This window comes from Salvelinus sp. IW2-2015, linkage group LG32 (genome assembly GCF_002910315.2).
Source record: "Salvelinus sp. IW2-2015 linkage group LG32, ASM291031v2, whole genome shotgun sequence".
NCBI classification, from domain to species: Eukaryota; Metazoa; Chordata; class Actinopteri; order Salmoniformes; family Salmonidae; genus Salvelinus; species Salvelinus sp. IW2-2015.
The window spans coordinates 22,608,781-22,752,959 of record NC_036871.1 but is presented as its reverse complement, the minus strand read 5'-3'; the positions used below and the strand labels follow the sequence as shown (position 1 = coordinate 22,752,959).

The 144,179-nt window shown below is 42.0% G+C and overlaps 4 protein-coding genes and 1 pseudogene across 10 annotated transcripts; 2 read left to right on the top strand and 3 right to left on the bottom strand.

Moving 5' to 3' along the window:
• Positions 1-17,162, top strand: part of LOC111956849 (junctophilin-1-like) — a 35,617-nt pseudogene extending 18,455 nt beyond the window's left edge.
• Positions 17,163-23,241: 6,079 nt separating this feature from the next.
• Positions 23,242-26,311, bottom strand: LOC111957294 (transmembrane protein 70, mitochondrial). Of its 2 annotated transcripts, none has more exons than XM_023978087.2 (3): positions 26,025-26,311; positions 24,000-24,105; positions 23,242-23,888 (listed from the first exon to the last, which is right to left on the bottom strand). In XM_023978087.2, exons 1-3 carry the CDS (start codon positions 26,205-26,207, stop codon positions 23,440-23,442), a joined length of 738 nt encoding a protein of 245 aa, XP_023833855.1. In that variant the 5' UTR covers positions 26,208-26,311; the 3' UTR covers positions 23,242-23,439. The 2 variants fall into 2 exon arrangements, with proteins under 2 accessions (XP_023833855.1, XP_023833854.1); XM_023978086.2 differs by having other exon boundaries at positions 24,000-24,111; positions 26,025-26,310.
• Positions 26,312-35,144: 8,833 nt separating this feature from the next.
• On the bottom strand, positions 35,145-63,270 carry LOC111956284 (potassium voltage-gated channel subfamily B member 2). The gene is made up of 3 exons (XM_023976730.2): positions 62,339-63,270; positions 60,610-61,319; positions 35,145-39,269 (listed from the first exon to the last, which is right to left on the bottom strand). The coding sequence occupies exons 2-3, from the start codon at positions 61,186-61,188 to the stop codon at positions 37,392-37,394; spliced, it is 2,457 nt and encodes an 818-aa protein (XP_023832498.1). The 5' UTR covers positions 61,189-61,319; positions 62,339-63,270; the 3' UTR covers positions 35,145-37,391.
• A 5,919-nt stretch (positions 63,271-69,189) lies between these two features.
• trpa1a (transient receptor potential cation channel, subfamily A, member 1a) lies at positions 69,190-107,199 on the top strand. 6 transcript variants are annotated; one of them, XM_070436538.1, is made up of 30 exons: positions 70,302-70,337; positions 70,674-70,728; positions 79,912-79,962; positions 80,222-80,356; positions 82,713-82,863; positions 83,056-83,231; positions 92,920-93,027; positions 93,182-93,290; positions 93,401-93,546; positions 94,051-94,187; positions 94,287-94,335; positions 94,427-94,526; positions 94,617-94,717; positions 95,139-95,308; positions 95,737-95,901; positions 97,007-97,121; positions 98,297-98,463; positions 98,614-98,704; positions 98,823-98,882; positions 99,012-99,110; positions 101,551-101,621; positions 101,999-102,167; positions 102,276-102,365; positions 102,638-102,807; positions 102,958-103,087; positions 105,600-105,791; positions 105,891-105,959; positions 106,078-106,182; positions 106,524-106,633; positions 106,851-107,199. In XM_070436538.1, the coding sequence occupies exons 2-30, from the start codon at positions 70,726-70,728 to the stop codon at positions 107,041-107,043; spliced, it is 3,432 nt and encodes a 1,143-aa protein (XP_070292639.1). In that variant the 5' UTR covers positions 70,302-70,337; positions 70,674-70,725; the 3' UTR covers positions 107,044-107,199. The 6 variants fall into 6 exon arrangements, with proteins under 6 accessions (XP_070292638.1, XP_070292637.1, XP_070292639.1 ...); XM_070436537.1 differs by lacking the exon at positions 79,912-79,962 and having other exon boundaries at positions 69,190-70,337; positions 80,166-80,356; positions 101,999-102,137; XM_070436536.1 differs by lacking the exon at positions 79,912-79,962 and having other exon boundaries at positions 69,190-70,337; positions 80,166-80,356.
• Positions 107,200-111,269: 4,070 nt separating this feature from the next.
• On the bottom strand, positions 111,270-117,349 carry LOC111956890 (dnaJ homolog subfamily B member 6). Its single transcript, XM_023977590.2, has 8 exons — positions 117,181-117,349; positions 116,170-116,258; positions 115,891-116,000; positions 115,413-115,478; positions 115,142-115,252; positions 113,972-114,115; positions 112,301-112,535; positions 111,270-112,094 (listed from the first exon to the last, which is right to left on the bottom strand). The coding sequence occupies exons 2-8, from the start codon at positions 116,232-116,234 to the stop codon at positions 111,989-111,991; spliced, it is 837 nt and encodes a 278-aa protein (XP_023833358.1). The 5' UTR covers positions 116,235-116,258; positions 117,181-117,349; the 3' UTR covers positions 111,270-111,988.
• Between the last annotated feature and the right edge of the window lie 26,830 nt (positions 117,350-144,179).

Below are 144,179 nucleotides of genomic sequence, written 5' to 3'. Positions count from 1 at the left end.
CCCTTACGCTATTATAACAAAAGCTTGTTCAACAGCAATGCGTCTGGTATCTTTCTTATCATGGCCATGCGTTAGCCAAGTAGCCTATCTATAAAAGGTTACTAAATGGTCTACTCTTGAGGCTTTTGCATTATTCACATTTCACATAGGCCTACCTGCAGTGCATAGTCCATTTTGCTTGTAGCCATCCCCATTTCTAAAGACGCGCTCCTCCAAACATAAGCAAATAMATTTTGTCAGTCCAATAACGCCATATAAACGGTAGGCCTAGGCTAGATCTTGCTTATTGAGAATGTGCCTCACACATACAATTGAATTTACGGGAGCCTAGTATTTTTTTATTTGAGAAGTGCGATGTGTAAAGGCCCATACTGGTTGAAGCCAATTACAACAATGTTGACTGTTAACTAGGGCTGACCCCAATTAGTTGACTGGTCGATTGTGTGGTCGTTAGGCTGTTGGTTGCAGTGACCATTTCAACTGGGGGGGGGCCAAGCTGTGGCCAGTTGTACTGTTAGAGGGGCCAGTTACATTATTGTTGTCATCGTTTTCTTCACTGCATTGCAGGCATTAGCAGGCAAAATACCATGTTCATAAAAATACCATGTTCATAATCATCATCGTTGCCACTGTCTAATAACGGATGTAAAAAAAGAACGATAGCAAAAATTTGTTATGTAAAAATTATTTCATACTCCACATTTAAGGGGGCCACAGGGGGGTCCAAAATTGTTGTCACATGGGCACTGGGCCCCCCCAGACCCGCCGCTGGTTGGTTGACCGAGAGTGTTTTAGTTGAGCACTAACAAATATATATACACTATAGTTATACACTATAGTTACTATATATATATATATTTGCTCCCATCTCAGTGAACTAATTGATTGCGGAGGCCTAGACTAAAGGCTAATTTATCCTTGATTCGAAAATGTGGTCGAAGGCTTTGCATGAAGGCATGCAGAGGCCAAATCGAGCTCTGTACTGCACCGCCATGGCCTCCCAAATGTTGTAACAATGCAGAGGGCTCTGTATAGCTCCGCATTGATATGATTGGTTGACGGTAGGTGGGGGCGCTACATCCTATATAAACACAAACTCACTTCCTTGACAACAGCTCTGCACGTTCTGCGAAGYGCAAAAAGTATGAATGCACTGACTTCTGCTGAGGCCATATCACCGTAAATGCTTCATGGCCAATGCAGACGTCGGATTGACCATTCGCCCAGATGCAAAATGCACTTCTCTCTCCAGAATGCGCTCTCTCCTGCCAATTTGTGCACATTCGTTGTTTCATAATGTCATTGTGTGAATTGTTTGCGTTTGATTGTTAGTGTATATCCATTTTTCATTACATATATCACCAGTAGTACATTTACCGTTAATTCCTATAATTTCTAATCTACAATGTTTGTTACTTTGGTTACGGTCATTTATTTTAATASATTCAATATTATTATTCCAATCTTCCTGTTCTCAGAAAACCCAGGCCTTTAGAGCTACCGCTAACTATTGCGCTCATTATAATGGCTGTGAACATAGCAAAAATATTTCTGACACCCCTCCGGACCTATAGCACTACTGCCAGCGCTTAGATTTACCATTGCATTAGGTTTGTTAAAATAGAGCCCATGGTCTAAAAAGTCGTCATGACATGCCGTGGACTTGGAATTATTCCAAATTAAATTAAAGTTGAATTAGAAATAAAGACTCACTTAGAGAGAAAACAATCATGTTGTTAGTAGCCCATCTTGTCTATCACTTGGACAACAGTAAATGATGTTTACTTTCAACGCTACATTAAACAACATTGATTTACTGCTTTATTGTCCTTTTATAGCATGGGGGTTGTTAAACACTCGTTTCTGAAGGGCATTCTAGAGCGTGCATTATTTTCCTATAATGCACGGTATAATTGCATGGTATAATTCAATGGCTATGAAGTTCATTCTTACATGTTCTATTTTTGARCTGCTTTTGAAAGCAAAGGTCGAATTAAAAACATTATTGGCATTGTTGAATTCGATTTTCATAATAGCAAGCTAGGATGATGGTTTGGTTAGCTAAACTAGCAAGTCTGGTTGGTTACCAAGGCAACTACTGTAGCTTTCTAGCTAGATAGTAAACTTAATTACTACTTCAGTGGATGTTGCCAAATTTATACTGGCAAATTAATACATTTCTAGAGGCAAATATGTTAATTCATAGCCATGGTATAAAAGGGATAATCAACTCAGGGCTCCATGAATTCTCTGGAAAATAATGCAACTCCGTGGAAGGTCAATTACACTCCACTAATGCGTGGTGGAACACACCTTCCACATTGTGCATTATTTTCCAGAGAACACATAGCCCCTCGTTGATTATCCCTCACTGAATGCAAAGCACAGAGATTAAATGATATACTACCATGTAAAACACCCATATCTGTTTAAAGTATCAAAATAGAGACTTTATTGCCATATCATGCCCACCCATCCCCCTTTCCTCATAATCTTCTTCTCTGATGAGAACCACTCATTAGCATGTTCTTTATCCTGATTTTCTGGCATCTGTATGAATTTTAATGAGGGCTCTCATATGTCAACACCACAACAACTCCTCCCGTCATGAAATATAAATGTGTCAGAGGCAGAATGTCTAAAATTAAGGTTTCGGTCTTTGAAGACTTATGTGTCTGAGTTGATAAGCGTGGTAAGAGCTTTGGAAAGTGCAGACTGGGTTCGGTTTGCGTCACTTTTCCCATCATCTGGGTGGAAGCCCAGGGGAGCAAAGAAGGGAGGGAGTAGAGAGAGAGATGGAGAGAGAGAGGGGGGAGAGATGAAGGAGGGCAAGCAGTTCCTAGACCAGACCTGACGGTGTGTACCAACTGTGCCCTGCTCACATGTGAGGCCAGCAGCCACTAGTGTGTCAGTCAGCACTGAGCTCTGACTAAATAAGGCAAGGCAGGACTTGGCTTATCAACAGTTTACAGGAATACAGCAGCAGTTGAGCTGATACATTAGCCCATCTCTGTCCCACCATCCACTATCATCTGTTGGACTACTCAGTCTATCTGGTTGGGACTAGGTGTTGGAGAGTTTATCACTCACCTTTCCTCAGAACCCTCCTTAGACTTGCTAACAAGCTTCCAGTAAAGTTTCTTAAACTTGGTTAAATTCGCCTTTTTTCAATGTGCCCTCGCTCGCTATATTTTCTCCCCAAGCCACGTGATGTAGTATAGCCTATGCTCACAGGCTTCAAAGCTTTAATAAAGAAGCACACATTAAATCGTATCATGACTCCATGATGATAATGATATGAGTATGGGATAGTGGGGTAAGTTAAGCCTATTTTTACATTCAGCATCACAAAGGAAACATAGTATTCTTTCTGAAAAAGATATCTACATATATTTCAGAATGTTGTGTATACCTGGAAATAATCGGAATTCATGTAAACATTACAGATTTGAAAACATAGTTTGTTCAAAAAAAGTGATCTCTTGGCACAACTCTGTTATAGAGAGAATTGTACCGATACTTACATAGTTACAATGAGGAGTACAACAAGTTGKAAGGGAGAGTGGGGTAAATTGAGCCAACCCTTGTTTCTAGGAAATCATACACAAAATTGATAATTTGACCAAATATTTAGGAAGCTGTCATCATTTCATAGTCTGTGAAGGAAGAAACCACATGGGAAAAGTCCTAAGCAATTTCGGCCCCCCCAAAAGAAAATTCACCAAGTCAAATTAATTTGTGTTASAGGTTTCATGATGCTTGTATCTAAACCAAAGTAAATAATTTGAAGATTGTTCTATACGTTAGTTGGGATMTCTATACGCTTCAATGTGAGGTCCTAAACCTAGCATCAAAGTGCATCCTTGTAGCTGTGTGGGCTAATATAGTCAAAATGTTTGCCTTGGGGTAAATTGAGCCAATGACCATGGGGTAAATTGAGCAAATGTAAGTGTTTTCTTCCCAGGTGTAATGCAAGGGATTATCTCTGGGACATGAGATAGGCCAGGCCCTGGTGTTAAGTTAAAGAAATGTGTAGGCGGCTCAACTTACCCTGTCCCGCAGCACAACTAACCCCATACCCATGATTCATTCAACATCACAACGACTCTATATGCATATGAAGTTCTCATTATTCACACTGATTCACTGTCTGCAAGACTGTCAGCTGTTTACAGGTAGCAAAGCCAATTGCACATAATATTGACTCCTCAATGCACATTAAGGTTCTGTAGTCATGTGCCCCCTAAAGTTGGTGAAATGCCCATTCATAGTCAGTAGTTGAAAAAGAGAAGGTCCACAATCTTGAAGGTTGAAAAAGCAAATGTTTCGTCTTTGTGAGCTTCATCGGTGTCAAACATGTCTGAAGTATAACTTTCATTTATATCCACCTTAATTCAAAAAAGTGAACACCTCAAAGATGTTGAAAGGATACATTCAGTTCAAGAGACACAGTGTGAATCGTCCTGCGCTCTGTATTCAGAGGCCCTGAAGGACACTTATACAAACAGACGTAAAACCAACTACCTCTTATTGAGCTGTTTATAAAGAAACATCATTGAACTAACCTTGAAGGTCTTGTATCACTGAAATAAACCATTGAAATAAATCATGATAAATATAAAGAAGTATATTATTGTATTCCGTTGGTCATCGCATGTAAATGGTTTGTTTTGAAAAAAGAAAATACTTGAGAGAAAGTGAATGCAACACATACACTACATGACCAAAAGTATGTAGACATCTGTTCTCGAACATCTTATTCCAAAATCATGGGCATTAATATGGAGTTGGTCCCCCCTTGCTGCAATAACAGCCTCCACTCTTCTGGGGAGAAGGCTTTCCACTAGTTGTTGGAACATTGCTGTGGGGACTTGCTTCCATTCAGCCACAAGAGCATTAGTGAGGTCGGACACTGATGTTGGGCGATAAGGCCTGGCTCGCAGTCGGCGTTCCAATTAATCCTAAAGGTGTTCGATGGGGTTGAGGTCAGGGCTCTGTGCAGGCCAGTCAAATTCTTCCACACCGATCTCGACAAACCATTTCTGTATGGACCAAAGCTTTGTGCATTGGTCCATTGTGCATTGTCATTGTCATGCTGAAACAGGAAAGGTTGTTCCGCAAACTGTTGCAATAAAATGGAAGCATAGAATCGTCTAGAATGTCATTGTATTTTGCAGCATTAAGATTTCCTTTCACTGGAACTAAGGGGCCTGAACCATGAAAAACAGCCCCAGACCATTATTCCTCCTCCACCAAACTTTACAGTTCGCACTATGCATTCGGGCAGGTAGCATTCTCCTGGCATCCGCCAAACCCAGATTCGTCCGTCAGACTGCCAGATGGTGAAGCATGATTCATCAMTCCAGAGAATACGTTTCCACTGCTCCAGAGTCCAATGGCAGTGAGCTTTACACCACTCCAGCCGACACTTGGCATTGTGATCTTAGGCTTGTGTGCGGCTGCTCGGCCATGGAAACCCATTTCATGAAGCTCCCGACGAACAGTTCTTGTGCTGACGTTGCTTCCAGAGGCAGTTTGGAACTCGGTAGTGAGTGTTGCAACCGAGGACGGATGATTTTTACGCGATATGCACTTCAGCACTCTGCGGTCCCATTCTGTGAGCTTGTGAGGCCTACCACTTCGCGGCTGAACCGTTGTTGCTCTTAGACGTTTCCACTTCACAAAAACGGCACTTGCAGTTGACCGGGGCAGCTCTAGAGGGCAGAAATTTGACGAACTGACTTGGCATCCTATGACTGTGCCACATTGAAAGTCACTTAGCTTTTCAGTACGGGCTACTCTACTGCCAATGTTTGTCTAAGGGAAATGCATGGCTGTGTGCTCGATTTTATACACATGTCATCAACGGTTGTGGCTGAAAAAGCCGAATCCCCTAATTTGAAGGGGTGGTCACATACTTTTGTATATATAGTGTATACAGTGCATTCGGAAAGTATTCAACCCCCTTGACTTTTTCCACAATTTGTTATGTTATAGCCTTATTCTAAAATGGATTAAATTGTTTGTATTCCCTCATCAATCTACACACAATACCCCAAATTGACAAAGCAAAAACAGGTTTTTAGAAATTGTAGTAAATGTATAAAAAAAAAAAAAACTTTAATATCATATTTGCATAATTATTCAGACCTTTTAGTCAGTACAGTCGTGGCCAAAAGTTTTGAGAATGACACACACATACATTTTCACAAAGTCTGCTGCCTCAGTTTGTATGATGGCAATTTGCATATACTCCAGAATGTTATGAAGAGTGATCAGATGAATTGCAATTAATTGCAAAGTCCCTCTTTGCCATGCAAATTAACTGAATCCCCCCAAAACAATTCCACTGCATTTCAGCCCTGCCACAAAAGGACCAGCTGACATCATGTCAGTGATTCTCTCGTTAACACAGGTGTTAGTGTTGACGAGGACAAGGCTGGAGATCACTCTGTCATGCTGATTGAGTTCGAATAACAGACTGGAAGCTTCAAAAGGAGGGTGGTGCTTGGAATCATTGTTCTTCCTCTGTCAACCATGGTTACCTGCAAGGAAACACGTGCAGTCATCATTGCATTGCACAAAAAGGGCTTCACAGGCAAGGATATTGCTGACAGTAAAATTGCAAGAACTTCAAGGAGAGCGGTTCAATTGTTGTGAAGAAGGCTTTAGGGCGCCCAAGAAAGTCCAGCAAGCGCCAGGACCGCTCCTAAAGTTTATTCAGCTGCGGGATCGGGGCACCAGCAGTACAGAGCTTGCTCAGGAATGGCAGCAGGCAGGTGTGAGTGCATCTGCACGCACAATGAGGCGAAGACTTTTGGAGGATGGCCTGGTGTCAAGAAGGGCAGTAAAGAAGCCACTTCTTTCCAGGAAAAACATCAGGGACAGACTGATATTCTGCAAAAGGTACAGGGATTGGACTGCTGAGGACTGAGGTAAAGTAATTTTCTCTGATGAATCCCTTTTCCGATTGTTTGGGGCATCCGGAAAAAAGCTTGTGTGGGGTTGCTTCTCAGCCAAGGGAGTGGGCTCACTCACAATTTTGCCTAAGAACACAGCCATGAATAAAGAATGGTACCAACACATCCTSCAAGAGCAACTTCTCCCAAAAATCCAGGAACAGTTTGGTGACGAGCAATGCCTTTTCCAGCATGATGGAGCACCTTGCCATAAGGCAATAACTAAGTGGCTTGGGGAACAAAACATTGATATTTTGTGTCCATGGCCAGGAAACTCCCCAGACCTTAATCCTATTGAGAACTTGTGGTCAATCCTCAAGAGGCGGGTAGAAAAACAAAACCCCACAAATTCTGACAAATTCCAAGCATTGATTATGCAAGAATGGGCTGCCATCAGTCAGGATGTGACCCAGAAGTTAATTGACAAATCAAATCAAATCAAATTTATTTATATAGCCCTTCGTACATCAGCTGATATCTCAAAGTGCTGTACAGAAACCCAGCCTAAAACCCCAAACAGCAAGCAATGCAGGTGTAGAAGCACGGTGGCTATGAAAAACTCCCAAGAAAGGCCAAAACCTAGGAAGAAACCTAGAGGAACCAGGCTATGAAGGGTGGCCAGTCCTCTTCTGGCTGTGCCGGGTGGAGATTATAACAGAACATGGCCAAGATGTTCAAATGTTCATAAATGACCCGCATGGTCAAATAATAATAATCACAGTAGTTGTCGAGGGTGCAGCAAGTCAGCACCTCAGTAGTAAATGTCAGTTGGCTTTTCATAGCCGATCATTAAGAGTATCTCTACCGCTCCTGCAGTCTCTAGAGAGTTGAAAACAGCAGGTCTGGGACAGGTAGCRCGTCCGGTGAACAGGTCAGGGTTCCATAGCCGCAGGCAGAACAGTTGAAACTGGAGCAGCAGCACGGCCAGGTTGACAGCATGCCAGGGCGGATTGCAGAGGTCTTGATAAAGAATGTTCAACACTGCAAATATTGACTCTTTGCATCAACTTCATGTAATTGTCAATAAAAGCCTTTGACACTTATTAAATGCTTGTAATTATACTTCAGTATTCCATAGTAACATCTGACAAAAATATCTAAAGACACAGACACAGACAAGACAAAGACACAGACTTTGTGGAAATTAATATTTGTGTCATTCTCAAAACTTTTGGCCACAACTGTACTTTGTTGAGGCGCCTTTGGCAGTGATTACAGCCTAGAGCCTTCTGGGTATGACGCTACAAGCTTGGCACATCTGTACTTGGGGAGTTTCTCCTATACGTCTCTGCAGGCCCTCTCAAGCTCTGTCATATTGGATGGGGAGTGTTGCTGCACAGATATTTTCAGATCTCTCCAGAGATGTTAGATCGGGTTCAAGTCCGGGCTCTGGCTGGGTCACTGAAGAACATTCAGAGKCTTGTCCCGAAGCCACTCCTGCGTTGTCTTGCTTAGGGTCATTGTCCTGTTGGAAGGTGAACCTTCGCCCCAGTCTGAGGTCMTGAACGCTCTGGAGCAGGTTTTCATCAAGGATCTCTCTGTACTTTGCTCCGTTCATATTTCCCTCGATCCTGACTAGTCTCCCAGTCCCTGCCGCTGAAAAACATCTCCACAGCATGATGCTGCCACCACCATGCTTCGCCGTAGTGATGGTGCCCAGTTTTCACCAGACGTGACGCTTGGCATTCACGTCAAAGATAATCTTGTTTCTCATGCTTTGAGAGTCCTTTAGGTGCCTTTTGGCAAACTCCAAGTGGGCTGTCGTGCATTTTACTGAGAAGTGGCTTCTGTCTGKYCACTCTACCATAAAGGCCTGATTGGTGGAGTGCTGCAGAGACGGTTGTCCTTCTGGAAGGTTCTCCCATATCCACAGAGAAACTCTGGAGCTCTGTCAGTGACCATTGGGTTCTGGGTCACCTCCCGGACCAAGGCCCTTCTCCCTCGATTTCTCAGTTTGGCCGGACGGCCAGCTCTAGAAAGAGTCTTGGTGGTTCTAAACTTCTTCCATTTAACAATGATGGAGGCCACTGTGTTCTTGTGGACCTTCAAWGCTGCAGATTTTTTTTGGTACCCTGCCGCAGGTCTGTGCCTCAACACAATCCTGTCTCGGAGCTCTACGGACAATTCCTTCCACCTCATGGCTTGGTTTTTTCTCAGACATGCATCGTCAACTGTGGGACCATATATAGACAGGTGTGTGCCTTTCCAAATCATGTCCAATCAATTGAATTTACCACAGGTGGACTCCAATAAAGTTGTAGAAACATCAAGGGTGATCAATGGAAACAAGATGCACCTGAACTCATTTTTGAAACTCATAGCAAAGGGTCTGAATTCTTTTATAAATAAGGTATCTGTTTTACATTTTTTATATATTTGCAAAAAAATCGAAAAACCTGTTTTCGCTTTGTCATAATGGGGTGTTGTAGATTGAAGATAAAAAAAAAAAAATCAATTTTAGAATAAGGCTGTAATGTAACAAAATGTGTACTTCCCGAATGCACTGTATCGAAGTTGAAACATTTTTTTTAATCAGAAATGACAAAAATAATGGTTTTGATGAATGACAACGCTTTCTATAGAATATCACACAACGGATATGGCATGTCAAACTATTTCGTGTTTTAATTTAATGTTGGAAAAAGCTGTTGCTCCAACAGTATTTATTGGGAACACTGTAGGATCACTGAGCTCTCCACCCTATAAGCTGTCTGGACGGCCCAGAGGCATGCAGTGCTTCTTCACCCTCTTAGACCTGGCTTCAAGTAGTATTTGAAATATTTGTTACAGTTTAGCTGTGTCTGATTGGGCTTGTCTGGAGCAATGAACCCAATAGAATAGTCCCAGAAGTGCAAACCCTGCAGATCTTGCACTCTCAAACAACATGCTCAAACAAACACTCAAAGTATGTAAAAGTTAACAAATACAATTTGAACCTTGGTAGGTACCCTTCCCAGTCTAACCAGCTCTTATTCTGCTTTGCATTCATCCAGAACAGCTCACGCCAGGACTAAAGGTGACGCTGCTGACAAGGCCGGTCAGTCAGCCAGTCAGGACTCCGACATCGCCAGGGCAGTGGCCAGGGAACTTTCCCCCAACTTCCATCAGCCAGGTAACCCAACATACTGTACCCAACTAGGCCCCATTATCTATCTATCTCACAGCCCCTTGTTATAATCCCCTTTGTCCAATTTCCTTTGTGTCTGGGTTGTGGGTTTCTCTTTATTTTCTGTCTGGGGCAGATGTATATGCAAATGTTTAAATGCTAATCTATTTAGGGAGGAACATATCATTAGTATAATTTACCTTGGAGTCTTTTTATCCTCATAAAAAAAAAAWRARWAMAAWAWWTTGTATTAGATTGAACATGTTTGTGGCATCGATGTATGTATGTATACGTACGCTGTACAGCATATTATTCTACAAATGAATATCTTTTTTTCTGCAAGATAATTATTTAAATATATAAGATCGGTACTTTTGTCAGCCTGCTTAGTTTTATGAGAGGGTGGTTCTTCAGTGTTCGTGTTACATTTGAATGCATGTCCAGCTCCTGTATGCATGAAGGTCAGTGGTCTTATATCATTATGCTTTTTGAGCATTCCTCTTTTTACCACATGGTCTTGCTCAGGTCTGGCCCATATAGCCTTGCTAAATCTGTGACACTTGACCTGACATCAGGATAGTGTAGATCACTGACTCCTAACAACCAGGTTCATTAGCCAGCCTGCCTGCAATCTGTAATCTATTTCATTTGAATGATGCCTTATAACTTTTTCTTAATGCCCCATAAATGTCTTAATTATTTACCGTTGTGCTTTGATGAGCTTTTTATGAACAACTGCTGAGCTTGTAGAGATGTAGTAAGTGATCTTAGCACTTGCTAGTAATAGTAGAACAAATGTAATATTATGAACCATGATTCCATTTGATAACACTGCTTGCGTCAGAAAGGTGTTAACTTTGTTGGCTTGTGAGCTCGTGTCAGCTGTGTTACAGCGTTGGCCTCATCAGTGGTCAGGAGAATGTCGAGATTGCTTGGAACCTTTAATCGGTATCATAAACCAACTGGGACAGCTTTGAAACTCCATTAAGGAACAAATACTTGATATGTGAAATCATGAACACAGAAAAGGCATCCTAACAATGAGCTAACTGACAATGAATAAATGTGAATTTATGATTCACCAAAAGCAACACAAAATAATATGTAGGTGTGTGTATCTCTGYATCTCAAATTAGGATTCAGCACTAAATACTTGAGTGTTTGTTGATAGTGATAAACACACAGCATTCATTCAAAACGTTGAGATATTAGATCACTGTGTACATGCTACAAATTGACTAAGTATAGATAAAAGGACTGTATATCATGATAATAACGTCCTTCCATTTTCTAGGCCCTGATTATATAAAGCAGAGGTTCAACGAACCGATTGAACCTATTGTTCAAGAGGAGAAGAAAGAAAAGACCCCTTCAAGTAGCCCTCATTTCTACCGTAAAGGCACAACCCCAGACAACTCTCCCACCGCGAGTCCACAGTCATCTCCCCCACCAACACCCCCGTCAACACATACCCCGGAGCCCAAGAAGAGCTTGTTCAGCAAGCTCGCCCCCAAGCCAGGGAAAGAGAACAAGACCCCCGCGGCAGAGAGCCAGCTCCCGGTCATCACAAAGGCAGTGTCTAAGACATCGTTGAAACAGGAAGTAAGACAGGAATTGCCTCAACCGAAACCGTTCAAAATGGAGGAGTCGGTCCCCGCCAGCCCTGGCAATGGACAGCTACACACTGACACTGAGTACCACGGCTACTACGTGAAGGCAGACGTGAAGTTCCCTCAAGACGAACCTGAGGACATAGATGAGCATGTTACCCCGTCCGCCCTCACCCGGATGCCACCGCCAGCAAAACCTATGGCGCAGTACAGGACACCTACCCCAAAACCTATAGCACCAAAGTCGGTATCCAAAGAAAGCAAACCCGAATCAAGACTTAAGAAACTAGATTCGTATAAGCCAAGAAGTCTAGCAGAAACTAGGAAACAAGCCAGCTTGGAGATCACCACGGATTTCGTAGAGGAAGAGTCAGTAAGTAACTAAATACTGTATGATGATGAAAATGGGAAAACTGAAGCRAAGATAAATAAATGTGTCATTTTAGAACAACGTGTGAAACATCAAAGGTAGTCTAATATTTTCAGTGATAATGCCTAGCTAACTTTAAAAATACAATTTTTGAAATGTTCTCCTGTATCTCTTTTCTACTTCACAGGGTCCAAACTCAATACTGGTTGCCCTTGTAATGCTGTTGAATATTGGTCTAGCAATTATTTTTGTCCATTTTTTAACCTGACGGAATCTGAACTGAGGTAAGAATCAGCTCAATAACATCTATTCAGGTGTTATAAATTGTAGAGCATTGTGATACAGTAATTTATGTCCCATGACATTTTTAAATGTAACATAAAGTAAAAGAAAAGTTTACCTAAAGAGTAAATTGCAAGTTTTACATTAAATATTAAGATACAGTAAGCCTGAATGTGATTAAACATAACTATTGACCTTCCTACTGTTTTCAATCTTCAGTTAATTCATCAAAACTAGTGGCGCAGGCCCCTATCTCTGCAGTTGCGTCAATGGCCTTTAAAAATGGCGCCGGTCAGGCACAGACACAGGCAAAGAAGGACTGGAAATAGAGTGAAACACGGGAGAAAGATGAGAACAGGACCATTCGGCCCCGACGCTGCCCCGTTTTGCTGGCGATGATTTGTGACACGCTTAGGTTCTGTGAAAGCTGAAGCAAGCAGTCGTTGGGAAAGCAACAAAAAAACAATCTGCTGATCCAAGCTGTTACCAGTCAAGTGCGTTGCCTCTCCATCTGCCCTGACAGGGGGAATGTGGAGGGGGGTGGAGGGGCTTGACAGGATATGTTCGGAGATGCACTTTTAGTTGACGGAAGCTAGCAGCTGCCTTACTATTTTACCATCTGACGTTTTAGTGGGTAGAGGCAGTGCACAAGGCTGCCAGAGGAATGTGTTTCGGCAGACTTTGCTGCCGTGGGAGTGTGTCTCTGTATTTGCTATAATATTCACTTGGTACATAAGAAATCATATTTTTTTTAAGTCGCACTCACCAGTCTTATTCCATTCCCCAGCCTTATCTAACTTCTCCTTTTGGGACATGCTTGTGCGTGGGCCGTTTCAAGTGCATTTATTTTGTGTATTTGTTAGTAACTGTTCGTTTTTTCATGTGTTTTTTCCTTTGTTTATCCTTATGTATTACAAATTATTAAGAGAGCGTTTTATTTATTTAAGCCTAGTCCATGCATTTCTCAAACTTTTTTAAGATCCTTTAAATCCAAAAGGAATTTCCCTAACGCCTATGCTACACAAAGCAGTTCTCATTTGAAAGAAATTGAAATGTTTAATTCCAGTTATTTCTACATTGTCAAATTTGAGAGTAATGTATATGAAATTGAAGCATTTTAGCAGTATACAAACACAGATTGTGCATTAATTTGACTAACCAGCTTGTTTTTTTTACTAATCAGCTATTGGCTGGCTACATGTAACACAAATGTATGAGATTACATAGTTAATCAACACTGATTTGTGATTGAAAAAAAATTGACATTTATTTTCTGAATAAGGGCTAACTGGTGATATGGAATAACTTTCCTCCTGATTCAACTTGTATCTATCTTTAACCAGCCACTGATGCGGTTTGTTAACATAGCTAGTCATTGACAGTGTTCTTTCTGCACACTGACCCTATATTGTATCAAATTAGTTGTTTGTAATTTGATTGATTTTAACATAAAAAGCAAAAGGCCTGTAGTTTTGGAAGTGGGTTGCACTTCGTTAGATATTTTTCTTTTTTCATTGTGCAATCAAGGATCAATGTCCCCAAAAAATAGTGGTCTAAATTGTTTTGTGAGATTAAGGCTTAATGGTTAATTTTGCAACTGTACATTGTCAAATGGAGGCATGATGACTTGCCAACTTGATTTCTTCTTCTTTTGTTCAAATTTGTAGCAAATATGGCGTCCGACATTGATTTATTGCCACAGGAATATGACATATACAGTAGATTGGCGCATGAAGAGAATACATTAGAATAACGTGATTAGTTTGGTTTGATTTTAAATTGAAAATATGCAATTGTGTCTTGTAGAATATTGTTGAGGAGTTGTTTGATTTAGTCATATATGAGTAAACTATATGTGCATGGGTTGGTTGGTTGATGAAAGTCACACTTTTTGCTTAATATTTGAGTCTTTAAATTTGGCCGAGCCAACACCCCACCTAGTCCACCAACACTAGACCTCATACTAACTAACTAACTTGCACCGTTGTGAAAGCAGTCCAATGCTCAGAGCCCCTCTCTGCAAGTACACCTTGTTATGTGTGTTGAATACATTCAGATAGAGTAAATGGTTGGCTAAATGTTTAGATGAGCATCTGTCAGGACTGTTAGAACATTAGAATGTTCCAGTTTACTTTGGGGTAGACAGAGGAGAGGGAGTGCATTGGTCTTAAATATGAAAGTCTAATTACTGTATTTTGTCATCAATATATTATTAATATTATTTTGTGCCTAGTTAGCTAAGCATGGAGATTTCTTTTTTATTTTTGGAATTATAAATGTTATTTTTTCTGAGTTAAAGTTGAATAAATAGAATGAAATGTATTATATTTATAAAAGCGTACATTTTGGTTAACTGTTGACAGGTGTATGAGATGCATTTTCACTGGTTATGGTAACATTTTCATTGCAACAATGCTAAGAGTATGTATAAAAGTGCTTTTTTGGTATGAGGAGTTGAAGGATGTGTTAGTTGGAGGTCAGGGCAGTAACATTGCGATGTTTTACAGAGGTTTGGTCATAGACTGCCACAGAGAGTATGTGAGATGGGAAGAAGAAAGCATCAGAAGGGAAAATGCCTCCAGATATGTTTATCACTACTTCTCTGAATGTAAAGTAATAAAGAACATGTAGAGCATAGCGTTAAAGAGCACAGGCAAAGTTCAAAATTCAAAGTACCACGATGAATGATCAATAATGTATTTTTCTTGTCTAAACTGTATTTGCACACAGCTATGTATAAGGCTATTTTCTACTAATTGTACCTGATGCTCCATACATTTTTTTGCCAAAATGACGAGCTGTTACTTTTTAAAGGCAAAGTAAGTATTTTTCGGTGTGATTGTATTTTTCTAAAATGTGTTATGGTAAACTAGCCTGTAAACTTTTGGAAAAATGTAACTTACCATTTGATAGATATTTTTAATTAGTGATTTTAATATCAATTCAATATTTATGAACTGTTGCCAGGCTTACATAGAATATCACTGAATACAAAAACAGCATGAAGCTATATTGGACAAGGAGTTTTGATATTTATGATCTTCTGACTACAATGATTTTAATGGATTTTGGGGCAGTTGTTCCCCCCATTAAGAATTAAAAGAAAGTTTACATCATTTTTTTGTGTCTGTCCAATTGTGTGGGGGGCAGCTTTCTTTTGTCCATCAGAAGTTGGATCAGTGAAGGCAAGGAGGCTATCTGAAAAGAGACATCATTTGACCATAGATATACAGGTGTTAGTGTTCAATCAGCAACGATGTCCAACTCAGTTGCATGTTAACGTTGTATGTTTTATAATTGTAGTCTAAATAGTTTTGAGATAAAGGCTTACATTTTGCAACTGTACATTGTCAAATGGAGGCATGACTTGCCAACTTGATTTTTTATTTTGTTCAAATTTGTAGCAAATATGGCGTCCGACATTGATTTATTGCCACATGAATATAACATATACAGTAGATTGGCGCATGAAGAGAATACATTAGAATAACGTGATTAGTTTGGTTTCATTTTAATTTGAAAATATGCAATTGTGTATTGTAGAATATGCAATTGTGTCTTGTAGAAAATCGTTGAGGAGTTATTTGATTTAGTCATATAGGAGTAAACTATTTGTGCATGGGTTGATTGATGAATGTCACATTTGTTGCTTAATATTTGAGTCTTTAATTTGTCTGAGCCAACACCCCACCAACACTGGACCTCATACTAACTAACTAACTTGCACCGTTGTGAAAGCAGTCCAATGCTCAAAGCCCCTCTCTGCAATTACACCTTGTTATGTGTGTTGAATACATTCAGATAGAGTAAATGGTTGGCTAAATGTTTAGATGAGCATCTGTCAGGACTGTTAGAACATTAGAATGGTTCCAACTTACTTTGGGGAAGACAGAGAGGGTCTTACATATGAAAGTCTAATTACTGTATTTGTCATCAATATATTTATTACTTTGTGCCTAGTTAGCTAAGCATGAAGATGTATTTTTATTTTTGAATAATAAATATGTTCTGTTTTCTCAGCTAAAGTTGAATAAATAGAATGAAATGTATCATATTTATAAAAGCGTACATTTTGGTTAACTGTTGACAGGTGTATGAGATGCATTTTCACTGGTTATGGTAACATTTTCATTGCAACAATGCTAAGAGTATGTATAAAGTGCTTTTTTGGTATGAGGAGTTGAAGGATGTGTTAGTTGGATTTTAGGGCAGTAACATTGCGATGTTTTACAGAGGTTTGGTCATAGACTGCCACAGAGAGTATGTGAGATGGGAAGAAGAAAGCATCAGAAGGGAAAATGCCTCCAGATATGTTTATCACTACTTCTCTGAATGTAAAGTAATAAAGAACATTTAGAGCATAGCGTTAAAGAGCACAGGCAAAGTTCAAAGTACCACGATGAATGATCAATAAATGTATTTTTCTTGTCTAAACTGTATTTGCACACAGCTATGTATAAGGCTATTTTCTACTAATTGTACCTGATGCTCCATACATTTTTTTGCCCAAAATGACGAGCTGTTACTTTTTAAAGGCAAAGTAAGTATTTTTCGGTGTGATTGTATTTTTCTAAAATGTGTTTTGGAAAACTAGTCTGTAAACCTTTGGAAAAAGTAACTTACCATTTGATAGATATTTTTAATTAGTGATTTTAAAATCAATTCAATATTTATGAACTTTTGCCAGGCTTACAAAAGAACATCACTGAATACAAAAACAGCATGAAGCTATATTGGATAACGAGTTTTGAAATTTATGATCTTCTGACTACAATGCTTTTAATGGATTTTGGGGCAGTTGTTCCCCCCATTAAGAATTAAAAGAAAGTTTACATATTTTTTTTTGTGTCTGTCCAATTGTGTGTGGGGGGCAGCTTTCTTTTGTCCTTCATCAGAAGTTGGATCAGTGAAGGCAAGGAGGCTATCTGAAAAGAGACATCATTTGACCATAGATATACAGGTGTTAGTGATATCCCACTCAGTTTCATGTTAACGTTGTATGTTTTATTGTTCTCACTCCAAAACCCTGGATGTAGCGCTTTGAATTACGGTCCATTGTTTTTACTCAAGCATACTGATGTAATACTTCAAATTATTTAACTTCTTATTAATGTTGGTGGCGAGAGGATAGGGGGGAATTCCCCTTTGCTTAAGCTGGTCTGCCATAGCAGAAGGGGTACTATTTTATTATATTAGGAGTAGTCTAACCCCCCCCCYCAGAGTGAAAATTGTCCCTGGTCTCAGGGATTGCTGCGGTTATCCTGAGACTAAAATAGTGTACAACAGCTGCTGCTGGGAGAGTGTCACATTTGAAGGCAATGGAAGAGGTTGTGGATTTCTTTCTGTATGTACTCTGCTCGCAGTGTGTATCAGCGAATGGAAGGAAGGTCACTGACAAACTGTTTTTGTTACATTCCCTTGTGTTTCCAGACAACAACTGTAAGTGACAGCGGTTCAGTGGAAACAGACCCAAATAATGAATGTATTGCAGCCATGGCAACTCCTTATACTGTTCCTCTAGGGGAGAAAGCCTCCTGAGAGTCCAGAAGCTTTGAAGCACTATAACGTTTCACACTGAGTGTTCTATTTTTCTGTCCCCACTGTCCTCAATTTTCTCAACAGTCATTACTCCACGCATAAGCCTGACCGACCATACTGAAATCACAACAGGACATGTCTTTAACAAATCCTGCATGCATGTACACTCCATTCCCTTGCTACACAAGGAACATGTGATGTGAAAAGTATACATCTCAACTGGAAAGAAGCAGCAGGACTCTAGATGATTCTGGCATTGCATCTTTTAACTTATGCCAGAAACATAATTGCACTGACACAGTTGGGACACCTGTTTCAGACAATCCTACGCAGGTGTTATTTTATTTCCAAATGCCCTCCCATCCAACAATCTCTTAACTAATCTACTCCAAGTACTGTCCTTATCTGATCTTTGGTCTCGGCTGAAGTCTCGAACAAAAAGAAAGGGTTCGTAAGCATAGTCTGTGTGATATTTCAGAGATCTTTTTGTGGGAATAGCCAAGGTCAAACAGCGTAAGTTACAGGCGTATTGCTGGCATGTGAACGGGAGACAGTGACAAACCCCAAACATCTCCAACTATATACACACACACACACACACAAACACACACACACTTCATCACTTCTTGTGTGGGATACCAGACACATTTACTTTTCACCAAGTCAACGGTGTCAATTCTCATTATGCTCAAAGTTTAAAGCATTTGTTTATTTATTCAAGGTATAGATACAATAAAATCATATTAAAAGTATATAAAATAATAACACACATTTCACATGTATTCATTAGTTGAAGGTGTTGAAAGTCACATCACATTTAAAACTCAACTTCATAAAAAACATCCTCGGGAAAAGTTGCTTCTCCACCCTGGTCAAAATGGCAGCCGTTACAGCTGGTAATACATTCTGGGGGCCTGAGGAGGCTCCTTAATTAACCCTGCCCACTCCAGCCCATTCACCCCCCAAACTCGCATGCTTGTTCTGCTCCATTAAACTTCAACCCCCCCTTTTCTCCAATAGAGCGAGATTGATAGGCCCTGGGGGTCAAAACTCTGAGGTCATCCCGTCTGCACAGTGGCACCTGCTCTTCTCTGTCAGGAGCGCAACATTGCACCCACCCACCGGCTGCCTGCGGGGCTGCTAGCTACCACTTCAAATCCACTGTCAAGTTCCTCACAGCCAAGGCACGCTTTATATATAGTACCAGTCAAAAGATTGGACACACTTACTCATTCAAGGGTTTTTATTTTTTACATTGTAGAATAGTAGTGAAGACATCAAAAACTATSAAATAACACATATTACTACTTTTGTAGTAATCAAAAGTGTTAAGATTTGAGATTCTTCAAAKTAGCCACCCTTCGCCTTGATGACAGCTTTGCACACTCTTGGCATTCTCTCAACCAGCTTCACCTGGAATGCTTTTCCAACAGTCTTGAAGAGTTCCAACTATGCTGAACACTTGTTGGCTGCTTTTCCTTCACTCTGCGGTCCGACTCATCCCAAACCATCTCAATTGGTTTGGGACTGGACACCCCTCATAGCCTGGTTCCTCTCTAGGTTTCTTCCTAGGTTTTGGCCTTTCTAGGGAGTTTTTCCTAGCCACCGTGCTTCTACACCTGCATTGCTTGCTGTTTGGGGTTTTAGGCTGGGTTTCTGTACAGCACTTTGAGATATCAGCTGATGTAAGAAGGGCTATATAAATACATTTGATTTGATTTGATTAATTGGGTTGAGGTCGGGTGATCGTGGAGGCCAGGTCATCTGACGCAGCACTCCATCACTCTCCTTATTGGTCAACTAGCCCTTACACAGCCTGGAGGTGTGGTGTTGCGTCATTGTCCTGCTGAAAAATAATTGATAGTCCCACAAAGCAAAAAAACAGATGGGATGGTGTATCGCTGCAGAATGCTGTGGTGGCCATGCTGGTTAAGTGTGCCTTGAATTCTAAATTAATCACCAACAGTGTCACCAGCAAAGCACACCCACACCATCACACCTCCACGCTTCAAGGTGGGAACTACACATGTGGAGATCCTCCATTCACCTACTCTGCATCTCACAAAGACATGGCGGTTGGAACCAAAAATCTCAGATTTGGACTCATCAGACCAAAGGACAGATTTACACTGCTCTAATGTCCATTGCTTGKGTTTCGTGGCCCAAGCAAGTCTCTTATTAGTGGTTTCTTTGCAGCAATTCGACCACAAAGGCCTGATTCACGTAGTCTCCTCTGAACAGTTGATGTTGAGATGTGTCTGTTACTTGAACTCTGAAGCATTTATTTGGGCTGCAATTTCTGAGGCTGGTAACTCTAATGAACGTATCCTCTGCAGCAGAGGTAACTGTAAGTCTTCCTTTGCTGTGGCGGTCCTCATGAGAGCCAGTTTCATCATAGTGCTTGATGGTTTTAGCCACTGCACTTGAAGAAACATTCAAAGTTCTTGACATTTTCCGTAATTGACTGACCTTCATGTCTTAAAGTAATGGACTGTTGTTTCTCTTTCCTTATTTGAGCTGTTCTTGCCATAATATGGATTTGGTCTCAAACGCATTAAGAAGGAAAGCAATTCCACAAATTAACAAGGCACACCTGTTAATTGAAATGCATCCCAGGTGACTACCTCATGAAGCTGGTTGAGAGAACACCAAGAGTGTGCATCGTTGTCATCAAGGCAAAGGGTGGCTACTTTGAAGAAACTGAAAATTTAAATCGATTTTTTTAACACATTTTTGGTTACTACATGATTCCATATGTGTTATTTCATAGTTGTGATGTCTTCACTATTATTCTACAATGTTGAAAATAGTAAAATAAAGAAAAACCCTTGAATGAGTAGGTGTCCAAACTTTTGACTGGTACTGTATATATAAACCACATTGTTGGATTGCCCCAACCAAGTTTAACATTCAGTTTCATATGTATTCACCTGCCAGGCCAAGGCTCTAGCCCTCCAAAGTAAACTAAACACAGGCTGAATATCATTATCATTTGTACTAACAAAGGAGCTGTAGCTACTGCTTAGTAAATCATGTCATAACACAAGAGCAGAGATATATTAGCTCTTAAAACAGAAAGGTCACAAACAGTGTGTGCTTGAGTTATATATCTAAGTATTGCTCCTCCTTTGTTTGGTTAGAGCAGCGCATACAGAAATCAAATCTGTATCAGATCAGTTCCTCAATGAATGACACTACTCAGCAGCTGATAATGTGCATCCCCATGAGTCACAGTGGAGGACCAAAATGGCCGGCTGACGGGCTGGGAGTCAGGGAGGGGATAGTGGCTTTCCTTTCTGGCTGATCCACACAGGCTGAACATATTTCCATGTGTTCCTGCCAGTGCCTTCAACTGGCATCATGAAAAGTCCCTTTTGTGGTATTTATTGATTTGTCCAAATAGCAAAGTATATTTTTTTAAGGAACAAGATAACATTTTCTGAATGACTTATTCCATAGCTACATACAAGATATGTTGTTTGTTTCATGATTGTGGAATACCACACTGGCTTGTTCCTCTTTTTACTTGACTTACAGTGCACCCTAGTGGATGTAGTCATCACATCCTTTACAGTACATTATTGACTCAATATCCTGACTTGAATATAGCGTTCGTTGGCATGAAGGAGCTTTCAGAGCTTGAGTTACTTAGTTGTCTTGCATTTGTATTTATTATGGATTCCCATTAGCCAAGGCAGCAGCTACTTTTCCTGGTATCCAGCAACATAAGACAATTACATACAGTTTAAAATACTACAAGACATTACATCTCATAACTTACCTGACACATTCAGTGTGTTCCCTCAGGCCACTACTCCGCCACATATTTACAATACAACATCTGCACGTGTGTGTAGTGTGTCTTATCTTGTCTCTGGTACATCAGGATTARCATTCCATACATTGCAATAAACTAGTACTTGAACAACTTTGCTGGAAGCAAACTATACCTATTTTACATTACGCTACAGTTTGTAACAGTAACACCAATACATGCAAATCATGAGAATGTCATGCTCCACTCACATGCGTTTCCCCCTATTTCACTTCAGTTGTAACGTTGACGTTCAATTTTTCCAGTTTGGCTGTCGTCTGAATTCCACAGTTTCGACGAAAACCTCCTAATTCCCCTGTAATCAGGCAAATAAAATGTACAACACATTATTAAAACTCACATTCTTAATAATAACATATCTCAAAGCCCTTCACATGGAGGTGTACAATGTGAGGGTAAACTAACCATGGAGGCAAAGCCGTGTGTCTTTAAAATATGTATATTTTTAGAAGACATAGAATCTGGTTTTCAACAGTAAGACTTGTACTCACTTTTGGCAACACATCATAGGCCCTGAGATAAAAGAGAACAGTACCATGTAGAGATTCTGCAAAGAGGATGACCATCTGTTAGTCACACCACCCACCAGAAGTGAAATTTAACAACATACCATTTCTGACAGTTGGAATGGTGGGTGAATATGAGTATTTCTGATACATTCCTCCTTTGAGAATGTTACATATTTTCAGATCTGGGCAAAAGCAATCTTTCTGGGATAACTTGTTCTATTTACTTCCAATTGTTATACCAGACACATACCTCGAAACCATTGTGGCTCTATTGAAACACTAAGTTAAAATAAAGCATATTGTGTGTTAGCTATTGGTTTGGTCCTAAACCGTTTTAACTGTCAAGAATGCAACACAACTAAAGAAAGGTGTTTAGCAAAAAACATAAAAAAATTGAAATAGCAACTGAAATTCTCTCTTATCACTGAGTTAACTGTAAATACTGTCATTCCATTGTTTCAGGGTGACATTGACACAGACAAATCCTACATTGCCCCTGCTAAAAGAATATCAGAGGAAATAAAAGTAATGACATTTCCAGACATCTAGTAGTTCTGGTACTTCATATGTAGTCACAGCGATATACTAGACAGTTATCTAAAACGTTCTGATTAAATTCTGTATAGAAGTTTTACATTCTTCTCTATATGATCACTAGATAAAGTAAATAGAAAGGTCTTACCATGCCAAGTATACCAGGTTTCGACACTCTCTGAACAGCAAAGTTAACTTTTCTGTCCAGAAGCAGCCAAAACACAACAAAATAGTACCCAGAATTTGAAACATCATGGTAAAGTTGATACTCTGCAATGGTTTGACTTACTGCCGGTCTCCTGTTTTCATGCAATTAACACTGTTTGATAGTGCCCAAGCTTTCTCAAAACATCAGAAGTAGCAACTTCTCATTTTGCCCACAGAATACTGGTAGTGTTTTTCTGAAGAGAGGCATGTTTGAAGCAGAAGGAAGGGAAGTTACAATTGCAATCACAGTCATGTCAAAGGTGAATTTAGTGATGAAATGAATCCATAAGCTTTGTTTAAACAAATTTTATTCATATACTCCATGTCTATACATTACCTCTTACTAGTGAAAGGAAGAAACCAACATCTCTCAAAGGTTCTCTTTGATATCATATAATTTATACCCTACATTAACAACTAAGACGTACACACACACACACGTTCCATTCAACAGTTCAGACTGCCATTGGCATTATCTGTAGAAATCCGTTAACTCTTATTAGGTTTACCATTCAAGTCTTCCGTATCAAATGAAAAGGGCTGGTCGTAACCCATGAGGTGGTTATAGTCATGAGGAAGTGGGAACAGCATCGGATTCACAAGCATCGACTTCTTGTCGGCATAGAACGTAGTGAACATTTTGCTGACACCCGGTATCTTGACCTCACTCTGACGGAACACAGTCTTTTTCTCCATCAGAAGGATGTTGTAGGTGACAGCTGTGTACGTGTCAGTGTCATGGTTGTGGTACAGGCGAACCACATAGCCTTTGGTGATGATGTGGAGGAGGATTGGAGTCAGGAATGTGAAAAAACCAATGACACCACAGAAGGCCCCCTTCAGGACAAGACTCTGAACGCTGATGCCAGTCTTCAGAAGAATGTAGGGCATCATACACAGGCTGGCCCCGCTACTGGTGTAAGAGAACATCTTCACACCTGCAACAGACAAAAAATACAATTCATGTTTAGGCCTAGTTATTCAATGATGATAACAATGTTGATGAGAAGACGATCATGAGAGATTGTTTATGGTGATTAAAGTAATACCTCGGACAGCATTGCCGAGGTTCCCTGAATAGATGAGCGTCCCCTCCTCAGAGTGGTTTGTGGAAGATGTAGAGAAGCAGCAGACCATCCGTAGTACAGAGGCTGGCTGTACCTGGGCAGAGACAGACAAATGAGAAACTAGGCCATTTCTTCCATACAATGCCTTTAACTGCTACAAATAGACCAGAACAAATAATATATCAGTTTAAAAAGAACTTGGTCCAATTCTTAATTACCTTTCAGATGAGATCTTACAAAGTGTGATCAAATATGTCATAACGCGATGTGCCATGGGGGTTGTAGAGATTAATTGAATCTAACGCACTTTCAAAAGTTAATGCACTTGCACAACCAGGCCAGTGCAGATCAGGCCTGACCACACCGCTCGCATAATGATTTTGTCCACCYACACCAGACGCGGTCAGGACACGCTGGTTGAAATATCAAAATTAACTCTGAACCAACTATATTAATTTGGGGACAGGTTGAAAAGCATTAAACATTTATGGCAATTTAGCTAGCTAGCTTGCTGTTGCTAGCTAATTTGTCCTGGGATAGAAACATTGGGTTGTTATTTTACCTGAAATGCACAAGGTCCTCTACTCCGACAATTAATCCTAATTAAACTAAAAGGGTAAACCTAGTTCATTTCTAGGAATCKCAACTCCTTCAGGATTCTTCTCACTTTATATGGCGGTTGGCAACAAACTTTAAGGTGCATCACCACCACCAACTGGCCTGGAGTGTGGACTTCAGTTCGTCTTTCAATCACCCGCGTGGGTATATGCTCCTAAAAAACAATGAGGAGATGGGAGAGGCCAGACTTGCAGTTCAGCATCACAAATAGAACCAATGATTGAATAAAATGCTGACCACACCGCTCGCGTCACGTGCGCGTTGCAAAATAAATGTACACATACATGCTATTCAATCATTGCGTGCACACGACAGCGAGCGTCTGCATGGCCAGGTGCTAAAATAAAAATAGGTTCTATTTGGGATGCTAAACTGCAAGTCCGGCCTCTCCCAACTCCTCATTGGTTTTTATGAGCTAATACCCACGTGGGTGATTGAAAGATGAACTGACGTCTACACTCCAGCCAGTTATTGTAAAGCACCTTAAAGTTGGTTGCCAACCGCCATATAAAGTCCAAAGTAAAAATAGAAGCCTGAGGAAGGAGGAGAGATGACGATAAAGGAATTCAGTTGGGTGGGTATAATTTGTGGAACGTTCCAACAGGAATCTATTCCAAAAACTTCGTAAAGCACAAGGTTTCTAACAAACAATGCATACAAAGTAACATGATCAAGTCACCTAGCTAACTAGCTGCCGAATAGGCATCAACTCAACCCGTAGCTTATTATTAATGTTTGTCCATATGCTACCAGAGACATTTTTCGGGAAATAAACGTGGTGAGTGAAAACTTAATGAAATAGCCCACTCCCTACCCGCTATCTTATTCGGCCGCTATACAACTTTGTATGCGTTGTTTGTTGGCAACCTTGTTATTTACGAAGTTTTTGGAACATATTCCTGTTGGAACGTTCCGCAAATTATACCCACCCATTCAGTTTACCGTTTTATCTGTGGAATAATTGTCAGAGTAGAGGACCTTGTGCATTTCAGGTAAAATAACAACCCAATGTTTATATCCCAGGAAAATTAGCTAGCAAGCTAAATTGCAATCAAAGTTGAATGTTTTTCGACCTGTCCCCAAATTAATATAATTGGTTCAGAGTTTGGTTTGATATTTCAACATGCATGTCCTGATCGTGTCTGGTGTGGGTGTACAAAATCAACATGCGCGCGTCCGGTTTGGTCAGGAGCATGTAAATCATACATAGCTAATGTATCGAGTGCAGAACTATCGAACGCAGAGCCACTAGGCTAGCTAGTTAGCTAACATAGCTTCTTTCAGCTCAAAAAAACCTACGTAACTAGCATAATAGGGCATATATCCCAGGATTGGAAGTAGAACTATCTACCAGACAAGTGAGGACAAAATAAAGCCAAATAACGTTACCTTTTTAGCCGCATCATTGAGAAACGACCTTTTGACAGCGTGAWACAAATACTCGTCGGTCTTCATTGGCAGCCTTCTACACGCGTGAGTARCAGGCCTCCCATTTCGGAGGGCAGCAAATTGTTTACTAAACGTTTGAGAAATAGCAGTACGTAATCCACGTGCAAAGTAATGCTGAAACATTATACAATCATAAAGTTAAGCCACTTTAGTAGCTTCTTTGCTAACTGCATGCACAACAGCACTGTTATTAAACCCCGCCCCTTTCTTCTTCTGTGGCAGTGGTACGTACAGGATTCTTCTTTGAGGTTTATTGGCAGACTGCACYCATACGGTGTATTGCTGCCACCTACTGTACGGGTTAGACAAAATACTGCAAAAACAAAATATGTTTTGGATGAACAAATTCATGCTAATTACCAAAAAAAAGAAAACTAAAGAAATTCACAATACTACCCTGAATTAAAAAAAAAACGGTACTATTCAGATCCCTACACAGACTCAACAACCTGGGAGGGGGGAACCTCTTCATTCAGTACTCCCTGTTACGTTTCGCCTGTAAAGTCCTGGAGATCCAGAAATCGATTTGTTGCCTTCACAATGATGTCTAGCTTCTTTGATGTTTTCTAAGTTTAACTAGTGCAATTTATCACTAGCGCTATAAACACAACAAAGTCCACCTTCTTCACTATTAGTGTGTCGGGATCCTTCTCCTGCATGGCATTCACTGCAGACTGTGGGACATCCACTACCATCTCCTCTCTACTCACTCCAGCTATTTTCACYGCCTCCACATAGAAGACCTGCTGGTTGGCCCTGATCCTAGCTACTGCGACCTCCTTCATCCGTACAGGGAACTCCGGGAACTCGGGAATGTGATTCCCATCACAATTACAACAACATGCTTCATCTGACTCTTCAACTACTACATATTTTTTCCTTCGACAAACACTTTCCACATGTCCAAACTTTTTACAATTTTAACACTGCAGCGGCTTCTGTACATACGGTCTCACCGCATAAATCAAATCAAATCAAATTGTATTTGTCACATGCGTCAAATTCAACAGGTGTAGTAGACCTTACAGTGAAATGCTTACTTACAAGCCCTTAACCAACAATGCAGCTTTAAGAAAAATACCTTAAAAAAATAAGAAATAAAAGTAACAAATAATTGAAGAGTAGCAGTAAAATATCAACATCGAGGCTAAATACAGGGGGTACTGGTACAGAGTCAATGTGTGGGGGCACCGGTTAGTCGAGGTAATTGAGGTAATATGTACATGTAGGTAGAGCTATTAAAGTGACTATGCATAGATAATAACAGAGAGTAGCAGCAGTGTAAAATAGGGGGGGGTCAATGCAAATAATCTGGGTAGCTATTTTATTAGATGTTCAGGAGTCTTATGGCTTGGGGGTAGAAGCTGTTTAGAAGCCTCTTGGACCTAGACTTGGCGCTCCGCTACTGCTTGCCGTGCGGTAGCAGAGAGAACAGTCTATGACTGGGGTGGCTGGAGTCTTTGACAATTATTAAGGCCTTCCTCTGACACCGCCTGGTATAGAGGTCCTGGATGGAAGGAAGCTTGGCCCCAGTGATGTACTGGGCCGTACGTACTACCCTCTGTAGTGCCTTGTGGTCGTAGGCAGAGCAGTTGCCGCAGTTTCCATACCAGGCAGTGATGTAATCCATCAGGGTGCTCTCGATGTTGCAGCTGTAGAACCGTTTGAGGATCTGAGGACCCATGCCAAATCATTTCAGTCTCCTGAGGGGGAATAGGTTTTGTCGTGCCCGCCCTATTCACGACTGTCATGGTGTGCTTGGACCATGTTAGTTTGTTGGTGATGTGGACGCCAAGGAACTTGAAGCTCTCAACCTGCACCACTACAGCCTGTCGAAGAGAATGGTGGCGTGCTCGGTCCTCCTTTTCCTGTAGTCCACAATCATCTCCTTTGTCTTGATCACATTGAGGGAGAGGTTGTTGTTCTTGCACCACACAGTCAGGTCTCTGACCTCCTCCCTATAGGCTGTCTCATCGTTGTCAGTGATCAGGCCTACCACTGTTGTGTCATCGGCAAACTTAATGATGGTGTTGGAATCGTACCTGGCCATTCAGTCATGAGTGAACAGGGAGTACAGGAAGGGACTGAGCACGCACCCCTGAGGGGCCCCCGTGTTGAGGATCAGCATGGCGGATGTGTTGTTACCTACCCTTACGAACTGGGGGTGGCACGTCAGGAAGTACAGGATCCAGTTGCAGAGGGAGGTGTTTAGTCCCAGGCTCCTTAGCTTAGTGATGAGCTTTGAGGGCACTATGATGTTGAGCGCTGAGCTGTAGTCAATGAATAGCATTCTCACGTTGGTGTTCCTTTTGTCCAGGTGTGAAAGGGCAGTGTGGAGTGCAATAGAGATTGCATCATTTGTGGATCTGTTGGGACGGTATGCGAATTGGAGTGGGTCTAGGGTTTCTGGGATGATGGTGTTGATGTGAGCCATGACCAGCCTTTCAAAGCACTTCATGGCCTCAGACGTGAGTGCTACGGTGCGGTAGTCATTTAGGCAGGTTACCTTCGCTTCCTTTGGCTCAGGGACTATGGTGGTCTGCTTGAAACATGTTGGTATTACAGACTCAATCAGGGACATGTTGAAAATGTCAGAGAAGACACCTGCCAGTTGGTCAGCACATGCCCGGAGCACACGTCCTGGTAATCCGTCTGGCCCCGCAGCCTTGTGTATGTTGACCTGTTTAAAGGTCTTACTCACGACTCAGACAGGGAGAGGTTGAAAATGTCAGTGAAGACACTTGCCAGTTGGTCAGCACATCCATTATCTTTCGTCTCTCTGTGTTTTATACATTTCCTCTAATTCGCTAGAGCCTGTCAGGAATAAGCATCCGAGCGAGCAAAACAGCGCCCATCTGTCTCTACATGTAGGCCATCTATCTGATGCTGTCTGGTCCCAACGAGTATGACATTGTTGCCGCCTGTAGCATTGAAGGCAAGGGAAGCCAGCGAGCATCTGGCCTCCCTTGACAAAAAAAAAAATCTGTGCCAATCAGCGTTGAGCTAAACTGAGCGAGCTCAACTGTGAATGGTCCTGGCGTACCAAAAAATGTGTCAAGGGAAGCCAGCTTGGATTTGGCATCACTCCTATCAAATCCCATTGAGTGCATAAGTCATTGACAGAAAAACTTTAATTGTTGCATCTCATTGTGTCGTTGTCCTCCGGTGGCTAGCTAGCCAGCTTGCTAAAATTGGCCCTTTCCTAAATTAGCCATTGATGGAGATAGGGATTTGGGCTTGTGGTTTTACTTAATTCTCCGTACTGGCCAATGATTATAACGGTGATGCTGATCCAACCATTAATTCATACATTGTTGTGCCCCTGGTCTGAGAGGATGTACGTTTAATATGTAGCTAGATGTAGAAGGCTATTGTTAACTCGCTAACGTTGTTCATGAATGGAGGTTAGGCTAGCGAGCAAACATTTTAGCCAGGTAGCCTAGGACCACAAAAAATAAAAGCTTGTACTGTATGACAGAGTGATAGACCRTTTCATCAACATGAAAGAGATGAGGATTGCATTGGTGTTTCTCTACAAGTAGGGTGAGTCAACATGTTTTTCAACCTGCACGCACGCACACAAACACACACACACCCACACAAATCAGAACCATGTACAGCCACATCATAGTTATCTTATGTTGATTGGACTAAATTGTTTTGGTGATCTTTTAGTTGTCACTGTATTAGACTAAGCAGAGGTGACTTCATGATGTTGAAATTTTGAAGTTGAAATGGTGCTGGAATAGTGGMGGCAGCTCCTGTTTTCTTTTCAACTTTCGGTAACTCTCTGTGATTCTAAATCAATAGTTGTATAGTGGTCCGAAAATGTTGGAAACATTAACTTTCTTGACCATGCTGTAGGTCATGTAACTGTCTCTTACTGTACATGCAATATGCTTTGTGAACTTCACTGGACAATGGAAGCTATCCGGTTTTGTGATAAAACAAAGGTGTGGTTGATTTTATTCTGCCACTGTGTCTTCTTATTGTCTCGGCCTTTAGGCCTCTATATCACGGTCTCAAGACATATGAATTAACTGGTTAGAGAACAAACAACTCAATTATCACAACAAATAGGTTGTAATATGGGGGGGGGGGGGGGGGGTGCTTGGCTTTATTCCTAATCCACACAGCCTTTATGTCCAGCGAGACACCGGAGATGACACCTTTAACCGGTGCCCTACTTTGAAAATCATAGCTTTCCACATCATACGTCAACATCTTGTTGAGGTACAGAGCTTTCTCCTTTTGCACTTTTGACACACACAAAAGCAACCTCATACTGCTCCTGGTCACTCTAACCAATTCCACTTTACCCAATTCCTCCTTCACCATCTTCTTCGAGACCGCAAATGGGTCACCCAAAAAAACATCCTTGCTTATGCAMAGGATTTCCTGTATGAAGCAGCAATGTCAGAGATACTGGATATAATGACGAGATGCTTATGACTCCGCCCTAACAATATTCTTCTTCTTTGTGTGCTTTTCCCGACAGACTAGATGATTTGTTGCGTATAGCAAACTGTTCGGGTGACTCTGTACTGGCCTACTACCAACGGGATCCTCTCAGGCTCCCTCACCCTTTTCACACCATCCTCAACTTTCCTCACTGCCTCAGCATATGACACTTTGCTCACTGCTTTCACCCTGAAAACTTCAACCTGTCTCACTCACACAGGACATTTCTGATCCCCAGCAACAAGGGCACCCCCACAATTGAAACACTCCACTTCTTCCACCGAAACTATACACTTCTTTGTCCCATGCCTTCCTGCACACTTCTAACACAACAGAATCTCCCACCTACATACTTCTGCAACATGACCATAAACTTGGCATCTGAAACACGGTAGTGGGTTCGGAAAAAAAGCTCTCATGGGATAACTTATATACCCTAGCATGACTTTATCCCGCAAAACTCAGAAGGACAGACAGGGTCTCCTTAGTCTCCCATGCATCACAGACACCCGGGGATCCTAAACTTCAGTCGATCCGCCTCAACTCAACGCCACCCCAGTTATCACTCCTTTCAGTGGCGCTCTGCTCCGGAGAGCAAAGCAGGACACCGCTCTCGGTCCGAGTCGCGAAATGCGTAGTGCCTTCTCCCTCTGGGCAGAAGTCCACTTATGGATACTTTGACAGTAGAACATTCACAGTAGAACAAAGGAACTTCTTCTACATCTTAGAACTTGAGAACTGAACAATGTCCATGTTTTGGAGAAGGCGTAAACGGTCGGTGGAGAATCCAGCTACGACCAGTCCATTTTGTTTTATGATTGTGACCTCAGGAAAGACAATACAGCCACATTACCATAACTCTGTTTATACAGGAGCCTCCGTTCTGAGGCTTGCATCTAATTATTGTATAAAATGAATGAGTAAAGATGAAACTAAGTCATTGGGCCGCCCCCATGAGCACAGACATCGGTCTGGCGTCATGGGACAGCCTTTTCTGCTGTTCTGAATAAAAAACCCACCTAGAGAAGCCCACTTCAGACCATGTGTACCTCGATTACCGAGAGGGCTAAGGTTTGAGTAGAGACCATGCATTCCTCGGTCATCTGAGGGAGCTAAGGTTGTAACGATTGTTRAACCACGTGGAGCATTGGCTACACTGGTGGAAATTGTTCAACTCTGAGATTATCGATACCGACAGAATAAGAGCAAATCTTCGATACTAATTACTAGTCTGCAGCTAGAATTTATGTCGACCTGGAATGCGAAGACCGACAACCGCCGAAACATCTATTCTACAAKAACTTTTCTGAATGGGACTCTGAAGTATCCATTCTAACCACGAAAGACTCCAGGGACGTAAAGAAAAGTTCAGATGAACTTTTCAACAGAAAGATTGATGATTCCAACAGAGATCACGAGGACACACTGAGCGTAAGTATATATATTGATTGCAATTATTCCCAAATGAGTGAGCGTTCATGTGCAAAGGATTAGCATTTCAATTAATATAATTATCAACTGTGTAGTGTCTTTTGTCTTTCGTGCCCTTCTCAGTCCCTTTGTCTACCAAGCCGTCATACCGGTTTAGCCCACTAGGGCACATCCCCTATCATCCCCTACCTTGTAACCATATCTACTTTGTTTGTTTGTTTGTTTGTTATGCATTTCTGTGATTATTTAGTTAGTTAGTAAATAAATGATTAAGACAATTGATGTATGGATGATTTATAGTAAAGACTGGGTTCGTGCAGATAACCAATGATTTACAAAGTTCGGAATGAGACTAACATGAGGTAAAGAATGATTAATTAATTAGAAGACTAATTGATCAGATATGAAAATATCTGAAAAGTTATATTAGGAAAATTATAACTTTGTAATCTGAAGAATTTCCTTGGTGCCCCGACTTCCTAGTTAATTACATTTACATGATTAGTTTAATCACATAATAATAGTTACAGAGAATTGATTTGATAAAATAAGTCTTCACTTTAATGATGCCAAAGACACGACAACTGGTACTGTATAGTAGTAAAGGCCAAATTCAAYATTTTATCCCCMAAAATATGTATTTATTTTTTTATRCCTAAAGGGCTGTAATATTCATCATGAAATAGCTAAATTATCCATGGTATGACAATCCATATGTTAGCTTGGTACCATTTATGCAGCAAGACAATGATCCAAAACACACAATCAAGTCTACTGTACATGAAAATGGTTAAAAAGCAACACATTTTAAGTTTTGGAATGGCCTAGTCAAAGTCTAGACCTAATCCTAATTGAGATGTTGTGGCAGGACTTGAAACGAGCAGTTAATGCTCAAAAACCCACAAATGTCGCTGAGTTAAAACAGTTCTACATGCAAGAGTGGTAACATTCAGTATCAAAAATATACAAAAATAGAGAAAATCTGAAAGTGGACAAATACTTTAATACGGCACACTGTATGTCACCAATTACTATTCAAAAATTCTTTATTCGTAAAAAAATAAATATAATCATATCTTTCACCTAATGGTGGTGCTCAAAACATGTGCAAATTCCCATAGGAATCCAGCCCTAAAAGCGCAGGGCTTGTGCAACGTGCCATTTTTTTCTTACAGGAATGATATACGTATGAGGAGAAAGCTGAAGCAACTTTTTCAYTGATATAATCACATCTCATGTCTGATTCCCAGCGTGTCCACTAGGTAGTACCTCACTGTGCGAAAATGGCTAAACTGATTTTTAATTACTGAAATCTTAACTCGAGCGCTAGGGTCATTKTATCACGTTTTTTGTTTGCCGGGGCATTCTTATGACATCGCCAGCAGTAAGATTTGAGCTCGATTCTCATCATATGTCACTTTCTAWTTTCTGACTGAAATTGACGGAGTGGGTACAAGTAAAGCTCTGCGGGCCTGGGCCCAAAACAACCGATCAGAGTTTAATATAAACATAATTACCACTTTTGGAAAGGAAAATTATTTCACTCACATTGTAATTATTTATAGGTCATATTTCATAGAAATTTGCAAACACTGGACAGTTACTTTAAAGGCTGACTTTGGTCAAAATGCTAAAATAATTTAAACTGATCAATGCAACATCATACCAGGTAGTTGGTAGTTTAACCTTGTAGTGTTTTCAGTAGTTACAAACTTTTTACCATGTAGCGGTGTAACTAACTACTAGAACTACACACTTCTTTGCGGAAATAAAATATGGGTGAAGCAGGCATTTTCAGATCTGCCCAATTCTCACTTGAAACATCATTTTTGTGTTTAAAGGTGCTACATGTAGAATGTTTCACCCATGTGGAAGCTAGGTGAATTGCAACAACACTTAAAGCCGATTTATGGTCATTCTGGCGTCTGCATTGGCCGTACAGCTTTTAGATGCGGCCTCTGCAGAAGTCAGGGCATTCATACTTGCGCTTCGTGGAGCTGTTGTAAATGAAGTTGTCAAGGAAGTGAGTTTGTGTTTATACAGGACGTACAGCCCCCACCTACCATCAACCAATCATGTAAATGCGGAGCTATACGGAGCTATAAAGAGCCCCTCCGCATTGTTACAACATTTATGAGGTACACAGCGATGCGGTACAGAGTTCAATATAGCCTCTGAAGGCTCCGCTATTGCATTACACCCTCCGTACGGAGCCCCCGGAAACACTGTGGAGAGGTTAGTGCTATTCGACGTCCCAAGGTTTCCAGATAGCATGGACTAATGGTGGTTACGTCCCAAGGATCCCGGAAATCATGGTGGAGACTATTTTACTTTCAGTTTCATCCACCAACTTCAAACAGCTGGAAAAATGATATTTTTTTCACAGTAATTTAGATAGTACAATGATACCTTACACTATTCACCGGTCTGGCTTTTGTTGTCAAATAGAAAGTCTGCATTTTAGACTGCGGTTTTGTATTGGCCCAAAATACATTTTCTGTGAAAAAATATTGTGAACCAGTATCATTCCATTATTACTGTAGATATGTTATGGACATTTTCTGCAAATACAGTGCACAATTTCTAAATGTAGCTCCTTTAATAAGCTAAATTAGACATTCTGTTAACATATGACCCCAAAGTGATCTGTTCTTGCAATTTGTAGCCTAGGACATTTCAGATTTACATATGATACTTTTTCACAAAGTAGTTTGGATGTAGTTACTTTTTCAAAGTAACTTTAGTTAAGTAAACTATATTTTTCTTAAGGGTAGTTTAGTTTAGCTTAACTTCTCCCAATGTGAAGTAATTGGTAGCTTGGTAAACTATATTTTCTGTTCACTGTTCAATCATCACCAAAGGATCTCCCCTTAAACATATCCTTGGTTCATTGCTGTTTTATTGAAGTGAATTTGATAACAGCCAGTTGTTGATTGATTATCACTGAATTGAGTGCTCCCCATGATGAACTTGGTTGTACAGCTCCTAGATAGAGCCTACTACACAGTATCATTCAATAGGGAATGTAACACATTTTCCCCCCMAAAAATGTTTTCTGTCCTCTCATACTGTATATGTCTAGTTTATTCACCTTATTATTGAAAATGTCCATGACATGTAAAGAGAGAATCTTGAGGACCACTCTGCAAGCAGACACATTACAAAGGGTCACATGAACAAATTTTATTTGTCTTGCATATGGTAATAAACTTATTGTAAAACAATAAGTTACTATTCATTCACTATCAAGTTATGTTGACTAACAATTAAAGATGACTATGGTCACATACCGTTAAAACAACCAAAGTATATTGGGATGGAGGGAACATCAAAAAAAGCAGGCAGAAGAAAAATAACTGAGGAATTGACCCTAGAGTTACCTACAGTATATTGTGGTTGTAAGTATTGATTTGAGGATGTGAGTATGATCAAGCTAACTGTACAAAATAATGTAAGATAATTACAACAAAAATACAAATCGTTTTACAGACGACTTGGTGGATAAGAGGTGGTGTCATACCAGGGTGTGTCAGTGCAGTAACTTTTCCTGTTTTCCCTGACATCTCAATTATGATCTAACATAAGCCTACTGCACCGTACTGTATTGTACTGTACATTACTGACAGCAAATGGTACTTTGAAAGGAGGAAGTAAGCCATGATATGACAAAGCTTTCAAGTTATACAAAACCCGAGAACTTGGTACAATAGCTATTTGCTTATCATCCCCTCATATGTAYCCCTACTAGAAATACATTATTTATAGATCTCTATGAACCAGCCARATTATGTAGGTTTTTCGCCTTCTCATAAATGTCTATTTATGAAAAGGCACACAATTCAAAAATGTACCAGGACATATTACAATCCTGATCTATTTTATCTTAGAAAAATAGAATCAATCATACGAGTGAACCAACAAAACATAATATGGTAGCATAATCTACTTTAAATATAATATAAGCACAGTAGTTGATATAGTTAATACACTGTAGTATTTCGATTGTCCGCAGTAACCCTCCTGATTCAGTTCAGACTTGTCAGCATCATTTTTTAAAAGCTGCAACAGTTGAGATGTCTACCAKTTACTGAGTAGGTCAGCCATGCAAAACTTAAAATGCACAATGAATCAATAAAGATGTTACTTTGTTCAATATTAAGAGGAATTCCAACTAGAGATATGCATGAATTCTTGGATTAGTGCCTTAAAATCCTCCGTCTGTAGAGGGCAGTGTTATACTTTCTACCTGAGTACTGTACTGTATTGGACCTAGCAATCATCCCCATACAATATAAATTCAACTTGACACATCAAACATCACATAAACAGTATTTGTTCCAACTAGCATACATACATACCCAACACATTTTCTGCACTTCTCTAAGGCAGCATTATAACAACATAAATACAGTGTGGAATGTAACAACAGATTTCCTTTGATCAGAATGGATCTGGTACTCAGCAATAATGCATGTCCATTTTAGTGAAGAACTTGAATAACCATTCAGTTGATATGATCTGTATCTAAGTGAATGAAGTGCTTCTGTATGATACTTTCTTCCCTTAAGTATAATGGTTGTCATTATCTAATCACTTTTGCCATAGTGTAAATCCTTGAGGTTGCCTTGAGGATGAAGGGTTGCACAACAACAGAGCTAAACACAGAAATTAGGGACGTAAGCTCATTCACGAACAGAATATAAAATAGTAGAATAGAAAGTATTAGAAAGCAATCATAGATAGTCATGTATAGGCTATTATTAAAACTGTCTTATTGGTCTATTTCCATATAGAATTGCTATATAATATGSTGCACTTTATTTTTGCTTCCCTGAACTAAGAGACTGTTGCTTGTTCCATATACAGTATATCTCTTGGTTGACTTGATTGAGAACAATGCAAAATCTAAACAGACACAATAACATGAGAAGTAAATTAAACTTAGCAAATGAATGCAAGTCATATCAAGTAACAGAATATGATATGACATTGATACTGTTCCACAAATGATGAGCCCTTATATAAAAATCCCAAAGCCTTTCCTCATTTCTCTCTTCAGATGATGTCCTTGTCCCAACACACTAGCAAGCTAAAACAAAGAAACTTGCAATGGATAACTTGCTACGTAAAAAGTCCTGGACCATAATGTACAATTTGTTCATAAATGTCCTCATTCATACTAGGTTGTTTTTTTGCTCACATTGGAGCCTTATAGTAAAATCCACTGTTATAAGTTCCACGTCTGCAGCAAACAGCAGTTCTCATAGGTCTTCAGAAACAGTGATGTTATCAGAAATAATACTTGTCAAGCCATGCAGACAACTTATTATTCACTACATTAGTGTCCTTCTTTTTCTTCTTCATACACAAACAGAGCATCTGTTTCCTCTTTCCTTGACCTTCCACCTATACTAGTCACATGCTTGTTTCACAAGGTGGAGATAGACTTCCATCCAGAACTATGTGGTTTTCCTTTTGGCTGTTGCCTGTCTCTCTTTCCCCGTTGCCGGCCACTTCCTGAGTAGTGCAGTTGAGGGATTTAGGTGACAAAGGGCTGAAGACGGCGGCCCTGTCCATGTGATTCCCACTGTGGCTTAAAATGGAAGGTGGACCTTCTCCCTCTAAGCCCTGGGCTCCATCCTCTCCTTGGCCTGACTGTCCTGGAGACCATGGGCTGGTCACCGGGCCCTGGCCTGGGGGTGGGGAGGGCTGGTATCCTGGTGGAGACAGAGTTGCACTGAGAGACTGAGGGGACTTAGTGCTGGGAGGTGTTAATGGCACCTCTCCCTGAGATTCATTGAAATTGACTTTGAGAGATTTTGTCTTCTGTGGGTTGTTGCCTCTGAGAGAACTGCGGATGCTTTCGATGCTCATGTCAAAGCTTTGATTATCCTCCCCCTGTGACGCCCCCTCTGGATTGCTTGAGACAAACTCATAAAGACCCTCCTTGATGATGGTGGCCGGCTGAACTTTGCCTGTGGTTTTTGGTTCCACAGAGGTGATCTGGCTAAGGTCGAGGGGAGGAGGAGCCCTCCGTCCTGCTACGTTGGGGAGGAGGGAACTGCTCTCTGCCACACTGAACTCTGTAGTGCAGCTGGCAAAGCTGTCCACACTGGATGGGCTCCTGAGGTCACCCATGGCTCGTTCCTTGAGTGGGGGGGGCTTTAGTCCGGAAGACACTACCTTCATTTCCATTACTTCCTCAAGCTTCTGTCCTTGTTCATGTGGAGCTCCAGAGCCAATGTTGGCAGTGGTCGTCATCTTGTTGTACMTCTCCTCCAATATCTGGGCGTTCAGGTGCTGTGGGCTGGTTCTTGGTGGATTGACCCTATCTGGAGATCCCTGTTGAGCAACCTCTTTATACCTCGCCTGGGATTTTGGACTAACCTCAGAGTTGCCGTGCCTACTGCTCCACCTACTAGGCGAGAGATGGTTATCCATCGGCCGTTTCTCGTCACCTTTCTCCACCATAACATCCGTCAGCTCCATACTGCGAGCAAACGCATCCTTCAGATTCATAGAAACAATACTGCCATTCCTCTTGGCCCGCTCCAAGGCCTCTCTCCTCTTGATGGCTTTCTCCTGTCTCTTCTGCTCCCTGTAAAACTCTGAGAAGTTGTTCACAATGATGGGGATGGGCAATGCAATGACCAAYACACCTGCAATACAGCAGAGCCCRCCGACTATTTTACCAAGAAGAGTTTGTGGATAWATGTCCCCATAACCTACAGTTGTCATGGTAATGGTAGCCCACCAGAATGAAGCAGGAATACTAGTGAATTTKGTGGCATCTTCRTCTTTTTCRGCAAAGAATACCAGGCTGGAGAAGATCATWATRCCCATAGCCARRAACAATATCAACAGACCCARTTCATTGTAACTGCGCCGAAGGGTGAACCCAAGGGACTGCAGTCCAGTGGAATGTCTGGCCAGTTTTAGAATTCTTAAGATTCTCATGATACGAAATATCTGGACCACTCGTCTGACATTCTGGAACTGYAGAACACTCTTGTTGGATTCGGTCAGGAAGAGAGTTACATAGTAGGGCAGGATAGCKAGTAAATCAATGACGTTCAGTGGGCCTTTGCTGAACTGCCACTTGTCAGGAGAAGAGAGGAAGCGGAGGAGGTACTCCATCGTGAACCAGGCGATGCACACAGCTTCAACATGCGCTAGGCTGGGATTGTCATTGAACTGTCCAAACTCATCAACGACTTGTAGCTCCGGCAAGGTATTGAGTGATAATGAGATTGTTGATAGAACGATGAAGAATACGGAGACAAAGGCCAGGAACTGAAAGACAAAGAAACAATTTAATATTAGTCATGATGAGAGAGTTGAAACAACTCCTTTTACGTGTGTGCTTGTGTGTGTGTGTGTGTGTGGTGCACATGTATGTGTCATGCGACTAGAAAATGCCATAGTATGTGGTTGGATTGATTTCATCATCTCCATGTTTCATCCACTAAACAAGGGGGTACACAAAAGGTCCACTGAACATAGAAGAGATTAATGTTAACATCTGGAATAGGAATTTGAAATAAACAARGTTCATATCAGCATGTCACATTAGCATTGCTTGATATAAAGGATTTCCAACTTTGGGAGGTGAAGCTACAATAACAATAAAATCATGTCTTCTACATACATAGACAATCCACAAAGTGATGTCATATTTGTCTGAGGTTAACAGTTTTGATTAAGTAAACAAACTTAAGCATTTTGCAAGTGGTTCTTTCATGTTTCAATGTGTTCTCTTGAGGAAAGAAAATATCCTCCATTCATTGAAAACAAATCATTGCGAAATTTCAAGTACCATGAATCAAACTGATTCGAGATTTCCTGTCTCTAAATCTCTGAAGACTTGATTTGGTATCAACATATATACAAATGCATTATTTCCACCTGACATCGTCTTGCAAGCCTAAAAGAACATACTGGTTACTAATTCTAGTTAACTTGTTTCTCAGAACTAAGCCTTCCTTACTGAGGTACCTGGAAAACCTTCATTATGCCTTCAAGTGAACAGATAGTGAGTGACATCGATAATTTTTCACATTTAGCTTTGCCAGGAGGATCAATAAGAGCAGGTATAAGCAGCTAAAAATCAACCAGTAAGTTGACTGCTGACTTTGCTTAAGGTCTAGTGATTTTCTACAAGTAAATCAACTACCACACCTCAGCTATCACTGTCTTCACAGGGTCTAGGATTGTTCTCCCCATGCAACCCCTTAACCCTACAGTGGGGTGGTCATATTGGTCTGACAGAGGCAGAGCAGCCTCGTAAGGTGCCCTGACCTCGAGGGAGAGATTTGTTAGTACATCCGTCTAACTATAAAGTCATTTTTAGTTTTACTATGATATTACTGGTACGTTACTTAGCGACAGTATAGCAACCTAATCTTTTAAATTTATTACACAACATCCTTTGATTAGATGGAGCTGCAACTTAAACTTGTATATACTGTATAACCCAATGGGTATGATGATGTGAGCAATACCAGAAATGGCTGTGTAAGGCACAGATGACAGAGCAGAAGGCAATATTTCCTCCCATCCAGCTAAATGTGGCCGGTAGCAGAGGCTCGCTTATGGATTGATAATCAATGCTTAAAGTAGATATCCTGTCAACTCTCTGCAGCACATTGGCCACTCTTTCCTTACCCCAAGAAACACTTAAATCAGGGATATCTGACTGATGGAGGAAACAAACAAATCACCACATCAGTTAACGCTAATTAACAGTATATAGATTTTTGTCTGCCCTTTATTGTGTCACGGTTCTAAGAAGTCTTTGTCAACGGCCATCTTGCTCAGATTAAATAAGCACTAACATAAGCACATACCAAAGGTTAACAAAGGTCAAACCTGTGAGTTGTGTGTATGTTCACTTTGTCATCAAGACAAGGGCACAGGTTTAGTGCCCTGTGGAAATAGACGCTTATTATATCCCTCTTAGCTATACCTGGTCGGTCCAGCCTCCCTCCCTCCTTCCCTCCCACTTGGCTTGGGTTCCCAAGGCCTGTGACACTGTCATCACATGGGCTTTACCTCCCTGAAACACTCTCTTAATCACGGCTTTAGAGGAGAATTAACCTCAGGTTACAAAGGACTCCGACACCGAAATAGATCTGCATCTCCAACGCCTCTGTAGAAAAAAAGTCAATTGTGATTAGCAGACAGAAACAACAAAAAACTATGGCATAAAAGTATAGTTAGGGTTGCAAAGGGAGGGGATATTACTCGAAACTTTCAAAGTGTACCAGTAAACTACCAGAATGTTGGTATCTTTCAAGGATTTTATGTAATCTATGACAAGACATCTAGTGGCCCTTTTGGGTATTTCAGATTATCACAGGTGTCTATAATTATCTCTAGCCCTCTGGGGATTTATCAAATGTAAAATATATGAAATAATTAAATAAGACGATATTAAATTAAATAAAAAATGGAATGTCAAAGCTCTGAAACATTATCCTAAATATAAGCCATCAAATAAGTGAATACCAGGGTTTCAGCATGAAATATCCCTTTAACACACTTTTACAGTGCCTTCAGAAAGTATTTATAACCCTTGACTTATTACACATTTACAGCCTGAATTCAAAATTGATTAAATATTTTTTTTCTCTCACCCATCTACACACAATACTTCTTAATGATTTGTTTTATTTATTGAAAATGAAGTACAGAAATATCTAATTTGCATATGTATTCACATCCCTGAGTCAATACTTTGTAAAAACACCTTTGGCGGCGATTTCAGCTGTGAGTCTTTTTGGGTAAGTCTCTAAGAGTTTGCACACCTGGATTGCACAATATTTGCCCATTATTCTTGTGGTAAAACTTTTTTCAAGGTCATTGGTTGTTGACCGTTACTATTCATCCATTTTCAAGTCTTGCCATAGATCTTCAGGCCGATTTAAGTCAAAACTGTAACTAGGCCATTCAGGAGCGTTCAATGTTTTCTTGGTAAGCAACTCCAGTGTAGATTTGGCTCTGTGTTTTAGGTTATTGTCCTGCTGAAAGGTGAATTCGTCTCCCAGTGTCTGTTTTAAAGCMGACTGAAGCAGGTTCTCCTCTAGGATTTTGCCTGTGCTTATAGCTGTATTCAGTTTATTTGTATCCCACACAAAAACTCCATAGTCCTTGCCGATGACAAGCATACCCATAACATGATGCAGCCACCAGCATGCTTGAAATATGAAGAGTGGTACTGATATGTTGTGTTGGATTTGGCCCAAACATAACGCTTTGTATTCAGAACATATTTTGTGCAGTAATACTTAAGTGCCTTCGTGCAAACAGCATGCATGTTTTGGAGTATTTGTATTCTGTAGAGGTTTCCTTCTTTTCATTTAGGTTAGTATTGTGGAGTGACTGGGTGTTTTGATACACCATCCAAATGCAAATGAATAACTTCACCATGTTCAAAGGGACATTCTGTGTCTGCTTTTTTATTTTTACACATCTACCAATCACTGCCCTTCTTTGCAAGGCATTGAAAAACCTTCCTGGTCTTTGTGGTTCAATCTCTGCTTGAAATTCACTACTCGATTGAGGGACCTTACAGATAATTGTATGTGTGGGGTAAAGATATGGGGTAGCACATTTTTACTCCTGAATGTATTTAGGCATGACATAACATAGGGGTTGAATACTTATTGATTCAAGACATTTCAGCTTTTAATGTTTTATTAATTCTTGTTCTACAAACAACATTATACTTTGACATTATGGAGTATTGTGTGTAGATCAGTGACACAAAATCTTAATTTCATCCATTTTAAATTCAGGCTGTAACACAACAAAATGTGGAAAAAGTCAAGAGTGTGACTACTTTCACAATGGCACTGTATATATTTCACAATGTCAATATGTATTTGTTCTCAATGTTTTGGTGTCAAACTGGTGGCAGTTGAGAAGAAAAGTCAATAGTTGCAGAGTTAATAGAAAATAATACCATTATTGATTAGATGCTATTTTCTCTTAAACCATGTGGTCTATCTACTAGAAACTCATGGACACAGACATATTTTTTTATACTATATATGAATACATCTTTTTAAAAGTTATTCAAGTATAAATTACCAAATTACGATAGATTGCCATAGATTTTCTGTTAATTACCCAAATTACTGAAGATTCCAGTAACTTTGGTAAATTACCGGAGCTTAGCAACCCTAAATACAGTATTGTCTGTTGGAGATTCAGTCACACAGACAGTTGCCAATTTCAACTCATCTAAAAGATGCACAGGTGTTTGAATGGGAGAAGTAATGACGTAAAAAGACAGATCCCTCATTGCAGATAATGCAGTTAGGAGTTAGCAGTAACATTTCCTAGCAGAACACCCCCCCCCCCCCCCCCCCCTTTTCCCTCAAGGTGTCAAAGGAATTCTATAGGGATACTGGCCCATGTTGACTCGAATGCTTCCCACAGTTGTGTCAAGTTGGCTGAATGTCCTTTGGGTGGTGGACCATTGTTGATGCACACGGGAAACTGTTGAGCGTGAAAAACCCAGCAGCATTGCAGTTCTTGACACAAACCGGTGCACCTGGGCCTGGCATCTACTACCATACCCTGTTCAAAGGCAATATTTTGTCTTGCCCATTCACCATCTGAATGGCACTCATACACAATCCATGTCTCAATTGTCTCAAGGCTTAAAAATGTATTTTTAACCTGTCTCCTCCCCTTCATCTACACTGATTGAAGTGGATTTAACAAGAGCCATCAATAAGGGATCATAGCTTTCACCTGGGTTCACCTGGTCAGTCTATGTCATGGAAAGAGCTTAATGTTCTTAATGTTTTGTATAGTCAGTGTATATTGGTATATCCCAAACAGGCCAGGCCGTAATGTAGTATTTAGCACAGAAAGATTTTGGGGGGAGAGCTATTGACTGGCTATTGAGAGCTAATAATGGAACTCTTGGCCTTGTGAGAGATGGTTACACAGAAAAATCCCTTTCTGGAAGGGTTTCCCTCATCCCATGAAGCAAATGCAATTATAGACTTTATTAACTGTCATGTATTCTTTGTTATTTGAAACATAAATATTATATGTATAGGCTAATACATGCTAACTTTGAGTCTCTACTCATAGCCCATAGCCATACAACCATACTGTATGTATCACAATGAGTTTCATTAATCAATTATTATACACAATCAGCTTTCTATACACAATATACTGTCTGGCTGGCATTTTTGTTTAGAATTACAATGTTGACTGAAGAAGAAGTTTCAGATTATTGGTTGATTCTTCCTGTTGAGGAAAGAATGAGTAACCACTTCTAACCTCTCTCTATCCTTACTATAGATAGCCACCAAATCCTATTATAATTATCCTGAAATGTCCTCCTCACAGAGACAAGACAACGCAAGCATATGCAGAAGCTCCTATACTTATGGTCCTCTGGAGGACAGGGGGTTGGGGGTTATATTGACTTATTATACCTGCATCTACATATAGTGATACAAAAATTATAATAATAATAAAAAATGTCCAGGAGATCACATAAGGTGATTTACAGTGGAGAGTGGCCATAGCTGTGACAGCCTGTCGTTGCCACGTGAGTTGCTGACAACCGCCTGCATCTGCTGCCAGCTACTTCTGAGAAAGCCTCCTGCCAAGACGAGGCAAAAAATAAATGAGCCACAACTGCTGGTAAAACATAATATATATGTTGGTTCCACTTATAAAGTACCATAATCCATACAAGTATTGGTAATGTTTATTTTTATTTTACAGTGCTGTTTTAGATGGTATTTGACAGATTCTTACTACGAAATGATGTGGTAAGTAGAAATGGGTTGGCCTACTGTACTTCCAGGTGTTTACCTGTTATTTACTTAATGAAAATAATGTATAATTCAACACAATGAGTAGCTACCTACAATTAGTATCAATGATAATTGTACTTGGTTTTAATATTAATAAGGTGGAAAAAGTTCATATGCCAGAACTATGTAACAACTATGTTACTACATAATTAAATCCCAAATAACCCAAATCATTGGAAAGATATCAGATGTAAGAACATTTCAAAACTTTAAAAAAATATACAAATGTTCAACTGAGAACACATTAAAGAAAGGTGGCTTGCTTATAGAGCTTTACGGAGAGAGACGTAGAGAGAGTCTGTCATTATGTGATGCAGAGGTACACTCTTAGAAAAAAGGGTTCCATAAGGGTTCTTCGGCTGTCCCCATAGGAGAACCCTTTTTGGTTCCAGGTAGAACCCTTTTGGGTTCCATGTAGAACCCTCTGTAGAAACGGTTCTAAATGGAACCCTGCAATCAAAACCTGAAACCAAAAAGGGTTCTTCAAGGGGTTCTCCTATGGGGACAGGCAAATAACCCTTCAATTTTACTGCAGTCGGCTAAATCGGGGTCACACAGAGTGTTTCTTGGTAGTCTTAAACACATCTACTTTGAAACTAAAGTATACACCTCACACACATGGTTCTGGGTTCAAAAAAAAGAAGGCACCTGTAACATGTCAGATATAGAGTTGAAATGTATTCAATTTTGAGTTTGCATCCCAATATTACACTTTATATACATCACAGAAGACTGAAAAATAACAAAACTGTTTGACATAGAAACATTGAATTTTCAGCGTTTATAAAAAAAAGTGTATTAATTACGAATTTATGACAAATTAATTCCAAATATCTCTAACAAGCTCACCACACCGACAGTGTTGCATGTGCGAGCATTGAAAAATAAATGTACACATACACGTTATTCAATAATTTCAACCAAACTGCTCGCGAGCATCTGCATAGCCAAGCGCTATAATAGAACTTGATTCTATTTTAGATGCTTCATGCGCTGGAAGTCCTGCCTCTCCCATCTCCTCATTGGTTTTTAGGAGCATATACCCACGTGGGTGATTGAAAGATGAAGGAGGTCCACACTCCAGTCCAGTTGGTTGCAGAAATGCATCTTAAAGTTGGTTGCCAACGCCATATAAAATCTACAGAAGAAGAATAAACTAGGACAGATTACTAGATTTAATTGTGGATTAATTGTCGGAGTAGAGCTAAGTGTCCATGAATGTTTCATATGTGTTTCGACCTGTCCCCAAATGAATCACTTGGCTCAGAGTTCTTTTTGCTATTTCAACCTGCGTGCATCTGGTGTGGACGGACAAAATCAACCTGCGTGTCCTGATCGCATCTGGTGTGGACGGACAAAATCAACCTGCGTGTCCTGATCGCATCTGGTGTGGAACGCAACAAAATCAACCTGCGTGTCCTGATCGCATCTGGTGTGGACGGACAAAATCAACCTGCGTGTCCTGATCGCATCTGGTGGTGGACGGCCAAAATAACCTTCGTGTCCTGATCGCATCTGGTGTGGACGGACAAAATCAACCTGCGTGTCCTGATCGCATCTGGTGTGGACGGACAAAATCAAGAAGCCCACRTGGAGTTTTTTTTTTAATGCAGGTGATGTCAGAATCCACTGACTGTTTCAAAATGTGATTGTTAAGCAACAGGACAGTTAACCCGCGCTGCCCTCAAACCAAGGCACGCTGCCTGCTAATTATCTATAGGCTGTTTCAATTTGGTAACAAGTTTTATTTTGCAACAACAGTTTGAATTGAGGTGTGTTCAGCCTCCTCGTTAATTCACATAAGAATTAATGAGGAGTCACCCATGCCCCTGTTGCGGACAATTTATGTTTGAGGCTTTACTGAGCCGGACAAACTTCTCTCTTTAAAGAGTGCCCAAGTACTTCTCTCGTGTTTCCCGAGATCAAGTATGCAGACATTTGCACATCTCTAGTCAGAACAGGCCTTACACAAACTTTTTCCCCTGGCACATTTTCTGACTGGTGCCCGCATTGCCTCCATTCTTATTTTCCTTACAAATAATAACTTTGGACATGCGTGTGCGTTCCTATCAAAGTAAGTGCCTTATTTTCTGTAAATTGTTTTGTCGTTTCTACTGCAGCATACCACATGTATGTATGGAGCATAATGTATTTACTGTTTTATTCATGTTTTCAAGTACTGGTGACAGAGCATGTACAGTATTCCAATTCTTGCATAGATTGTAATGCTGTGTGTAAAATACCTTTATGAAAGTTGTACTGATTATGATGAGCTACTGCTAAGCTATTTGCCAGCTCAAATCAAATAAAATTGTATTGGTCACATACACATGGTTAGCAGATGTTATTCCGAGTGTAGCGAAATGCTTATGCTTCTAGATCTGACAGTGCAGCAGTATCTAAAAGGGTAATATCTAACAATTCCACAACAAATCCTAATACACACAATATAGTAAAGGAATGGAATGAGAATATATAAGTATAAAATATATGGATGAGCAGTGATAGAGCAGGTAAGTTGCAAAAGATAGTAAAGAATAGATAGTAAAGTATACAGTATACAGTATATACATATAAGATGAGTAATGCGAGCTATGTAAACATTATTAAAGTGCCATTATTTAAAACTTCTCACGAGTCAGCAACCCTGATCCGGTAGCACCCCCCAACTCACCCCACTGATTAGCACAGATAGCATAGCGTCACAAGTAACTTGTAGCATCTAAATTACATTAAATCACAAGTCCAAGACACCAGATGAAAGATACAGGTCTTGTGAATAAAGCCACCATTTCAGATTTTTTAAAATGTTTTACAGGGAAGACAGAATATGTAAATCTATTAGCTAACCACGTTAGCGGAGGACACGATATTTTTACCAGGCAGATTCGGCTAGGCGCCCACGTCCAGTTCACATGCACAACAGATATGATATAAAATCGTAAATTGGGTCTTACTATGGCTGATCTTTCATCAGAATGTTGATCAAAGTGTCCTTTGTCAAGATGAGTCGTTGGTTCCGTTCAGAAATGTTCTTTTCCCACTGCATTTAGCACAGGTACCGGCCGAGTGGCACGAATTTCTCAAACGTAAATACAATCCGACAACGGTACACGAAAAACTCCCGGAAAAATTCAAATAATCTGATTAAACTATATTGAAAAACATACATTACGATGATATGGTCACATGTATCAAACAAAATTCGACACGGAGATAGTTTGCATACATAACGCCAGCAAAACAGTACACCAACCAGCTCAAATTCGAGCGATTCAGTAAACCGGAAGTTGTCGGTCACGCCAAGAATTGGGTCCTATTTCACGTCAGTCCCAGATAAACAAAGAATTTCTCCTCTGACGTCATCTTGACAACCAGAGGAAAGGAGACGAGGTGTGTTTCTGGTCATAGGGGGCACGACCATATATAGGCAGAGCTTTGAAGCCAGCATAACACATCTTGATTTTATGTTCTTGGTCATGGAAAGTGCTGTTGAATGACTTCTGTATCACTCAGAGACAAAATTGAAACGGATTTAGAAACTAGAGATTGTCTTCTTTCCAATGGTATGATTCATATGCATATAGTAAGAGCAATGATTGAATAAGAGGCAGTTTAATCTGTAGAGCAAATTATGCTAATGCGAAAATATTACCCCCTGTATTCTCAAGAGTTAAAGTGACTAGTGATCCATTTTTTTAAAGTGGCCAATGATTTGAGTCTGTATGTAGACAGCAGCCTCTCTGTGTTAATGATGGCTGTTTAACAATCTGATGGCCTTGAGATAGAAGCTGTTTTTCAATCTCTCTGTCCCAGCTTTGATGCACCTGTACTGACCTCACCTTCTGGATGGAAGCGGGGTGAACTGGTAGTGGCTCGGGTGGTTGTTGTCATTGATGATCTTTTTTGCCTTCCTGTGACATCAGGTGTTGTAGGTGTCCTGGAGGGCAGGTAGTTTGCCCCCGATGATGCGTTGTACAGACCGCACCACCCTCTGGAGAGCCCTGCGGTTGTGGGCGGTGCAGTTGCCGTACCAGGCGGTGATACAGACCGACAGGATGCTCTCAATTGTGCACCTGTAAAAGTTAGTGAGGGTTTTCGGTGACAAGCCAACATTTTATAGCCTCCTGAGATTGAAGAGGCACTGTTGCACCTTATTCACTTAAAAAAGGTATTCATAGAAAGTGTTGGTGCTACATACTGTCTCGGCTGTTGAAATAACATTGACCGTCTTCCGGGTAACGCCCTCAAAACAAAAAAGAGGCGCTGTTGCACCTTCTTCACCCACTGTTTGTGTGCATGGACCATTTCAGTTTGTCGGAGATATGTACAGAGGAACTTAAAACTTTCCACATTTTCCACTGCTGTCCCGTCGATGTGGATAGGGTGCAACAGCTCCCGTTGCTGTTTCCTGAAGTCTACAATCATCTCTTTTGTTTTGCTGACATTGAGTGAGCGATTATTTTCCTGACACCACACTCCGAGAGCCCTAACCTCCTCCCTGTAGGCCGTCTCGTCGTTGTTGGTAATCAAGCCTACCACTGGAGTGTCGTTTGCAAACTTGATGATTGAGTTGGAGGCGTGCATGGCCACGTAGTCATTGGTGAACAGGGAGTACAGGAGCGGGCTGAGAACGCACCCTTGTAGGGCCCCAGTGTTGAGGATCAGCGTAGTGGAGATGTTGTTTCCTACCTTCACCACCTGGGGGTGGCCCGTCAGGAAGTCCAGGAACCAGTTGCACAGGGTGCATCGTCTGTGGACCTATTGGGGCGGTAAGCAAATTGGTAGTGGGTCTAGGGTGACAGGTAGGGTGGAGGTGATATGATCCTTGACTAGTCTCTCAAAGCACTTCACGATGACAGAAGTGAGTGCTACAGGGCGATAGTCATTTACGTCAATTACCGTAGCTTTCTTGGGAACAGAAACAATGGTGGCCATCTTGAAGCATGTGGGGACAGCAGACTGGGATAGGGATTGATTGAATATGTCAGTAAACACACTAGCCAGCTGGTCTGCGCATGCTCTGAGGACGTGGCAAGGGATGCCGTCTGGGCCGGCAGCCTTACGAGGGTTAACACGTTGAAATGTTTTACTCACATCGGCCACAGAGAAGGAGAGCCCACAGTCTCTGGCAGTGGGCCGTGTCGGTGGTATTGTAAYGTCCTCAAAGCGCGCAAAGAAGTTGTTTAATTTGTCTGGGAGCAAGACGTCAGTGTCCGCAACGGGGCTGGTTTTCTTTTTGTAATCCATGATTGTCTGTAGACCCTGCCACATATGTCTCGTGTTTGAGCCATTGAATTGCGACTCCACTTTGTCTCTATACTGACGCTTTGCTTGTTTGATTGCCTTACGGAGGGAATAACTACACTGTTTGTATTTGGGCATGTTTCCAGTCGCCCTGCCATGATTAAATGCGGTGGTAAGTGCTTTCAGTTTTGCGYGAATGCTGCCATCAATCCACAGTTTCTGGTTAGGGAAGGTTTTAATAGTCACCGTGGATACAACATCTCCTATACACTTCCTTAYAAACTCGCTCACCGAGTCAGCGTATTCTGTACGTCAATGTTATTGTCTGAGGCTACCAGAAACATAGCTATGTGTAGCACCATGTTTTTGACATCATACAACGCACCTGTCAGACCAAAGATGTTATAACACAACAAGGTGAAGAGATGGTTCAATTGACTGACTTATGGTGCTTTCAAGACAACTGCGAACTCTGAAAAATATGAGGTCAAATCATGATGTCAGTGATCTTCAGGTCGGAATGTCAGAGCACTAGAAAGAGGCCAGAGTTCCCGCGTTGGAGTTCTGAGTTGGATGACCGTTCAAAAAGTGGCCAAACTAAGTTCATATATTTCGGGCAATGGGTGAAGCCATCTTTGACTTTAACTTAGTTTATTTGCGTCTTATAGTGAATGGCATTCTGGGATTAGGGAGTTTTCTCTTGTCAAACATGGCTGCCATCATAAAGAATTTAGCTGCTGTTAGCTTCGCTGATACGTGTCTCTTTTCTAAACAATATTACATTTCTCCCTTGTGCTCACCAGATATGTGGTACATTGTTAACAAGTCTAACTGTTAGGTCGCTAACTTATGTTTTGTTTTTTTGTCAACGCAACCTGTTATTTAGATTGGTTTATGGAATGAGTTTGGCTGTGGATGTGTTCCGTATGATGCTTGGATGATGTTTGCATTTATCTTTTACAATAAATGGTAAAATTGAGGAATAGAGTTGTGAAGACACAAATATGTGACCATACGCATCCAAGGGTTAATAACATTCCACCCATGAGGCCACTAGATGGAGATTTGGTCATTTGACTGCAGGAAAGGGTACGGTTCTATATAGCACCTTTTATTCTAAGAGTGTAGGGAGGGATAAGACAAAGCCTCTGAAAAGCCTTGGCTGTAGGAATCGCGTGACGCAGGGATTGTCTCGGGCATGTCAGGATGAACAACCCATTAGGCTACAGTCATGGTTGCTGAGGTCAAGTCAATGGTCATCCAGCATTATGCCTATTGGCTGTGATGGTGTGACCTGAACTATCACCCATCAGGTGGATCAAAGTGCAAGTACAACACTTTGGATCAAAGTGGTGTAATAGTTGCCAAATGGTTTGACCTTTGCATCTTTCCACTTTGGTCTAATCTAAATTCATGCTGCTTCACGTAGACATTTCACAGGGAAATTATTGATGTCTATGACACTCTGTACATGAAGAAACAACACAATAGCAAAGACTATGCTGAAAAGTTGGACTATTTCACAGGCAGGACACTGAAGTCAGTATTCAACATTATACACTTACACAACTTTTCTGTGAAAACCACACTAGTGGGCCACCACCATGTGTCTTTGTCTTGTCTATGACACCACATGGCATTTACACCATTCATTGAGACCACTGTGCCTTGTTCAGCAAACGCTCTATAGATTCTACCCTCACATTGCTATGTGATATACTACCCAAGCACTTAATACAGAGTAATTCACTCATGGGCCTTGTGCGCGTGTGGTGCATTTAGATATAGTCCAGGCAGACAGACATCACTGGTGAGGGTGTGGGGGTGGAATGAGCAGGATTAGCTTCTTCCTGACCTTATCTTTAGATCTGCACAAACTTAATTACATGAACAGTGATCTGGATACAGAGAAATAGCTAGCCTACGTCTTGAGATCATTCCAGGACAGGGCATGCGTGTATACACAGGGAGGGACCGCCAAAGGATCATCAGACACTCAGCCACCAGAATGCACCTTCATGGCTAAGGTGTAAGAGTCTTCTTTGATACGCTGTGTAATAGTCATAAAACACCCGTATTGTTCTTCTCCTGCAAAACATTCTGGGTGGTTTTATCCCCCAACAGTCCTGACAGACAATCTTTACCCACTAAAAGAGCACAGTCTGACAAAGCTCTCATTAATTAAATAAATGCAAATGACAGAGCTTTCTCTTTGGCCATGGAGCTCTCAGTGGAGTGGAGGAATTACCATTGAGGCACATTTGTTGTATTTTTATTGAATATGTAAAAAGGAAATAATAAGGTGAATCAATAGACAATGTACAGTATGTCACCTTCATTACTTTCTCAAGACAAATATCGCTATGGGTATCTACAACAGTTATTGTAGAATATTTCAGGATTCATCTGTAGTCTACAGGAAATATATTTTTCACAGCAATAACAATTCACTATTTTCCATATAGATCACATATATTTTCATATAAAACTACAGATTTAAAAAAATAAGTTCCCTCTCTGGGACAAAAAAGTCATTTGAATTTGACATCAAATACAGTACCAGTCAAAAGTTTGAACACGCCTACTCAATCCATGGTGTTTCTTTATTTTTACTATTTTTTACATTGTAGAATAATAGTGAAGACATCAACACTATGAAATAACACATATGGAATCATGTAGTAAGCGAAAAAAGTGTTAAACATCCTTTGCCTTGACAGCTTTGCACACTATTGGCATTCTCTCAACCAGCTTCATGAGGTAGTCACCTGGAATGCATTTCAATTAACAGGTGTGCTTTGTTAAAAGTTAATATGTGGAATTTCTTTCCTTAAAGCGTATGGAGCCAATCATTTGTGTTGGGACAAGGTAGGGGTAGTATACAGAAGATAGACCTATTTGGTAAAACACAAAGTCCATATTATGGCAAGAACAGCTCAAATAAGCAAAGAGAAATGACAGTCCATCCTTACTTTAAGACATGATGGTCAGTCAATGAGGAAAATGTCAAGAACTTTGAACGTTTCTTCCTGTGCAGTCTGATGAGTCCAAATTTGAGATTTTTGGTTCCAACCGCTGTGTCTTTGTGAGACGCAGAGTGAACGGATTATATCTGTATATGTGGTTCCCACCGTGAAGCATGGAGGAGGTGGGATGGTGTGGGAATACTTTGCTGGTGACACTGTCTGATTTATTTAGAATTCAAGGCACACTTAACCAGAATGGCTCCACAGCATTTTGCAGCGATACACCATCCCATCTGATTTGCACTTAGTAGGACTATCATTTCTTTTTCAACAGGAAAATGACCCAACACTCTTCCAGGCTGTGTAAGGGCTATTTGACCAAGAAGGAGAGCGATGGAGTGCTGCATCAGATGACCTGGCCTCCACAATCACCCGACCTCAACCCAATTGAGCTGGTTTGGGATGAGTTGGAAAAGGAAAAGCAGCCAAAAAGTGCTCAGCATATGTGGGAACTCCTTCAAGACTGTTGTAAAAGCATTCCAGGTGAAGCTGGTTGAGAGAATGCCAAGAGTGGGCAAAGTTGTCATCAAGGCAAAGGGTGGCTACTTTGAAGAATCAAAAATAGTTTTTTATTTTTAACACTTTTTTGGTTACTAAATGATTCCATATGTGTTATTTCATAGTTTTGATGTCTTCACTATTATTCTACAATGTAGAAAATAGTAAAAATAAAGAAAAACTCTTGAATGAGTAGGTGTGTCCAAACTTTTGACTGGTATTGCAGATATAGGTATGTTCTGTATTTAGAAAATGCCCTTTGGCGATTTTAAGATCCAACAAGGGAATCCATTCGGGAGACCCAGTCTAAGAGCTTTGAGTATTATACCCTGCTAATCCACATTTTAGTTATAATATGCTTTGACAATAAAGCCCTTTATTCATACACAGAAATCCCTCAAAACATAACCCTGAGTGTGATGATTGATCATGGCTCAATCTGAGCATGATGCTCTATGGTTATGAGTGGCGGAGATATCCAATACAGTACGTGAGAGGTGGGACCGCTGGACAATGGGGCTAGTACGCTGGCTGAGCTGCCTCAGCTGTGTTTCTCTCTGTCCCCACCAGGCTGCATGCATGTGTGACCTGGACCGGCATGGTGCAGTCCTTGGGAACATCTGGCTACTGAGGGTTAAGCAGATTAATTGAAAGATCTGGATTTCCCTCATTAAGCCCTGGCCAGTGCCTTCCTCCCACTCAGTTACGTTTAGCTCTTGGGTTGCTGCTAAACTTAAAACAAAGGCTCCCAGTTTGTAGAGGTTCAATCTCGCAGAACACAGGGATTTGTTCCAGCTATAATCTGCGACAGGAGTTTGGATTTACAGTGACATCGAAGAGGAAATGAAGACGTGTGGAAGGCAGAGAACTGTGGCTTAACACAGCTGTTAGAAGGGAATCTTCATCAAAATAATGACTGTATCACAAGTGTTATGGTTATGACATAAAAGAGAAACACCACTTGTAAAATTTCATGTAAAAATGATGTGGAAATAACAGTAAATCTATCAGTCAAACAGTATTACAGTTCCACATTCACCTCAAACCGACTTCACCTCAAGTCCAGTAGCAATATTGTGATCATAACTGCCAAAGGCCAAATGTAATTTACTGAAATAATTAATTGAGATGAAAGTATGCCCGTAAAATGTATGCCAGTACACAGCCAGCAAAAATGAATCCTACAGTATATAAAATATCGATTCTGAGCCAATAACAAAATGGCTGACATACAGAGCCTACTTCCTCTGGGGTATACTTGTCATACAGCAAAGAGCTCACAGTTTAGAAATCTGATAAACAACAAGACAAAAAGCAGCAAGACAAACAACATGCTTTAAACCCCCCCCCCCCCCCCCAATACCATCTCAATGCAAAGGATGTAAGGACTGAAGGTTAGATTTCCTCTGACAAAAGTCTCGGAGGGGAAACAAACTGAGCACGGAAACTCAAGAACATCTTGATCAATGTCAGGGGGTATTTATGGAAAAGTGACGTAGGATATATTGGATTAGCAGTGTTTTTATAGGTGAGATGTAGCTGGAGCCAACCCACCACATTTGTCACGGAGATTCTGCTGAGTAAGGGGCACAGCGGAGGAGTGGCATTTCAGGACATTGTACAACAATAGCAACTGGAAAATGGTTATATAGCCTACATAAGGTTTTATATACTTAACATAACCAATATCAAGCCTTGTGTGTTTGTGTATATATGTGTGTGTACATGTTCACTATTGATGAGGGATGTACCACTGGATTGGAGACCAAAAATATTAGTGTTTCTTAGCAATACAATGACTCAATTATAAATATACAGTGAATATGCATATAGACACTCAAATCTATCAATATAACATTGCAGTATGAAGGGAATTTGCATAGATTTCACAGTTCATTACTATGGTCAAAGACACCATGCTATTACCCCACAAAATAGGTTTTATTTAGACCATGTTGGCTCAGGCGATGGTCCCTGACTGTGATCTATGTAGACCAAAGCCCACTGGATTGTGTTCAGTTAGTTGGCGAGGGTGTGATGGTGTCTCTTTGTGTAAGGGGAGAAGGGAGAAGGCCATGATTATAGTAATTAGTCAAATACATGTGTCTTATTGGTCATCACGATATACAGGCCAACCAAAAGCTTGGTTATTTAGGTGACATGAACATGTGACATAGATTCAGACGACGTGATGAGTGGCAACCTGTACTTCAACACAGCATGTAAACTGAACTGATATTTATGTCCAAGGTATTCTGTTTTAGGGACAAACATTGGATGTTGCAATGGCCATGTGCTCACCACACAGTATTGCATTGAATGGAGAAGAGCAGACTGCCACAGCATACTTATACATCACAACAAAAAAACAACATGCGTATGTTATCTGCTAATGCAGAACTAATTTGCATATTACTACGTATTCGATTGCTACCCACTCCATAAATAGACTACTCAACTCAGGGCAATGATTTCCAACTATAGTAGAGTGCCCAGTTCCTTTCATGTGCCATTGTGCTGTAGGCCTACAGCCTGCCAACTGCAGTCAAATAAATCATATCACACTCACCACCCTCAAGCCACGCAATCAACTGTATGATTTCTCAAATAAGAATGAAAAATAAGCAAAAAAAAGTATATTTAAAGTACGTTTATCAAATCGCATGATCTTGACTTTCAAGTGTTTATTGAAGAGGATCAACYGACTCATTCAATCTGTACACCTCCAAAAATGAGGAAAAACGAATTTACAGTAGGTCAAACTACAAACATTTCACCTTTAAGACTAACCTGAGAGAGAAGACACTGTTTGGCATTGAGTAATGTTGAACAACCTCAGTGTCACTGATGGTTAAGTCTAGCTCTAAAAAGGTCCAGATATCTGCCATAATGGAATGAAATTCTCTCAAAGTTGATGTAAATCTAAGATAAAAATGGGAGTAATTATTTGAAAGGTTTAACCAGCAGTTTCTAAAAAGTAAAAGGACGGCTCATGCTTTGAATTTTAACAACTGGCTACTATAGTGGAATGTGAAGGGCATTTTAAATTAAATGACTTAGCAACACAATGCATATATGAAGTCAGGGCCGTGCAAAGATCTTTTGGGGGGCAGGTGCAACATTTGTTTAATAATGTTTAAGACTTGTTGAGCAGTTATGACTTTCATCATTAAGTTACATAAAAGCAATAGATGGCCACATCTTAATGGCTAATTAAATGTCATATATTTAACACACATATTTATGACAACTTGCAGTTAGTGGGTTCAGAACAACAGCAACAAAAGGACACTTCAGAGACAGGAAGGGAAAAAGTGCTGTGCTCTGCACAGGTAGAGCCCGATCTGTGCGCGTGCCTGTATAAAGTGACACAGGATGAGACTTGATGGGCTTATTTTTTCCTGGTTATAGCTTTTAATATTGAGGTAGTTGCAGATAGAGGAGAGGGGAGGAGGGATGAGACAAATAGTTATATAAAGGGTGGCACATTACCACACAGATGCAATTGACGTTTTCCTGCGCATCGCACTGCCATGCTTATACGAACTGAACTGCCATGCTTATACGAACTGAACTGCCATGCCTATATGAACTGAAGGCAAAATGGATTATGCTGAGAGGTGCAGTTTACTTGCCAAGACTCAAAATCCCTCATCCCATATATCAATAATAGGATAACATCCTTGGTATAAAAATGATTCAACTTTGCCTGTGTGAATATACTCCCATGGCTGTCGAATATATAAAGAGCACTTCATTAAATGCTCTGAGTTGATCAGGTCCCCATGTCAAAAGTGTGACCTTTCTATCCAGTGGGTAAATTGAGGTGGATTGAAAGACATCTCTCAAAAAAGCTAAAACGTTGGGATACAGATTTACCATGCACAAAATTCCAATCTAGCCAAGGCTAAGATAACCCTGTACTACTATAGTACATGTTCCAGACCACAGCAATTGAGCCACATGAGCTAGTGAAAAACCGGTACCTTTCTTTGAGAACAATGCCCTATGACCCATATGACATTATCAGCTCCAATTGAAGGTCAATCGATGTAAATGGGTGAAAGAATTTTAAAAAGGATACGCATCAACAACACAATTGGGAAAAACAATTCTGCTATCCAAGCATTCTGTCTAACCTGCCAAATGGACAAATTTAACTAACTCAAGCTTTTTAAGCATTCTTCAAGAGTAAATTGAGTGTGATAAGGAAAAAAGCTCCTGCCATCTGCACAATCTCACAGTCATTAACTCAAATTAACCAGGGGACCCTCATCCTGTATCTATTCAACAAGTACTGAAGGAACTCATCATGAAGCGAGAAGGAGACTACCTGTACTTCATTTGTTAATCTTATAGCAGCAGCAAACCCAACTCCAGTAATTGATTAACAGCTCTACCGCACACGTGACCCCTGCCCGGGCCGACCGGCATATTGCAAACCTAGCTCACTGTGAGCCAGACGGTGTGCAGCCTTCGCAATAGTCTATTTGCAGAAGCAGCCAGGGTAAAACCCCCAAAGGAGATTAAGTCTCACTTCCATCACTCCCTACAGTACTGAGCCGTACAACCAGGCCTCAGCAAAACTAGGAACACATACCATTATGTAGTAGGCCTACCTGAATGAGTTCCTGATAGCTTTTATAGCATATAAAAGTATGTTAAAACTGACAGATATTTAAGAACGGTGTGTAGAATGAAGGAGTTGATGACCAGTATGCCCAGGACACAGCAAGCTGTAAGCACTCACATGGAAGTTTCACATGTTCTGTGTCAAGAAGTTACTCATATTCACAAAAGTGTCTAATGTTTGGTTGTATCATTGAAAATCACACAATACATTTTTGACACCCGTTGTAAAGTTGTTTCCAATAATTCCATAATACAAATGTAGATTTGATAAATATACCAAATCAAATACTGTACTATAAGTAATAAACTGGAATAACATTTTACAGTAATGAACATCCATTGAAGCCTGACAAAATTATGACATCTAGAGTAGTCCGTGAGGTAACTTGATATGGTCAATGCAAGACCCCTTTCCATTCCTGTCAGCAGTTGTGGGTGATGTAATAACAAGCGCTTGAGTGGATACTGTGTCATTGTGCTGACTCACAAAATATGATTGACTGGGAGCCAACCATAACATACTGCACTATTGTGACAGGCCAGGTACAACCCATTGCCGCTCATCCAGTATATCACACCTAGAAGGAGTTGGCGGTGCACACAGCCACTGTCCTTCCCTGTGCCTTTTGCTTTTCCATGTCTTTCTCAGGTCATAGGGGGCAGCACACCCTGGGATCACCTCTGTGCTTTAAGCACTCCCTAATCCCCATGTGCTAGCTAGTGCTACCCCCATGCTTCCTTCTGCAAGCCAAGTGTCCGTCAGGGGGGGAGGGGGGGGTAAGGGATGCCCTTTCTTACTTCACTGTTCACTCTATCATTACAAATCACCAAGCTAATTTCACAAACACATTTGGTTTGGTGCTACTATACCCATCTCTGGACAGTCAGGTTTCAATGTAAATATAGTACAGGTATGTGAAGGAGGACATGTTTCAGGGTTTGGAGCCCATCAGCTTGAATTACATGATGTTCATAGTGGCTCAAATATTGCACAGGGACAAAGTGAAATCAAAAGGATTGCCCAATTGGCAGTCTGTTGAGTGTCCTGACAGTTTAGTGAGGCAGGATAATGGGGACTGACCAGTACTTGTGTGAGCCAACAGTGGGTTCCCCTGACCATCTGTACTCTTACCTCCACCACCTCCTCCTAAAACGCTTTCCTATCAGGCCTACTCCTAAAACTCCTATAAGACACTGCACCTCCTCCAGAATTAGGTGACTAAATGTTATTGAAGAAATTAAAAACTTGCACACTGCGCTTGACGGTATCACTTGTGTTTTATAGCAAAACTAAATGTTCTGCTTATCCCTCCCAACTACTCTCCATAAAACTCCAGCATGGTCCTTCAGAAAACGTCCTGTACTGTATATACCATTTGAGGTTAGCATCTGTGTGAACCATTAGATGTTTTAGATTCTGCCCATAGAGAGGACAAATGTGCAATTGTGGGAATACAATGCATTATACTTCCCCACTCTAGAAAAAAAAGATAAAAGCATGCACATTAAAGCTGTTACTAATGGGTTGACTACTTTCCTCTTTCCTTGGCCTGAATTCTGGGAAGCACAGTACACATGGTATACCATTGGGATTGTGTACGCAAGACAAGAAATTAAGTTGCTGTCTGCAAAATAATATTCCACATTAGACAAATTCATATAAGAGCCTAGTCCTGGAGACATAGTTATTTGATTTAACTTGAACATGAATACCAAACCATAATACCTAACCTAACACTAGGCATTTAGTGCCCTAGTTCATATTCATCCCTTATTAAGCAACTGATCACCCTATACTGAAATGAACTAAATGTATTTAAGGATGCAAAATACTGTGTATCAATATGTGTGATATTATTCATATATATTTTGAAGTGTATCATATCATCTGTACAATACACAGAGCAGTATGCACTAATCACACATGCACCATAATCTTCTGGGTTCTTTCTTATCTGATTACTTCATAGGTTAAAGGAGGATTAAGCTGCTGGGGGCCCAATACTCTCCTCCTGAGTTGGAAGCAAGGAGGTATCTAGAGAAAAACTCAATGTGGAACACAAGATCTGTGAATAAAACTAACTGATCAAATTCCATATATCAAATTCCTGATATATTGAGATCTACTTCATTCAGAGTTTTTCCAGCAGCTGAGCTGGAGTTGAAAAGGGGTTAGGAGCATTGGCTCTATAGTACTCCACTACTTCACAGCAGCCACTTTAGGATGTTTGCCATGAGGCAAATCCAAGATCATAAATTATGTTTAAATCGATAAATTAGAGAGATTCCTGCATCAGCTATGACACCATGGGATTGGATGGATTTGGACTGACCCACAGTCAGTAGGCCTAAACTTAACCCAGGTCAATGCTTTGGTCTTACCTTAGCAGCAAGAGAAGAGCTAGGCTTCTCAAGGAGGTCCCACAGCTTCTGTCTCTTGTCTGGACAGCAGCCTTCTTCCGGCTCCTCCCCATCCTTTTCTCTGAGAGACTCAGCCTCCCTCCTCAACTCCTCGTTCATTTGCTCCTTCTTCTGGTGGTACCGGGCCTGGCAGCAGGACTCCAGGTAGATCTCGTCTATACCCCAGTAGTCAAGCTCCTGGCCGAAGGACAGGGCGCACATCTCCTCCATCATGTGCAGCTTCCCTGTTCTGTAAAAGTTCAGAATGGAGGAGAACGCTCCTGGGTGCCTATCGAAGAAGTACTCGTTATCAGTCAAGCTGTAATCATCGCAGATCTCCATTAAGGTTTCGTGGGTATTGCAGTCTCTGAGTTTACCCAGCCTGGTCCTGGGAAGACGGTCCAGTGTCCTCCATAAGACCTCGTGGACAAGACCCCCAACATTGATACGGACTCTTCTGGATCGGGCCTTGGTGCGGATGATATCGATAGGCTCTGGTGGGAGTGAGCCTACAGGACGTAAGTTGCTTTTGGGGATCCCAAAGCCAGCTCTCTCTGCCATGATGGTCACAGTTCAGGTGTTCTGATAGGTCAGGAGAAGGTCAGGTCAAATCCACTGACCCCTCAGTTAGGAATGGGCACACCAACTTTGAATGTGAGATAAACTTCAAACCGGTTGCCCCATGGCTTCCACTGAGAGAAAAAAAACACAAAAAACAGGGACACTAATTTACCCATTAGTTGATGACAAATGTGCATCTGCATGCATTATCCTGATCGTGGGGACCCACAGGGTGTGCAGGCTTGTAATCATCACACCCTTGACTATTTCTATCAGGTCTCTTAGTATAGCAAGAAAATCCAGACTGAATTCAACTCCTTAGTGGGCTACTCCTTAAATCCTACAYACCCTGTGGTCCAAGACCAGGATTGAAGAACAATATAGCCAATCCAATAAATGGGATGTGAGCTTTTGCAGAACTGCAAATTGCAGAACTACCCTGAAAAGTTATTCTTTATAAAATAAAAAAGGATTCAGTTGCTCTATAGCATTGAAGGTTATAGGACTACGCTTTAATGTGATTGTGTAGGCTAAAGACAACCACAAATCCCACTATAAGTATGCTAGCCTATTACACTTAGCTAGGCTACTGTACATGACTTGATAATAGCCTCCAGGCTATTTATACAGGAAGCTCTATGGCACTAACTTACAGTAGATGTATCACATGGAGGGTAAATGGTACCCAACTCCATCTTGATACTGTAGGTCTTGATAAGGCTGTGGTTGTGATTGATGATCATAGCCTAGGGTACATTCTGATAGAGGTCACATAGTTGTACTTTATCACCCCAAGGTTACTTATGTAATACACTGCTTTGAAGATCAAATGGAACCAATATATGATTGGTTATATTACACAATATACCATATTAATTCAGTAAGCTTAACTTTTCAAGCATCTTATCAATAATCACATCCTGACTGATCCTGTATTTCACTGTAATCAAACAATCTATTTCACATTTAGGCTATTATTAACATGTTTTCTTTTGATTTTACACAATCTATCATTAAATAACAGACCTGTAGATAGGCTAAATATATATATATATATTTTTTAACAACATTTCATAAAAACGTGAAAGGTGAACATTTCAGATTTTTTTTCAAACAGTATAATATAGGCTAATAACAATACGTGTCCTACCTTTTTGTATCACTTTACCTTTCAAACCAAACTCCTCTCCCCCGAAAAGAATTGAAGAGGCAGGTTATTCGTGATTAGGCTACCCTCCCATCAGACTAGTACCGCAAGCCGTCTGTAACTGGAGTCTTCCACATATCTTGATCAATTTTTGAAATAAACAGAGAAATATCGTCCTCGTAGTGAGGAAATACTACTACCAGTAGTAAAACTACAGATCACACACTCCATGGGGATATGGTAAAAGAGGTTTCCCTCGGATATCGAACATGTAAAAATAAACGGATGAGCGCACCATTGGGCTATCTGCATAGCAAGACACACATGATCGACTAAAAGGAGTGAGCGTTCTTTCCACCCGCTGGCTGCAACACAGCCCAGAGGTGAAAGCTAATTGGATTGAGTTGTACATCACCAAGGACAGCTCCAGATCAACGAGAACAAGCCCTCTATGAACTCTACACAGTGCGAGACATTTGTCAACGAGGAAGACTGCATGTTGTAATGCTCTAGTCTAGTGTCTAGTCACATCTGCTAGTCAAGCATGCAACGTTTTTCTGAAAAGACTTCGATAGAAAAAAGAAAGGAACACTGTTGTGGTTGAATGAAAATATGCGTGTCTGTGTTAGAAATGTCGACTTTTTGAATAGAATACAACAGAAAATAATATCTTTCCGTCCCCATGTAGTTAATTAAGCAATACGTGCCGAGGGGGTGTGGTAAAAGGCCAATAATACAATACCAAGTCTAACGGCTGTTCTTACGCACGACGACGACGCAACTTGTGCTTGGTGTTTTGTGCCTGGATACAGCCCGTAGCCTTGGTATATTGGCAATATACCACAAAACCCCGAGGTGCCTTATTGCTATTTTAAAACAGTGGTGGAAAAAGTACCCAATTGTTATACTTCAGTAAAAGTATAGATAGAAAGTTACAAAAGTAAAAGTTACCCAGTAAAATACTACTTGAGTAAAAGTCTAAAAGTAGTTGGTTATAAATATACTTAAGTATCAAAAGTAAAAGTATAAATCATTTCAAAGTTCTTATATTAAGCAAAGCAGATGGCACCACTCCAACACTTAGCACGGGGCACACTCCAACACTTAGATCTAATTTACAAACGATGCATTTGTGTTTAGTGAGTCCGCCAGATCAGAGGCAGTAGAGATGACCACGTTTTCTCTTGATAAGTGCGTGAATCGGAACCATTTTCCTGTCCTGCAAAGCCTTCAAAATGTAACGAGTACTTTTGGGAGTAACGTAGGGAGTAAAAATACATACTTTTATTTGGATATGTAGTGAAGTAAAAGTTGTCAGAAATATAAATAGTATAGTAAAGTACAGATACCCCAAAAAACGACTTAAGTACATTACGCCATTGTTTTAAACTATTTACCTAGCAGTGTACACGCCCACTCCACCAGGGGTGCAGACACACATAAAGCATAAAGTATTAGGCTATTGATAAATCAGAAAAAAATATACAGTATGTCAAAAGTTTGGACACACCTACTCATTCCAAGGTGTTTCTTTATTTTTACTATTTTTTACATTGTAGGATAATAGTGAAGACATCAAAACTATGAAATAACACATATGGAATCATGTAGTAAGCAAAAAAGTGTTAAACACCCTTTGCCTTGACAGCTTTGCACTCTCTTGGCATTCTCTCAACCAGCTTCATGAGGTAGTCACCTGGAATGCATTTCAATTAACAGGTGTGCCTTGTTAAAAGTTAATTTGTGGAATTTATTTCCTTTATGTGTTTGAGCCAATCATTTATGTTGTGACAAGGTTGGGATGGTATACAACAGATAGCGCTATTTGGTAAAAGATCAAGTCCATATTATGGCAAGAACAGCTCAAATAAGCAAAGAGAAACAACAGTCCATCATTACTTTACTTTAAGACATGAAGATCAGTCAATCCGGAAAATGTCTAGAACTTTGAAAGTTTCTTCAAGTGCAGTTGCAAAAACCATCAAGCGCTATGATGAAACTGGCTCTCATGAGGACCACCACAGGAAAGGAAGACCCTGTCAGGTGTTAGTTGTGCAGAGGTTAGAACGGAGTCAGGCGCAGGACACAGAACTGAGTAAAATAACGAACTTTACTCGGGAAAATAATCAGGAAATAAATCCACGCATGGATCACAAACCCTAACACAATAGACTAACACAAACCAGGAACAATCACGCACAAAACATAATGGGAACCAGAGGGTTAAATAGGGAAATAATAATAACTTAATGGGAACCAGGTGTGAACGCTCAAGACATAACAAATGGAAAACAGAAACATGGATCGGTGGCAGCTAGAAAGCCGGTGACGACGAGCGCCGAACGCCGCCCGAACAAGGAGGGGCACCAACTTCGGCGGAAGTCATGACAGACCCAGAGTTACCTCTGCTGCAGAGGATAAGTGCATTAGAGTTAACCTCAGATTGCAGCCCAAATAAATGCTTCACTGTAACGCTCGTTGTCGTAAGGAATAGTGGACCAAAGCGCAGCGTGGTAAGTGTTCATGATTTTATTTAATATCAAAAACACTTGAACAAAGTAACAAAACGAAAGCGAACAGTTCTGTCAGGTAAACAGATACTAAACAGAAAATAACTACCCACAAATGAAAGAGGGAAAAAGGACTGCCTAAGTATGATTCCCAATCAGAGACAACGATAGACAGCTGCCTCTGATTGGGGACCACACTCGGCCAAAAACAAAGAAATAGAAAACATAGAAATAAAGAAACTAGAATGCCCAACCTAGTCACACCCTGGCCTAACCAAAATAGAGAATAAAAACCTCTATGGCCAGGGTGTGACATTCACAGAGTTCAAGTAACAGACACACCTCAACATCAACTGTTCAGAGGAGACTGCGTGAATCAGGCATTCATGCTCAAATTGCTGCAAAGAAACCACTACTAAAGGACAGCAACAAGAAGAAGATTCTTGTTTGGGCCAAGAAACACGAGCAATGGCCATTAGACCGGTGGACATCTGTCCTTTGGTCTGATGAGCCTAAATTTGCGATTTTTGGTTCCAACCGCAGTGTCTTTGTGAGATGCAGAGTAGGTGAACGGATGATCTCAGCAGGTGTGATTTCCACCGTGAAGCATGGAGAAGGAGGTGTGATGTGTGGGGGTGCTTTGGTGGTGTGGGTGTGCTTTTCTGTTTACACTGTCTATTTTGAATTCAAGGCACACTTAACCAGCATGGCTACCACAGCATTCTGCAGCGATACACCATCCCATCTAGTTTGTGCTTAGTGGGACAATTATCTCTCTCATTGTCACTCTATGCCTAGGTTTACCTCCACTTTATTCACATCCTACCATACCTTTGTCTGAACATTATGCCTTGAATCTGTTCTATCTCGCCCAGAAACCTGCTCCTTCTACTCTCTGTTCTGAACGTACTAGACGACCAGTTCTTATAGCCTTTAGTCGTACCCTTATCCTACTCCTCCTCTGTTCCTCTGGTGATGTAGAGGTTATTCCAGGCCCTGCAGTGCCTAGCTCCACTCCCATTCCCCAGGCGATCTCATTTGTTGACTTCTGTAACCGTAAAAGCCTTGGTTTCATGCATGTTAACATTAGAAGCCTCCTCCCCAAGTTTGTTTTTATTCACTGCTTTAGCACACTCTGCCAACCCGGATGTCCTAGCCGTGTCTGAATCCTGGCTTAGGAAGCACCAAAAACCCTGAAATTTCCATCCCTAACTATAAAATTTTCCGACAAGATAGAACTGCCAGATTTAAGTGATGACTTGGTTGGAGTGGCAATCTACTGCAGAGATAGCCTGCAGAGATAGCCTGCAAACAATTTGAGCTTCTACTTCTAAAAATCCGCCTTTCCAGAAACAAGTCTCTCACCGTTGCCGCCTGCTATAGACCACCCTCTGCCCCCAGCTGTGCTCTGGACACCATATGTGAACTGATTGCCCCCCATCTATCTTCAGAGCTCGTGCTGCTAGGCGACCTAAATTTGAACATGCTTAACACCCCAGCCATCCTACAATCTAAGCTTGATGCCCTCAATCTCACACAAATTATCAATGAACCTACCAGGTACCACCCCAATTCCGTAAACACGGGTACCCTCATAGATATCATCCTAACCAACTTGCCCTCCAAATACACCTCTGCTGTTTTCAACCAAGATCTCAGCGATCACTGCCTCATTGCCTGCATCCGTAATGGGTCAGCGGTCAAACGACCTCCGCTCATCACTGTCAAACGCTCCCCGAAACACTTCAGCGAGCAGGCCTTTCTAATCGACCTGGCCGAGGTATCCTGGAAGGATATTGATCTCATCCCGTCAGTAGAGGATGCCTGGATATTTTTTTTAAATGCCTTCCTCACCATCTTGAATAAGCATGCCCCATTCAAGAAATTTAGAACCAGGAACAGATATAGCCCTTGGTTCTCTCCTGACCTGACTGCCCTTAACCAACAGAAAAACATCCTTTGGCGTTCTGCATTAGCATCGAACAGCCCCCGTGATATGCAACTTTTCAGGGAAGCTAGAAACCAATATACACAGGCAGTTAGAAAAGGCTAGCTTTTTCAAGCAGAAATTTGCTTCCTGCAACACAAATTCAAAAAAGTTCTGGGACACTGTAAAGTCCATGGAGAATAAGAACACCTCCTCCCAGCTCCCAACTGCACTGAAAATAGGAAACACTGTCACCACCGACAAATCCACTATAATTGAGAATTTCAATAAGCATTTTTCTACGGCTGGCCATGCTTTCCACCTGGCTACCCCTACCCCGGTCAACAGCACTGCCCTCCCCTCTGCTACTCGCCCAAGCCTTCCCCATTTCTCTTTCTCCCAAATACAGTCAGCTGATGTTCTGAAAGAGCTGCAAAATCTGGACCCTTACAAATCAGCCGGGCTAGATAATCTGGACMCTTTCTTTCTAAAACTATCTGCTGAAATTGTTGCCACCCCTATTACTAGCCTTTTCAACCTCTCTTTCGTGTCGTCTGAGATTCCCGAAGATTGGAAAGCAGCTGCGGTTATCCCCCTCTTCAAAGGGGGGGACACTCTTGACCCTAACAGCTACAGACCTATATCTATCCTACCCTGCCTTTCTAAGGTCTTCGAAAGCCAAGTCAACAAACAGATTACCGACCATTTCGAATCCCACCATACCTTCTCCGCTATGCAATCTGGTTTCAGAGCTGGTCATGGGTGCACCTCAGCCACGCTCAAGGTCATAAACGATATCTTAACCGCCATCGATAGGAAACAATACTGTGAGGCCGTATTCATTGACCTGGCCAAGGCTTTTGACTCTGTCAATCACCACATCCTCATCGGCAGACTCGACAGCCTTGGTTTCTCTAATGATTGCCTCGCCTGGTTCACCAACTACTTCTCTGATCGAGTTCAGTGTGTCAAATCGGAGGGTCTGTTGTCCGGGCCTCTGGCAGTCTCTATGGGGGTGCCACAGGGTTCAATTCTTGGACCGACTCTCTTCTCTGTATACATCAATGATGTCGCTCTTGCTGCTGGTGATTCTCTGATCCACCTCTACGCAGACGACACTATTCTGTATACTTCTGGCCCTTCTTTTGACACTGTGTTAACAACCCTCCAGGCGAGCTTCAATGCCATACAACTCTCCTTCCGTGGCCTCCAATTGCTCTTAAATACAAGTAAAACTAAATGCATGCTCTTCAACCGATCGCTGCCTGCACCTGCCCGCCTGTCCAACATCACTACTCTGGACGGCTCTGACTTAGATAAATATACTTGTGGACAACTACAAATACCTAGGTGTCTGGTTAGACTGTAAACTCTCTTCCAGACTCACATCAAACACATCTCCAATCCAAAGTTAATCTAGAATTGGCTTCCTATTCCGCAACAAAGCATCCTTCACTCATGCTGCCAAACATACCCTTGTAAAACTGACCATCCTACCAATCCTCGACTTCGGTGATGTCATTTACAAAATAGCCTCCCAAAACCCTACTCAAATAATTGGATGCAGTCTATCACAGTGCCATCCGTTTTGTCACCAAAGCCCCATATACTACCCACCACTGCGACCTGTACACTCTCGTTGGCTGGCCCTCGCTTCATACTCGTCGCCAAACCCACTGGCTCCAGGTCATCTACAAGAACCCTGCTAGGTAAAGTCCCCCCTTATCTCAGCTCGCTGGTCACCATAGCAGCACCTATCCTGTAGCACGCTCTCCAGCAGGTATATCTCTCTGGTCACCCCCAAAAACCAATTCTTCTTTGGCCGCCTCTCCTTCCAGTTCTCTGCTGCAATGACTGGAACGAACTACAAAAATCTCTGAAACTGGAAAACACTTATTCTCCCTCACTAGCTTTAAGCACCAGCTGTCAGAGCAGCTCATAGATTACTGCACCTGTACATAGCCCATCTATAATTTAGCCCAAACAACTACCTCTTTACCTACTGTATTTATTTATTTATTTATTTTGCTCCTTTGCACCCCATTATTTCTATCTCTACTTTACACTTTCTTCCACTGCAAACCAACCATTCCAGTGTTTGTTTTTTTTACTTGCTATATTGTATTTACTTCGCCACCATGGCCTTTCTATACTTTTATTTATTTATATATATATTTTGTTTGCCTTCACCTCCCTTATCTCACCTCACTTGCTCACATTGTATATAGACTTATTCTTCACTGTATTATTGACTGTATGTTTGTTTTACTCCATGTGTAACTATGTGTTGTTGTATGTGTCGAACTGCTTTGCTTTATCTTGGCCAGGTCGCAATTGTAAATGAGAACGTGTTCTCAATTTGCCTACCTGGTTAAATAAAGGTGAAATAAAATAAAAATAAAATAAATAAAATGCGTCCTTAGAGCATGCGCAGACCAGATGGCTGGTGTGTTTACGGACATATTCAATCGCTCCCTATCCCAGTCTGCTGTCCCCACATGCTTCAAGATGGCCACCATTGTTCCTGTACCCAAGAAGGCACAGATAACTGAACTAAATTACTATTGTCCCGTAGCACTCACTTCTGTCATCATGAAGTGCTTTGAAAGGCTAGTCAAGGATCATATCACCTCCACCTCAACTGCCACCCGAGACACCCCAATAGGTCCACAGACGATGCAATTGACATCACACTGCACACTGCCCTATCCCATCTGGACAAGAGGAATACTTATGTAAGAATGCTGTTCATTGACTACAGCTCAGCATTCAACACCATAGTACCCTCCAAGTTCATCATTAAGCTTGAGGCCTTGGGTCTCAACCCCGCCCTTTCTGATGGGCTGCCCCCAGGTGGTGAAGGTAGGAAACAACATCTCCACTTCGCTGATCCTCAACACTGGGGCCCCACAAGGGTACGTGCTCAGCGCCCTCCTGTACTCCCTGTTCACCCATGACTGCGTGGCCATGCACGCCTCCAACTCAATCATCAAGTTTGCAGAAAACACAACAGTAGTGAGCTTGACTACCAACAATGACGATACAGCCTGAAGTGAGGAGGTGAGGGCACTCGGAGTGTGGTGACAGGAAAATAACCTCTCACTCAACGTCAACAAAACAAAGGAGATGATCGGAAACAGCAGAGGAGAGGAGGACTTCAGGAAACAGCAGAGGGAGCACCCCCCTATCCACATCGACGGGACAGCAGTGGAGAAGGTGGAAAGTTTAAGTCCCTCGGCGTACACATCACGGACAAACTGAAATGGTCTACCCACACAGACAGGCTTTAGAAATTTGGCTTGTCATCTAAAACCCTCACAAACTTTTACAGATGCACAATTGAGAGCATCCTGTCGGGCTGTATCACCGCCTGTTACGGCAACTGCACCGCCCTTAACCACAAGGCTCTCCAGAGGGTGGTGTGGTCTGCACAACGCATCACTGGGGGCAAACTACCTGCCCTCCAGGACTCCTACAGCACCCGATGTCACAGGAAGGCCAAAAAGATCATCAAGGACAACAACCACACGAGCCACTGCCTGTTCACATCGCTACCATCCAGAAGGTGAGGTCAGTACATGTACATCAAAGCTGGGACCGAGAGATTGAAAAACAGCTTCTATCTCAAGGCCATCAGAATGTTAAACAGCCATCATTAACACAGAGAGGCTGCTGCCTACATACAGACTCTAATCATTGGCCACTTTAATAAATGGATCACTAGTCACTTTAAATAATGCCACTTTAATAATGTTTACATATCTTACATTACTCATCTCATACTGTATGTATACACTGTATTCTATACCATCTATTGCATCTTGCCTATCTTGCCTATCTATTGCATCTTGCCTCGGTCATCAATATATTTATATGTGCATATTTTATTCCATCCCTTTAGATTTGTAACATTCGTCGTCTGAAGATGAGGAATCATCGGACCAAAGCGCAGCATGGTAGTGTTCATGTTAATTTATTAAAACAGAACACTAAACAAAATAACAAGGAGAATGAAGCGAAACAGTCCTATCTGGTACAGACACAAAGACAGAAAACAACTACCCACAAAACACAGGTGGGAAAAGGCTACCTAAGTATGGTTCTCAATCAGAGACAACGATAGACAGCTGCCTCTGATTGAGAGCCACACCCGGCCAAACATATAGAAATAGAAAACATAGAACTAAAACATAGAATGCCCACCCCAATTCACGCCCTGACCAAACCAAAATAGAGACATAAAAAAGGAACTAAGGTCAGGGCGTGACAAGATTTGTGTGTATTAGGTAGTTGTTGTGGAATTGTTAGATTACTTGTTAGATATTGCTGCACTGTCGGAACTAGATGCAGAAGCATTTCGCTACACTCGCATTAATATCTGTTAACCATGTACATGTGACCAATAACATTGAATTTAATTTGGCTTAGGGAAGAATGACCCGTCCATAATAACTTGCCAGCAACCTGCTACAGAGTCAAGATAACACTGGATGCCTATATTCAATTTGGTAATTTAAGAAAACATAAAACAAATTAAAACAAAACAAAGAAAAAATCCACACCTCGAACCCTCCCTGAACACTAGGGCCCTGCCAGGTGGCAAAGAGTACATCATGGGGGCTCCTGAACTGTAGGAATAAGCACAGCAAGGACCCTCTCCCCATGGCTGGAGTTGGCAGAAGCAGACAGCATCTGGCTGCTCACCAAGAAATAGCCTACAGAATAAACCTCTAGCATGAGATATTTAGCTGCCACTGCTGATAATGGTCATCTCTGGCAGAAAAAGTAGTTATTTCTGTTGTATTATTATTCACTACACATTCCAAGCTACAAAGGAAAAGCCTGTTTTTGGGAACATACTGGGGATTTACACTTGTACATTTTAGTCATTTAGCAGACGCTCTTATCCACAGCGACTTACAGGAGCAATTAAGGTTAGGTGCCTTGCTCAAGGATACATCAGTAGATTTTTCACTTAGTCGGCTCAGGGATTCGAACCAGCTGCCTTTCGGTTACTTGCCGTACGCTCTGGGGACATTGGAATTTTTTATTATTTGCCAAATATTTTTGTTGAGGTTCTACCATTTAAAGCACAGATGCCATGATCCCATGCTTTCCGAATGCACTGTATGTGGKTTTTTTTAAGCTCTTGTTTGCCCGAGATGGGGACATATATGACTTCATCATGGGTAAAATAAATAGCTGTATCAAAAGTGACCACAAGAGGGGGTAGGTTGCTCATTCATAATATATCAAATAATACTGTTTTCTGTAAGATTTTTTTTTTGCAATGGCAAAGTTTGACATTGAATCCAGTGGCCTACTTATATTACTACTAAAGAAATCAGTCAGTTATCCATTGAAACAGCATTGACTCTTGCATTGCACCAGTAAAATATTAAATGAGAGAAGAAAGTTCCTCTCAATTAAATAGGCCCTTCATTATCATTAAATACTGTAATACATTAAATCATCATTAAATACTGTATGTTATTATTTCATAACTTTAAAAGCAATATTTCATGACAGTTATGACTAATATCTCTATATGTTTTGGGACATTTTATAGCTCAACTGCAGTGCATTTGGAAAGTTTTCAGACCACTTGAATTTTTCCACATTTTGTTACGTAACAGGCTTTTCTAAAATGTATGAAATTGTTTTCTTCCTCATCAATCTACACACAATACGCCATAATGACAGAGCAAAAACTGGTTTTCAGAAATGTTTGCAAATGTATTACAAAAAATGTATATAGATATCACATTTACATAAGTATTAAGACCTTTTACTCAGTACTTTGCTGAAGCACCTTTGGCACCGATTACAGCCTTGAGTCTTCTTGGGTATGACTCTACAAGCTTGGGACACCTGTATTTGCGGAGTTTCTCCCATTCTTCTCTGCAGATCCTCTCAAGCTCTGTCAGGTTGGAAGGGGAGCATCGCTGCACAGCTATTTTCAGGTCTCTCCAGAGATGTTCGATTGGGTTCAAGTCCGGAGCTCTGGCTGGGCCACTCAAGGACATTCAGAGACTTGTCCTGAAGACACTCCTGCGTTGTCTTGGCTGTGTGCTTAGGGTCGTTGTCCTGTTGGAAGGTGAACCTTTGCCCCAATTTGAGGTCCTGAGCGGTTTTCATCTAGGATTTCTCTGTACTTTGCTCTGTTAATCTTTCCCTCAATCCTGACTAGTCTTCCAGTCCCTGCAGCTGAAAACCCCCCCCCAGCAAGATGCTGCCACCACCATGCTCCACCGTAGGGATGGTAACAGGTTTCATCCAGATGTGAAGCTTTGCATTCAGGCCAATGAGTTCAATCTTGGCTTCATCAGACCAGAGAATCTTGTTTCTCGTGGTCTGAGAGTTCTTTAGGTGCCTTTTGACAAACTCCAAGCGGGCTGTCATGTGCCTTTTACTGAGGAGTGGCTTCCGTCTGGCCGCTCTACAGTAAAGGTCTGATTGGTGGAGTGCTGCAGAGATGGTTGTCCTTCTGGAAGGTTCTCCCATCTCCACAGAGGAATTCTGTCAGAGTGACCATTGGGTTCTTAGTCACCTCCCTGATCAAGGCCCATCTCCCCCGATTGCTCAGTTTGGCTGGGCGGCCAGCTCTAGGAAGAGTCTTGGTGGTTCCAAACTTCTTCCATTTAAGAATGATGGAGGCCACTGTGTTCTTGGGGACCTTCAATGCTGCAGAAATGTTTTGGTACCCTTCCCCAGATCTCTGCCTCGACACAATCCTGGTCTCGGAGCTCTACGGACAATTCCTTCGACCTCATGGCTTGATTTTTGCTCTGACATGCACTGTCAACCGTAAGACCTTATATAGACATGTGTGCCTTTCCAAATCATGTCCAATCAATTGAATTTACCACAGGCGGACTCCAATCAAGTTGTAGAAACATCTCAAGGATGATCGATGGAAACAAGATGCACCTGAGCTCAATTTCTAGTCTCATAGCAAAGGGTTTGAATACTTATGTAAATAAGTTATTTCTGTTTATTATTTTTAATAAATTTGCCAATAAAATCTATTTTTGCTTTGTCATTATGTGGTATTGTTTGTAGATTGATGAGGAAAATTGTTTATTTAATCCATTTTAGAATAAGGCTGTAACGTAACAAAATGTGGAAAAAGTCAAGGTGTCTGAATACTTTCCGAATGCACTGTATATTGGAAATCAATAAAACATAGTAACATACAGTGCCTTCAGAAGGTATTCAAACCGCTTTACTTTTTTTCACATTTGGTTGTGTTACAGCCTTAATTAAAAAAAAACATTCAATTGAGATTTTGTGTCTACACACAGTACCCCATAATGTCCAAGTGGAATTTTGTTTGTAGACAATTTTTTAAATTAATACAAATTTAAAAGCTGAAATAAGTCAATAACTATTCAACCCCTTTGTAAAGACAAGCCTAAATAAGTTCAGGAGTAAAAATGTGCTTAACAAAAATTGCATGATAATTTGCATGGACTCATTCTGTGTTCAATAATAGTGGTTAACAAGATTTTTGAATAACTACCCCATCGTTGTACCCTATAAGTACAATTATCTGTAAGGTCCCTCAATCTAGTAGTGAATTTCAAGCACAGATTCAACCACAGAGACCAGGGAGGTTTTTCAATGCCTCGCAAAGAGGGGCACCGATTTGTAAAAATACAAAAATCAGAAACTGAATATCCCCTTGAGCATGGTGAAGTTATTAATTACACTATAGATGGTGTATCAATACACCCAGTCACTTCAAAGATACAGTCTTCCTCCCTAGCTCAGTTGCTGGAGAGGAAGGAAACCGCTCAGGGATTTCATCATGAGGCCAATGGTGATTTTAAAACAGTTGCAGAGTTTAATGGTTGTAATATGAGAAAGCTGAGGATGGATCAACAACATTGTAGTTACTCCACAATACTAACCCAAATGACAGTGAAAGAAGGAAGCCTATACAGAATATAAATATTCCAAAACATGCAGCCTGTTTGCAACAATACAACAAGACATTTAAGTAATACTGCAAAAAATTTCACAAAGAAATACACTTTTTGTCCTGAATAAAAAACCTTATGTTTGGGGCAAATCCAACACAACACATCACTGAGTACCAGTCTTCATATTTTCAAGCATAGTGATGGCACATGATGTGCCAACCTTCGCTCTCTCTCCCCCGCTACTCTCTCCTCTTCCATCCTATCATCTCTTCCCTCTGCTCAAACCTTCTCCAACCTATCTCCTGATTCTGCCTCCTCAACCCTCCTCTCCTCCCTTTCTGCATCCTTTGACTCTCTATGTCCCCTATCCTCCAGGCCGCTCGTCCTCCCTTCTGGCTCCATGGCTCGACGACTCATGCCGAGCTCACCAAAACAGCGCTCCGGCAGCGGCGACGAAATAGAAAAACTCGCTCCCTGTGCGAGCCTGCATCCTTCACTCCTCCTCTCTAACATTCTCCTCTTCTGTCTCTGGCTGCAACCACTTGTTCTACCACTCTAAATTCCAAGCGATCTGCCTCTAAACCCTAGAACTCTAGCTCAACCTTCTGCCTAGCCCTCCTGGAAGATCCTATGCGCTCACACCACCCTATATGGCACAAACGCGACGGGGAACTTTGTCTTTCTCCAGGTGGATCCCAACAGCACGGTCAGTCGGAGAGTGATTCGTTTGCGAGAAGCCAATAGGGATGTGAAAAGAAGGGTGCGACTGACATCCGGATCCTGAACGTTTGGGCTAAGGGCAAACACGAGCCGCTGGTTCTGCGGCGCGAACACTCCGCTGAGCCCTGTGGGGCGTTAACCTCTTCGTGCGCTAACATAACACAACAAAAACAACAGAGGAAGAAATACTCGGCGTCTTGTGGACGCCACCGCCAACAAGCCTGCCCGCTTACCAACAAGTATATCGCTCCTCTCTAGCGTCACCGATCCATTATTCCGAGACCTACTCCCTTACCTACACCTCGCTCTCAAGAATCTGCATCACCCAGTTATAGCGCTGCCTACGTACCCCTTCCGCTTCACGAGACGAGCATTGCACCCCTATCTGAAAAAAACCAATAACACCGAACCCTCCGAATTCAAACAAACTAACGCAACCACTATCCCTTCTTCTTTTCTCTCCAAAAGGGAAACTGCGGAAATGTCAGGGGCGCCAATTATGGAAACTGCCGTCCGTTGGCACGATTCTCTACCTGCTAATCTGCACTGCCACGAGGAAGAGAGAAAAAAAAGGAGGAAAAGGGAAGAGGAAAAAGGAGGGTCGTAGGGAAGGAGGAGGAGGAAGACAGGGAAAAACGAACCTTCTTGATCCAAATCAGTCAGGTTTCAAGACTAGTCATTCAACTGAGACTGCCTCTCTGTGTCACGGAGCGCTCCGCCACTGCTAAAGCTAACTCTCTCTTGCCTCTGCTCTCATCCTTCTAGACCTATCGGCTGCCTTTGATACTGTGAACCATACAGATCCTCCTCTCCACCCTCTCCGAGTTGGGCATCTCCCGCGGCCCACGCTTGGATTGCGTCCATACCTGACAGGTCGCTCCTACCAGGTGGCGTGGCGAGAACGTCTCCGCCACCACGTGCTCTCACCACTGGTGTCCCCAGGGCTCTTTCTAGGCCCTCTCCTATTCTCGCTATACACCAAGTCACTTGCTCTGTCATATCCTCACATGGTCTCTCCTCTCCTGTTCTGCCTCTGTTATGGAACCCCTACCTGTTCAACTCTTAAATGATCGGCTATGAAAAGCCAACTACTTTTAGCCTGATTATTATTTGACACCATGCTTGTCATTTATGAACATTTTGAAATCTGTGCTCTCTCTAATTCTCTCCTTCTCTCTTCTTTCTCTCTCTCGGAGGACCGGAGCCCTAGGACCATACGTCAGGGACTACCGGGCATGATGACTCCTTCTGTCCCCAGTCCGCCTGCCGCGTGCTATTCCAGTTTCAACTGTTCTGCCTAGCGGTTATGAACCCCTACCTGTCCCAGACCTGCTTTTCAATTCTTAATGATCGGCTATGAAAAGCCAACTGATATTATTCCTATTATATTTGACCATGCTTGTCATTTATGAACATTTTGAAAATCTTGGCCTCTCTAATTCTCTCCTTCTCTCTCTCTTCTCTCTCTCGGAGACCGACCCTGACCCGGCTCAGGGCTGCCGGCGTGATGGCTCGCTTGCTGTCCCCATCCACCTGGCCTGCTGCTATTCCAGTTTCACAGTTTCTGCCTGCGGTTATGAACCGCCACCTGTCCCGACCTGCTATTTTCAACTCTTGATGATCGGCTATGAGAAAGCCAACTGAAAATATCATGATTATTATTGACCATTGCTTGTCACTTATGAACATTTGAACATCTTGGCCATAGTTCTGTTATAATCTCCACCCAGCACAGCCAGAAGAGACTGCCACCCCTCATAGCCTGGTTCCTCTCTAGGTTTCTTCCTATTTTGCCTTTCTAGGAGTTTTTCCTAGCCACACGTGCTTCTACACCTGGCATTGCTTGCTCTTTTGGGTTTATAGGCTGGTGTCTGTACAGCACTTCGAAGATATTAGCTAATGATTACGAAGGCTATATAAAATAAACTTGATTTGATTTGATATCATTGCTATGCAGACGACACACAATAATCTTCTCCTTTCCCCCTTCGATGCAACAGTGGCGAATCGCATCTCTAGCATGTCTGCAACATATCCGTGTGGAGACGGGACACCACCTCAAGCTGAACCTCGCAAGACGGAGCTGCTCTTCCTCCCGGGAAGGACTGCCCGTTCCATGATCTCGCCATCACGAGTTGACAACTCCATTGTGTCCTCCTCCAGAGTGCTAAACCTTGGCTGATCCTGGACAACACCCTGTCGTTCTCAACTAACATCAAGGCGGTGACCCTTCCTGTAGATTCATCTCTACAACATTCGCAGAGTACGACCCTCCTACACAGGAAGCGGCGCAGGTCCTAATCCAGGCACTTGTCATCTCCCGTCTGGATTACGCAACTCGCTGTTGTGGCTCCCTGTCCTGTCCATTAACCCCTACAACTCATCCGAGAACCCCAGCCCGTCTGGTGTTCAACCTCCCAAGATTCTCTCACGTCACCCCGCTCCTCCGCTCTCTCACTGGCTTCAGTTGAAGCTCGCATCCGCTACAAGACCATGGTGCTTGCCTACGGAGCTGTGAGGGAACGCACCTCCGTACCTTCAGGCTCTGATCAGGCCCTACACCCAAACAAGGGCACTGCGCTCATCCACCTTCTGCCTGCTCGCCTCCCTACCTCTGGAAGTACAGTTCCCGCTCAGCCCAGTCAAAACTGGTCGCTGCTCTGGCCACCCAATGTGGAACAAATCCCTCACGACGCCAGGTCAGCGGAGTCCAATCACCACCTTCCGGAGACACCTGAAACCCCACGTCTTTAAGGAATACTAGGATATGATAAAGTAATCCGTCTGCCACCCCCCCCCCCCCGCCCTTAAAGAGTTAGATGCACTATTGTAAAGTGGTTGTTCCACTGGATATCATAAGGTGAATGCACCAATTTGTAAGTCGCTCTGGATAAGAGCGTCTGCAAAATGACTTAAATGTAAATGTAAATGTTATAGGTATGCTTGTCATCGGCAATCACTAGGGAATTTTTTTCTGATAAAAAGAAATGGAATACAGCTATAAGCACAGGCAAAATCCTAGTGGAAAACCTGGTTCAGTCTGCTTTCAAACCGACACTGGGAGACTAATTCTCCTTTCAGCAGGACAATAACCCAAAACTCTGGAGTTTCTTACCAAGATGACATTGAACGCTCCTGAGTGGCCTAGTTACAGTTTTGACTTAAATCGGGCTTGAAAATCTATGGAAAAACTTGAAAATGGCTGTCTAGCAATGATCAACAATCAACTTGACAGAGCTTGAAGAATTGTAAAAAAAAAATGATGGGCAAATATTGTACAATCCCGGTGTAAAGCGCTTAGAGACTTACCCCAAAATACTCACAGCTGTAATCACTACCAAAGGTGCTTCTACAAAGTATTGACTCAGGGGTGTGACTACTTATGTAAATTATATATTTTGTATTTCATTTTCAATAAATAAGCAGAACATTCTAAAAACATGTTTTCACTTTGTCATTATGGGGCTTTGTGTGTAGACGGGTGAGAAAATAAATCTATGTCATCCATGTTTTATTCAGGCTGTAGCACAACGAAATGTGTAATAAGTCAAGGGGTATGAATACTTTCTGAAGGCACTATACTTTAATTCAAAATACAACAATAAACCAGATGCTTATCAGATGATGGCAAGGGAGCATTATGAAATTTAACACCATGTTTGCCCCTCTGTAATGCTAACCAAACAAATATTGACTCTGGTTTGACTCAACAATGGAGGTCCCTATCTTTATTGAAAATATTCTTGAATATATAAATGGTTCATTGCTCAGGCTCCCACAGAGCATTGTTATCAACAGAAAACCTGAATACCTTATGAAAGTCTGCTTACAAAATAATAGAATAAAAGGGCTGAACCTGACGCTTTAGTCAATAAATAACAAACGATTTGTGCATACAGGAGGTGTATTTTTTTAAACAGAGGAGAGTAAGCATTGTGAATGTGGTATTTTACGCTAAATGTAAAGTTTAGGAACAACTACGATCACAGAGTTTAGTTGGCAAATTTAAGACAATGCATGTCAATTTAATATCAGCCATGACAGAAATAATGTAATTTCCTGGTTTTAATAATTCTTTATTTTAATGGGATGTTTTATAAGATGATTGGAAAATATCCTTAGCTGTATGTTACATATGACACATAAGTGAATAGGTCCATTCCGTTGTGGTCATTACATAATTCAGAACAAAGAGAGAATTATTGATTTTAGTTTACTACTGGAAAATCATAGAACCATAGTGCAGTAATGAGCCTGTGAATCTCATAGGTTTACTCTAAACCACAAAGTTACCCCTCAGTTTCAGCTAATGTTGTTTTTCAGGAAGGACTGTTTGTCCAATTAACTTTTCTGGTCTGTCGCAATGGACCCGATGCATTTACATTAGGATATTAAGCCTCTCCACTGTCCAAAGTCTGACCAACCAAGATGCAATGTAATTCGATCTGTTTGGCAAATGGCAAATCTCTATATAACCCCCCCCCCCCTCTCTAGCTAACAACAGAAGACACTAGAAAGCTCATCTCACACCCAGAAAACATTAAGGTAAGATGATGTATTACATCTTACTGGTTAGACTCATTGGTTGACATTATAATATTTTACAGATGGTTATGCAGCCTGCTGGATGTCTTTGTTTTCAATACTGTATGTTTTTTATGTACACTTAGTGCTTATACATTGACAGCTGTTTACTATAGATATTAATGTATGTTGAAATGTAACTTCTCTGCTCTTACGTTTTGTAGAACATACTACTAATCTACACATTCTGTCACAAACCAAACCACATGAAACTTTCAAGTCCTTGTGGAAATGTCGACATGAACAGAAAAGCCTGATGAGCTCTTCAAAGACCGACCTGATGCAGAACAAGACCTACCACCAGTCTGTGATTCATGGAGATCCTGCTACAGAGATTTCTGCCAAAATATTTGAGGTAAGTCATGTGGAAAACAGATCTTGCAGATATTCAATTCCTTTTTTAATGTTWTTATTGCATGTACAGTTTTTTACTTCTCAACCCTTAATTATTATTAGCAAATCTGATAAACTATTTTAATATGATTTTGTGATTAGTAAAAAATACATTGGTCTAAATCAAATCACATTGTATTTGTCACAAACGCCGAATACAACTGGTATAGAGTTCACCGTGAAATTCTTGCTTACGAGTCCTTCCCAATGATGGAGAGTTTAAAAATAATAATACAAATAAAAATAGCAACACAAGAGGAATAAAATCAAATACAAATAAATGGAGCTACAGTGGCTTCAGAAAGTATTCATACCCCTTGACTTATTCCTCAATTGTTGTGTTACAGCCTGAATTCAAAATGGTTAAAATATATTTTCTCTCTCACTCATTTACACACAATACCCCATAATGACAAAATGAAAACATGTTTTTAGAAATTTTAGCAAATTTGGCAGCGATTACAGCTGTGAGTCTTTCTGGGTAAGTCTCTAAGAGCTTTCCACACTGGGATTGCGCAAGATTTGCCCATTATTCTTTTCAAAATTCTTCAAGCTATGTCAAATTGTTTGTTGATCATTGCTAGACAACCATTTTCAGGTCTTGCCATAGATTTTCAAGCTGATTTAAGTCAAAACTGTAACTTGGCCACTCAGGAACAGTCACTGTCTTCTTGGTAAGAGACTCTAGTGTAGATTTGGCCTTGTGTTTTAGGTTATTGTCCTGCTGAAAGGTGAATTCATTAAAAAAAGATGTATGTCTTGTCTTATCATCAGGTGAAGGACAATAGCAAGTAGAAGTAATCAACATTTGAAAATGAATAGATTTGGTAGACAGTGTTATTATATTGACCTCCCCACAGTTCATTGGAAGAGGAAATCTTAACTCTAACATGGTCTATTAGCTAGAAAGATATCTAGGCGGCGTAGAGAAAATGTTGCTGTTGTAAAGCTAATTTTCTTAAAGTCTACACATTTTTCCATTTGAGTTGAGAGAATTTTTCAGTTTTGAATCCAATTTCCAGCAATTGTACATGTCTTGGCATGGAGCTGAGAGACAATTTGGCAGTATTAAAGCAAATTTCCTGCAATTCTATGCATTTTGCCATGGCTAATGTTGTCTTCCTCTGCTCAAACATTAAAATAAAATGAATGGGCATGTGCCCTGGATGCCCATACATTGTTTTTTAAAAATGTAACTGTAATTTGGCCACTCAGGAACAGTCACTGTCTTCTTGGTAAGCAACTCCAGTGTAGATTTGGCCTTGTGTTTTAGGTTATTGTCCTGCTCAAAGGTGAATTAATCTCCCAGTGTCTGGTGGAAAGCAGCCTGAACCAGGTTTTCCTCTAGGATTTTGCCTATGCTTAGCTCCATCCCATTTCTTTTAATCTTGAAAAACTCCCCAGTCCTTAACAATTAGAAGCATACACATAACATGATGCAGCCACCACTACGCTTGAAAATATAGAGAGTGGTACTCAGTAATGTGTTGTATTGCATTTGCACCAAACATAACACTGTATTCAGGACAAAAAGTAAATTGCTTTGACACATTTTTTGCAGTATTACTTTAGTGCCTTGTTGCAAACAGGATTCATGTTTGGCAAATTTTTACTCATTAACTTATTTGGGCTTGCAATAACAAAGTGGTTGAATACATTTCAGCTTTTCATTTTTTATTAATTTGTAAAAAATGTTAAAAACATAAGTCCGCTTTGACATTATGGGGTATGTGTGTCGGCCAGTGACAAAATAAATCTCAATGAAGGCAGGTATAGTGACTGGGCATCAGAATAGATAATAATAAGTCAAATAAAGAACTGAGTAGCAGCAGCAAATGATGAGTGTAAAAGTGTGTGTGTATGTGTGTTTGTGTGGTGTCGATATGCGTGTATGTGTTAGTGTATGTGAATGTGTGAGAGTTATGTGTTGGAGTGTCAATGTAGGGTGTATATGGTGTATACATGTATATAGTCTAGTGAGGGTCAGTGCAAATAGTTTGAGTACCATTCATTTACTATTAGCAGTCTGGCTATTTAACAGTCGTATGGCTTGGGGGTAGAAGCTGTCTCAGAGCCTGTTGGTCCGAGAGCCGATGCTCCGGTACCGTTTGCCGGACGGTAGCAGAGTGAACAGTCTATGGCTTGGGTGGCTTTAGTCTTTGGCATTTTTTTCTCTAGTTTTAGTTAAGATGTTTTACTTAACTGTCAACTGAACAGTAACATAATCCAGTGTGTATAATAGTCTTTTGAACAGATGTGTTACTGTAAACCAGATCATAATACAGGATTGATATGGTCTTTCCACACTATGATAATAGTGGGCTCTGCAAGGTGACTCTGTAGCGTTGGGAAAGCACTCAGCTCTGCTGGGAGTCCGTGACCAAGCCAATGCCAGCCCTCTGCATTACGCCACCTCACACGGGCACATCAGCACCATACAGCTCATTGTGCAGTTGACTGGTCCAGATGGTAAGACGTATTTACTTAGGTATTTATTTACTGTATGCTGTGGTATATATCTTCCTTGAAACATCGTTATTGTTTGCCATTTTATATTGTCGCCAAAATCGTATTTTTTTTATTTTATCAGTCATGTGATATTGATGTATATATTTAAATGTATTGAGAAAACAAAAATCTCTATCTGTGACCTTTGTGAAGAACTGAATGCCAGTGATGAGGAGGGCAACACTCCATTGCACTGGGCTGTGCAGAGGACCCAGAGAGAGAGCTGTGCTTGCCTGCTGGACCTGGGGGCAGACTCGAACATCCTCAACCTCCGCCTCATGTCTCCCCTACACCTGGCTGTCAGCCTCGGACACAACCCTCTCGTTGAGGTTCGTCCCCTACCTGACCCCCCATTCAGCTCTACTCTAGTACAGGGGTTTTCACATGTTTCTTGCCCAAGGACCCCTGCCCCATCATAGGTTAACAAACAAAAAAAGTAACGTCTTGTCTTATCATCAGGTGAATGATAATAGCAAGTACAAGTAATCAACATTTGAAATGTAATAGATTTGGTGGACAGTTTCATTATATAGACCTCCCCACAGTTCATTGGAAGAGGAAGTATACACTCTAACATAGTCAATTAGCTAGAAAGATATCTTGGTGTCATAGAGAAAATGTTGCTGTTGTAAAGCAAATATTCTGCAATTTTTTCCATTGAGCTGAGAGAATTCTAAAGTTTTGAAGCTAATTTCCAGCAATTGTACATTTTTTGGCATGGAGCTGAGAGACAATTTTGCAGTTTTCAAGCTAATTTCCTGCATTTCTATACATTTTGCAGAGGTAATGCTCTGTTTCTCTGCTCAAACATTTTAATAATATCAATGGGCATGTGCCCTGAATGTTCATATTCTAGAATTTACCACAATCATTTTCTAAACAGAAAAAAAACTGTAATTAGCTCAAATGACTGTAACTTCCTCTATCTAAGTTCAGACATTTTAGCAATGAAGCCATTTATCTACTTCCCCAGAGTCTGATGAACAGGAACAGCTAGCATGGTAATTGTTCCTGTAGACTTCGAGTCATTGTGCTAATGCTAGCGAGCTTTGGCTCGTGAAACTACCTCTAACTTCATACTGGATTCAGACATAAAAATGGTATCCATGATGGTATTCTGTTGCAACTAGAGGTTTTCACTGATCGATCCACATGTAGACTGGGGGTCAGCAGGGCCTTAAGTCCTATGGGGCTCCGCTCCACTCATAGAACTGGAGTTACAACTCTGGTAACTATATCGTGGAGCTCCGCCCCATAGGGGAGCTAGTGGTTTAAGGCGGAGCGCGACGCTCCAAAATGTACTCCCTGCCGAGCCAAACACATCCCACTTAATGAAAAGGTCGGGCTCAGCCATGGCTGCGACCAAATCCTGCAGTACTGTAACACACTGTGTCACAATATATTACGTCCTCGGTCCAATCCACCCTACTCAGTCTAGAGGCATCGCCAATGACTAGTGGGCAGATAAAACAGAATATGAGCCATACTAATCTGTACAAACAGATAGATTATTTACATTTACATTTTACATTTAAGTCATTTAGCAGACGCTCTTATCCAGAGCGACTTACAAATTGGTGCATTCACCTTATGATATCCAGTGGAACAACCACTTTACAATAGTGCATCTAACTCATTTAAGGGGGGGGTGGGGGGGTAGGAGGAATACTTTATTCCTATCCTAGGTATTCCTTAAAGAGGTGGGGTTTCAGGTGTCTCCGGAAGGTGGTGATTGACTCCGCTGACCTGGCGTCGTGAGGGAGTTTGTTCCACCATTGGGTGCCAGAGCAGCGAACAGTTTTGCCTGGGCTGAGCGGGAACTGTACTTCCTCAGAGGTAGGGAGGCGAGCAGGCCAGAGGTGGATGAACGCAGTGCCCTTGTTTGGGTGTAGGGCCTGATCAGAGCCTGAAGGTACGGAGGTGCCGTTCCCCTCACAGCTCCGTAGGCAAGCACCATGGTCTTGTAGCGGATGCGAGCTTCAACTGGAAGCCAGTGGAGAGAGCGGAGGAGCGGGGTGACGTGAGAGAACTTGGGAAGGTTGAACACCAGACGGGCTGCGGCGTTCTGGATGAGTTGTAGGGGTTTAATGGCACAGGCAGGGAGCCCAGCCAACAGCGAGTTGCAGTAATCCAGACGGGAGATGACAAGTGCCTGGATTAGGACCTGCGCCGCTTCCTGTGTGAGGCAGGGTCGTACTCTGCGAATGTTGTAGAGCATGAACCTACAGGAACGGGTCACGCCTTGATGTGAGTTGAGACGACAGGGTGTTGTCCAGGATCAGCGCAAGGTTTTAGCGCTCTGGGAGGAGGACACAATGGAGTTGTCAACCGTGATGGCGAGATCATGGAACGGGCAGTCCTTCCCGGGAGGAAGAGCAGCTCCGTCTTGCCGAGGTTCAGCTTGAGGTGGTGATCCGTCATCCACACTGATATGTCTGCCAGACATGCAGAGATGCGATTCGCCACCTGGTTATCAGAGGGGGAAAGGAGAAGATTAATTGTTGTGTCGTCTGCATAGCAATGATAGGAGAGGCCATGTGGGATATGACAGAGCCAAGTGACTTGGTGTATAGCGAGAATAGGAGAGGGCCTAGAACAGAGCCCTGGGGGACACCAGTGGTGAGAGCACGTGGTGCGGAGACAGATTCTCGCCACGCCACCTGGTAGGAGCGACCTGTCAGGTAGGAGCAATCCAAGCGTGGGCCGCGCCGGAGATCCCAACTCGGAGAGGGTGGAGAGGAGATCTATGGTTCACAGTATCAAAGGCAGCCGATAGGTCTAGAAGGATGAGAGCAGAGGAGAGAGAGTTAGCTTTAGCAGTGCGGAGCGCCTCCGTGACACAGAGAAGAGCAGTCTCAGTTGAATGACTAGTCTTGAAACCTGACTGATTTGGATCAAGAAGGTCATTCTGAGAGAGATAGCAGGAGAGCTGGCCAAGGACGGCACGTTCAAGAGTTTTGGAGAGAAAAGAAAGAAGGGATACTGGTCTGTAGTTTGTTGACATCAGGGCATCGAGTGTAGGTTTTTTCAGAAGGGGTGCAACTCTCGCTCTCTTGAAGACGGAAGGGCGTAGCCAGCGGTCAAGGATGAGTTGATGAGCGAGGTGAGGTAAGGGAGAAGGTCTCCGTAAATGGTCTGGAGAAGAGAGGAGGGGATAGGGTCAAGCGGGCAGGTTGTTGGGCGGCCGGCCGTCACAAGACGCGAGATTTCATCTGGAGAGAGAGGGGAGAAAGAGTCAAAGCACAGGGTAGGGCAGTGTGAGCAGAACCAGCGGTGTCGTTTGACTTAGCAAACGAGGATCGGATGTCGTCGACCTTCTTTTCAAAATGGTTGACGAAGTCATCCGCAGAGAGGGAGGAGGGGGGAGGAGGGGAGGAGGATTCAGGAGGGAGGAGAAGGTGGCAAAGAGCTTCCTAGGGTTAGAGGCAGATGCTTGGAATTTAGAGTGGTAGAAAGTGGCTTTAGCAGCAGAGACAGAAGAGGAGAAAGTAGAGAGGAGGGAGTGAAAGGATGCCAGGTCCGCAGGGAGGCGAGTTTCCTCCATTTCCGCTCGGCTGCCGGAGCCCTGTTCTGTGAGCTCGCAATGAGTCGTCGAGCCACGGAGCAGGAGGGGAGGACCGAGCCGGCCTGGAGGATAGGGGACATAGAGAGTCAAAGGATGCAGAAAGGGAGGAGAGGAGGGTTGAGGAGGCAGAATCAGGAGATAGGTTGGAGAAGGTTTGAGCAGGGAAGAGATGATAGGATGGAAGAGGAGAGAGTAGCGGGGGAAGAGAGCGAAGGTTGGGACGGCGCGATACCATCCGAGTAGGGGAGTGTGGGAAGTGTTAGATGAGAGCGAGAGGGAAAAGGATACAAGGTAGTGGTCGGAGACTTGGAGGGGAGTTGCAGTGAGATTAGTGGAAGAACAGCATCTAGTAAAGATGAGGTCAGCGTATTGCCTGCCTTGTGAGTAGGGGGGGAAGGTGAGAGGGTGAGGTCAAAAGAGGAGAGGAGTGGAAAGAAGGAGGAGAGAGGAATGAGTCAAAGGTAGACGTGGGGAGGTTAAAGTCACCCAGAACTGTGAGAGGTGAGCCATCCTCAGGAAAGGAACTTATCAGGGCGTCAAGCTCATTGATGAACTCTCCAAGGGAACCTGGAGGGCGATAAATGATAAGGATGTTAGCTTGAAAGGGCTGGTAACTGTGACAGCATGGAATTCAAAGGAGGCGATAGACAGATGGGTCAGGGGAGAAAGAGAGAATGTCCACTTGGGAGAGATGAGGATCCCAGTGCCACCGCCCGCTGACCAGAAGCTCTCGGGGTGTGCGAGAACACGTGGGCAGACGAGGCGAGAGCAGTAGGAGTAGCAGTGTTGTCAGTGGTAATCCATGTTTCCGTCAGTGCCAAGAAGTCGAGGGACTGGAGGGACGCATAGGCTGAGATTAACTCTGCCTTGTTGGCCGCAGATCGGCAGTTCCAGAGGCTGCCGGAGACCTGGAACTCCACGTGGGTCGTGCGCGCTGGAACCACCAGGTTAGAATGGCGGCGGCCACGCGGTGTGAAGCGTTTGTATGGTCTGTGCAGAGAGGAGAGAAGAGGGATAGACAGACACATAGTTGACAGGCTACAGAAGAGGCTAAGCTAATGCAAAGGAGATTAGAATGACAAGTGGACTCACGTCTCGAATGTTCAGGAAGTTAAGCTTACGTTGCAAAAATAAAATAAAATCTTATTGACTAAAATCTTATTGACTAAAATGATATAGTACTGCTGGCGGTGAAGTAGGCTGGCTAGCAGTGGCTGCGTTGTTGACTTTGTTTGAACGTGTAGCTGGCTAGGTAACCTCGACAATTACTCAAAAACTACACAATTATCTTGGATACAAAGACAGCAAAGACAACTATGTAGCTAGCTAACACTACGCTAATCAAGTCGTTCCGTTGTAATGTAAGTTGTAGTGTGAGTTTCTACAGTGCTGCTATTCGGTAGAAGTTGGCTAACTAGCAGTGTTAGCTAGCAGTGTTGACTAGGTAGGAGACGGCAGCGCAGCGCGGTGGACGAAAATAGCTGGCTAGTTAACCGAATAATTACTCTAACCAACTCTAAGCTACACAATTATCTTAGATACAAAGATAGCAAAGACAACTATGTAGCCAGCTAACACTACACTAATCAAGTCGTTCCGTTGTAATGTAATCGTTTCTCCAGAGCTGCTATGCTGCTATTCGGTGGCTAGCTGGCTAGCTAGCAGTGTTGACTACGTTACGTTACGAAAATAGCTGGCTAGTTAACCGAATAATTACCTACCAACTCTAAGCTACACGATTATCTTAGATACAAAGATAGCAAAGAGAACTGTGTAGCCAGCTAACACTACACTAATCAAGTCGTTCCGTTGTAATGTAATCGTTTCTCCAGTGCTGCTGTGCTGCTATTCGGTGGCTAGCTGGCTAGCTAGCAGTGTTGACTACGTTGTTACGTCGGACGAAAATAGCTGGCTAGCGAACCTCAATAACCTCAATAACTACACAATTATCTTTGATACAAAGACGGCTATGTAGCTAGCTAAGATCAAACAAATCAAACCGTTGTACTGTAATGAAAATGAATGAAAATGGTAAAACTACCTGTGGAGCGAGGCGGAATTGCGACTGCACGCTCCAAACCGGAAGTTACATCGATTATACTTCAATATTCTGTCAATATTAAAAGATTGGACTGATAGTACTGTAATACCAGTTACAGAAGCTATATCCCTCATCCTTCCACCCAAACACAGTCATAGACTTGTGGGCAGGTTAGAATACATGACTCTAATGGACCACACCCTCATGCCATGTAGTCATTCTAATAGAAAAACCGGACCTGATGGGACCACGTCCATTGGTCCTGCATTTCTCCCCTTAGTTCTAGTCCTCCCATCAGCAATGCTGAGTACAGGCTGAACCAATTTGGAAGACATACTCACTGATTCCTCAGCGTAACCCGCAACACTCAATCCATAGGCCAAAGCCAATGATTTAAGGGCAGATAACAGAATATCGGCCATACTAATCTGTCTCAGCAGATAGATGATACCTCAATATTCTATCAAAATTTGTGACCGGTCCAATGGTAAAGTAATACTAGTTACAGTACTATTTCCCTCATCAYTCCGCCCCAACACTGAGAGCAGGAGAGCGAGAATCTGTGGTGCACTCAGTAGGAAGGACCTGTATTTCTCTATGGCCCCTGTCCCCCGACATTGAAGTGGTGGCACAGCCCAGGGTGGCCCTCCCTCGAAGGGGGAGGAAATATTAACACGTTCTGTGAGAAACGGGAGCGACGACACGTTGGTTATACTCGTAACCTTGTGGTTCCAGCCCTCCGTAAACGCAGCATAGGTCTGAACTGCACTAACTGAGGCGCTTGCCTGAGTTAGTGCGTCGTCTCCCAACAGCGATTGCGTCATCGACCCAACATGGGGTTGTGTACGCAGGCTGTTCTTTAAACCTTGAGCCACATTACTCCTAGGAGTCTGTGGTGTAGGGTTTTTATGAGGTATAGCATGGCGGCTCATCAAGAGCGTTGCTGCCCTCATGTCATTCCCACTCACAACGTCCTCATGTGTGTGCTCAGCTACGCATCCGTGGTGGGCTGGGCTGCACTCAAAGTGGTGAGAGGGAGAGAGAGGGAACCTGAACGGTCTCGGGTTTGTTATGGAAAAGAGGTTCTCTTGTGACAAAGTCAATTGGAACACATTCCTTTATTCAACAAACAACACGTTGGCTCCTCCATCCATCCCTTTGCAAGGGTGGGGGGGAACAGTGGGCACCGTCGCACAAGGCGCTACGCTCTCTCCCGTCCTCTCCCCCTCGTCCCGTCATGGTCCCCGGCTCTTCTGGCCGCCCCTAGGGTGTCGCCAGGGTGACGTCACGACCACCTCTCTCGCCGGTGGAGTGGACCCAGGTCTACTAGAGACGGTGAAGCTGGGAGGCTCTCTGGAAGATGCTCTAGCCCCTCCTGCTAAAGGCAGTTGCCTAGATAGCTGCTTCCTCTCCTCCTCCAGCTTCCCAAAACGCTCCGTCACATTTTTGACGGCGGCTCCAAAGAGACCACTGTCAGAGATGGGGGCGTTTAACAGTGCGGCTTTATAGGTCTCCTTCTTGGCCATCAAAGACAGTCAGAGGTGTCAATCCGCGACCACCGAAGTGGCCATGGACCTCCCCGCGCACACAGCCGACGCCTGTGTGAGATGGAGTATGGCGCCGGAAATCCTCGACGCCTCCTCTATCTCCTCTCCCGACAGCTCAGTCCTACCCGTGATGAGACGGGAAAGAGGCTGCTAGGAGGACAATATTATTTTCTGCTGCTACAGCCCGAACACCCAGAGCAAAGGACTTCTCTATCAGCTGAGCTGTGAGCTTGTCCTTGGTCGTAGGTAGAGTGGGTTTTCTGGATGACGGACAGGAGCTCGAACCCGGGACGAGGTATGCAGCCAAGGCGTCCGCGAACCTGGGGATCTCCTGGGGCCGTCTGTCGTCCACTCTGCTGAATGGGGTATACGCCTTTGCCGGCTCTCTGGCCGTTTAAGGCTACCCCCATTCATCCTCCACATACTTACCGAGCGAGGGCATGGCTGGTGCCAACGGCAGAGCCGCCTTTCTTGGTCTAGAGTATGGGTCGTCCACCATCATATCCACTTCCGGGTTGGAGCGAATGGGGGGCAGCGTGATATACAGCCGGCTCGCAGCCGGCTCAATGAGCCCTTGAAAATCAGAGGGCAGAGAGGCCGTTGCGTAGAAGGGGACTGCTGAGAACTCAGAGCCTGTCTCTTCCTCGTTCAAGGATGTAAAAAATCTCTCACTCTCCATGGGGGGGGTTCAACCTCAGTCAGTGGAGTGGATTGTTCTGGAGAAAAATCCACAAACTTTCCAATATCCTCGTCTTCTCTAGAAGTGGCATCATCATATGAACCTGAGGCTAGCACAGACATGGCGTCTTCTAGAGGGATATCCTCCCTGAAAAATGCCCACCGCTGCTTCCTCGCCTTTAATGAAAGGAGGGCGCAGCCAGGGCATTCCGGGGGATCTGTTACAGAAGCTATATCCTAGTGTGCTGTGATCCTAAGCACACGAAACATAGGTCATGTGAGTCCACGCCATGGTGGAGCAGCAACACTGAGCTCTTAAAATAACTTTTGGATTGGGTGGAAAAAACGTGCTCATTTTATAAGAACAACGTCGAGACTTGGAGATAGACGGCGGGTTCGTCCTGAGACTTATCTTCTCTCTTCTCTACTTGGCCAGTCAGTCCAGTCCAGTCACTGAAGTTAATGGGAGGCTGATTGAGAGGAAGCATCCCCTTCTATAGGGACACCTGTACTCCCATTGGCTGCAGGTGTGTGCATATTTTTCTTTCAGGCTATTCCCTGCCTAGGCAGCGGGGTAAACCACTAGAAGCAGAGCTCCCCTATGGGGCGGAGCTCCACAATATAGAACCTAGCTATGGCAGCTATTAGTTTGCTATAGCGCGAGTTGGCTTGGTTGGTTGCGGTCTGTCGTCTCTCTCTCGCAAAACGTGCACCCAGGACTAAGTTTGAGAAACCCTGGTCTAATACACCTCTATTATACTTCTACACTTCTAGCTAGTGCACCTCCATGTACTATTATTCATTCAGTCTAATAACATAAACTCAGCAAAAAAAGAAACATCCTCTCACTGTCAACTGCGTTTATTTCCAGCAAACTTAACATGTGTAAATATTTCTGTGAACATAAGATTCAACAACTGAGACATAAACTGAACAAGTTCCACATGCATGTGACTAACAGAAAGGGAATAATGTGTCCCTGAACAAAGGGGGGAGTCAAAATCAAAAGTAACAGGCAGTATCTGGTACTGCAGTGCATCTCCTCCTCATGGACTGCACCAGATTTGCCAGTTCTTGCTGTGAGATGTTACCCCACTCTTCCACCAAGGCACCTGCAAGTTCCCGGACATTTCTGGGGGGAATGGCCCAAGCCCTCACCCTCCGATCCAACAGGTCCCAGACGTGCTCAATGGGATTGAGATCCGGGCTCTTCGCTGGCCATGGCAGAACACTGACATTCCTGTCTTGCAGGAAATCACGCACAGAACGAGCAGTATGGCTGGTGGCATTGTCATGCTGGAGGGTCATGTCAGGGTGAGCCTGCAGGAAGGGTACCACATGAGGGAGGAGGATGTCTTCCCTATAACGCACAGTGTTGAGTTTGCCTGCAATGACAACAAGCTCAGTCCAATGATGCTGTGACACACCGCCCCAGACCATGACAGACCCTCCACCTCCAAATTGATCCCGCTCCAGAGTACAGGCCTCGGTGTAATGCTCATTCCTTCGACGATAAACGCGAATCCGACCATCACCCCTGGTGAGACAAAACCGCAACTCATCAGTGAAGAGCACTTTTTGCCAGTCCTGTCTGGTCCAGCGACGGTGGGTTTGTGCCTATAGGCGACGTTGGTGCCGGTGATGTCTGGTGAGGACCAGCCTTACAACAGGCCTACAAGCCCTCAGTCCAGCCTCTCTCAGCCTATTGCGGACAGTCTGAGCACTGATGCACAATCCGTGCGTTCCTGGTGTAACTCGGGCAGTTGTTGTTGCCATCCTGTACCTGTCCCGCAGGTGTGATGTTCGGATGTGCCGATCCTGTGCAGGTGTTGTTACACGTGGTCTGCCACTGCGAGGACGATCAGCTGTCCACCCTGTCTACCTGTAGCGCTGTCGGTAAGCTGTTAGTGTCTTAACGACCGTTCCACAGGTGCATGTTCATTAATTGTTTATGGTTCATTGAGCAAGCATGGGAAACAGTGTTTAAAACCCTTTACAATGAAGATCTGTGAAGTAATTTGGATTTTTACGAATTATCTTTGAAAGACAGGGTCCTGAAAAAGGGACGTTTCTTTTTTTTGCTGAGTTTATATTATATGATATACTACGATATTATATGATGATATAATAAGATATGATATCATTCAGTATGATATGATATTATAAATAATTATGTTTTTCCACAGCTGTTACTGTCTCACAGCAACACCGATGCCAACCTGATGGGAGACCAGGGGGACACACCTCTAATGTTGGCCTGCTCGGGTGATAACCATGAAGCTGTTCATCTACTTGTGTGTGAATATTAATTATATGGCCACTGTATAATTGTCAAATTGTGTGTTCTTGTATGTTTGAACAAGGAGACGTGTGTGATTCATTGATCGTTAGTGATGTCCTTTGAGGTTTTTGTTATGTAACTACACTAATTTCACCTGCTGTTCTCAGTTTAAATACAGAGCAAGACTATGTCAACAGAACAAGCTGGGGCATTATCCAATTCACGCAGCAGCGTTTGCAGGGGCTAAAAAATCAATGCTGGTGGTTCTTCAGAAAGGTAAGTAAATAAGAAACATTTGCTTTCCTATTACAGTAATCAAATACTCATTTTGGTACTCAAACAATATCCAGCAGATAATTCTAACTCACTAATTTCCTCTGCTGAAGGTGAGGAGATGGGTTTCTCAGCTGAAACGCACATCAACTACGTGGACAAATCATTCAGCACTCCTCTTCATCTGGCCATCCATGGAGGAAACCTGGAGGCCATCAAACTCTGCATAGAACAGGGAGCAAAAATCGATCAACAACAGGTATGTCAGCTGGTGATGATGACGCTAAGAAGCTTTTTCTGTGGATATGTAAATAATCATCCAAACTGCACCTACAAATATCATATACCGTATATTCACGTATATGGATTTCAAAATCTAACACAAAAATAACGTTGGTTCTTTCTCAGAACCATAGACAAAAGCACATATATTTAGAAGGCTTCTGAGTAATAGGAAAGACCAATTATGAACCTTAATGATCCTTTACTTCTAATATAAAACAGTTCCCGTTACAGGCATTCATTTGAAAGGTTCTTAGACCTGAGGTTTTTACAATGTGTTACAGTAAAGCAACAATGAGTTATTATGCATCCACCCATAATGGGTACATTGTCAGTTCATGTTACACCCAAGAGACATTGGAAGATAACCAAATCCACTCTAAATCTAATCAAGGGGAACGGACCAGTGTCTGTAATATCCTGACATCATTTCAAACTGGTCATTGTGACCTCTGTCATGTCTTTGTGCTTCTCTTTACAGTGTGACAAATCCACAGCCCTCCACTTTGCCTGCACCCAGGGAGCATCCGAGGCCGTCAAACTCATGCTATCGGCATATGATAGAGTCTGTGATGTCATCAATATCCCAGATGGAGCTAGCCAAACTCCACTGCATAAGTAGTACACTGTATACTGTATGCATTTTCATTGGACAAGACGTTTAGGTAAAAATGATATCTTACTCTCTTACTCTTTTATCATATTTTTCACCAACAGAGCAACAATATTTGACCATGTTGGATTGGCTGAATACCTCATTTCAAAGGTGAACACAAAACATGAAAATAACCAAGAGAAAAATATGAATATTTCCAGTGTTTCACGATCTTATCATATTAATATTTATTCTTTGACAGGGTGCAGACATTAATTCCATTGACTGTAAGGGTCATACGCCACTGCTTCTGGCAACAAGCTGTAGTGCATGGAAAACAGTGGGCCTTCTTCTTACACATGGTAAGTTTCTCAAAGAGAAGCATATGTCTCACATGTAGTTTACACTATTGTATGGTTTGTCATGATCCTGTTCATCCTCTCCTATTTTAGGGGCTAATTTGAAAATAAAAGACAAATATGACTGCAATTTCCTTCACCTTGCCATCTTGCAGCCTAAAGGTCTGAAAAACCTTCCTCCAGAAGTCTTACAGGTAATATTATATAATGAACGTACCTGCTAGAAGTTTCAATAGCAATGATGAAGCTTCCAAAATGACGCTGAGATCCATGTTAACATTTTAAGGCAACGTTTTTAGGCAAGTTCTAAATATTGCAATGAGCTCATACAGTATGTTTTAATGAGCTTTTGTGGGGATCTTGTTAGAACAAACACGTAGTGCATTACTGCCACCTAGCGTAGAGAACTTGAAGCAAATCCAACACACGAAGAAGGATCACAGGATCATAAGTGTTAGCCTTTGTATTAAACAAGGTTCATTATTAAAACCATATATCTTCTTGTGACTGTCTCAGTAGGATTGACATGTACAATCATTTTGAATAAAGTTGGCAGTAAACACTTAGTTTGACTCTTGAGACCCCAATGTTATCATATTGTCTCTTGCCACACAGTGCAGCAATGTGAGAGAGCTCCTGGGTGCGGAGGACAATGAGGGTTGTACTCCCCTGCATTACGCCTGCAGACTGGGAATCCCAGAGTCAGTGACGAACATGCTCGGACTCAATGTCTCAATAGACCAGAAGTCTAAGCAGAAGAAATCTGCACTGCATTACGCAGCCGAGTGAGTTACTTAAGGAGTAAGACATGGTATATGGCCAATATACCACGGCTAAGGGCTGTTCTTAGGCATGACGCAATGCGGACACAGCCCGTAGCCATGGTATATTGGCCATATATCACTTACCCCCGAGGTGCCTTATTGCTATTATAAACTGCTTACCAACGTAATTAGTGCAGTAAAAGTTTTGTCATACCCGGTGTATAAGGTCTGATATACCACGGCTGTCAGACAATCAGCATTCAGGGCTCGACCCACCCAGTTTATAATTCTGAATAAATCTCTACATTATTGACTCATTGAGTTGTCAATAGACTAATTATACCCCAAAAACATGAACAATTTCACTGTTTGCTATTTTGGCTGGTTTTCAGTTTAGCATTAGTTGTATTTGATAACTTACTTTTTATGATCAATCTTTTCTATTCCAGGTATGGGAGGATAAACACCTGCCACAGACTCCTGGAGTGGATGACCTGCACCAGGTTGCTGAACGAGGGCGATGAGAGGGGGATGACTCCCCTCCACCTGGCATCCCGAGGCGGCCATATTAAAGTGCTGGAGCTACTGCTGCGGAAAGGAGCTCTGTTCCACAGGTACAGTACTCAGTGGTGGAAAAAGTACCCACATTTTCATACTTGAGTAAAAGTAAAGATACCTTAATAGAAAATGACTCAAGTAAAAGTGAAAGTCACCCAGTAAAATACTTGTAAAGGCGTCTGTGTGTAGCTGGTGAGATGAGTCAGGCGCAGGACAGCAGATATGAGTAATAAAATACTTTACTCAAAAATTCAAACATAACACGTAATATACACGGCCACACAAATACGGACCACAATACAACAAACAATCACTCACAAATACAACATGTAGAACACGGGGTTAAATAATAAACAAGTAATTGATTAAGTGAAGCCAGGTGTGAAAAGACAAAGACAGAACAAATGGAAAATGAAAAGTGGATCGGCGGTGGCTAGAAAGCCGGTGACGTCGACCGCCGAACGCCGCCCGAACAAGGAGAGGGACCGACTTCAAGCGGAAGTCGTGACAATACTACTTGAGTAAAAGTCCAAAAGTATTTGGTTTTAAATAAAATTAAGTATCAAAAGAAAATGTAATTGCTAAAATATACTTAAGTATAAAAAGTAAAAGTATAAATATTTTTTTATTCCTTATATAAAGCAAATCAGATGGCATCATTTTCTTTCTTTCTTTATTTTACGGATAGACAGGGGCATGATCCAACACTCAGACATAATTTACATTCAAAGCATGTGTTTAGTGAGTCTGCCAGATCAGAAGCAGTARGGATGTTCTCTTGATAAGTGTGTGAATTAGATAATTTTCCTGTCTTGCTAAGTATTCAAAATGTAACGAGTACTTTGGGTGTCAGGGAAAATGTATAGAGTAAAAAGTACATAAATTTCTTTAGGAATGTACTGAAGTAAAAGTAAAGTGGTAAAGTACAGATACCCCAAAACACTACTTAAGTAGTACTTTCAAGTATTACTTTACTTAATTACTACACCACTGACAGTATTTCAGACCTGCTACGCACACATTCACTCAAACTCGACGTTAATCCGAGTGAGGTGAACCATTATTTCCCAAACCAGTGGAAACTAATGTCTATCTTTTTACTAGATTTTCCATTTTGAATCAGCTGCAGTAGTAATGAATGTTTACTGTATGCCATTGCAGTGATTCTAAAGGTTGGACCTGTCTACATCACGCTGCAGCAGAGGGATATACCCAGACCATGATCATACTCCTGGAATCAAATATCAAACTGCTGGACAAAACAGATGAAGACATGGTTTGAGTCCTCACTTTTTCCACATTCCCTTACCCTGAGGTGGGCTCATCTTCACATTCCCTTACTCTGAGGTGGGCTCATCTTCACATTCCCTTACCCTGAGGTGGGCTCATCTTCACATTCCCTTACCTGAGGTGGGCTCATCTTCACATTCCCTTACCCTGAGGTGGGCTCATCTTCACATTCCTTACCCTGAGGTGGGCTCATCTTCACATTCCTTTACCCTGAGGTGGGCTCATCTTCACATTCCCTTACCTGAGGTGGGCTCATCTTCACATTCCCTTACCCTGAGGTGGCTCATCTTCACATTCCCTTACACTGAGGTGGGCTCATCTTCACATTCTCCTTACCTGAGGTGGCTCATCTTCACATTCCCTTACACTGAGGTGGCTCATCTTCACATTCCCTTACCCTGAGGTGGGCTCATCTTCACATTCCTACTTACCCTGAGGTGGGCTCATCTTCACATTCCCTTACCCTGAGGTGGGCTCATCTTCACATCCCTTACCTGAGGTGGGCTCATCTTCACATTCCCTACCCTGAGGTGCTCATCTTCACATCCCTTACCCTGAGGTGGGCTCATCTTCACATTCCCTTACACTGAGGTGGGCTCATCTCACATTCCCTTACCCTGAGGTGGGCTCATCTTCACATTCCCTTACACTGAGGTGGGCTCATCTTCACATTCCCTTACCTGAGGTGGGCTCATCTTCACATTCCCTTACTCGAGGTGGCTCATCTTCACATCCCTTACCCTGAGGTGGGCTCACTTCACATTCCCTTACCCTGAGGTGGGCTCATCTTCACATCCCTTACCCTTGAGGTGGGCTCATCTTCACATTCCCTTTACCCTGAGGTGGGCTCATCTTCACATTCCCTTACCCTGAGGTGGGCTCATCTTCACATTCCCTTACTCTGAGGTGGGCTCATCTTCACATTCCCTTACTCTGAGGTGGGCTCATCTTCACATTTCCTTAACCTGAGGTGGGCTCATCTTATCTGTTTCCTTTCTGTTTAGCTTGAGGGAGTAAGATGTCTATGTTGAAATACAGAGAAAGTCTTCCACAAATAGATATCATTCCTCTTTCTGAAAAAGGAAATCCAAAGGTCATTGTTGCCGTTATATACAATCCTAAATTCTAATTTCGAAGTGCTATGTTTTACTTTTGGTCCAGAACACAGCGTTACATCTGGCTGCCAGGGAGGGCCATGCGGCTGCAGTGACACTGCTCCTGGGCAGAGGGGCCCAGATGATGCTCAACAAGAGTGATGCCTCCTTCCTCCACGAAGCTGTTCTCAACGGCAGGAAAGACGTTGCCTTCGCTGTCATCCACAATGAGAGGTTGGGACACTGTTGCAAGATACAGTGGATACTTTATCTTTGTGCTGTTACGATGCTTTGACAGTACAGTGATGTGTTTGATTATTGGTATTCAGTTGGATTGCATGACAATGCCATATTGACATGTACAATATAACCTGTTTGTTTCAGATGTGCTGAGGCTATGCTATTGTTCGAAGTGAAGTCAACTAAGCGATGTGTTGTCATGGACATGATAGAGTTCCTGCCAGAGTCATTCAAAGTTAGTTGTATTTAAAAAACTATGCATAAAGGAAACTATCATAAAGGAAATGGATACAAATCTCCCATTTCTCAGTCAGCATATTAGAAAACATTAATGGTGCAGTGTTTCTCCACAGCATCTTTTGGACACTTGTGTGAAGGAGTCAGATGTTGACGTAAATAGTTACAACTACTCTGTAAGTCTGTTCTCTCTATTCTGTATTTGATATTACCTTCTTAAAACTCAGATTCATTATTGCTTAATCAAATTCACAAAACCATTCCAGTTAGGGTGTGTTGTAAACGAATATGTCTTTTATCAACAGATCGAGTACACTTTCAAATGGCTCCAAGCTCCCATTCATATCATTAAGCTTGCAAAAACAGACAAAAGCTACTACTTCCAGCCTCTCACTGCTCTGAACGTTAGTACCCACTGCAATACTGTAGAGCAGTGTTTCCTAACTCTGGTCCTCCAGTACCCCAACAGTACATATTTTTATTGTAACCCTGGACAAGCACACCTGATTCAACTTGTCAACTAATCATCAAGCCCTCAATGAGTTGAATGAGGTGTGTTTGTCCAGGGCTACAAAGAAAATGTGTACTGTTGAGGGTACTGGAGGACCAGGGTTGTGAAACACTGCTGTAAACTGAACTGCACTGTTTTCAAACATGGTATTTTTCTCTAGGGTTAAGGGCCATGAAGTTTCCCCAACTAACACTTTAAAGCAAAACAGTGCAATATCAGAAACAGGTCATATACAGTGACTTCGGAAAGTAATTTGACACCTTGACTTTTCCCACATTTTGTTACATTACAACCTTATTCTTAATTATTTTTTATTTTTTTTACTTCCAGCAATCTACACACAATAACCCATAATGACAAATCGAAAAACAGGTTTTTAGACATTTTTGCAAATGTATTAAAAATAAAAACAGAATTTACATAAGTATTCAGACCCTTTGCTATGAGAATTGTGAGCAGTTGATGTTATTCTTCAATAACACAGACCCGAAAGCAAATCAGGGGGAGAAAAATATATTTATTCAAAGAGAACAAATCACAGTTGTTATGCTGGAAAGTAGATGACAGGTGTTCATTCTTCCCTGTCCTCAATGGTTTCTCCACTGAACAAAGAGACAGGATGTAGTTTATACCCCAACCCTAGCCTGCGGTTGACCAATTAGAATTCCTTGCAGCAAAATTGGGCCAATGGCCAAATAACAAGTATCCCGTTTCAGGCTCAATGTTTAGACAATTTGGACCAATGAGAACTTGCCACATGTAGCTATGAGTCCTGGACTGAAATTCCTCCCGTGTCCCTGAACCATTAATCTTCAGTTCTCCTCTTGACCTTTAGTCCTCTGCGTTGTGTATTTACCTTTGAATATTCTTAAATAATCAAAATTGACCTCAGGTGCATCCTGTTTCCATTGATAATCCTTGAGATGTTTCTACAACTTGATTGTAGTCCACCTGTGATAAATTCAATTGATTGGACATGATTGGAAAGGCACACGCCTGTATAGATAAGGTCCCACAGTTGACAGTGTATGTCAGAGTAAAAACCAAGCCATATGAGGTCGAAGGAATTGTCCGTAGAGCTCTGAGACAAGATTGTGTCGAGGCACAGATCTGGGGAAGGGTACCAAAAAATGTCTGCAGCATTGAAGTTCCCCAAAAACACAGTGGCATCCATCATTCTTAAATGGAAGAAGTTTGGAACCACCAAGACTCTTCCTAGAGCTGGCCGCCTGGCCCAACTGAGCAATCTGAGCAATCACTCTGACAGAGCTCCAGAGTTCCTCTGTGGAGATGGGAGAACCTTCCAAAAGAACAACCATCTCTGCAGCATTCCACCAATAAGGCCTTTATGGTAGAGTGGCCAGACGGAAGCCACTCCTCAGTAAAAGGCACATGACGGCCTACTTGGAGTTTGCCAAAAGGCACTAAAGACTCTCAGACTATGAGAAMCAAGATTCTCTGGTCTGATGAAACCAAGATTGAACTATATGGCCTGAATGCCAAGTCTCACGTCTGGAGGAAACCTGGCACCATCCCTACGGTGAAGCATGGTGGTGGCAGCATCATGCTGTGGGGGTGTTTTTCAGAGGCAGGGACTGGGAGACTAGTCAGGATTGAGGGAAAGATGAACGGAGCAAAGTATAGAGAGATCCTTGATGAAAACCTGCTCCAGAGAGCTCAGGACCTCAGACTGGGGTGAAGGTTCACCTTCCAACAGGACAACGAACCTAAACACACAGCCAAGATAACACAGGAGTGGCTTCCGAACAAGTCTCTGAATGTCCTTGAGTGGCCCAGCCAGAGCCCGGACTTGAACCTGATTGAACATCTCTGGAGAGACCTGAAAATAGCTGTGCAGCGACGCTCCCCATCCAACCTGACAGAGCTTGAGAGGATCTGCAGAGAAGAATGGGAGAAACTCCCCAAATACAGGTGTGCCAAGCTTGTAACATCATACCCAAGAAGACTCAAGGCTGTAATCGCTGCCAAAGGTGCTTCAACAATGTATTGCTTAAAGGGTCTGAATACTTATGCAAATGTGATATTTCATTATTTATTTATTTTTGTAAATTAGCAAACATTTCTAAAAACCTGTTTTTGCTTTGTAATTATGGGGTATTTTGTGTACATTGATGAGGGAAAAAAATATTTAGTTTGTTTTAGAATGAAGCTGTAACGTAACAAAATGTGGAAAAAATCAAGAGGTTGGAATTTTTTCTGAAGGCACTGTATGTATTTGTCATTCCCACAACACAACATTGTTGGATAGTGGAAAGGAAAACATAATTATTTGATATGTATTCAAAGTGTTTATATTGTTATTTTTTTACTAGTCCATGGTGCAATTTAATCGCATAGAGCTTCTGACCCATCCTGTCTGCAAGAAGTATCTAGAAATGAAATGGTGAGTGACACTGCATGACCTTTATCATAATACGTTATCGTTATACTACCGTCTCCAACACTGTAAATATTAACATCATACTACCGTCTCCAACACTGTAAATATTAACATCAAATATTAACATCATAAACACCGTCTCCAACAGTAAATGATTAACCATCATTACTACCGTCTCCAACACTGTAAATATTAACATCATACTACTGTCTCCAACACTGTAAATATTAACATCATACTACTGTCTCCAACACTGTAAATATTGACAACATCAAATTAAAAGTCATGCCAAGCTACAGTATATAGTAATCTATATACAAAATATATTAGTGCACAGTCACCTGCGAATACTCACCAWATGGTTTCTTATATCTATTTAGGAACGCCTATGGTATCAAAGTGCATCTGCTCAATCTGGCTGTCTACTCACTTGGTCTGGGGCCTCTGACACACATCATTCATACTCTGAAGCCCATCCTCAACACTAATGTCACCCATACTACATCACCATCATCATCAGTAAGCATGGTGACCACCTCCCTTGACAAGGTGCCGTATGAGATCCGATTACATCCACAGCAAGACATTAGACTTCTTTCCGAGTGTATTTGTTTGTCTCAGAAACCCAATTCAATAACAACTCCTCCATCTTCACAGCAAGGCTATTTTATCACCACCTGCATGTTCCTGATTCTTGCCATGAATCTGTACACAGTTGGCAAGGAGCTGGTGCAGATAGTTCAGCAGGTAATCATGGAAATATAAATCGGTTCTAAATACTGTAGCCTCAATCCATGGTATGTGATTTATCTGGTAGTGTGATTTGATCATTTTAAATATATTGTAGCGAAGTTAACCCAACACCTAGCAACCTTGTCAAAGATTTTGGATAACTTGGTATAACGTTTAAGGTGGTGGGTTGACAGTCGCTGAACCCGGGTTCGAGACCCATTCGGGGCTACCTCCCGAATTCGTTACAATTTTGAAATAGACGTTAATTTGATGTGTTTCTATTCAAGGGTTCAAAGTACTTCTGTGATGTGACCAATGCAATGGACTGGGGTGCTGCCGTCACTTCTCTGTTGTTTGTGATCCCTTTACTGATGGACTTCAAGGACACATGGCATTGGGAGGCTGGGGTAGTGGCAGTTCTTCTATCCTGGATCAACTTTCTCCTCTATTTCCAACGGTATGGAGACTGAATGTTTTTTTTTACATAAAATAGTGTAGGTTTACTGAGATTCATCTTTGAAGAAAGATTTATTTATATAAACTGATCAAATTATTTTTTTAATCAACAAAAGCAATTTTAACAAATAAAATCACTATTGGTCCACAGGTTTGAACGTGTTGGGATCTACGTGGTGATGTTTTTAGAGATTGCAAAAACTCTATTAAGCATCATTGTACTGTTCTTCTTCTTGCTGCTTGCATTTGCATTGGCTTTCTATGCCCTGATACAAGACCAGGTATGTTTACAGGACCATGGAGATTTAACAATGTTTTATCTCTATGTGAAGAACATTGTATTGTGTAATGTATGTAGCTATGTGTTTGTGAACATCTGTTAAAAATGACCAATAACTTGTATTTGTATAATGCATTTCCACAGTTACAGTGAGCTCCAAAACTATTGGGAGAGTGACACATTTGTTGTTGTTTTGGCTTTGTACTCCAGCACTTTGGATTTTAAATGATGCAATGACTATGAGGTTAAGGTGCAGACTGTCAACTTTAATCTGAGGGTATTTTCATTCATATGGGGTGAGCCGGTTTGGAAACTACAGAACTTTTTGTACATACTGTAGTCCCCCCATTTTAGGGGACCAAAAGTATTGGGACAAATTATTATTTTAAAGTAGTCAAAAGTTAAGTATTTGGTCCCATATTCCTAGCACGCAATAACTACACCAAGCTTGTGACTCTACAAATGTGTTGGATGCATTTKAGGTTGTTTCAGATTATTTTGTGCTATATTGTGTCATTTTTGAGTCTCTTTTATTTGTAAATAAGAATATAATATCTTTCTAACACTTCTACATTAATGAGGATGCTATCATGATTACGGATAATCCTGAATGAATCGTGAATAATGCTGAGTGAGAAAGTTACAAAACGCACAAATATCATACCCTCAAGACATGCTAACCTCTCACCATTACAATAATAGGAGAGGTTAGCATTTTTTTGGGGGTGTGATATTTGTGTGTCTGTAACTTTCTCACTTGTCATAATTCACAATTTATTCAGGATTATCCATAATCATGGTAGAAACAGTGACTCCAAAATGACAACACATTATTTACCATTCATTTCTATTGGGCACAAAATAATCTGAAACGTAACCAAAACAAACAGCAAATGCATCCAACAAATTTGTAKAGGCACAAGCTGGATGTAATCATTGCGTGCTAGGAATATGGGACCAAATACTTAACTTTTGACTTCTTTAATACACATGTACAGTTGAAGTCAGAAGTTTACATATACTTAGGTTGGAGTCATTCAAACTCGTTTTTCAACCACTCCACAAATTTCTTGTAAACAAACTATAGACCTCCACAAGTCTGGTTCATCCTTGGGAGCAATTTCCAAATGCTTGAAGGTACCACATTCCTCTGTACAAACAATAGTACGCAAGTATAAACACCATGGGACCACGCAGCCAACCGCTCAGGAAGGAGACGTGTTCTGTCTCCTAGAGATGAACGTACTTTGGTGYGAAAAGTGCAAATCAATCCCAGAACAACAGCAAAGGACCTTGTGAAGATGCTGGAGGAAACAGGTACAAAAGTATCTATATTCACAGTAAAACGAGTCCTATATCGACATAACCTGAAAGGCCACTCAGCAAGGAAGAAGCCACTGCTCCAAAACCGCCATAAAAAAAGCCTGACTACGGTTTGCAACTGCACTGCATGGGGACAAAGATCATACTTTTTGGATAAACGTCCTCTGGTCTGATGAAACAAAAATAGAACTGTTTGGCCATTCTGACCATCGTTATGTTTGGAGGAAAAAGGGGGAGGCTTGCAAGCCGAAGAACACCATCCCAACAGTGAAGCACGGTGGTGGCAGCATCATGTTGTGGGGGTGCTTTGCTGCAGGAGGGACTGGTGCACTTCACAAAATAGATGGCATCATGAGGCAGGAAAATTATGTGGATATATTGAAACAACATCTCAAGATATCACTCAGGAAGTTGAAGCTTGGTCGCAAATGGGTCTTCCAAATGGACAATGACCCCAAGCATAGCATACTTCCAAAGTTGCGGCAAAATGGCTTAAGGACAACAAAGTCAAGGTATTGGAATGGCCATCACAAAGCCCTGACCTCAATCCTATATAAAATGTGTGGGCAGAACTGAAAAACCGTGTGCGAGCAAGTTACACCAGCTCTGTCAGGAGGAATGGGCCAAAATTACCCAACTTATTGTGGGAAGCTTGTGGAAGGCTACCCAAAATGTTTGACCCAAGTTAAACAATTTAAAAGCAATGCTACCAAATACTAATTGAGTGTATGTAAACTTCTGACCCACTGGGAATGTGATGAAATAACTAAAAGTTGAAATAAATCATTCTCTCTACTATTATTCTGACATTTCACATTCTTAAAATAAAGTGGTGATTCTAACTGACCTAAGACAGGGCATTTTTACAAGGATTAAATGTCAGGAATTGTGAAAAACGGAGTTTAAATGTATTTTGCTAAGTTGTATGTAAACTTCCGACTTCAACTGTAAGTGAATTTGTCCCAATACTTTTGGTTCCCTAAAATAGGGGGGATTATGCGCAAAAAAGTGCTGTAATTTCTTAACGGTTCACACGATATGGATGAAAGTACCCTCAAATTAAAGCTGACAGTCTGCACTTCAAATCCAAAGTGCTGGAGTACAGAGCCAAAACAACAACAAACTAATGTGTCACTGTCCCAATACTTTTGGAGTTCACTGTATATGACTTTATGCGTCGTTGTTCCCAGAACTTTGTTGACAGTGGATCTAGCATGCTGCTAGCAATCATGCAAATATTTGTCATGATGGTTGGAGAACTCAACTACCAAGAAAATATCCTGAAGCCATTTCTGGAAGGGATTCTGCCATTCCCTTCTTTGACCTATGCCATTTTTGTTATGTTCACCTTCGCTGTGCCCATTCTCCTCATGAACCTAATGGTAAGTCCTAAAATCCTACAGGAAGCAATTTTCTTATACTTCCATGATCAACTAAGGATGTTTCATTGCATCTACATGACTACCTTTTGTGTGACATAGATTGGCTTGGCTGTTGGTGACATAGCAGAGGTACAGGCAAATGCTGTGCTGAAGCAAATGGGAATGCAGGTGTGTTTTGATTTCTTTGTCATGCTTTTTCAAACTCGAAGAATTTTCAAACTCTTTACTAGTGTTTTACTGCCAGGATAAAAAAAATCTGCATGTATTATAAACCATTATTCTACAGATTGAGCTTCACACTAGTCTAGAGGAGAAGATGCCGTACTGGTTAATGAAGAGGGTTGACCAGGCCTCTCTCACTGAGTACCCTAACAGAGCCTGCAGAAGAAAGGTGTGTCCTTTCTACAAGTGGTCGTATTGAAAAGAATATGTTAACTGCCCTTTGAATGTTTGTGTAAAATGGAAGGGCTTTCAAATTGAAAAACAGAACAAATATTTTGAGATCCTTTCGAAGGCGTTTAATAATGGACTTTCTTCAGTTTATCTATTGATCTATAAAAATTGTGAATCAGTTAGTTTAAAGGATTGTTTAATCAACTAATACTCTGCATGGAAATACTTATGGAGAGACATGGAGGTTGTCCAAGCCCACCATAGGACACTGTTAGTTTTTGCTATAGATGTTTGGTAAACAACAAAGTAATAATGAATAGTCTGAATCTCCTTTAACAGAGAGAAATGTTCTTTGCAATGCTGGGTATGGGGCATGGGAGAACCCGTCTCAACCCCACTTCCCATCCATCTACACCTATGGAACAGGAAATCAGTAAACAGAAGTACAGGTGAGGACTTAATTCACACCAGTGGTTATTTGACCTTATTCAAATACAACAGCAGAGCAATGCACAAGTATTAACATGATATTGTTTATCAGTGTTTAGTTTATCAGTATTTAAAAATCTATCAGTATTTAAAGTGCATTCTATCAATTTTGTATTAAGCGCTTCAATTCTACACACATTTTTAGACTATTAAAATTATGTTTTATTATTTACCCAGGCTGAAGGAGATGTCTAATGTTATTGAGAAGCAGCACAACCTGCTGAAGCTGATCGTTCAGAAGATGGAGATCAGTTCGGAGGCGGAGGAGGAGCATGACGGTCCTCAGCTGTTCCAGGGCTACAGGGACAAGCCCCTCCCCTCCCAGAGCAAATGGAACCCTCTGCTGAGGGCACTGGGAGCTAGGAAGTAACATCCATCACATATATTATAATGGACTGACAAGTCAACCCCTGCACATCACCCATTCAATATTTCAGCTAAACTAATCGACAGTGTTCCTTCAGTAATGTATATTACTGGATGTAAGGGAAGACAAGTGTCATGATTTAAACTAATTTCAATTGTATTTTGCATGGTTTTCTGAATCATTTAGTCGGATGCACCCCGCATTTTCGTATGGGCGTAAGATAGGATATACACTGCTCAAAAAAATAAAGGGAACACTAAAATAACACATCCTAGATCTGAATGAATGAAATATTCTTATTAAATACTTTTTTCTTTACATAGTTGAATGTGCTGACAACAAAAACACAAAAATTATCAATGGAAATCAAATGTATCAACCCATGGAGGTCTGGATTTGGAGTCACACTCAAAATTAAAGTGGAAAACCACACTACAGGCTGATCCAACTTTGATGTAATGTTCCTTAAAACAAGTCAAATGAGGCTCGTAGTGTGTGTGGCCTCCACGTGCCTGTATGACCTCCCTACCACCTGGGCATGCTCCTGATGAGGTGGCGGATGGTTCTGAGGATCTCCTCTCCAGACCTGGACTAAAGCATCCGCCAACTCCTGGAACAGTCTGTGGTGCACCGTGGCGTTGGTGGATGGAGCGAGACATGATGTCCCAGTTGTGCTCAATTGGATTCAGGGTCTGGGGAACGGGCGGGCCAGTCCATAGCATCAATGCCTTCCTCTTGCAGGAACTGCTGACACACTCCAGCCATATGAGGTCTAGCATGGTCTTGCATTAGGAGGAACCCAGGGCCAACCGCCACCCGCATATGGTCACCACAAGGGGTCTGAGGATCTCATCTCGGTACGTAATGGCCAGTCAGGCTACCTCTGGCGAGCACATGGAGGGCTGTGTGGCCCCCAAAGAAATGCCCCCCACACCATGACTGACCCACCGCCAAACGGTCATGCTGGAGGATGTTGCAGGCAGCAGAAGTTCTCCACGGCGTCTCCAGACTCTGTCACGGTCTGTCCACATTGTGCGTGTGAACCTGCTTTCATCTGTGAAGGGCACAGGGCGCCAGTGGCGAATTTGCCAATCTTTTTGTTCTCTGGCAAATGCCAAACGTCCATCAGGTGTTGGGCTGTAAGCACAACCCCCACCTGTGGACGTCGGGCCCTCATACCACCCTCATGGAGTCTGTTTCTTGACCGTTTGGAGCAGGCACATGCACATCTGTGGCCTACTGGAGGTCATTTTGCAGGGCTCTCGGCAGTGCTTTTCCTTGCACAAAGGCGGTAGGTAGCAGTCCTGCTGCTGGGTTGTTGCCCTCCTACGGCCTCCTCCACGTCTCCTGATGTACTGTCCTGTCTCCTGGTAGCGCCTCCATGCTCTGGACACTACGCTGACAGACACAGCAAACCTTCTTGCCACAGCTCGCATTGATGTGCCATCCTGGATGAGCTGGCACTACCTGAGCCACTTGTGTGGGTTGTAGCCTCCGTCTCATGTCCTAGAGTGAAAGCACCGCCAGCATTCAAAAGTGACCAAAACATCAGCCAGAAGCATAGGAACTGAGAAGTGGTCCGTGGTCACCACCTGCAGAACCACTCCTTTATTGGGGGTGTCTTGCTAATTGCCTATAATCACCTGTTGTCTATTCCATTTGCACAACAGCATGTGAAATGTATTGTCAATCAGTGTTGCTTCCTAAGTGGACAGTTTGATTTCACAGAAGTGTGATTGACTTGGAGTTAAATTGTGTTGTTTTAAGTGTTCCCTTTATTTTTCTGAGCAGTGTATAATAGAAACTAGTCAGGATTATACATTTCAGTATCTGCATTCTTGCTAAAGCGCTTTGAGAGACCCATATTTAAGTGTCCTTTAAAACAATATTCATTGTTAAGGGTGTTCAATAACATATTGTTTCCGTAGCTGACTAGAGGACAAGGATCTGTGTGTACTGGATCATGTTTTTCTCTTTTTGGCATCCTCTGTGAGCTCAGGCATGGTTTCTTCCTCTTGTTTTCACTGTGTACTGGAGAGAGATGCATAAGAAAAAGACAGCTTATTTGATTGTGGATCCAATGAGTCCAGGGCCCATATTCACATTGCGTTTCAGAGAGAGAACCTGATCTAGGATGAGATCTTCCCTTGTCTTACTCATATGATTTAAAAGGCTAAATTGATACTAGATCACAACTCCTACTCTTTTGATAAGCCCAAAACTACAGTATGAAAACAAAAAACACATGATTCCACTTTGATGAGAATTGAATCCCTGCACACCTTCTCCATGATGTTTCCAAGTACCTTATGAAAGTTTAAAAAAAGATTGCCCACTGTACTATTATGGGAATGTGGGATCATGTATTGAAAATGGTTTCTAACCTGAGCTGGGCTCCTTCCCTCCTCTCTGTCTGGAGTGGGCCTGTGGGAGGAAGTCTTTACATGATGATAACGGAGGACGGGAAACAGGGGCCCGGGAGGCGTGTGCACTAGAGGAGTGTGCAGTAACAGTTTGTCTGCACTCCTCCTGTTGGACTGCTTGAACTGTGGCAATAGGCTTTGCCCCTGGGGAGAGGAATGGGGTGTTGTAAGAGAGGGGTGACACCAGTTACCCCCTACAATACATACGGTCTTCAATAGGAAACGCTCCATTGGATTTCCATGCATGGATCAGAACAGACGTACAGTATGTAAATGACTGAACCTAAACAGGTGCAACCATCAGATGGATAATGTTGAACTGAACAGTTAATTGCTTAATACATAAAAGGGACAAAGGAAAAATGCTGTGAAATCTAAAAAATRCCATATTATGAGTGAAAGTTGTGGCTTTTTCAATAGGGTGTATTATTTTGGGTCATATAAACAAAGGAGTGAGACAGTGTGTGTGAGAGAGAGAACACAGTCTGTTCTATATTGCATCTTTCTATCTGCAATAACTCTAAACATTTCCCAGTAAAGGAGGTGTGGAGTGAAACATAGAAAATGAGGACTTAATAATCTCACATACAGTGCATTCGGAAAGTATTCAAGCCCCTTGACTTTTTCCACATTTTGATATACCTTMCTCTAAAATGTATTMAATTATTTTCTTCCCTCATCCATCAGAAATACCATATTTACATTAGTATTCAGACCCATTGCTATGAGACTTCGAAATTGACCTCAGGTGCATCCTGTTTCCATTGATCATCCTTGAGATGTTTCTATAAGATTCTCTTGTCTGATGAAACTGGATAGACTAGTCAGGATCGAGGGAAAGAGGAACGGAGAAAAGTACAGAGAGAACCTTGATGAAAACCTGCTCCAGAGCACTCAGGACCTCAGACTGGGGCGAAGGTTAAACTTCCAACAGGACAATGACCTTAAACAGACAGCTGCTTCGGGAGAAGTCTCTGACTGTCCTAGAGTGGCCAAGCCAGAGCCCGGACTTGAACGCAATCGAACATGTCTGCAGCGGCACTCCCCATCCAACCTGACAGAGCTTGCGAAGATCTGCATAGAAGAATGGGAGAAACTCCCCAAATACAGGTGTGCCAAGCTTGTAGCGTCATACCCAAGAAGACTCAAGGCTGTAATCGCTGCCAAAGGTGCTTCAACAAAGTACTGAGTAAAGGGTCTGAATACTTATGTAAAATGTTATGTTTTTTATTTTTAATACTCACCAAAAATTCTAAAAAACTATTTTGGGTTTGTCATTATGGGGTATTGTGTGTAGATTGATGGGGGGAAACAATGTAATACATTTTAGAACAAGGCTGTAACGTAACAAAATGTGGGGGGAAAATCAAGGGGTCTGAATACTTTTCAAATACACTGTAGATGAGCAGAGATAAATGTGAATGAGGCTAATCAAGATGCATGCAACTTTGTCAAGTCAACTATACCTAAACTACAATAAAGTTATTCTTATGGTAAAAGTAGCTCCCATGCCACTTTATTATGGACTCAGCTGACCAGTTGACATGTACATGGCAAGAATATCCTCCATTGATTATGCTTTCACACCATGAAAACATAGTAAATGACAAGACAGAAATGTCATGCAAAATAGGACAAATAGAATGCACATAGAAAGATATCTAGGAGATAGAAAGCCTGTTCGTGCAGTTAGTACAGTAGCATGCAATCACACAAAGGGATCAATCCTCTGTAAGAAAAGCAGCAGTTTACGACGATGAACTGCTTGTTCTGTTAGAAGAAACAGCACACCACGCCACTCAAGACTGTCCGTCCAATCCCCAAAAAAGGATGAAATTCATATTTATTGATTTTAAATTGTTTTACAAAGTACACAAAATKCCTTGTATATTCATGTATCATTTATATAATGAATGGTTAATTTGTGCATGGTTATGCAATCATAACATTAAGACTGAACAACATTTATTGGCATACATGCTGAAATGAACAAAACAACTAAAAACACTCGTATTAGAACAAATAAAATAGCATATTAACACTTTCTACCAGCATTTATAAAAGAAATGTTACTAACAAAGGTTAGATAAGCAATCAGGTCGTAAACAGGGTTTTAAAGCAAGGGTTACGTTTTCCAGTTAACACTCATATTAATATCCAGATGAAAAAGCAAAGTCATGCTTTATCCAAATGCACAAAGCGTTCCTTGTCCAAAACATTATCAGAGAGAGACTGCAATAGAGCGAAGAAGTGCATACAGAAAGACAGTACAAACAGAAGTTCTCTGATCCTAACTTACTTACACCATGGTCCCAAACGCAAGTATAACACTCCATCCTGAGCCAAATTGTTGACAGCTCGAATTCATAAATACATTAACAAAATGCATAGAAAATTTAATTTACTCAATGGACACTGACCTACAAACTCTAACAAGGGAAAACCAAACAAAAGTACAAACATCCAAACAATGACATAACATTGTTTTTTTGAGCTCAAGTTTGTGCTGGTAATGCTCCAGGAGATTACTTGTTATCCAGTCGCAGTAGTTGTTCCTTACCATTGACGGTTAGTGATCTTAACTGTCCGTCTTCTTCCACCTCTACGCGTTCCTGTCCATTCTCCACAATTCTAAAGTATGGAGGGGGATTAAAATAATTTTCTAAATCAATGCACTTCAATAAGAACCCATGTTAAAGGATACACTATCATCAGAGGCTATCTGGCCTAATAGAAAAGTAGATAACTAGTTGCATTTTCCCCTTGACAACACAACAATTAAAGACTAAACAAAACAATATCAACTTCACCGTGTGGTTAGAGAGCTACTAATCTACCTTTTTGTTGTGATTTTCCTGCCGTTGATGAATTTGGTGGAGGTTGATACAGAGCGGAAGTTGCCCATCCCGCCTCCTCCACCTCCACCCCCGCCGCCAAAGGAGGTGGAGGAGAAGGCAGTGAAGCCACCATGGCCTCCTCCTCCTCCTCCTCCTCCCAGATGACCCATGTGACTCATATGGCCCATAGGACCCATATGACCCATGTGACCCATGTGTCCGAAAGAGGTAAAACCTGTCAGGGAACAGAGAGATGACATTCACTTATAGATCCATAACAATCACATCTCTAAACGCATCAACAAATACATCCTCTAACTGCTTTAAGGAAAAGTAGTTCTGGATTGATAGCTTTACACTTTATTTGACGGTACAGACAGGACCAGGTGTTTCCTAAGAAATTAGAAGGTGAACTGACAAATAACATACATGTTTGTTTCTTTGGGATCATTTTTTGTTCAAACATGTACAGTACCAGTAAAAATTTGGACACACCTACTCATTCAAGGGTTTTTCTTTATTTTTTACATAGTACATTACTTTAAGACATGAAGGTCAGTCAATGCGGAACATTTCAAGAACTTTGAAAGTTTATTTAAGTGCAGTTGCAAAAACCATCCAGCGCTATGATGAAACTGTCTCTCATGAGGACCACCACAGGAAAGGAAGACCCATAGTTACCTATGCTGCAGAGGATAAGTTCATTAAAGTTAACTGCACCTCAGATTGCACCCCAAATGAATGCTTCACAGAGTTCAAGTAACAGACACATCTCAACATCAACTGTTCAGAGGAGACCACGTAAATCAGGCCTTCATGGTTGAACTGCTGCAAAGAAACCACTACTAAAAGGACACCAGTAAGAAGAAGACACTTGCTTGGGCCAAGAAACATGAGAAATGGACATTAGACTGGTGGAAATCTGTTCTTTGGTCTGATGAGTCCAAATTTTTGATTCCAACCGCCGTGTCTTTGTGAGACACAGATTAGGTGAACGGATGATCTCTGTGGTTCTCACCGTGAAGCATGAAGGAGGAGTGATGGTGCTTTGCTGGTGACATTGTAGGTGGTTTATTTAGAATTCAAGGCACACTTAAACAAAATGGCTACCACAGCAATCTGCAGCGATACACCATCCCATCTGGTTTGCGCTTAGTGGGACTATCACTTGTTTTTCAACAGGACAATGACCCAAAACACACCTCCAGGCTGTGTAAGGGTTATTTGACCAAGAAGGAGAGTTACAGAGTGCTGCATCAGATGACCTGGCCTCCACAATCACCCGACCTCAACCCAATTGAGATGGTTTGGGATGAGTTGGACCGCAGTGAAGGAAAAGCAGCCAACAAGTGCTCAGCATATGTGGGAACTCCTTCAAGACTGTTGGAAAAGCATTCCAGGTGAAGATGGTTGAGAGAATGCCAAGCGTGTGCAAACCTGCCATTAAGGCAAAGGGTGGATATTTTGAAGAATATAAAATATAAAATCTATTTTAATTTGAAACACTTTTTTGGTTACTACATGATTCCATATGTGTTAATTAATCGTTTTGATGTATTCACTATTATTCTACAATGTAGAAAATAGTAAAAATAAAGAAAAACCCTTGAATGAGTAGGTGTGTCCAAACTTTTGACTGGTACTGTATATTTGGGACCTGTGTTTCCTGACCTGGGTCAAACGCTGTGAAGCCTGCACCAAATGGTGGGAAGCCACCGAATCCTCCGAAGAAGGGTCCCCCCGTTCGACTCCTGCTCACTCCCCTGTGGTGCCTCCTCCCTGCACCGAAGAACTCATCCCCAAACGGATCCCCTCCTGCAGGAGAAGAGAAGAGAGTGTGAAGAGAAGAGAGACTGTGTTCAGTTTCTGTGTGACAGCTAAAGTTATAAACAACGAAAAATAGCCTGCATGCTTTCAGATAAATAGACCTACACCACCTACGCACAGAAAGTGAATGTAATGCAATTTACTGACTGTAAATCTCCAATCTAGTAGATGCTATGAACTAAATTATTTATATTATTCGTTTCTGGGATAAGCATACTGAGTCTATTGTAACGAACCCAACATGATTCTCATAAAGGACAACTGGGCCCCCCTCTTTCATCTCTGACTTTCCTTCTGTGGTTGCCTATTTCATCTCTGCCTGCCTCTCATCTCTGTCCTTCCTTATCTGTGCTCTCCTATCTCCTACTGATTGTCCCCCTCTTCCATCTGCAGCGCTCTCTGTAAAAGCTTTAAAAGATATATATTGTTGACAATGTATTACCAATACTCAAAAATGCTCGTAGAAAGAGGAGGAAGGGAAGCGCTACTAAGGTACACAATAGTACATTTTGGTAGACAGAAGGTGCTCTTTGGTAAACATGGTGAATTGGTCATCAAAAAAGAAAGGAGGACCAAGGCACTCTTCATATAATTAATTAAAATGCCTTTATTTACATGGCATGTTCAATGGAAAGAAAGTTTTTTTTTTTTTTTTACTGACGCATTTCAGCTGCATGGCCGAAGGGAGTACAAAGAAATAATACAATGTCCTCTTTTAAAACAGCTTTTCCAATTAGCCCTAATTTAAAGAGGGAGTAGTTACAAAATTGATTGGACACACCTAGTAAGCAATACTATACACAGAAAGTGAAATACTGTAGCTACGTTATCAAAAGATTAAACTCCAAGCTGGAAGTATCAGAACGCCTAGAAAGATAGTTCTAACCTTAAATATGACTGGGAGAAGTGTCAAGAATAAGAGAGCAATATATTCCATAGTACACTAGAACACAGCAAACATGAACAACAACAGTCTAAACATAGCTGAGGGCAATTGAGCTCAAAAATGCTCACCAAAGAAATCTGCAAAAGGATCTCGACCGCCAAAGAACTCTCTGAAGACATCTTCAGGATTGCGGAACGTGAACCCTTCGTTGAAGTGATCACCATTGTGGTAATGTCCAACTAAATGAAAACAAAAAGGATGAATATGGTCAGTGGAAATAATAATAAGTGTTATGATTGTTTATTACAGATGAATAGAGTAACTAACAATTAAACCGTCCACAAAATAATTGTATACATTTCTGACATCCGCCAAGAGCCTAATAAAGAAATGACTTACCACCTCCTCCACTGTTTGTTGTTAGGCCTGCTTTACCATAGCGATCATACATGTTCCTCTTGTTGGCTACAACACAATATAAAAACATAAACTCACATCAAAACAAACAGTAAAATGATAAACAGGATGATAACAAGTGAGATACACTGGATGCTTGCCAAGGGTTCAGAGGAACATGACACTGGGTAAGTACCTGCAGATCAGCATATACAGCCTTTATGGGATTATTAAGGGGAATTTCAGAAGGAATCAAATATAATATTTCGCAACCTCAACTACTCACATCGCATTAACACACAGTTTAACAATTGCATAACAGTTGTGGATGCTGCTATTGTATGTGAACAAACAGCTTCCTTGAAAACGTATTTTGGTTAGATGTGTCATGGATGCAGATATCAGTGCATTATTTATTGTTCATATATTATAAATACTGTGTTCTCTTGGCTTCAAACGCCTTTCAAAATGTATGACTTACCATCTGACAGAACCTCATAGGCCTCAGAAAGTTCTTTGAACTTTTTCTCTGCCTCTTCCTTATTTTCTGGGTTTTTGTCAGGATGCCATTTTAGTGCCAATTTTCTGTACCTGAAAGCAGAGAAATACATTAAACAGCAACACAAGGGGACTTGAAATGTAAGCCTAACTTATTATCTCAGTATATCAAACATTTAAAACTTCTGAAAATCCCATCATCTACATCTAGTGCCAGTCTATCTATTGGAATACATACGCTAAACTTGACAAGACTACTTACGCTTTTTTTATGTCTTCTTGAGATGCATTTCTTAGGACTCCTAAAATGTGATAATATTCCACCATGGTTTTGTATAAACTTTTTCCAACCTGTGTGAATAGGAAACAGTAATGTAAAATTTGCAGGAGTGCACATCTTATACAAACTATTGTGTAAATGGGCAATTATTTCCCAGGCCTCAGGGAACAAAAAATGCAAGTACAGCAGCACCTTGAATATGGGATAATCTATGACTTAAATTACTTTATCCTCCCCAGACTGGACTGGCAGTTGCCTGGTAACTAATTGGCATGCCTGAGTGACAGCTGGAGGATGGGGGCTTACGGTCCCATAAAGGTCAACGCTTTATCGTCCAAAGAGGTCACATTCTGGCTCAGTGTAGAACATAACCCCTGGTGCAATTTCACAATAAGCAGCCCTGATTGACAACCCTGGGTCAACAACAGGGGGAAAGCCACAATTGTCAGTATGTTGAAGCTCCTGATCTAGGTAACTAACATGTACTAGTGGGGACATTAATCGTTGTGCTGCGGCTGCGCTAGTCAGGTATACAACGTTAGCTAGCTACTGTTTATCTATCGATTTTATCAGTTGGAAATAATTGTATACAATTTCGCAGAGTCTCATCTTTTTCTCTTTCCACCATATCTCTGAAATGTCACTCTGCATTCTACTAGCTAATGCGTTTATAATGCTCACTATGTTAACGTTAGCTAGAAGATTGCTAACTCAATAGCATATCCAGTTTTGTTCGCCGTCCTGTGCCTCCTAACATTACACATCACCTAGCAGCTCAAAACTAATCATACCAAAGCTAAAGACCATACTGAGTGTTCTAGCCAACATCAACATTTTGCAGTAACTTGCGTTGCTGTCAAAATTATCATTCTGGCTAGCTAACTAATGCTAACTAACAGGCTAGCAAGCTAACTAGCTAGCTAATGTTTTTGTGATGTTGCCCAGCATCAAAGGAATGTGTCACTGGTAAAACAAAAGACGTGGTCAAATTACCTAGCTCTTCAGCCGTCCCAGTTTTCTTCTATAGCCTGATAAGTTTCCAGTAGTGATTTATTATCGTTTTCCAGTTATGGTTATTTAAGAAAATGCTGCTTTGCCCCAGACAATTCAGCAGCCTTGGGTTGTTTGTAGTTTTACGTAACATCCGGTTAGCTAATTCTCTTCTTCTTTGGTGTTTTTTGACGACGACCAGACTATCAGTCGGCGCAGCATCACCCCCGTATTTTTTAAGTAAGCTGGGGGTATAACCAATGTAAAAACGGCAAATTCTGTGAAATAACTGTGTAAAATAACAGAAGATGAAAGCGTATTTGTTAATTTTTAACTTCATTGTAAATTATTTGCACAACCTTAATTTGCCTTATTTTTATTTACATGTATTTATTTGTCTACCATGTCTGATTAACAGAAGTGAACAGGAAGGGGGGAGTGTTTTGCCACTAGAAAACCGTTTAGCCCAAATACATCCTTGCCCTCTGGCAAATGATCATTGCTTCTCACCAATATTTACTGTCTCTATAACTCTCCTTGTTACCCACACTTAGCAAGCTAAGTTTCTTCTTGAAGACCAATAATAGATGAACCAAGCAAATGATAACCCTCTCCAACCTTCAAAAGTGTATCCCTTCCTTCCTTCCCTCCCTCAGCTCCTCAAGTAAGGTTCTATCTCTATTTATATCTCTAGTCATTAAATAACAGCTCACAAGTATGTAGAGTCAGAGTCAGTCTGAATAATTGTTTCTGCCATCCTCAGTCGCTCGCAGTCCTATAAATAGAGCCAGGCCTGGTGCTGCATTAGTAGGAGAGGGACTGATTGGACTGAATTTGCTGTGTGAAAAAGGTTCTTAGACCTTCTGTAAAAATAACTACTCCTGATTACCTTGGTTTGCTAAAACAGTGGGCTCCATGCAACTAAACAAAGACTTACACATTACCTGTCCGATGATTACACCTTAGAAATAGTTCACAGGAAAGAACCCCTCTATGAATCTATAGAGATATAAGTAACTCAGCAACACACCCATCTGAAAATATTGTCTAGGCCTGTATCTTACATAGACCAAGTGAAAATGGTAGGTTTATTACAACAAAAAATATTTGTCAGTGTTTTTCCCATTCAACAATTTGTGAATGAAGGTTAGTGTTAACTAATTCATAATTCCTTATTCAGTGGTTTGGGAGGAGAGAGAGTGCATGAAGTAGAAGATGAGACTGGAGTGAGAGTCATAGGCTTTTTAAAGACAATGCCTTGAATTAATTGCATCCAATGAGCAATGGAGTCAGATTAGAGTCTTGTAACAGGACTTCCAATTAAGCCTGACAGACTGCACTGGGGAAAGCAAATGTGATTAAACTGAATTTCACATTGTGACACAGCATTGTATTACACTGCAGGCCATGTAGAAAGAGTTTAGCCCACTAGCATACATTGTTATATACCAGATATAGGATGGTAAAGCATGGTGATCATAAGCGTGAGCATTGTATCAGCGACTTAATGAATAACCTGAACCAAATTGATGCACATTGTCATTCTCTCAAGCTGATGCTGGCATTGGTATTTTGGGTAAGAACTAGGTGATTCGCTTTCAACTTATTTGGGAGAGGGGAGGAGCTGCTGCTAATGCTGTTGGTGGTGGCATGGAGCTTTAGGCCTAGCTAGTATTGATTGACTTCCTTCATATTGTACCTTTGGGAGATTGCGAGAGGTACAGAGGCACTTAGGATATTAAACAAGATGCGAACTTTAGTGGGCCAAACCTTTTAGTGATGCCATTAATTAAACTGGCATTGTGTACATGGGCAGAGGCAGACAGCGTGGGTATGCAGGGTAGCCTGGCAGGTTCACTTTCAGAGAAAAACTAGTGCCAATGAATGATGCAATGGCATTAACATTATATTCCCATAGGAGCAAACTTGTCATGAGAGTTTTCTCAAAATACTCCATTACTGTTGACCTTGACTGTATTTTCAATAGCATGAGGTCCAATTATTGAGGTCCAGCCGTATTCATCGACCTGGCCAAGGCTTTCGACTCTGTCAATCACTGCATTCTTAACGGCAGACTCAACAGCCTTGGTTTCTCAAATGACTGCCTCGCCTGGTTCAACAACTACTTCTCAGATAGAGTTCAGTGTGTCAAATCGGAGGGCCTGTAGTCCGGACCTCTGGTAGTCTCTATGGGGGTTCCACAGGGTTCAGGTCTTGGGCCGACTCTTTTCTCTGTATACATCAATGATGTCGCTCTTGCTGCTGGTGATTCTCTGATCCACCTCTACGCAGACGACACCATTCGGTATACTTCTAGCCCTTCTTTGGACTGTGTTAACAAACCTCCAGACGAGCTTCAATGCCATACAACACTCCTTCCGTGGCCTCCAACTGCTCTTAAACGCAAGCAAAACTAAATGCATGCTCTTCAACCGATCGCTACCAGCACCTGCCCGCCCATCCAGCATCACTACTCTGGACGGTTCTGACTTAGAATATGTGGACAACTACAAATACCTAGGTGTCTGGTTAGACCGTAAACTCTCCTTCCAGACTCACAATAAGCATCTCCAATCCAACATTAAATCTAGAATCGGCTTCCTATTTCGCAACAAAGCATCCTTCACTCATGCTGCCAAACATACCCTCGTAAAACTGACCATCCTACTGATCCTTGATGTCATTTACAAAATAGCCTCCAACACTCTACTCAGCAAATTGGATGTAGTCTATCACAGTGCCATCCGTTTTGTCACCAAAGCCCCATATACTACCCACCACTGCGACCTGTATGCTCTCCTTGGCTGGCCCTCGCTTCATATCCGTAGCCAAACCCACTGGCTCAAGGTCATCTAAAAGTCTTTGCTAGGTAAAGCCCCACCTTATCTCAGCTCACTGGTTACCATAGCAGCACCCACCCGAAAGCACGCGCTCCAGCAGGTGTATTTCACTGGTCACCCCCAAAGCCAACTCCTCATTTGGCCACCTTTCCTTCCAGTTCTCTGCTGCCAATGACTGGAACGAATTACAAAAACCACTGAAACTGGAGACTTATATCTCCCTCACTAACTTTAAGCATCAGCTGTCAGAGCAGCTTACCGATCTTTGCACCTACATAGCCCATCTGTAAATAGCCCACCTAACTACCTCATCCCCATATTGTTATTTATTTTTTTGCTCCTTTGCACCCCAGTATCTCTACTTGCACATTCATCTTCTGCACATCTATCACTTCAGTGTTTATTTGCTAAATTGTAATTATTTTGCCACTGTGGCCTATTTATTGCCTTACCTCCCTAATCTTACTACATTTGCACACACTGTATATAGGTTTTTCTATTGTGTTAGGGACTGTACGTTTGTTTATCCCATGTGTAACTCTGTGTTGTTTGCGTCTCACTGCTTTGCTCTATCTTGGCCAGGTTGCAGTTGTAAGTGAGAACTTGTTCTCAACTGGCCTACCTGGTTAAATAAAAAATAAATACATTTTGTCACGCCCTGGCCTTAGTATTCTTTGTTTTCTTTATTATTTTAGTTAGGTCAGGGTGTGACATGGGGTATGTTTGTGTTTTTGTCTTGTCTTGGGTGGTTGTAGTGTCTAGGGGGATTTGTTAGAGTGTATGGGTTTGTGTTGAGTGAATGTTTCTAGGGAAGTCTATGGTTGAGTGAATGTGTCTAGGTATGTCTATGGTTGCCTGAGTGGTTCTCAATCAGAGACAGATGTTTTTCATTTGTTTCTGATTGGGAGCCATATTTAAGGCAGCCATAGGCTTTAGGTGATTGTGGGAGATTGTCTATGTTGAACGTAAGTAGCTTGTGTGTGCACTTTCGTTTGAAGCTTCACGGTCGTTTGTTGTTTTGTATAGTTTGTATAAGTGTTTCGTTTCGTGTTCATCTTCGTCGTTCTAATAAGAAGATGTAGACAGTCCCCCTTCTTATTCATATCCCGCTGCGCCTTGGTCATCTTCTCTCCTATAGACGATCGTGACAGAATTACCACCAAAACCGGACCAAGCAGCGTGTCAAGCAGCAACAGGAGCAATACACAAAAAGGATTCATGGACATGGGAAAGGTACTGGAAGTAAGAAAAGGGTCCTTGGCACAACCGGGAAATAATCGCCTCTCGTGAAGACCTGGAGGCAGCGAAACCGCAAGAGGAGGCGATATGAGGAGGCAGCACGGGAGCAAGGCTGGAGCAGCCCTGTAGTACTACCCAAAACATTTCTTGGGGGGAGGCTAAGAGGTAGTGGGCCGAGGGCAGGTAGGAGACCTGCGCCCACTTCCCAGGCTAACCGTGGAGAGCGGGAGTACGGCGGACACGCGTGTTACGCAGTAGAGCGCACGGTGTCCCTGTACGTGTTCATAGCCCGGTGCGGGTTATTTCCACCTCCCCGCACTGTAGGGCTAGATTGGGCATTGAGCCAGGTGCCATGAAGCCGCTCAACGCGTCTGGTCACCAGTGCGTCTCCTCGGGCCGGCTTTACTGGCACCAGCCTTACGCATGGTGTCCGTCGCCGTTCGCTCACTACATAGCCCGGTGCGGGTTATTCCACTCCCCGCACTGGTCGGGCGACGGGGAGCATACACAGGTAAGTGTGGCAGGCTCAGTGCTCAAGGAGCCAGTACGCCTGCACGGTCCGGTATTTCGGCGCACCTCCCCGCCCCAGCCAGTACCACCAGTGCCTACACACGCACCAGGCTTCCAGTGCGTCTCCAGAGCCCTGTTCCTCTCCACGCACCTCTCTGTGGTGCGTGTCTCCAGCCCATTACCACCAGTGCCTACACACCACCACAAGACTCCTGTGTGTCCAGAGTCCTGTGCGTGTTCCTGTTCACTCGCCCGCACTAGCCTAAAGGTGCGTGTCCTTACCCGCGTACTCCAGTTCCGGCGCCACGCACCAGGCCTATAGTGCGTCTCAGCCGGCAGAGTCTGCCGTCTGCCCAGCGGCGCCTGAACTGCCGTCTACCCAGCGCCATCTGAGCCATCCGTCTACCAGCATCTGAGCCATCCGTCTACCAGCGCCATCTGAGCCATCCGTCTACCCAGCGCCATCTGAGCCATCCGTCTGCACAGAGCCATTAGAGCCGCCCGTCTGTCCCGAGCCGTCAGAGCGTTAGTCAGTCAGGAGCCGCTAGAGCCATTCGTCAGACAGGATCTGCCAGAGCCGCCAACAGACAGGATCTGCCAGAGCCGCAAACCAGACAGGATCTGCCAGAGCGCCAACGCAGACAGGATCTGCCAGAGCCGCCAACCAGACAGGATCTGCCAGAGCCGCCAACCAGACAGGATCTGCCAGAGCCGCGCAACACAGAGCAAGCCAGAGCCGCAGCCAGCCATGAGACAGCCAGAGCCGCCAGCCAGCCATGAGCAGCCAGAGCCGCCAGCCAGCCATGAGCAGCCAGAGCGCCAGCCAGCCAGAGCAGCCAGAGCCGCCAGCCAGCCATAGCAGCCAGAGCCGCCAGCCAGCCATGAGCAGCCAGAGCCGCCAGCAGCCTGCCCACCGAGCCGCCACCAGCTGAGCAGCAGAGCCGCCAGCCAGCCATGAGCAGCCAGAGTCCGCCAGCAGCCATGAGCAGCCAGAGCGCCAGCCAGCCATGAGCAGCAGAGTCGCCAGCCAGCCATGAGCAGCCAGAGTCGCCAGCCAGCCATGAGAGCCAGAGTCGCCAGCCACGCATGCGCAGCCAGAGTCGCCAGCCAGCCATGAGCAAGCCAGAGTCGCCAGCCAGCCATGAGCAGCCAGAGTCGCCAGCCCAGCCATGAGCAGCCAGAGTCGCCAGCCAGCCGCCATGAGCAGCCAGAGTCGCCAGCCCATGAGCAGCCAGATCGCCAGCCAGCCAGGATCTTCCGAAGCCGCCAGCCAGCCAGGATCTACCAGAGACACTGAAGCGGATATTGACAATGTTGGAGTGGGGGCCACGTCCCGCACCCGAGCCGCCGCCATATTAAGGCCCACCCCGGACTCCCTTATTTGTCAGGTTTTGCGGTCGGAGTCCGCACCTTTTGGGGGGTGTACTGTCACGCCCTGGCCTTAGTATTCTTGTTTTTCTTTATATTTTTAGTTAGGTCAGGGTGTGACATGGGGTATGTTTGTGTTTTTGTCTTGTCTTGGGTGGTGTAGTGTCTAGGGGATTTGTTAGAGTGTATGGGTTTGTGTTGAGTGAATGTTTCTAGGGAAGTCTATGTTGAGTGAATGTGTCTAGGTATGTCTATGGTTGCCTGGTGGTTCTCAATCAGAACAGATGTTTTCATTTGTTTCTGATTGGGAGCCATTTTAAGGCGGCCATAGGCATCATGTATTGTGGGTAATTGTCTATGTTGACGTAAGTAGCTTGTGTGTGCACTTTCGTTTGAAGCTTCACGGTCGTTTGTTGTTTTGTATAGTTTGTATAAGTGTTTCGTTTCGTGTCATCTTCGTCGTTCTAATAAAGAAGATGTATTCATATCGCGCTGCGCTTGGGTCATCTCTCTCTCCTATAGACGATCGTGACACATTTAAACAATTGAAATGTAGTATTCATTCTACTGGAGTACACAAACAAAGTATACACATTTAGCCATAAACTTTCACCAGCTCATGAATACGCAGGGAAATCTATACATCACTTCCTTCCCGAAGACTTTTCCCGCCGAGCTCCATAGCAAAAGCCACTCCGAAATCACACTAACATACTGTATCTTACATCAAATGTAGGCATGGATATTGCCTGGGGGTATCATGTTAAAATGATAATTATCCCTATTCGGCTTGAAGGACATGAAAAAGAATGTGTTGTGTGGCATACCAACCAGAATTTTTACCAACATTTTTACTACATGTAGTAATATAAATAACATTTTCAATATATGATCATTTCCCTCAAACTAATAGAAACTGGAACCTGTTCCTTCTCCAAGACAATGAACAATCAATATAGCTCCAAGGAACATGGTATCTGAGACATTCAATCATAGTTTCTGCCATTACAGCAGCCAATAGCTACAGTATTTGTCTAAGCCTATGAAAAAATAAATATTGTTTCTGCCATTACAGCAGCCAACAGCTACCGTATTTGTCTAAGCCTAGGAAAAAATTAAGAATTTATTTGAAAACACGAAATGCTTACAACCAAACATGTTTTATGTGCTATTAATGGCTGTTTCAAAATCTATTAACACCCATTCACGGGAGGTTAACTTGTCATAAAACCTAGATCAATATTTTACAATTAAATAAGGTTGTTTGTCACTGTATCATTTTATAATGGATTTTMCATATATTTTCCTCCATGTTAGCGAAATATTGCCTTAGCAACATATTTCTGACATTGGAGAATGTGAGGTACTATATTCCTGATGTATGACGAATGACTAAAATCCCTGTATGAACCTGAAGCATTTGTTTTTAATTCTGTACAGTGGGCTCAATTACTCTGTTTATTCCAATGGCTTCATGGGCACACTTGCACACTTCCTTAAGTATCTTCTTACTTTGTGCCTACATTATCTTCTCACGTTGTGCGTACATTATCTTCTCACGTTGTGTCTACAGTACCACCCTGTCAGGCTTTCACACTTCACACACTTGTTGTTTGATAGTGTGTTTCAGCTCATTGTCAATAGTAAATCAAGCAAGATAATCTGGAAAAACCTGAAAGTCTGAAAAAAGCTCCAATCGTCAAGATAAGGATTATAGCATCTCCTTTTCAACATGCCTCAATTGAATAGTACATGTATCTTGGTGCAGTACTGAGAACATAGCCTACTGGCCCATTTCAGATTTATAGTCACTCTTAAAACTACTATTTTTCCTACGAGTTCATTTGGATTACCTGTCATATAGCAAGGTGACTGTTGAGCGACCCTCTGTCTCAGACCAGCTAATTGCAGAGAGACATACACGGTTGTGTGAGTTTGATGGTCGACTATGGGTAACGTTATGAGGCACTTCAAATGAAAGATAGATCACGTCAGTTGTCTGTGATGTCCTTGAGCTGCTTATGGTGGGTAATCATTACCACCCATAAAAAGGAAATACGATGTCTTAATGGACATTCTATGTCTGGTTCTCTCTTGCAATTAAAATGAAAAAACATCAAGAACAACCATAGGTCCATTCATACTTTAAGGTGGACCTTGCTGCTCTCTATTCCAAGTGGTCTTTTTTTATAAAAAATGTCATGGTATGTATATTTAAATAATTGCTGACCTTAGCTTCTTTATGGTCTACCAAGGACACCAAGGGCTCCAAMGAGAAAGACTTTTACAATTGAGGAAAAGTGATTCACAAAACGTTATCACAATATTGTAAGATTTTGTTGTAATACCCATGATTTGGTTTCAGTATCCCAAAAGGAAACCATATCAAAACATACATGATTATTTACCTGTAGTTGTAATAGATGGCTATTGTCTGTGGGAAAATCAATATCATATAAGAGCCCTCAGTTCTACGCTGTATTCCCTACAGGCTGTATGTAGTTATTGCTTATCACAATTTCTGTACACCTCAGCAGATTTATCATTAGTGCAGTCAGTGTATTCTAACAGAGAGACTTGGGCCTTCAGTGCCAATAACTTATTTCATTATAAAGCAGTCAAGTTGAGTCAGCTGCTTTGTTCCATTTGATGGGGTCTTATACTGTAATGGATATAAAATGATAGTATTATCCTTTGCTTTTTGTTTCACCAGTAATAAGAAGGTATATGTTTTCATACTTCTCAGATTTTTCAATATTATAGTGCTCTATGTTTTATCACACACAAGTCACAGCCTCCCATGGTGCCACTTTCAGTCTATTTGCAAAGTAAACAAACAAAGCAAAGGTATTGAGTGAATACCAGTAATAGACTGGATCTCGATCTTAATGTTAAACTGAATTAGATCATTTGGTTCAGTGAGAAGATCTAAAGTGCCCTTCATTAATTCTTGGATATGATGTTGCCATGTTTTTCTTTTTTATCTCAAGAGGAACATAGCTAGAGAAAAAAAACGGAATTAAATACAAATCCTACATTTAGGTTTTACTTAATTTACTAAGTGCTACGTTATGTCAAACTCTCGTCTTAAAGATGGATTTTTCAATAAATCTGTATGTGGTTAAGATGACAGAAAGCTCCACATATCACAATATGTGGCAGAGCTTATTACAGCCTGAGGAGTTATCGATCTGCCATTTTGTTTGATATTTCACAGTGCCTTATGGCACTCATGCCCTGAAAGATGCCCAGTACAAGCCTGGCTGATGTGGCCCATGTGATCACAGCGCAGGGATAGCTGTGACAAACTGGTCTGGAAAGGAGGCTATTTGTTAACGCAAAATTCGCTCAGAAATTGTGCGATAGGTTTGATTGGTTCTCTCAAATGTTCATTTTGTTCCTCCTCGGGGGTTGAGATTTTAAAATCCAACCTTTGTAATGGAAGGGGGCGGTGCTCGGGTGCTGTGTGTGGCTGTGCCTGTGGGTGTTTGAGTGAGAAAGATACAGATGATAGCCAAAAGCAAAGCCCCCATCATTATCAACGCATTGTGCCGACAACATCAAAGAGCCATTCCACCTAACACTAGTTAGGTGTTAGCCAGACTAGCCCAATACTACTTTCAAACCAAACAATCATTATGCACATGTCTAGTGAGGCATGTTTGCTGCTGAAGTGTAGCAAAGGCACCTCATATCACATATTCTTACTTGTAACAAACACAAGAATCCACTTACGATTGACAAAAGCATGTCAATCTATACAAATATGATTGAATTGTTAATTTGTTGGTAGAACTGATCGATTTTAACACTGGTTGCTGAATGTTTGTGGTGATGATGTCAACATGGAAGGTTATGAGGTTCATAAGCTGATCCATTGAGTGGTGGCTGGGAAAAAGATTAGTGGCAAGAATTATTGCTAATTCCTGTACACATTTCCCATAAAATCCTCTTTTGTTAGTTGTTCAATGCTGACACTCCATGTTGTTCTCTCTAAAGGGCCCTAAATTCCCCCGATGAGAGAGTGGTTTTGACCGAAACAGGATTACATATTTTATTTGAATGTTTGTAAAATTGAGTTGCTTTTGTTTTTTGTAATGACATTATCTAGTATTTGCTTGCATTGTAAAAGAGGATGAGAGTCATTTTATACTGCAGCTCCATGTTAGAAAACTCCACATAAACACAATTTCAACCACATTTCTAGTGATATCCAATTTCCAACAGTTAACTCAGATGTTTCCTTAACGTTAGCATCTAGACTAAATAGATCAACAACTTATGTGGTTGTTGGGTTATCACATTTACCAGTAAAGACAAATATTTTTTTTCAAATGCAAATACAYTGATTATCCAACAAACCTTGTTGTGGATTGTAAAATTATTGCCTCAGTTGCCTTGTAACTGTTGCAAAAGGCTTACCGAGAACAATCTGGAACCTATGGTGACCTTTTTTCCCCTTCAGCACTAGAGAATGTGACTGACTTAACTAGATATCTACAGTAAAGGGGAAATCAAATTACCCCATGAATGAGCTTTGTGTGGAGGATTTATTTATTATAACAATCTTCACTTTCCTCCTATTTCTATTCTTCCTAAAATACAAGGATCCGAGCATAATACATCACTTGTTAAAGAGAACCGCAACAGTAAAGTCGTTAGCACAATATGTTTTCTCATACAATACATATACCATTACATCATGGAAGGGCCATGACCACAGGTGTCAGTCAGAAAGGAGAAAAGGTTTGCTGAAAGGTTTTTTCTGTCTAAATTGTTTTACTTTGGTGGAAGCGTTATATTTCCTGCTCTAGAACATGAGACAAGACTCAACAGAGGAACGAGGTGTGGAATACTTGCTATACTATAGCTGAGTAAAAATCCTGTGGTTGTGAGTTTTGGGTGTGTGAGTGTGAGGAACTTGTGTCAACGTTGGCACATTTGAATAGGTTGCTCATCATTATGGTTCTTGTCAAGCTTACTAGCGTCATTTCAATGATTTTGTATACTTTTGGATGGGGGTGGAAATAGGTCTAAGTGGTGGTAAATCTGAACTATTGATATTTTTGTGTTGACAGTGAAAACACTGAACACATTTCATACATTTGTATAGCGTGATTGCACTAGAAGTCAATATAACATCAAACAAGCTCAATATGCATCACATCAAAATCAATGAACACAAATGTTATTTATATAGCACTTTTAACAACAACGATTGTCACAGAGTGCTTTACAACAACTCGGCCCAGAACCCAACGAGCAAGCAGCAGTTATGTGGCAAGGTGAAGGAAAGATGGAAGGAGCCTTCTTTAGGTGTACAGAGTAGGAGGTTGGAGTGACAAACTGAGTATAAAGTTGAAATCKGAAGTTTACATACACTTAGGTTGGAGTCATTAAAACTCGTTTTTCAATCACTCCACACATTTCTTGCTGACAAACTATAGTTTTGGCAAGTCAGTTAGGAGATCTACTATGTGCTTGACACAAATAATTTTTCCAACAATTGTTTACAGACAGATTATTTCACTTATAATTCACCACATCACAATTCCAGTGGGTCAGAAGTTTACATACTTAACACATTTCATACATGTGCCTTTAAACAGCTTGGAAGATTCCAGAAAGTGATGTCATGGCTTTAGAAGCTTCTGATAGGCAAATTGACATCATTTGAGTCAATTGGAGGTGTCCCTGTGGATGTATTTCAAGGCTTATCTTCAAACTCAGTGCCTCTTTGCTTGACATCATGGGAAAATCAAAAGAAATCAGCCAAGATTGTAGACCTCCGCAAGTCTGGTTCATCCTTTGGAGCAATTTCCAAACGCCTGAAGGTACCACGTTCATCTGTACAAACAATAGTACGCAAGTATAAACACCATGGGACCACAGCCGTCATACTGCTCAGGAAGGAGATGCGTTCTGTCCCCTAGAGATGAACGTACTTTGGTGCGAAAAGTGCAAATCAATCACAGAACAACAGCAAAGGACCTTGTGAAGATGCTGGAGGAAACAGGTACCAAAGTATCTATATCCACAGTAAAACGAGTCCTATATCGACATAACCTGAAAGGCCGCTCAGCAAGGAAGGAGCCACTGCTCCAAAACCGCCACAAAAAAGCCAGACTACGGTTTACAACTTCACATGGGGACAAAGATCATACTTTTTGGAGAAATGTGCTCTGGTCTGATGAAACAAAAATAGACTGTTTGGCTATAATGACCATCGTTATGTTTGGAAGAAAAAGGGGGAGGCTTGTAAGCCGAGGAACACCATCCCAACCGTGAAGCACGGGGGTGGCAGCATCATGTTGTGGGGTTGCTTTGCTGCAGGAGTAACTGGCGCACTTCACAAAATAGATGGCACCATGAGGGAGGAAAAGTATGTGGATATATTGAAGCAACGTCTCAAGACATCAGTCAGGAAGTTAAAGCTTGGTCGCAAATGGGTCGTCCAAATGGAAAATGACCCCAAGCATACTTCCAAAGTTGTGGCAAATGGCTTAAGGACAACACAGTCAAGGTATTGGAGTGGCCATCACAAAGCCCTGACCTCAATCACATAGAAAATGTGTGGGCAGAACTGAAAAAGCGTGTGCGAGCAAGGAGACCTACAAACCTGACTCAGTTACACCAGCTCTGTCAGGAGGAATGGGCCAAAATTCACCCAACTTATTGTGGGAAGCTTGTGGAATGCTACCCGAAACATTTGACCCAAGTTAAACAATTTAAAGGCAATGCTACCAAATATTAATTGAGCGTATGTAAACTTCTGACCCACTGGGAAAGTGATGAAAAAAGTAAAAGCTGAAATAAATCGTTCTCTCTACTATTATTCTGACATTTCACATTCTTAAAATAAAGTGGTGATCCTAACTGAATTTTTACTAGGATTAAATGTCAGGAAATGTGAAAAAAACKGAGTTTAAATGTATTTGGCTAAGGTGTATGTAAACTTCCGACTTCAACTGTATTCAATCGGATAACAAGATCTTCAAGAGAGTGTCACCATGTATACTACCAAAAGCCTTGAAGTCTATGAAGTGAGAATGGGGAAGTTCAGAGTCCTGCTTGCTCCTTCTTTAGCTTGGTGTCAATGGCTGACTCCGTACATTTTTGGTGATGCAGAATAAAAAATGGTTTATTCAAAAATGATTGATGGCATTACCCCCAAACTGAGATTCCCTTTCCAGCATTAGATTCACTTTCCAACAATATAATATTTAAAAAACATTATATTGTCGACATTGTCAGAAACAACGATTTCATTGGATTTCTTAATCTATGGCTTACCCTCGTTCACCATTATATAATAATTTGAACTGTTTATGATGTTGTGCTTGGCACCATTGTAATCCTTGACCATCAAAACATAGCCATAGACATTACCTTGTCTGTGTTATCATGTCTGGTTCAGCAGATATGAAGGAACATGTGTTGTCCGGCTTTGGCCAGGGTGCGTTTTGGAGATTCGTCACTAGTTACCACAGCCACAAAGTCATAAACCATGCTTATTTCTTCTTATTTCATATAATGTGATTTTAAACCTAACCCTAACCTTAAGCCTAACCTTAACCTCTCTGCTAACCTTATGCCTAACATGAAAAATTAAGATCGTTGGTGCGCAGGCAAGAAGTGAGGCTGGAGGTGAGGTCTTTGCCAGAGCTCCATTGATGGGCACAGCAGCGTAGATCAGCTCCTGGCCCCTCATCAAAGATACTTGTCAGTCACACACAAGCACAGACACACACACACACACACACACACACACACACACACACACACACACACACACACACACACACACACACACACACACACACACACACACACACACACACACACACACACACACACACACACACACACACACACAGAGCACAGCACTGATTACATTATCAATGGTGGTTATGATTAGCCTGGGGGAACCAACCTGATCACTGCATTGACCTTTCTATTTCACTTCAGATATCATAAAATGTGAAGTGAAATAGAATGGTGAACACAGCCATCAGGCTGGTTCCACCAGGCTAGGTTATGCCTTGGACATTATATGCATCTAAGAAGTAGAAAATAAATAACACATAATATCAGTTTACAAAAATGATGTTTCACAATTGGGTTATCAAATGAATCAAACTAATGAAGTGAGTTACCTTCTGTACTTGTACAAATGATGAGCCTGTGAAAGCTGTTGCCGACAGGTGAAGTTTGCTGGCCGGATAGTTGCCAACATGTGGCTAACTGCTCCATTCATAGGAATGCTCACAGTGAGGGCATGTCTGCGTGATGGTCATGAGGGCCCCCTTGATGGTCTTCTATATGCTGCATGTTCTGCTTCAAACTGGACATCTCTCGACCCCAAAATATTGTGGGGGCTGTTTTGTTAGACTTCAGTGCGGCTTTTAATGTTATCGATCATAGTCTGCTGCTGGAAAAACGTATGTGTTATGGCTTTACACCGCCTGCTATATTGTGGATAAAGTTACCTGTCTTTTTTTTTAAATTTAACCTTTATTTAACTAGGCAAGTCAGTCTAACAGAACAAAAAGGGTGTTCTTTAATGGAAGCCTCTCCAACATAATCCAGGTAGAATCAGGAATGTCTAGGATGTCAGCTGTCTAGGCCACTACTAACAACATGCCACTGGCTTTGAGTAAAGCCAGTATGTCTATGTATGTGGATGACTCAACGCTATACACATCAGCTATTACAGCGACTGAAATGACTGCAACACTTAACAAAGAGCTGCAGTTAGTTTCAGAGTGGGTGGCAAGGAATAAGTTAGTCCAAAATATTTCAAAACTAAAAGCATTGTATTTGGGACAAATCATTCACTAAACCCTAAACCTCAACTAAGATGGGGAGAAGTCTGTCCATAATAAAGCGCTGCTCTACCTTCTTAACAGCACTATCAACAAGGCAGGTCCTACAGGCCCTAGTTTTGTTGCACCTGGACTACTATTCAGTCGTGTGGTCAGGTGCCACAAAACAGGACTTGGGAAAATGGCAATTGGCTCAGAACAGGGCAGCACGGCTGGCCCTTGGATGTACACAGAGAAGAGAGCTAACATTAATAATATGCATGTCATTCTCTCCTGGCTCAAAGTGGAGAAGAGATTGACTTCATCACTACTTGTATTTATATCAAAAACTGTAATATCTTATGTTTCACTGAGTCGTGGCTGAACGACGACGTAGATAAAATACAACTGCCTCCAGTAAGACAAGGGAGGCTGTCTGTGTATATTTGTAAACAACAGCTGGTGCACGAAATCTAATATTAAGGAAGTCTCAAGGTTTTGCTCGCCTGAGGTAGAGTATCTCGTGATAAGCTGTAGACCACACTATTATTTTTCGTAACTGTCTATTAATCACCACAAACCAATGCAGGCACTAAGTCAGCACTCAATGAGCTGTATAAGGCCTTAAGCAAACAGGAAAAAGCTCATCCAGAGGTGGCGCTCCTAGCGGCCGGGGACTTCAATGCAGGGAAACTTAAATCTGTATTACCTCATTTCTACCAGCATGTTAAATGCGCAACCAGAGGGAACAATCTCTAGACCACATTTACTCTACACACAGAGACACGTACAAAGCTCTCCCTCACCCTCCATTTGGCAAATCTGACCACAATTCTATACTCCTGATTCCTGCTTACAAGCAAAAACTAAAGCAGGAAGCACCAGTGACTCGATGAATAAAGAAGTGGTCAGATGACACAGATACTAAGCTACAGGACTGTTTTGCTAGCACAGACTGGAATATATTCTGGGATTCTTCTGATGGCAATGAGGAGTACATCACATCAGTCTCTGGCTTCATCAATAAGTGCATCGATGACATCGTCCCCACAGTGAACATATGTACATACCCCAACCAGAAGCCATGGATTACAGGCAACATCCGCACTGAGCTAAAGGGTAGAGCTGCCGCTTTCAAGGAGTGGGACTCTAACCTGGCCGCTTATAAGAAATCTCATTATGCCCTCAGACGAACCATCAAACAGGCAAAGCCTCAGTACAGAACTAAGATTGAATCGTATTACACCATCTCAGATGCTCGTTGGATGTGGCAGGGCTTRCAAACTATTACAGACTACAAAGGGAAGCATAGCCGCAAGCTGCCCAGTGACACGAGCCTACCAGACGAGCTAAATTACTTCTATGCTCGCTTCAAGGCAAGCAACACGGAAGCATGCATGAGAGCATCAGCTGTTTCAGATGACTGTGTAATCACGCTCTCTGTAGCCGATGTGAGTAAGACCTTTAAACAGGTCAACATTCACAAGGTTGCGGGGCCAGACGGATTACCAGGACGTGTACTCCGAGCATGCGCTGACCAACTGGCAAGTGTCTTCACTGACATTTTCAACCTCTCCCTAACTGAGTCTGTATTACCAACATGTTTCAAGCAGACCACCATAGTCCCTGTGCCCAAGAACATGAAGGTAACCTGCCTAAATTACTTCCAACCCGTAGCATGCACGTCTGTGGCCAGGAAGTGCTTTGAAAGGCTGGTCATGGCTCACATCAACACCATTATCCCAGAAACCCTAGACCCACTCCAATTTKCATACCGCCCCAACAGATCCACAGATGATGCAATCTCTATTGCACTCCACACTGTCCTTTCCCACCTGGACAAAAGGAACACCTATGTGAGAATGCTATTCATTGACTACAGCTCAGCGTTCAACGCCATAGTGCACTCCAAGCTCATCACTAAGCTATGGACCCTCCCTCTGCAACTGGATCCTGGACTTCCTGATGGGCCGCCCCCAGGTGGTATGGGTAGGTAACAACACATCCGCCACGCTGATACTCAACACGGGAGCCCATCAGGGGTGCATGCTCAGTCCTCTCCTGTACTCTCTGTTCACCCATGACAGCACTGCCAGTCACGACTCCAACATCATCATTAAGTTTGTAGATGGCACAACAGTGGTAGGCCTGATCACTGACAACGATGAGACAGCCTATAGGGAGGAGGTCAGACACCTGGCCGTATGGTGCCAGGATAACAACCTCTCCCTCAACGTGATCAAGACAAAGGAGATGATTGTGGACTACAGGAAAAGGAGGACCGAGCACGCCCCCATGCTCATCGACGGGGCTGTAGTGGAGCAGGTTGAGAGCTTCAAGTTCCGACCGCACGGCACTACAGAGGGTAGTGCGTACGGCCCAGTACATCACTTGGGCCAAGCTTCCTGGCATCCAGGACCTCTATACCAGGCGGTGTCAAGGAAGACCCTAAAAATTGTCAAAGACTCCAGCCACCCTAGTCATAGACTGTTCTCTCTGCTACCTCACAGCAAACAGTACCGGAGGGCCAAGTCTAGGTCCAAAAGGCTTCTTAACAGCTTCTACCCCCAAGCCATAAGACTCCTGAACAGCTAATCAATTGGCTACCCAGACTATTTGCATTGTCCCCCCCTCCCCCTCACCTCACCCTCTCTTTTATGCTGCTGCTACTCTCTGGCTGTTATCTATGCATAGTCACTTTAACTCTACCTACATGTACATATTACCTCAATTACCTCGACTAACCTGTGCCCCCACACATTGACTCTGTACCGGTACCCCCTATATATAGCCTCGCTACTGTTATTTTACTGCTGCTCTTTAACTATTTGTTACATGGAACTCTATTCCACATCAAGTAACTGACGCAAGTAATACATTAGATTATAAAACAGATAAAAATACACCTTATGGAACTGCGGGGACCTTGAAGCAACACAAACATAAGCATAGACACATGCATACACACACACGATAACATATGCACTATACACACAMATACACATGGGTTTTGTATTGTAGATATGAGTTAGTGGTGGAGTAGGGACCTGAGAGCACACAATGTGTTGTGAAATCTGTGAATGTATTATAATGTTTTTAAAATTGTATAACTGCCTTAATTTTGCTAGACCCAGGAAGAGTAGCTGCTGCCTTAGCTAATGGGGATCTATAATAAATACAAATACAAAACTGCAGCAGGCCATCTTATGAGGTGGTGTTGACTAGGAGGGCCTTTGACAGGGTGAAATTACAGACATCCAAATGGTAAATTCCATTTGGTTCAAAAGAAAGCACAAAGCTTTTCGCTAATGCACTTCACAACCAAAATGACCCGACTAGATGTATCTGCTTGGAACATTTCACATAACATACATTACCTGCCATTGTTGATTAACCTGTCTGTGTCATCAGGGCAGTAACTCGGGTAAAGATCAGAGGTGTCATGATTTTATTATTTTTTTTAAAAATTTTATTTCACCTTTATTTAACCAGGTAGGCCAGTTGAGAACAAGTTCTCATTTACAACTGCGACCTGGCCAAGATAAAGCAAAGCAGTGCGACAAAAACAACAACACAGAGTTACACATGGGATAAACAAACGTACAGTCAATAACACAATAGAAAAATCTATATACATTGTATGCAAATGTAGTAAGATTAGGGAGGTAAGGCAATAAATAGGTCATAGTGGCGAAATAATTACAATTTAGCAATTAAACACTGGAGTGATAGATGTGCAGAGGATGATGTGCAAGTAGAGATACTGGGGTGCAAAAGAKCAAAAATAAGTGACAATATGGGGATGAGGTAGTTAGGTGGGCTATTTACAGATGGGCTGTGTACAGGTGCAGTGATCGGTAAGCTGCTTTGACAGCTGATGCTTAAAGTTATTGAGGGAGATATAAGTCTCCAGCATCAGTGATTTTTGCAATTTGTTCCAGTCATTGGCAGCAGATAACTGGAAGGATAGGCAGCCAAAGAAGGAGTTGGCTTTGGGGGTGACCAGTGAAATAAATCTGCTGGAGCACGTGCTACGGGTGGGTGTTGCTATGGTGACCAGTGAGCTAAGATAATGCAGGGCTTTACCTAGCAAAGACTTATAGATGACCTGGAGTCAGTGGGTTTGGCGACGAATATGAAGCGAGGGCCAGCCAACGAAAGCATACAGTTCGCAGTGGTGGGTAGTATATGGGGCTTTGGTGACAAAACGGACAGCACTGTGATAGACTACATCCAATTTGCTGAGTAGAGTGTTGGAGGCTATTTTGTAAATGACATCGCCGAAGTCAAGGATCGGTAGGATAGTCAGTTTTACGAGGGGATGTTCAGCAGCATGAGTAAAAGAGGCTTTGTTGCAAAATAGGAAGCCGATTATAGATTTAATGTTGGATTTGAGATGCTTATTGTGAGTCTGAAAGGAGAGTTTACAGTCTAACCAGACACCTAAGTATTTGTAGTTGCCACATATTTTAAGTCAGAACCGTCCAGAGTAGTGATGCTAGTCGGGCGGGTGGGTACGGGCAGAGGTCGGTTGAAAAGCATGCATTTAGTTTTATTAGCATTTAAGAGCAGTTGGAGGCCACAGAAGGATTGTTGTATGGCATTGAAGCTCGTCTGGAGGTTTGTTAACACAGTGTCCAAAGAAGGGCCAGAGTATACAGAATGGTGTCGTCTGCATAGAGGGGTATCAGAGAACCACCAGCAGCAAGAGCGACATCATTGATGTATACAGAGAAAAGAGTCGGCCCGAGAATTGAACCCTGCGGCACCCCCATAGGGACTGCCAGAGGTCCACACAACAGGCCCTCCGATTTGACACACTGAACTCTATCTGAGAAGTAGTTGGTGAACCAGGCAAGGCAGTMATTTAAGAAACCAAGGCTGTTGAGTCTTCCGTTAAGAATGCGGTGGCTGACAGAGTCGAAAGCCTTGGCCAGGTCGATGAAGATGGGTGCACAGTACTGTCTTTTATCGGTGGCGGTTATGATATCGTTCAGGACCTTGAGCGTGGCTGAGGTGCACCCATGACCAGCTCGGAAACCAGACTGCATAGCGGAGAAGGTAAGGTGGAATTTGAAATGGTCGGGGATGTGTTTGTTAACTTGGCTTTCGAAGACTTTAGAAAGGCAGGGGAGGATTGATATAGGTCTATGACCGTGGGAGTTTTCCAATCTTTAGAGATCTCAGACGATACAAAAGAGAGGTTGAACAGGCTAGTAATAGGGGTTGCAACAATTGCGGCAGATAATTTTAGAAAGAGAGGGTCCAGATTGTCTAGCCCACCTGATTTGTAGGGGTCCAGATTTTGCAGCTCTTTCAGAGCTTGGGCAAGTTGCTGTGGGGTGTGCAGAGCTGTTGGCCGGGKTAGGGGTATCTTGGCCAGCCGAAGAAAAATGCTTATTGAAATTCTCGATTATCGTGGATTTATATGTGGTGACAGTGTTTCCTAGCCTCTGTGCAGTGGRCAGCTGGGAGGAGGTGCTCTTATTCTCCATGGACTTTACAGTGTCCCAAAACATATGGGAATTTGTGCTACAGGATGCAAATTTCTGTTTGAAAAAGCTAGCCTTTGCTTTCATAACTGCCTGTGTATATTGGTTCCTAACTTCCCTGAAAGTTGCATATCGCGGGGGCTATTCGATGCTAATGCAGTACGCCACAGGATGTTTTGTGCTGGTCAAGGGCAGTCAAGTCTGGAGTGAACCAATGGCTATATCTGTTCTCAGTTCTATATTTTTTGAATGGGGCATCCTTATTTAAGATGGCGAGGAAAGCACTTTTAAAGAATAACCAGGCATCCTCTACTGACGGAATGAGGTCAATATCCTTCCAGGATACCCGGACCAGGTCAATTAGAAAGGCCTGCTCGCTGAAGTGTTTTAGGGAGCATTTGACASTGATGAGGGGTGGTCGTTTGACAGCGGACCCTTTACGGACGCAGGCAATGAGGCAGTGGTCGCTGAGATCCTGGTTGAAGACAGCAGAGGTGTATTTAGAGGGCAGGTTGGTAAGGATGATATCTATGAGGTTGCCCGTGTTTACGGATTTGGGGTTGTACCTGGTAGGTTCCTTGATMATTTGTGTGAGATTGAGGGCATCTTGCTTAGATTGTAGGCCGGCCGGGGTGTTAAGCATATCCCAGTTTAGGTCACCTAACAGTACAAACTCTGAAGATAAATGGGGGGGCAATCAATTCGCATATGGAGTCCAGGGCACAACTGGGGGCTGAGGGGGGTCAATAGCAAGCGGCAACAGTGAGAGACTTATTTCTGGAAAGGTGGATTTTTAGAAGTAGAAGCTCAAACTTTTTGGGCACAGACCTGGATAGCATGACAGAACTCTGCAGACTATCTCTGCAGTAGATTGCGACCCCTCCCCCTTTGGCAGTTCTATCTTGGCGGAAAATGTTGTAGGATGGCAATTTCAGAATTGTTGGTGGCCTTCCTAAGCCAGGATTCAGACACGGCTAGGACATCAGGGTTGGCGGAGTGTGCTAAAGCAGTGAATAAAACTAACTTAGGGAGGAGGCTTCTGATGTTAACATGTATGAAACCAAGGCTTTTACGGTTACAGAAGTCAACAAATGATAGCGCCTGGGGAATAGGTGTGGTACTGGGGTCTACAGGGCCTGGGTTAACCTCTACATCACCAGAGAAACAGAGGAGGAGTTGGATAACGGTACGGCTAAAGACTATAAGAACTGGTCGTCTAATGGGTTGGGAACAGAGAAAAAAAGGAGCAGATTTCTGGGATTGGTAGAATAGATTCAGGGCATAATGTACAGACAAGGGTATGGTAGGATTTGAGTACAGTGGAGGTATCCTAGGCATTGAGTGACAATGAGAGAGGTTTCGTCTCTGGTGGGACCAGTTAAGCCAGGTGAGGTCTCCGCATGTGTCGGTGGTGGGACAAAAGAGCTATCTAAGGCAAGGTGAAATAAAACAATAAGGACTTGCCGAGACAGCAGCAGACAAGGCATATTGACATTAGAGAGAGTCATAGGTCACAGGTGTTGATCGGGAGAGCTAAGACAACAACGGGTAAATGGCGATGAATGGGCAGAGCGGGTCAGTTAGGTACATACAGGACCTGAATTCGAGGCTGGGAACGACAGATAAACAAAATGAGGTGCCGTGTTATTGAAACAGTCCGGGGGGCATCAGCTGTGTAGCCGAGTGATCATAGGGTCCAAAGAACAGCAATAGGTGAGTCAGGGAGCCGTTCAGTAGTCAGTATTACGCTAGGCAAGTGGGAGACACAGCGCCTAGAAAGGTAGCAGGCCGGGGCAAGAAGATGGGTCTTCGGTGACATCGCAACGGAGAAGCCCGTTGAGACCACCTCGTGCAACAACGTTGGCAGACCAGTCGTGATGGATCGACGGTTCTCCGTATCGACAACAAAGGGTCCAGGCCAATTGGCAAAAGAGGTATTGTAGCCCTAGAATTAGCTGGCATATGGGCCTAGCTCGGGGTTAGCATAAAAGGCTAACTGGTGCCAGTCTCCCTCGACTCCTATGATGGTATGTCCTTTCATAGGAGTCGAGGGAGAATGGCATAAACAGAGGAGGTTTCACAACTGTACTTGTGTCGCATGACACACTTTTATTTATAGCAAGTGAACAGTGAACAAAATTATTTTTGGAGGTCGCTAAACCATTGCAATCACATTTCTGGACATGTTATGTTGCCCACCTTTGCTCCTTCTGGTAGTTCCCGGCATCCCTTCATGATCAGGGGATCAGTCTGGCACCCAACTGTGCACTTGGTCGAACAGAAAAACAGGGTCAACGATTGTCATCGTCCCTCAATTATTAACATAGCTCGAGAAATAAGGTAATCTCATTTGGAAGTTAATTCTAGGCTTTACAGATGTAGACTGACTGGCTCCAGATTGGATTATATTCAGGCCGATGACACCGTTACACTATGCAACCAGCTGTGGCGTGTTTCTCTATGGCCCTGGGTTGGTTTGTACGGAAGTCCAGACGGACATATGAATAAATAAATAAATTCCCTTGTTATGTTGAGATCACAACTTATTTATCTCATGATTACTGCATAACAAAAGATAATTTTCTTCTGATCACGACATTATAAAGTTGTTTTATCAAGATCACGAGATAATCAAAAGTATCACACATTTCATTAATTTGTTCAGCTGCACAATAACCACCTCATTAAGGAGCCCTGTGGCTGCGTTGATTGCAATGTACTCCTGGGCATATAAGCCCTGAACGAAGCCCGAGAGGCAACCCTGTCTCCCAGGCTGCCCCCAAGACCAGAGCCAATCACATGCAAGGAACAACGCAGCTAACTTGGCTAGTCTTGTGAGCTAGCTAGGTAGCTTGGTAGTTTTGTTAGCTTGCATAACTGAAATGTGTATAGTTATAAGGGACACCATGTTTTGTAGATAATATTTAAATTTACAGTGGGTGAGCTCCATTACTGACAGGCTGATCAGATTCAATTTCAGCCTCAGTTGCTGATAAGTCAGGGTGCTGCCTTGTAGGCTGTTTTATAGGTAAGGCTCCTTGTAGGCAGATTAGCTGTCAAAGTGCCTTATAGGCAGATGCATATCTGATCTAGGGCGTGAGCTTTATTCCTGGCAGGCTGATCAGATCCAATAACAGCCAGATGCTTATAAATCAGGATTCTGCCTTGTACAGTACAGGCTCTGCAAGGAGCCTTAACCTTACATATGAAACATCCTACATGGCAGCATCCTAATACTTCAGAAAGTATTCACACCCCTTGACTTTTTCCACATTTTGTTGTGTTACAGCCTGAATTTAAAATTGATTAAATTTAGATTTTGTGTCACTAATCTACACACAATACCCTATAATGTCAAAGTGGAATTATGTTTTTAGAAATGTTTACAAATTAATAAAAAATGAAAAGCAATTAGTATTCAGCCCTTTTGTTACGGCAAACCTAAATAAGTTCAGGAGTAAAAATGTGCTGAACAAGTCACATAATAAATTGCATGGACTCACTATGTGTGCAATAATAGTGTTTAACATGATTTTTAAATGACTACCTCATCTCTGTACCCCACACATACAATTATCTGTAAGGTCCCTTAGTCAGCAGTGAATTTCAAGCACAGCTTCAACCACAAAGACCAGGGAGGTTTTCCAATGGTTGGCAAAGAAAGGCATCTTGGTAGAAAAAAGCAGACATTGAATATCCCTTTGAGCATGGTGTAGTTATTAATTACACTTTGGATGGTGTATCAATACACCCAGTCACCACAAAGATACAGGCGCCCTTTTCTTCCTAACTCACTTTGCCCGAAGAGAAAGAAAACCACGCAGGGATTCCACCATTAGGCCAATGGTGATTTTAAAACCATTACAGAGTTTAATGGCTGTGATAGGAGATAACTGAGGATGGATCAACAACATTTTAGTTACTCCACAATACTAACCTAAATTACGGAGTGAAAATACGGAAGCCTGTACAGAACAAAAAATATTCCAAAACGTGCATCCTGTTTGCAATAAGCCAATAAAATAAAACTGAAAAAATGTGACAAAGAAATGAACTTTTCGTCCTGAATACAAGGCATTTTGTTTGGGGCAAATCCAACACAACACATCACTGAGTACCACTCTTTATATTTTCAAGCATGGTGGTGGCTGCATCACGTTATGGGTATTCTTGTTATCGGCAAGGACCAGGGAGTTTTTTAGGATAAAAAGGAATAAAGCTAAGCACAGGCAAAATCCTAGATGAAAACTTGGTTCAGTCTGCTTTCCAACAGACACTGGGAGACAAATTCACCTTTCAGCATGACAATTACTTAAAATACATGGTAAAATATAAACGGGAGTGGCTTACCAAGACGACAATGAATGTTCCTAAGTGCCCTAGTTACAGTTTTGACTTATATCGGCTTGAAAATCTATGGCATGACTTGAAAATGGCTGTCTAGCAATGATCAATAACCAACTTGACAGAGCTTGAATATTTTTTTAAGAATAATGGCCAAAAATTGTACAATACCGGTGTGCAAAGCTCTTGGAGACTCGGTAGCAAAGATGATTCTAACATGTATTGACTCAGGGAGTTGAATACTTATCTAATCAAGATATATTAGTGTTTTATTTTCCTTTTTTAAATATTTATATTTTTGTTCCACTTTGACATTACACTTTGTGTCAACAAACAAAGACACTACTTTGTGTCAATTTTGACATTAAAATAAGTGTTTCTGATTCTTATCGATGTCACATAGGCCGTTTCCAAAGGGATTAGTTGTTTTTATAGGCTCTTTGGCATAATTTTCACATATCACCAAGATCAGTAGTTCCCAACCTTTTCGGTTACTGTACCACCAACTGAATTYTGCTCTTCCCGGAGCACCCTTGAAGTACCCCATCATGTGCATTTTACCAGTAGGTCTATTGTCTCATGAGTCTTCTCAAGTACCCCTTATGAATAGGCCAAGTACCCCTAGGTGTCCTAGTACCCCGGTTGGGAACCACTGACCTAGACTAAAGGCCAACAGAACATACACTTTCTATTTGCCTTATCTGTGGTTCAGGTGGAGACATCTCTCAGAGGAAGGCTGAAGTCACAGTTAATCTTCATTATCCTTTGCCTTATTGATTCTGTCTATCCTACCCACCTCACAATGGTCTTTTCCTTCACCTTGCRGAATTGCCTGCCACTTTCCTCCATGGCAAAGAGTGGTTGCTATAGCAATAGACTGTTCGATCTAACCACAGACCCAAGTTCTGATTGATGAAAATAGAACTTCAATGTCTCCTCTCTTAATTGCAGTTGGCTTGGATGAATGGTTCTGAACATTAATTTGCTTGGAAAAGGACAACATGAGGATGAAATGAGAAAGGAACAGCCAGAAAGGGTATCGAAGCATTTGATATGCATCCAGAACAACTAAGAACCATTCCCACTGGGCACACACTCGTTGAGTTAACATTGTTTCCACGTCATTTCAATGAATTTAAGTTGAACCAACGTAGAATAGACGTTGAATCTGTGCCCAGTGGGTTGAGATCTGAGTGAGAAGGATTTCTTTACAAATACTACCGTACAAAGAAATGTTCAAATGACCCACCTGTAAAAGCACAATGCTGTGTCACTCAAAGAGGTTACCATTAATTTGGAACAATTCTTATTATTCTGCTAAGTAATGAGATTGTAAAATAGTGGACAAGAGAAGGATGTTTTTCCACCAAGGGCCACCACAAACATCACATGTGACCCGGGTTACATCCCAAATGGCACCCTATTCCCTTTATAGTAAACTGCTGGGGAATAAGGTGCCATTTTGGACTCACCCCCAGGRCAGATGTAGACTGACCTCAGGAAGACCATTCACTCACATGTTTTTCTGCTAATTGAAAAGAACGACTCGGATTTCCTGGTGACACAAATGGTCTCTAAGCCTTTTTTATTGCCTAACAAAAAGTCTCTACATGTTTGCAGCAGCTTAACCTTTCTGTCTCCCAGTGGGCAATTTAGCACTTAAGTGAAAATTAGAGATATTAGTCAACTAGATATGGAGAAATTGTTAATTAGATGTTCGAAGCTGGAGATGCTAGTGTCAATCTACCAATGCAGAAGAATGTATTTTGGTTATTGAGCATATTCAAGCACTTGCACTTTCATTTGGATACAGGATTATGGCGAAGGAAGGAAAAAACAACATGGAAACAGCTTAACATTTTTGACCTGTTAATAAGGGTTACAGACACTGTGGAATTCTACACTTAACTAAAAGAAAGGATGAAGTAGTTTCAAAACATGATCGGTTGATTACTGATAAATTGCCAGGATATTTTAAGGATACTTTTGTAATTTCACAGTTTGCTGTGGCTGTCGAACATCATTGTTCTGTTGGTGGTGTTGCATGGTGTACACTCATTCTGTTAAAATGGATGTGTTAATTTTCATCCTGGTCCATGATGGAGACATGTGGCCAGTAGCAATGGAAAGGAGCGCTGCATATTCCGCTTTGATGCTGTTTAAAGGACTGGACGATCATATAAAGATGTAGAATCTTAATTGGATCACCCTGTTGCAGGAGAACTTTCTTGCAATGCAGTAACTTATTTGAGGTTTAAAAAGCATTCTGATGTTGTACTTTTCACATTGATATTTCAGACTTGATTTTCCCTTACGAAAAATGTATCAACCCTACAAAATGTCCATGAATTATTATCCACATCATAATTCACATTTATTTTCAGGATTATTTTCCTGCTGTATCA

Bases quoted from the DNA above. Each gene is read 5' to 3' on its own strand.
- LOC111956890 (XM_023977590.2), bottom strand. From the start codon at position 116,234: ATGGTGGAATATTATCACATTTTAGGAGTCCTAAGAAATGCATCTCAA. The intron at 115,479-115,890 runs GTAAGTCATACA...ATTGTGTTGTAG, and splicing joins CTATGAGGTTCTGTCAGATG to CCAACAAGAGGAACATGTAT. The intron at 112,095-112,300 runs GTAGATTAGTAG...TCCATACTTTAG, and splicing joins AGGAAAATCACAACAAAAAG to AATTGTGGAGAATGGACAGG.
- trpa1a (XM_070436536.1), top strand. From the start codon at position 70,257: ATGTCACAGGAAGGCCAAAAAGATCATCAAGGACAACAACCACACGAG. The intron at 93,547-94,050 runs GTATGTCAGCTG...TTCTCTTTACAG, and splicing joins CAAAAATCGATCAACAACAG to TGTGACAAATCCACAGCCCT. The intron at 102,808-102,957 runs GTATGGAGACTG...ATTGGTCCACAG, and splicing joins TTTCTCCTCTATTTCCAACG to GTTTGAACGTGTTGGGATCT.